We start from the raw sequence: 101,407 nt of genomic DNA, 5'->3' as shown, positions 1-101,407 counted from the left end.
TGCAGCAGTTCAAGTAAATTTGTTACTAAGCAGCATTAGTAACATATACCTATGAGAGCTAAAAGAGAAGTGGTTTATTGTTTCCCACTGTCATTGCTTCTTACTCCTGCAGTTTAGCTGCAGCCTTTGGCTGATGACGTTAGGTGTTTGTTCTGCAGGATCTGCAACAGAGATGTAGGGCTGCTGCTTTGGGTTAAATTTAACTCGCCATGAAACTTCATTACAAAACCAGGCCACAGTAAGAACACAGCTTTCATGATGCAGTTAGCTATAGACAGTGGGACTAAAGGAGATAAATGAATTAAGGACACTGGAATACTTTTTTCCTTTTCTTGAGGAAATAAATTAAGCGTGTGAAACAATGACTGTCTGTTACAGGAAAAGCTGGAGGTGAAAGGTTTCCAGCCTTCTGACCAGGACAGAAGTTCAGGGTGGATTGCTTGTGTCATGTAGTATACAGCAGATAACTGCAAGCATAATGTAAGAAAACATATATTTGACAACCTTATATTAAAACTAAATAGACGGTTCTTCAGCCGGTGTAGAGAGGTGTCTATCTATTGATTCTGATAAAGATTTACTGGTTTACATGTGGCTTGTCCTGAGAAAATGTTTCTTTGATTATCACTGGGTGGTAGGAGATTTTACACACAGACATGGAGCTGATCAATAGAATAAATATTTAACCTGCCTCAGAATATTTGCAGCCTGGATGTTGGTTCAACTTATGCCAGAGAAAAAGTTAGCTTCAGGGTTCAGATCCTGGTGTCTGAGAGGTTTGCGTCTGCTATTATAATGGCAGACACTTGAAAGCTGTCCTATGTTAGCCTGTCTGCTGAAAGAGATGATGCCTACCAGAGCAAAGTGAAGATTTTGCCCCTTAATGGGAAACAGGTATGAACTGTGATAGCAAATGCTCTTATTGCTGATGCTTACATTTGTTTCAATTAACTCAATGTGCCGAGAAGGATCACAATTTTGCAAGAAAAGGTTGAAGGGTTTATGGACCAGGAATTCCTGTTTTCTAGCCTGAGCAGCTCAGCCCACGTGGGCTTTGCCACCGTACCCACCTTTTTCCCATTAAAGCTGCTCCATGGAAGCAGGAGGCATTCTTTAGGGAGTCCAGTAGAGTGCACTAAGAGGCTATTACACATGCAGCTGCTGGGAAATTGCACTGAGATCAAACGACTTAAGGATTAATTTGTTTCTGCTGTTTTTTCTTTTAGAGTTGACTATATTAATTTGGGAAACAACAGTACCTTTTATGAATGATCAAAGCTGTCATGTAAGAAATTGCAGGGAACTTAACATATTCAAGCTATCACTGTGCTGGGTTGGACCGCTTTCCTAGGAGAGGTGCTTTAAATACAATTTCATTTTGAGAACACCCTACGATTGCAGCAGAATCATTCATAACATGATTGAGGTCAGCGATTTTATCTCAAAGTAGGTCCTGCTAATCACTGGGTTTCATGTGTTATTGGTTGTGAGGAAGACTAATTACGTTTCCACCCCGTGAAGGGACCGGTTAACACAAAGAAATCTCATCTCCTTTTGTGATGTGCTCAGCCCAGCAGTTACTTTTGTTCTAAATTGGGCCTGGCAGCCTCTAGGGTGAATGATTGACATGTCAATGTGCTAACAGAAGCCAGAACCAATTCTCTTGTCTGACACCTCCTTTCCTCCTCCGAATATTAATGACGAGTGACCCAGCTGAATGAATGAAAAGTGCACACGTCCCTCGTGGGTCCGTGCAGATGCTCAGAGATGACAGCAGGACTTGCCCAGGAGAGGACACAAAACCATAAAGCCATCTGGTATTATGTAGTGAGCTTAATCTGTTCATTGACTTGGCCAAATGCTTGGTAAATCAAAACTCGACAGGAAAGGATTCATAATATTTATGCTTAAAATACAGTCAAAACATCACAGAGAAAAAATAGGAATCCTAGATGATTTCCTAGAGAAACACAAGAAGCACAGCTCAGATTTTGCGCTGGCAGGATGGGTGAGGAAAATATAAAACTGTTTTAGTTAAATAAGAGTCACAAATGAGTAATTTGCTTTAATAGTGCCTTCAGTTACCCTGTAATTGGTTTCAAATAAAATAGGGTATTGATGATCACCACAGGCTTTTATAGGACTTTTTAGTACTTTAGCACAAAACATCCAAATGAGGCAGCTTTGGAAGCCATTGCTGTCACTTGTTATTTATCAGTTCGTAATTAAGATTTGGTAGAATCAAAATCTTCTGCTTTTTCTTAGTCTGGATTATGTAATATTTAGTGTTTAGCAGATTTATTATATTTAGCAGGTAGTATTAAGTGGGTAGTCAGACTGTTAAGACTAGGTGATATAAGGCATAATCAGGGATCAGATTTCCTTATTTGATCACGTCAATTTTATTTGTTCCTTCAATGAAATAGATTCCCTTTGACAGTATACTATTAAAGATTTCTGGCTTAAATGTGTCTAGTATCTCAGTCAGCAATTCTGCCACAAAATGCAACCAGAAAAAATCCATACCAATGTGCAACAGACTATTTCTCATTGGGAGGTCCAGATCCAGTTCAAAGAGAAAAAATATCTTTTCTCACTACGTTTTGCATATTGTATCTTTTATCTCCACTACAGTAAAAATACAACCTATTTTCACCTTTAGTGCCTTTCTCTTCCTTTGAAGGTACTGTGGTTGAATACCTTTTGTATTTTCACAATATCCCAAAGATTGGCGATTCTTTCGCATCCCTACAGGGGACTCTTTTATTCATGCATTGAGCGACTTTTGCACTGATTATTGTAAACCTTTCCCCTAGCCACCTTTTCTATTTTCTTCTATACCATATGGCAGCTCAGTCAGATTTACCTGGTTGCTGCAAAATCATTTTATCCTGCTCTTCAAATCCATTTGTGTTGCCCCACTTGATTACCTAATTATATTATTTCCTGTCTTCCATATTCCTTCCTGTTACCCCAAAGGCCCTTTGCAGGTCATCTCCCTTTTATTTCTCAACTGTTGACGCTACGTTGCTCCTGTTTTCACTTTGCATGCCATACATCTCACCTAACTTTGCTGTCTAAGAGCTAAATGTCTAGTCTAAGCCAGGTGCTTAAGTTCCCCGGTGGTTAGTGGAGAGAAAGGATACCTTCAGAGCACATTTATTTCATCCCAGACTAAGATAGGTATCTAAATTAATTGAGATGAATTTCCCTCTGGGTATTCTTTCCATACACAGAGAGTCTAGACAACTAGTTTGGCTAATGCCTTACAAAGTAGGTAAAAAGAATCCCAGTTTTAATCAGTTTGCCCAGAGTTTTCCCAAGTACTGTATTCCCTTCTGCTTCAGCGGCTTCTTTCTCTGTACCTTACCCTCCTCCCTGGAATCCTTTTGATATTATTTTCTCTACTTAAGTGTGCTATTAAAATTTAGGTCTTCAAGAAAATATGTAAACTTTTATCGTAAAGACCCACTTAAAAAAATAAATTTGTTTCTAGGGTATTGCCCTCTTTCTCTGAGAGAGTGCCTTTCTGCTCATGTTACACATAGGGATTATTAAGGCAAGGGTGTTCAACTTTACAAAATAAACCAACATAATTTACAATATAAACCTGAATTACACCTGTTGCAAGAGCCCCACCGAGACGGGGTGTATCTGATGGCCAGCCCCGTGATACACAGACTGATGATTCAGGCCTGAGGTGGCTATAAGTTATTTAGATGCAGCATCAGAAATGTGTTTTTTTTTTTTAAATTACCTGTCTGAACAGAACCCTTCCACTACATTACAGCAGTAAAATCAGTAATCAAAAAATGGCCTATAACATTTAGGTTTCTACTATTTTAGAACAAAACACCTGACAAATTAAATTGATAAAAATAGTAGTTTCGTTCTTTAATCTCGTATCTTACAAATAGCCAAGCAGTTAGTTTCTAAATATTTACAAAGAGAATCACTGTAGGATTAGACCAAATTCATCTGCAAGCATTTTTTTTTTTTTTTTTTTATGTGCAAATAAAAACCTAAATCACAGTTGTGCCATAGGAACGTTTGTCCTATGTTATAGATTCATAATTATAGGTCCATAAAGAAAGTAGAGCCATACTTCACAGATTTATGACAACTCAATGATCAGTCTTACTGAAAAGCAAGGAAGGACTTTTCAGCTGTGGTTTGCTGTCTAGCAGGTTGTGAACTTCCAGCTTAAGTAAGGCAAGATGAGGAAATCTTTATATTCTAAAACAATCAATTAATTCCTTTGTTAACATAGGTTCTTTTTCCAGAATTAAAAATGTATCATAATTACCATATTCCAATGGACAAAGGAATTAACTCACTTCAGTAGAAATGTTTGCTTTCTCTTATGCATAGCAAATTCAGCTTTGAAACTCACAGAAAGAGCTTAATTTCTTCATAAAGTATTTGTATCTTCCCTACCTCAACTTACTAGACTCCTATCTTAATACCTGCCCTTCCATCAGTGCCTCAGACAAATCTCCGTAGATAATAATAGTTAGGTCTCCAGGGCCTGGATCTAGGAAGGCAATTACATTTTGCACTTGGAGGATTACATCTCTGCAAAACCATTTTACCAGACCATGCTGTATAAAGAAAGACTCTCTTTCATGTTTTAAATGCTTTATTTTGACTTTTTTTTTTTTTTTTTTTTTTAACTGATGACAGTGAGCAGGTTCTCCTGTAGGCTGTGCCTCCACAACTTTCAGACAAGGTAGTACTGGTGCTGGAAACCGAATAGAGATCACTGAATTTTCTCACGCTCGCGCGGGTAGATTCTGCCTGTGAAAGAGCAGAGTAGGTGTGTGTACACATCAATTCTTCTGGCTACGCTACACTCAAAAAGGAAAACCAAACAAAAAACCTGGCAGGAGAACAAAGTTCAATCATCAGGGAAAGCTTTTATCACAACAGAAATTCCAGGCGCCTCCAACAAAGAGAGATGGTATTAAATTAGTGCCCAATTATTGAAGGCCCGTCTGCATAATTCCCATATTGAGTGCTAAGAGAATTTGTCCTATTAGGATTAGTTTTAGCAGGGTGGGAGTGGGGAGAGGACAAGTTTCCAGCTGCCAGGGCCCAAGCAGAGAAACTGTGCCGATGGGATAGGTCTCGGCTGAATAGCAGGGGGCATGTTGAACTGTGATGGATTCATTTACACCATGGGATGCAGTCCACTTAATCTGTATCTCTGTGATGTTTAGGATAGGGTGTTAGGTTGTTTACTGTCCATTGTCAGGGGAGGAAAAAAATACCTGTTGCAGCGAGCCAAAGAAGTGCCCCTCAGAATGGAATTAACGCAGTTTCAAATGGTCTGAACCACCAGAGAATGGTTTCCTCTTCTGCTAAATGAGATCTTGATTTGAACTACTAAATTTGGTCTACTAAGTGAGCTCCTCACACAAATGACTGCGGGACCAGCAGGAGCAGTACAGGAACGCAGTTTGGGCCACAGCTCTTCATGTCTGCTCACACTGAACTTTTTGAGACCCATGGGAAGCCTTCCCATGCCACCTATATACTCATGGCTCTCAGGAAGATGCCTACTCAGTGGCATCTGCAAGAGAATAGAGGGTCTGTATGTGCCATGCCTATAGAAAAGGGAGTCATGACAAATCCACTCAAATACGGGTACAGAGAAAAAGGAAAGACAGAATGAACAAGTATACATTATACATGCCAGAGAGAAATGCTTTCTTCCATGCAATTTTCTGCTCCTTAGTAAATATTAATTAGGTTTTGCAGTCTGGGGCCCTTTCAGGATTCAAATGAATACATTAGCTATTGACAGCTATGAACAGACTAACTGGAGCTATAAATAAAAATAATTTATTTACTGGCATGATGAAGGCTGGAAACCTTCAATGAAAGACAGCAATTAAAGGGACACAGGAGTAAAACCAACAAAGAGGGGAGGAAAGAAGAAATATTACTTAAATCCCCCCCTGCTTTTTACTCTATTTTTTAAAAGGAGTGAACACGAATGATAAAAAAATCTAGCATGGATTTAGGGATCAAAGGGAGATAAGGAGCTTAAGCCCGTTGCATTAGCACCAACTGGTGCTGCGCATATGCTCCTGTGGCATCTGATGTAGCCAAGCTTGTGTAACCGCACAGTAGACCCAGCTACCAGCAAGGAAAAGGAAAGCAATCCATTTCTCAGCTGGGCACACCACAGACTCTGGCTTTCCAGTTTGTCCTACAGGTTACGCAAAACTAATGAGAGCTCACCAGTGACTTGATTAGATAGAAGGCCAAGCATCGTCCTTTTCCTGGCAGAATTAACCTTTCTACTGAGGAAGCGGTCCTGTCTTAGTTTACCTAGGTGGCTTGCTTTTATTTGCAACTGAATTAAAATCAGTCCAAGAACCACTGTGAAAGCATATTATTTCAAATATTTAATTTCTGTTTATTTCTAAGTACCAGAAGTCATGCTTCAACCAAAAAAACCTCCAAATCCTACATAAGCACTGAACAAAAATTGTTATAAAAGCACTCTTTTGGTTAAACTGGTGCAATTTGGGAACAGATAGGGTCTCATTCAAGGGAGGGATGTCTCAATATCTAGTGTCCTCATGCCTTCAAAATTCTTAACAATGAAGTCCTGAGAATAGGAGTTCTGCTTTAGTAATGTTTATAGGAGCAGGCTCTGGGTTTCTCTGCTGACTGTGCTAACGAGAGTGTCAGCTGTGATTTTGGTTCTTGTGATATGGATTAGATCCAAGCTGAGTTTGATTTTTTTCCAAGTCAATTATGAATTATCTGACAACCAAAGCAGCCAAATGAAATTGCTCTGAACTTGAAAAAGAAATTAAATTGCTTGTATACTTAAGAAAGAAGAGAATCTTGCTATTTTTAAGAGGCAGGAAACAAATTTATTTTGTGGTTCTGGTTATTCATAATAAGATGCTCAGATATTATGGTGAAGAAGGGTCAGTTAGATAAAGAGAAACGGAAGCAGAGAGGAAGAAAATAAGCAGTTGAAACTTTCATAGGCCAATTATTGTGTAGCATTTCAAGCTATGTACTACAAGCATGTTTCCTTAAAACCCAACCCAACAAACCATCACCTGTCTGAAAGTGGTGTCTCGGGGCCTTGTGGTATGAAAGAACTGAGTAGTTTGGGTTTACCATAGAAGCATAAAGCAACTTCAGAGTCTTTCCCAGCTCTGTGGCACTCTGCTTTCCTACCCCAGGTTTTACTATCAGTAGCACTGGAATAAATAATGTGTAAAGCTTAATGTTAACAGATTTGAGCACGTGCATCTCTGACTAAAGTAATTTTAATCTCACCTAGCTACATCAGTAGAATGAGATGAAACAACAACAGATATGCCTTCATACTATCTATAGTACAACTTTCATTATCTGCAGCTATGCTACCGCAAAGCAGGGGAAATAAGCTACAGTACTTTCTATTCTGAACATGGGCTAAGTGACTGAAAACTGTGTTGAGAGATCAGTAGATGAATTACATCGTGTCAACAATTTTTTTTACATCCACAGAGATAAAGATCCATTTGTAGCAAGAGCTAAGCATAACTGATGATCCATCCCAGCTGAAGGTAGTGATAAAATGCCCTTCGATTTTAATGGGGTAAAATTTTTACCTCAGGTGCTTTTAATGAATTTGTTTTGGTTTTGCTCTTTCAATGGAAACAAAAATATGAGGGAAACAAACTATATTCCGTCTGCAGTTTAATTTATGAATCCATTGCATCTACTGTATCTTCATTTTATTTCCTTCATATGATACGTATAAGCAGAGTTTTATTGATCTTCTTTTTATCATTCTCTCTGTATTTTCCTGGGAATAGATCTGCTTCTAAATCAGGCAGATATTTCAACTGTCATAAATTATTTAATGATTTTTCCAATCCTTGTGTCTTGAAATAATTCTGAAAAAAGATTTATATGTCCATTAGTACAGTATTGTTTGCTCAGTGGCAAAGGTAAAGTTTAAATAATGCAAGTGTGGCAGAATATTAAGAGATTTTTAAAGCTGTAATTTGTCGTAAGTTGAATTACTAAAATGTTATTTTATAAAGCCATATTTGTTATAATTCCCCTCACCCCCTTGTGTATTCGGCTATGCTACACATTTTCCCCGTCATTTGTTATACACGAAATGTCATCAAAGTTTATTACTACTTAAATTTTTGTTTTATTATCAAGAAAATATTACTCTATTTCACTTCAGGCCTTCATTAGCCACCTTTTCTTCTCATCAGACTCAGTATTAATGGGAAAATTTCCTAATATTAAAATAAAGGGATTTTGAGCTATTGAACAGTTTATGTCACTTGAAATAGATAGAAAATACAGTTCAGGAAGGCTGCATTAAGCTAAATCACCCCTGTCCACAGTATGCTTCCTACTAATAGCTACTCATTTACAAATTCATTCTGTGCATTAAAGAAGAACTAATTATGCCAGTAATATCCAGGTAAAGTTGCCAAGATTATGGCAGTGATCATGCTATTAGAAGAGAGGGAGGCAGTACAGACCAGAAGCAGCAGCACTGACTGATGTGCACATAACCAACTTTTTCTTCAGCATAGCATGTTGTAAAGAAAAGCCAGTTTTCACAGCCCAAATCCCAATCAATTCCATAATTAAAAGGGATTTTATGTCTTGGTCATTCAAGACACTCCTTTGATTTCTCTGGAGAATAAAAGGTTTAAGAATGACAGAAATTTTGCCTATTTCAAAAAGATAAGAAATCTATATGAGGTGGGATTAAATACTAATTTACAATTTTTGGATTGTTTGTATTTTAAGGGAACTGAGAGAGTCCATAAATAAAGACGGATCCCTGTTGGGATAAACTTTTTTTATTTTGTCTTTAACGTCATCAGTTCATAGTCTCTTTCACAGTGAGAGCTTCTGAGAGACAGTAAAACAAGGCATGAAGTCTCTCACGTATCCATTCTGTTTGGGGATAATGAACTTTGCAGCACACCTTGTAAGTTTTTCTTTGGAGTCCCTCAGTCCTGGTAATGTGATGAGCAATTTATACAAGATAAGAAGATCCTACATGGGCTTGTGCTGTTTAGTCCTTGCTCTCCTGAGATGTTTGTGTAATGATTTTCAGCTGAAGTTGTTCAGTGAACAAGTTTTTCCCACAGGCTGTAGGTCCCGTTGCACATGCTCTCTTCTCTCAAACCAAAAGGCAGATGGTAGCCAAAAAGATACCCTGAACAAGCAACCAAAGGCAGTGCCTGGCAACCTTCTCTGAGATCTATGGACGATGAGGTAAGAGATGCTGTGAGTTGAAAGATCCCACCGTAAAAATTGTTTGGGTCCTAAAGGGAGCCTTAAAAGGCCTCTACAAACAGCAACCTGTCATTGCTGAGCAAAAGGAACCCAGAAGACACAGTGAGGACTCAGTAGCTGTTGCCCCTTGCCCTCTGGGCTGCACACAAGGAATCCTGGAGAGGCAGCTTGGACACTTGTGTCTTGCTGCCTGTGACTGTGCTGGTTTGAGAAGATGAGCAAGTGCAACCCGTAAGAGAATATCATTTCTCCTTCTATAAGGTCTCACCCTGAGTCTTGTTACATATTAATGTCCCACTTTGGCCCTAGCTGTTGGGTCTAGGGGGGCTCAGTTACCCCATTCTCTGAGGCATCTGTAACTTTTTTGAAACAAGACTGTTGAGGCAATCGTGAACATAACCTTGGCAAACAGTCCATGGAGAGGCAGTCACAAGGAGGTCTTGCCTCACAGCAATTTTGTATCTTTTCCTTAAATTTTGGGTTTTTTTTGGAACTGAATAGGGTGGTGGTTTTTTACCTTAAGATTTATAAAACCAACCCTCAAGCAGACAAGTACTAAGCAAATGAATGCGGAGTGTTAAAACTCAGTAAAGTTGGAAGCAACTGTAACAGGTATTTAGGTTCATTAGTGAGTACTATCACTACTGGGCAATGACAGATACGTGTTAGTTCATTTGCATGAGAAGTCTGTGGGTTTAAGCTTGATTCCAAAATTTTCTTGAAAGCTGCCACTTGTATTTTTAGCCAGCGTGGTGCTAAACAAGAGCCTGTACAGGATAACCTTTATAACTGACTAGACCATACACATTCCCTGAGTGAACATTAATTGGAATATCCCGAGTATACTTTTAGTTAGATCAAAGTCAATATCAAAGTTAGTAACAGCATGTTCTTCCTAATCAAAAAGTTTTTGTTTCAATTTAACCTCCCAAAATGTAGGTGAAATAGGTTCAGATCAGGATTTGTGGTGTTCTGCAACTGAAAACTTTCTTAGATAATGTAAGTCATATTTAATCAACGAATTAAAAAGACAAAATTAACTAGCAAAATATAATATGGTATAAGAATCAGCACCTCCATACCTTCAACAAAACTATTGATACTGTTTCTAATTCATTATCATTAAACAGTGAGTAATCTACAGAGCATGAAAATGAGTGCTATCAAAGACGTTTGTAAATGCATTTCAAATGCTGATAATGCAGTATGTAGAGGTTCTTGTTCATCACAAAATGCAGTTTATGTGGGCTATGCTCCATGGAAATTCTCTGTATCAGCAGCTGTGAAAGTCTAGTTTGAGTCAGCAACCAAAAAATCCATTTCACTGACCACAAAGAAAAACTTTTCCAAAGATGGGGCACAGGTTGATTTACATTCCCTACAGCTACATATATATATATATATATATAAACTGATTTCTTTTAGGAATCAGTACTAAAATAGAACTTCAAGGGAATAGTCAATAAAGTTGTAAAAGACTGTCTTTAAATAAACATTCTGGAATATAGGTAGTTTCTTTTGAATAACGAAAGGTTTGCATTGTCTCTGCCTCACCACATTTGCCTATTAGAGCGTAAATCTCTAGAGGTTCAAAGTGCTCCTGAAAGATTTCAAAGCCGTGGACTAGCCATAGCACAAACAAGAAGGGGTGAGGGAGAGAAGGAAAGAAGGAAGAAAGGCACAGAGGAAGAAAAGAGGGACAGAAGGATGGATGGATGGATGGATGGATGGATGGATGGATGGATGGATGCTTTTTCATAATCCACCAGGAAAGAACAAAACACATCTTAATCCTGCCATTTGCTCTTAGACTTTTCACTGGTCTTTCCTACCCAGTGCCCACTTTTTTCCAAACATGGTCAATCCTTTTTGCCTCATTGTTTCCCCATAAGCATGCAAATTTATCCAAACAAAGGTAGGACAAGGAACCTAGAGAATTTCTATATCTCTTGTTGCAGGAGTTGCTGTCTGAAGCCCTGTTACCAAGTCCAAGATTTACTCTCCCTCCCTGTCAGACAGTCTTGATTACCGAGTTAGAGAAATTGATTCATGAGGAAAGGTTAAGGAGCTAAATACAAATAGCTTGGCTGCATGATGACTAAGACAGATGGGAACATCATAATAGGCTGCAGAGTACTGTTGCACTGAGAAGGAAGGGCCTCTGGGGAAAGGCATAAAACATAATCTGGCTCGTTTTGCCTCTTCCAATTGTCACCAGAATCATTATGGTGAAAGGGGAAGCAGGTGGCTGCTTTACATACTGTTTTGAATTTAAACAAGTCTCAGCAGAAGCACTTTGTCAGTTATGGGTTATCATAAGAGTGCAATATCTGCCCTGCTCCTTCAGATCAAAGCTCTATCCAGATGCTAATCCTGGCTCCTTCAACACCAGGAAGCAGATGCTGTGGAGCTGAGCAAATGTGCGGTGTTCCTTTCTTTGGTCTTCTCCCAAGCACTTTGTGGCACAGGGTTTTCTTTTATTAAGACCATTATATTTAACAACTACAAATTAAATTAGCCCTCCATTATTCATCTACTTTTAAGCCCATTAGTGATTTTGACATTGGGAGAAACTTTCCCAGTTTAGTTATGTGTGAAGTGCGACTGTTGTCTAATCAGTAGATTGTGTGTTCTTGGCTGTTGTGTTGAAAGATCTAATAGTTGTCTTTCCAGTTGTACAGACCTTGAATTTAGGCTTTATTTCACTTGCCTCTTTTCCAAGCTGAATAGTCGTGGTCTATGTGGTCTCTTCTCTTAGACTCTCCCCCTAAACATCCATTCCACGCTTCTCATTATCTTTGTTGCCTTTCTTTGTTGCCTTTTTCAAGTCAACTATATATTTTCAAGAGATTTTAGCCAGGGTGCACTCAGTATTCAAGATGTGAGGCTGTCATGAACTGCGATCCTTTTGTTTGCGGATTTTTTGACTACTGCTGGGAAGAGATGACATGTTCATAGTGCTATACTGTGACCCGGGATGTCTTTCCTACATAATGGTAGTAAATCATATTCTGTTTGTATCGGTGTGGTTATTTTGTCCCAGGTCTCTTACATTGCATACTGGATGTTGCAAATAGGTTATCTTCTGTCCCAGTGTAGTAATATCTGCACGTGTGCAGCAGGGAAAAATAACTCTTCTACTTCTCTCCCACCACGTACAAAGAAAAAGGTTTTTCTTTCCTCCTCCAAAGTTAAGGTTACATGGACATGGTGAGTTTCAAAAGGGTAATTCTTGCCTTTGTCCAAGAGCGAAAGCCATGGGACTGCTGGACAGGCAGGAGTTCCTATTTTCTATATTCCTTCTCTGTGTGAAACAGCTTGCTGCATCCAGGAGCAGTTGTAATGGGAGAAAGAGGAAGGGAAGAGTGGAGGATTTACAGGGGTGGAAGAGAGGGAGAAAAGTAGTAGATTTACACAGAGGAAGATGACAAAGGGGACAAGACAAGACAGTTCACTGGAGCAGTGCTTTCGGTAAAATACTCATAGGTTATTTTAGACCGTGTAGAACACATGCAGCATTGATAGGGTTAGAAGCTATTCAGTACAGATATAAAAGCAAAGTTCAATTAAACCCATGTACAAGTTGCCTGAGTTTACTAAGAGCTTTGTCAATAAGTGCACAGACCTTTCTTTTGTAATGAATATATCTTTAACCTACGGAGTAGCAAATATGATTTCTAAAATCTGTCTGATAAAGCCTCTTTGAAACTGAAAGCACTCCAAGTTCCATTTATGTCAATACCTTCCTAAACAAGCAGAACCTGTAGAAGAACATGTTCTCTCTAAAAATAAACCTTTTTTGTTCAAAGATATTGGCAAGATTAGAAGAATACAGGAATCTGAGAAAAAGTGCATTAGGATACATACATAGTTTGTGCTATTCAGTAGCTGTCATAGTATATTTAAAAACTGATGTTCAAGCAATTAACATATTAATGCTAACATCTCAAACTATAATTTAACTGAAGCTTTACAGCTGAGACACAATAAAGATAAGAAAATGTCAAGCACTCACTGTTCTTTAGGAAATGCAAAAGGGGGATGCAACTTGAACATGTCACAGTGCCCATTTCACTTTATAATATTCCAGAGGCTTTCCAGAAAAACCTCAAATACCTGTATTTTGATCCTTATGTATGTAAAAGAACATCTCCCATTGTTACCTTTGTGAGTTGCAAAACCACAGCTGTGTGAGAAAGGTTTCCCTAAGTAAACACAAAACACTGCCTAGTGTAATAATATGTGATGTGAAATTGTTCAGGAAAAGCACATTTCAAACGAAATCCTAAATATAAATTATGATTAGAAACAAAATCACTACATGTATATAAGCACTCACACAGACAAAATAATGCACTTACATTGATAGCATTACGGCGGACACTGTGTGTAACATTTTCAAAATTACTGACAAGCGACTCTGGGTAATTTTGTAAAAACTACTTTTCCTAATAGAAGCGCACCTTAACATTCATGAAACACATTATAAACATGGATTTTGTCTAAATATTTTGGCTTTCATTTTTTAATGAAAAAAAACCAAACAGTGTAAAAGAGACATTTGTAACATAAAAAAATATCAACCTACCAAGCATTTAGTTGCAGAATATCAGCTACCACTTCTAACAAACTGCTTTCTCTCTAAGTCTGTTTTCCTGTAATCGAATTACAAATGGAGGCAATGTTTTTTTCATAATATGTCATTTGATTCAGACAAAGAGATCCACTGTAATTTGATATGCTCTTAAATTCTGAGCTTTCTTCCACTATCTGGCCTAGTGGGGGAAAAGACAAGTGTAGCATCAATTCCATCATTTCTAGATTTATTCTTTGTTCCGACAGAAACTTACCTCTACAGACCTGGATATCTTTAGTATTATGATTTTGATTTGGAACACTGAATTAAGACACTGATGAACGTGAAACATTTCCTAGCTTAAAGAAGTGATTCATGAGCTATTTTTCTGTTTTGCTCTATAGAAGCAATTCCAATCTCTCCTGGTTCACATACATATACAACATTGTGAAAAAAGACAGTTCAAATACTGCATGCAAATTCTTTCCTTTTGTAGTATATTATTTTAGGCATTCCTCATTTTCAGGATCCGTGGTCTTTGCGATAAAAGAAAAAGGCTAAATATTAATTTGTAACTTGCATTTTAAAATCACTTGTATTTTTATACAGCGTTTCAGAAGGAAGAACAGTGAAGCAGCCTTCTAATTACTGTCTTTCCCATTACTGAAACAACAAGAAACAATGAAATACAAGTGATATTGGGATACACTTGTGTATGCAATATCTATGAACGGCTTAACTTTTTAACTTTTCTGTTACTTCTTAAGTTTTTGCTAATTCTTTTCTGTATGATGGAATACCAGCCAATAAATGAGGTAGAAGGAATCAGTTCTCCACCATATCACCACAATATTTTGTGTATTTAATTTTTGCTCTAAACAAAATGATGTGCTGTACTACTTCTTATCTTGTGCATCAGGTTTACAGTACTCATCTTTACAGCTATTTGTCATCTCTCATTTTGATTGACTAACCCCACAGTTACAGCCTCCATAACTTGTTTTTTTAAATTTACCTGCAAATACCTTGTGCTGCCCTTTCCCTTGGAATGATACCATTTTGGGGTATTTAGAATGTATCGGGATTTTGTAAAATTTTTTTTTCCAGATCCATCTGCAAAGCACCTTCATTGTTCTTTTTCAGGCTCTCCTTTGCAAATGGTGACTGCCAAAGCCTACAAAAAATGGATAAGCCACTGCCAGTCTGAGGGCCCTGCTTTTCCCATTGACCTTTGCATTGAAATGTTGAACACCTTTGAGAAGCTCAGAGCTTCAGCCTGACTGATGATGACAAATACAAATTAGTGTCAGAGCAAAGTGACTTTCCTTCTTTATGAATGAAACACACGATTGCAGTAAGAGCAAATGTTGGTGAATGTATTGGATCAGACTGAAAGAGTCAAGGGGAAGTACCTCGGAGCACTGCTTTTAAAGCCAGGCTGTTGGACGTGTTAAGTTTTCAGTGAAATCTGGGGAATTCAAACCAGAACATGCTGCTGGCATGCTGACCTGCAGGCTGGCCGAGCCGAATCACCCTTGAGCTCAGAGGGTCTCATTTAATAACTTGTAGCACTAACAAGCACTAGCTGTGACAAAAAGCATGTGGCTTTAATAAAAGACACTTATTCTTTCTAGGACCTTCTCATGCTTAAAGACTAGCACTGAAAAACTGAGCACTGTTTTCAGGGTCCAGCTGTACTCCAAGCAAGGCCGGGCAGATCCACTTTGGCTTAATGTGTGTCATTTTGGCTGCAGCGTCAGGAAGAGTAATTATTTTTGCTGCCATAAAAGCATTTCAATCAGCTCCCCTTTTCTGAGATAGAGAGAAGCAGATTTTGTCAAGTAAAGGGAAATTACTTGTCCGTGTTTACATGCACCATATTTTTTTCTGAGGCAATCAAAGAAGCACTTGCTAGGAACAAAAGTAATTACTGTTCACAATACCTAAAATAATCAATAAGGATTCGGATTTTAGAATGTTTTTTTCTGACCTCTCCTGAGGTGGTGTGCAATATTCATAACCTGGGGTGAAGGATCCTGACAGCTATTTTGATAGTTGTGGCAGACAGGGGACACGAAGTGAACCTGGATGGATGCGCAGTGGTGAGGTTCAGAGCCTCAGGCTGCTGCTCCTGGGGAAGCTGAACAATTAATGGGACTATAGTCAGTATGGTTTCCGTCAGCGGCCTCTTTCCACTGACTTTGATGGAAATACAAGTCAATCTCTGGGAGGAATCCCACAGAAAAAGATGTTTCCATTTGGCCTTCATATTGTTCTTACCTGCACAATGACTATCACACGGAGCAATATAAAAACCCCGGGAAAGGTGAGACCTTGCGGAGGGGGGATTAATTTCACTTAATGCTAGCTAACCTAAAAGGTCAGTGTGTGACCTAAGCTTGTTATCTGGGCTCCTTCTTATCATCAGGAAAGGCAGCGAGAGAAAGACCATTTTCCAAAAGGTGATCTATCCTACATATCTCAGACATCCATCTCAGGATGGAGCGGGTGAATTGCCCCAGAGGTGCTTCTCTTTTTTCCCCAGTGATTAGACTGCTATTCTAGGCAAGATGTCTAACTTCTCGTTGGCTAAAGTTAAGTAAATTGAACCCCGTGCTATCTGTCTAAGCAGCAGAACATATTTTGTTGTGCTTCCTAGTTATGCATGCATAACTTCTTGTACATGTTGGTTATATTATTGCTTATACAATATTTAAAAACTGTTCTTACACTTTGTCAATTCTTCAAATTAAAATGATAGAGAATAAAATAATAATATTGATTGTTAACTGTATTTATCTTCTTAGCTTGCTTGTGTAGTATGTTTTCATGCAGATCAAAGCTTAACGGGAAGCGTGAAATATTGCAATGTGTGGAACCAAGAAAATTATGCTTGCAGGTGTCAAAACATACATAAGGTTTATTTATAAAGGTAAAGGAAACGTTGCTCTTTCTAAGCAACACATTTTTATTTCCTGCTGTCTTCTTCAATAATTGCAAAGACCCTGGCAGTCTTCAGGCATTTTACAAGCAACATAAAGGGTACAAAGCATTACAGCAATAGCATTCACAGGGTTTTTTTGGGTCTTTTCTCAATAAAGCCTATCTGTTTCTTTTTTAAATAGGTGTGATCCTCCCTTAGGCTGACTGTGTTGCGCTTGGAGTGGGTTTTGCCATTAACTACAATAGGACATAATTCTAGATAATCAGCAGAGGCAGTCCATACGTAGAACGGTGTCTTGTTGCAGGCAGACCAATGTGAGGCGCAACCCTGTGCAATCAAATTTGCTTTCTCTTGTCCTGTGCTGGCACATTGAGTCAGGTAAAGAGGCAAGTGATGCATATCTGGATTAAGTAGTGGGAGAGAAGTAAGTGTATTATAAATCTGGTTGATGGATGGGGTCAGGATTTGGCATGATCTCGAGCAACTGGTATGGCAAATGAACAAAGAAACAATCAAAACCCGAAGGTCAGTGGAGACTGCGCAAGGTCTACTTAAACTTCTGTGGTTTTTATGCCTTCTAAAAAGTCAAGCTGTAAGCAGGCACTCTCCACAGAGAGGGTATTCGCGGAGTGAACAAGCTATGATCGGAGACCAACAAGCTAGTACTGGCAGTTTGGCTGGGGTTTCCAACTCTGAAAAGGCCACAGAGGAAGTGTCTGTCCTGACACCCAAAGGCAGGAGCACTGGTTGGTCTGCTCTAAGGTGTGGAGGCCTGGACTGACTGTGTATCTGGATATCTTTACAGGCATGCGGTAAGTGGCCTAGAGTTGGTGCTCAACCATATAGAATCATAGAATCATAGAATCTTCATGGTTGGAAAGGACCTTTGAGATCATCGAGTCCAACCAAACAATCTACAACTCTGCCACTAGAGCATGCCCTGAAGTGCCACGTCATATCACATCATACAATTTATGAGGTATTTTATAACTTGAGCTTAATTTGGTGACTGGTACTTCACAGAATGTCTCTGAAGACTTAAATAGTGCCATAAGCATGTTACAGATTTGGAGAAAGAAGAGGCGAGGTAGAAGCTACATCTGAACCGAGAGCATCTATGCTCCATAGAAAACTGTGGAGTCCTGGACTTTTGAACTTCCAGGTTGAGGGCTGCGACCACAGCACACAACTGTCTCCAGTCTTGTGCTCAGCTCTCTCAGACATGACTTTTCATAAGCATCCAACTGATCCAAGAACCCGAGTTCAATTGGCTTTAAAGTGCACCTGCCTGCATCTTTTGCTTGACAGCAGGAAGACTAGGGAGAGAAGGGGCATCACCGGTATCTCTGCAAGTATTTGATTTTCTCTTTGAAACAGTAGCTATGACTCTCAGAGGGGGGTAGTGATTACATTCTTGGAATGTGTAAGTAATAAAACAACCCTCGTGATCAGTTAAAAAATGTATAAAAAAGCACTTGGCTTCAGGAAAGTTAATGTTCGAGTTTCATTTCCTCTAGAGACAAATATCAATTCGGAGGAGCAGGAGAAGACAGAAAAGAACGAACCGGGTTACTGTAAGAGTGTGGGGTCATCGTCATCTAATTCCAGACCTTGTTGCAATAGCTGGAATATTAAATCTCACTGGGTAGAGAGATGGATGCAGACCAAGGGCAACCTAGAGGGAAATAAGATTGAACTAATGAAAGTTTGCTCTCTCAGTGGTATGTAAAGAATGTCTCCAATATTATGCTCACTAAAATAGTGTCCCTGGGCAATGTGAGAATAATCATAGGTAGAAATTACACTTCCCTCCTAGAATCACATGAACAAGAATAAAAACTGTGTCTGAGAGAACATGATCTGTAGATCTCAGCAAGCTGTCTTTCTCTTAATGACATTTGAGTATCTTCTGAGATTTCCTGACATAATGAGATTTTGGACTGGGTTAGAGGATGTCTTTATTTCCTTGAATCCTGTAGAACTGCTGATTACTGTCTGATTTTCTTCCCGATTCATATTTGGTTTTGTGGAGGTTCTGTATTAGAGTTAAAACAATATATTTGACTACATCTCTCTGACAGAGCTATGAGATACACTTTCATTGAAAGACTGAATAAAAGTTTACCCAGGTGAAGTAACCCCTGAGAATTATCCCTTCAATTTTCAACACAAGACTGGAACAGTGAATGCTGTGTTTCTCTTTAGGAAAGAGAACTCATGGTAAGTAATATTATCCTAAGGCAAATGATCACCGAATCACAGAATAATTGATGTTGGAAGGGACCTCTGGATATCATCTACACAAGCGCTTCAGCTCAGAGCGGGGCCAGACAGACCACATTGCTCAGGGCCATGTCCAGCTAGCTAGGTCTGGATTACCTCCAAGGATGGAGACTCCACAACCTCTCTGGACAACCTGTTCCTGTGTTTGATTACTTTCAGTGTAAAAAGCCTTTTTCTAATGTTTAAATGGAATTTCCTCTATTTCAGCTTGTGCCCATTTCCCCTTGTCCCCCCCGACAGAGGGTGCGCTCTGTCCCATCATCCAGACAACACCAAGCTGGGCAGGAGTGTTGATCTGCTTGAGGGTAGGAAGGCTCTACAGAGGTATCTGGACAGGCTGGATCGATGGGCCGAGGCCAACAGTATGAGGTTCATCAAGGCCAAGTGCTGGGTCCTGCACTTGGGTCACAACAACCCCATGCAAAGCTACAGGCTTGGGGAAGAATGGCTGGAGAGCTGCCCAGCCGAAAACGCCTGGGGATGTTGGTCGACTGCTGGCTGAATATGAGCTGGCAGTGTGCCCAGGTGGCCAAGAAGGCCAATATCATCCTAGCCTGTATCAGGAATGGTGTGGCCAGCAGGACTAGGGAAGCGATCGTGCCTCTGTACTCGGCACTGGTGAGGCCCCACCTCGAATACAGTCTTTGGTTTTGGGCCCCTCACTACAAGAAAGACATTGAGGTGCTGGAGCGGGTCCAGAGAAGGTCAGTGAAGCTGGTGAGGGGTCTGGAGCACAGGTCCTGTGAGGAGCAGCTGAGGGAGCTAGGGTTGTTCAGCCTGGGGAAAAGGAGGCTGAGGGGAGACCTTATCGCTCTCTACAACTACCTAAAAGGAGGTTGTAGAGAGGTGGGGGTCGGTCTCTTCTCCCTCAAGTTGTGAGGAAAGGGCCTCAAGTTGCGCCAGGGGAGGTTTAGGATGGATATTATGAAAAATTTCTTCACCTAACCGGTTGTCAAGCATTGGAACAGGCCACCCAGGGAACTGGTTGAGTCACCATCCCTAGAGGTATTTAAAAGATGTGTAGATGTGATGCTTAGGGACATGGTTTAGTGGTGGACTTGGCAGTGTGTCGTAGTTTGGGCTAGGCTGGCCACTAAGCAAACAAAAGATGCACTCTTTACCATTCTCTCTCCCTTCCCAGAAGAGAAGGGAGAGAAAATAAGAGAGAAACTTATGGGTTGAAAAGAAAGCTAAAACTACTTTAATGAAATAGTAATAATAAAAGGAAAACATAATATAAAAAAAAGAAAATAATGAAATATATACAACATGTACAGAACCAATATCGAGCTCCCAGGATGACAATCACATCATCAGTAGGCAGAGGCAAAGTCCCAGACTAGACTCAGCGATGGACGGGAGCTGAACTCAGGAACTGGATTCAGGAAGGCAAGGATAGGGATCAAAGGCAGAGAGATAGACAGAGTCCTCCTCAGATGCTGGCTGTTGAAGAAAGAGGCTGACCCCTTTGATCTGTCAGCTTTATACCGAGTATGATGCAGATGGGATGGAATACCCCGTTGGTCAGTTTCAGGTCACCTGTCCTGTCCGCTCCTCCCCTCTGTGCTCTTCTGCTTCCAGCCCTCCAACTTGGTACATAACAAAGTTAGCTGACCTTGGTTGTTATAGCAATAAGTATAAGCAAGAGGTTCTCTGCATACCTTCGTATTAACTATAAACATCAGGCCTTATCACGCTGGAAGCAGACATTGTCTGAAGAATATGCCATTAATTTCTGAGAATTAGAAGAGGCTTAACTGAAAAGTAAAATTACTGAAAAGTAAAATTACTGAAAAAGAAAATTACTGAAAAGAAAATTGCTTCTGTTTTAGCTCAAACCAGGACACAGGGTTAGGTTAAGGGCTGAACTCGATGATCAGACACTGGAACAGGCTGCCCAGAGAAGTTGTGGATGCCCCATCCCTGGAGGTGTTCAAGACCAGGCTGGATGGGGCTCTGAGCAGCCTGGTCTAGTGGGAGGTGTCCTTGCCCATGGCAGGGGGGTTGGAACTAGATGATCTTTAAGGTCTCTTCCATCTCTACCCATTATATGATTCTATGATCCAGGTCATTAATTAAGATGTTAAACAGTACAGGACCTAGTATTGACCCTGGGGTCAAATGCTGTGCCACCAGCTGGGCTTCATGCCACTGAGCACAATCCTTTGAAGACAGGTCTGATTCTAGCACTGTTCAGCTGTATTAGGGATTTGCTTTTCTTACACATTAATGACTCTTATTGCACTAGTGTGCGTATTAGGCCATTCTAACCTTCAGCCTGTAGGCTGCCATAAGTTGAAGATTACACCCATCTTTGTGTTCACCCTTGTAGACTAGACTGCTGGAAAAACTGAAACATACTGAAACTATAGTTTGGCCACCTGTGAACAGGACAAATAAATTTAGCATCTCACCCACAAATTTTAGAAGTGAGTTAATAATACGTATTACTACTAAGGTACATTTTGATAAAGGAAATGGCCAAAAAATGCCTATCGAATACCTTAGCTAGAGAAAAAATTTAAGGTTATAGTCCCAGCTAGATGCAGCTATTTAAATGAGAGGGGGATGAGGCATCTAGTTTCATAGACATCTGAGCAGAATGAGTAAACTTGAACTTAATGTGAGTTCCATGCCATACAGACAGTTTTTCGTCCTGGAGAATTACATAAACATTTCTGGATTAGTTGCCACTAGTCATATAAGCGTGTTTATTCGTGTTAATGAAGAGATTTTGGGGAATTATTCTTTGTCTCGTCGAGTACCACTGGTGGCTATACCACCGTACTATACTACTGCTTGCAAAAGGAGAAGGCCTCAACCCCTCTCAAACAGCTTTTAACATTATCTTTGTCAGATCAGTTTTATACACTTGCCCATTCCACTTGATCCTTCTTGACTATATTACCATTTATTTCCATATTGCATAGACAAAATGAACTGCCCCATTTCTTTTTATATATAGTAAGGCATCTTGGTAGCAGTCCTCTGATGTGTGCCAGGCTCCTGTTCTGGCAGATACAGTAAAACTCACCCAAACGGAAATTCTTTTTTCCTAGAAATGACAAGTGCTTTAATGTGAAGTTACTTGCAGTGTTATATGCTGTAACCTTTCCTGCACTTTCTGGAGGAAAAGACAGCTAATGGCCTGTATGCACCTCTCTTCCTAACGAGTCACAGGCATTCAAAATGGAATGTAGATGGAGACGTTGTTTACCATTTTGTTTCTAGTAACTAAAGTTCAATAAATTTCCTTCTTCCTGCCCTATAGTGATATTGCAGAGATGTCAATATCCTGATGTTGACAAACTGACCGATATTGACAAGTAAGCGAGAGGGGACCTCAGGCCTCTACCACCAGAAGGATTTGATTCCAGATGAAATGCTACTAACATGCCCTGATAGAAAAATAACTATACATCCTTGCATATGGCTTATTTTCTCTGTGTTCCTGCACCACAATGCAGTCTAGTATGGTACCCTTGAGTCCCTTTGAGCATATAAAATGTGAGGTATTATGGTACGTATTCTCAGGTGTTACAACCACAAATGGATAAACATGTCCTAGATATTGACCAAAATCATAGAGTGCGTGTTCCCAATATTGCCTGCAAAAGATTGAAGTAAACCCAATTTAAAGCTCCATTGACTAGTTTGAGATTAAACTTTTGGAAAAACATGGTGAAGTGTTGCTACAATCACTTTTATACCATGCATTAATCCTCTTCTGGTTACATGAGAGTTTATTTTCTCATATTGTCATGCTTTTGACTGGGATGGAGTTGATTTTCTTGCTAGCATCTGGTGTAGTGCTATGTTTTGGATTTGGGATGAGAATGGTGTTCATAGCGCACTTATGTTTTTGGCTGTTGCTGAGCATCAAGGCCTTTTCTGCTCCTAACGTTGCCCCACCAGCGAGTAGGCTGGGGGTGCACAAGAAGCTGGGAGGAGACGCAGCCGGGACAGCTGACCCCAACTGATCAAAGGGATATTCCATACCATATGGTGTCATGTTAGCTGAGGGAAGAAGAAGGAAGTGAGGGACGTTGAGAGTTCTGGTGTTTGTCTTCCAAGTAACCGCTATGTGTGATGGAGCCCTGCTTTCCTGGAGATGGCTGAACACCTGCCTGCTGATGGGAAGCCGTGAATGAATTCCTTGTTCTGCTTTGGCTTTTGCTTTACCTATCTTTAGGTAAACTGTCTTTATCCATGAGTTTTTCTCAATTTTACTCTTTGATTCTCTCCTCCATCCCAACTGGGGGGAGTGAGTGAGCAGCTGTGTGGTCTTGGTTGTCAGCTATGGTTAAACAATGACACCCATTTACCTTGAGTACAGAGTTAAGAATCTTGATTATGGACTGTGTGAGCCCCTTGCCCTTGCAACGTGTACTGCCTTTTAAAATCGTATGTGCTCAGAAAATCCCAAGGATCCTATAGAAATGGAGGATGTTACAGTTGCTCTCTGCCAAATGTTCTGGAGCTTGGGATAACCTACAGAGTTTGCCTACTGGGACTTGTAAAGCAATTACCCCTGCTAATATGAGAAGAAAGATTTCATGCATCTTATAGGACAACGTGAGCCAAATAGATAAACTAGAAGTCCAATTTGTAAACACTTTCTACTTGAGGAAGTGGAAACCTAACAAGATTTTCTTCTTCATATCATTTTAACTTTCTCCCTATTCAACAGACGAGCTGAAATCTCAGTTTGATGCAGTTAATATCAATTATTGTTTGTAAGACTTGCAAAAGTGACTGAAACTTAAGTTTGCTATAAAATGAATATTTTGTCAATAGATATGAAAACACATTCTTTAAAATTAGCAGTTGTGAGGGTCAATTGCTCTCATTAGCAATCTTTCTACTCAGATCATATCACTGCCAAGAGGGGAATAGGTACGTTTTTACTCCAAAACTACAGAAACAAAAGGCAAATGAAGCATAGATTTTGGTGATCTTCAAAAGATAATCCAAGAACTATTGATAATTAACAGAATAATTGCTGATAGTCTGCAAAGAGCTATCTGGTTATTGGATTTCCTTTTTTCTAAGTGACCTGCTTCATGACAAGGTAGGCCAAACTGATAAGTATGAATTTTGTAGTAATATTTTTCCATACAACCCGTTCTTCTAATTAGTACGTGAATGCTATGTAAATACAGAGAAGAGAGGAGGACAATGTTTTCACATGTGAGAGTGTAGGAATTAATGACTGACAAATACTTACAGATAAGCACCACAAAAAAAGCAGAACAGCTCACCTTTAAAATGCACCCTAGAAACTGGTATCATTGAAAAATCTGCTTTTGCTGCTTTTTTTTCATCTTGTCCAAGATTGTAAATTTTCAGGGAACTTGCCATTTCACTGTGTGTCAGGAAGCATTTCTCGATCTCTCAGCCTACGTTTCTCTTTTCCTGTTCTAAAAATCTCTTCAGCCCTTTTTTAGGGCCTGTTCATGCCTTCCTCCTCATGGGTACTTACACCCTTCAGCTTCCTTCAGATGCTTACCACCTCTGACCAACCCATGCCTGTAATTTGTAGTTTTAAACATATGAACAAAACATTCTTGGCGGGGGGGGGGGAAGGAGCTTTCCCAGACTTACTTAGAGAACTGGGAAAAAAAAAAAAAAAGTCCTAACTAGCCTGTATCCTTCTGGGGAAGATTTTCCGAGGAAAGGTAGTTTTTCTGCACAGAGGAAGAGCCTAACTACTCCTCATGCCTTTGAAATTCTCCTCCCTCAGTTTTCCATCTACTTCTGTAATCTAGCTGTGCTAAAGGACACCTACAAGAGTCAAGTGTCAGCTTGAGACCGGCTAGCAGAAAAAACATCTAAATGGAAAAGCGCAGTTTTGCAATTAAACTTAAGTCTCTCTTTTTGTGTTGTCTCCTTCATTTCTCTTTCTATAATTCTGCTTGTATTATTCTGACAAGGACTTCTGTAAACTCCCAAGATGCCAACCTGAAGCTGACAAGAATGGTGGCAAAAATACCTAAAGCACAAATTCTTTTGACAGCCTAACAGGAGTCTGTCGTCTGCTGGAATCACCTTTCATTTTCCCCTTGTGCATTTCTCCTGCTCTGCCCTCTGCGCACACCTCAGCCGCAGCCTGAGGGTGTCAGGCATAATTTTGCAAAGACAGCGAGAAGGAAAAGAAAATGCCAAGTGTCGAGTCTACCCCGTGACCTCCCACTACTACATAAACTGAAAATAGAAATCGTGGGAAAGTGACCTGTTAGCTCCTTAAGTCTTGATGGGTTTAATTAGTTGCCCAGTGTTCATAGCTATGCTGGAGAGATATCTGCGTTTAGGAGGTGATGCAGTGTCCACTGAAATCAGTTAGCCTCTTTATACTGACTTCAGTGGGCTGAAGGTTGACCCTGGTTTCCATCGTGAGAGTTCTGTATAAAAACAATCTACTGAAGCGCCTTTGTAAAGGATCGATATAAAAAGATCCCGTTCCACTAGCGTGTAAAAATGAGGCAACGAGGGACATCCTGAAGTTTTGTATTAGAAAGACAAGTTCAGTTAAGCTGCTTAGAAGCATGAGAGCTCATATATGTACTGTCATATAATAATAAAAGAAGCTTTTTACAGTTACTGCTGTGATGTCATTTCTGCTGTTACTGATCCAATACTGCTTTATATAGTTCTGAAAAAAATGTTTGCTGGCGTCACTAACACTCACCATTCAGTTATATTGCCAATTAAGTCCAAGCAGTAATGTTCAAAGGAAATATTGATAAGCACACTGTGAAAAAAGGGTAACTATGCAAAGATAACCCACTGACTTTGATAAAAACTGAATCAAACAGCAGCATTTAGTTAACACATCCCTTTAAATTTTTGCCGTTCTGAGTGGTTCTTGTTTTCAAACGGACACTCTCCATTCCCAAAATGGATCAACTCAGATCGACGTTCCTGTCATGGATACTTGCCTTCACTGCCATTTGCCACACACGCTGATGTGGCTATGTCAGCTGTCTACACAGATATGTCACAGAGACAAAATAAGTGAAATAATGGTAGATGCTAATAAACAAACTGATGATAAATATTCACTTTTTAATGCGAGCATTTTATTAAATTGGTTGATCTTATTTCTGCTTACACATCATCAGTAGCTGGAACTTGCACAGAAAGGAGTTGTCGTACGAAGTACGATGTTCCACAGGTTTGAAAGGTCAAGTTTAATTTTCCAAACATCTGTAAGTTTATTTTCAACACTTCAATGGCAAATAAAATTCACTTGAACAAACTTGTCATATAAATAACTTGCAGTACTGAAGATACGAATTCAGAGTAAAACTGGGGAAAACATAGTCCCTACTGTGGAAGAAGCGCTAACAGAGCCTGGCAGTCAGAAGCAGCTGGTTGTAGTGGCCACAGGGTTATTAAATGGGAGCTTTTCTAAGTAATCAACAGCAGGCATATATCTTCAGTGAGAATAGTGTGATGTGCCTAGTGTTAATCTATAGCTTAATACTTAATATTTATATAATATTTAATAATTTAATAGTTTATGGCCTTGCAGGAAACTGCGCAAAGGAAGAGAGAGTGCAGTGAGTCAGATTCCGTGCAAAAGTCCTGGCAGTGGCTCTCATGAAGTAATTCGTCACTTTAGAAAGGAGAACTTTGGAGAACTTGGCTTTTGTGCAACGTGAATGCAAATGGCACAACTCACTCAGGCTGATGCTCAGGGACTCTGGGAGACAGGACACTTCCTTGGAGCTGCTGACTCCAGTTGCCTATAGGTGAGTTCCTCGCAGCTGCTTGTCTTCAGTATAGTCATCACAGTCGTGACGATTGTCACAAGCTGGCAGTCCTCTTGCATGGTGTAGTGGGTTTGCTGTGGGATATGCTGCCAAGAAGGGAATGGGGCCTGTAGCCTAGACAGCTGCCAGCAAATTCCCCATTTTCCTAATCTTGCACGTACAGTTGCTACAACCCTTCACAGTTGACAGTTATCATACTTATAGTGACATACATAGGAAAGATACCAGAGTTAAATGACCTCAGAAAATATAGCTGTCCAATCTTTTCAGAATAATAGGTATTTTATTTAAAAAGATCTTTTTTTTTTTCCTAACAACTTACACTATAGTGTTGTCTCATGCATTAGCTTTTTCTTTCTTTTCCACATTCCCTTTCTCATTCTTTTTATTTTCCTTCACTTTCATTCCACCTTTTCCTGTGCCAGCTGCCACTCTAACTGGCCAAAAAAAAGGAGAGGGGGATGACTGGGGTGAGGACTGGGATGGAAAATAGAAAAAAGTACAGGATAAAAATACGTGAAAGAATAAGAGGAAATATGAAACAAGAAAGCAGCAGATTTCGAAATCAATCCTCTGATGAGAAGTGCAAAAGAGACTATTACAAAGAAATACAAAATTTGTCTATTTTTAAATCAGCAGATGCAAATAATGAAAAAAAAGTATTTCTTTTTCAAGTTCCTCATCTCCATCTTTTGTACAAAGTTATTGGAGAATAGGCACCGGTTTTTGACAAGGAAATTTGTTTAGATATCCAGAATTTAACAAAAGGATCTGCTCCTTTACAACAAGAATGCTAATGGAGAGAAGAAGATTTCTTTCACTTGTGCTTTGTCTGGCTAATGAAGGAATAATTTTCAGCACTGTCCACATTTATTATCTTAGACCTTCAGTTAATGCAACTCATCTTCCCTTGCGTCAGTTTTCAACAAGGACACGTGCTTGATGATTGTCTTTAATCTCTATTTATTCTCAAACAGAACATACTGGGTTTTCTTTCATTTGGTTTGAAATAGCCCTGTGAAATAGATGGGGCAAGTACCTAACTTAAAGAAGAAATCTTTAGCTTGGTTATTATTTCTTACTACTAGAAATCAGGGATAATTCTTCTAAGGTTAGTGGAGTCACATGAATGTAAATCCAGATAACAAAGGAGGTGTTTCCTCCTGTTAAGTGTTTGTCACTTTTTCTAAGCAAGTCTTTGGTAATATAATCAGGAGCAATGATAAATCCTTAACAGATACCTATTGTTCACAGTCAAATGGCCTTTTAGGTCAGCTGTCAAATTACCATGACTTACTAAGCAGTGGTATCTCTTCTATTCAGTGCCTGGTGTGGAGTGGTATGTTCCTGACAAGCAGAAGAAAATCCAATTATCTATGTTTCTTTCTTGCTTCTTCAGGAAATGTTTCCATTTTTAATGTGGCATCTGGCCATACAATGCAGATGTTGGTAGGGTCTCTTAAAGAGAATTATGTTTTTGTAACTCTTTTTCATAACAGTTGTGAAGGACAGAACCAGTTTGCTGCTGCAGCTATCTGAAGAAAACAGCATTAAATCTGTGCCTGGACAGACTCTGTAGGATAATGTTGTGAAAAAGTCACAGAAAATATGCTATTGCATTTCTTGTTCCAATCCTTTTGGACCAGCCAGCTTATCTTAGGAGGGTTGCTGTGAATTGAATGACACCAAGTGGGAGCTACCTGTCATAAAAGAATTGTTTCTCTGAAGAGTAAACTATTACATGCCTTTCACAACTCTTCTGAAGCCAATTTTTAAAAATCCTTCAGAACCAGATAAATGGCCGTGGAGTTTTGAGTTATAGGAGACATTCAGCTCCTGAGAGTACGGAGATTTGTGTGTCACCTTTTCTCTACGACGGTGTATATCAGACTGTTTTGGAGGATAAATCAAGGTTTTGCATAAAAACATACCCCAATATCTCAAACCCACTTTGGAGGTGTCCACACATTATTTTTATTTGTTTTGCTTATATATATGTAATAGTATTAGGGCATTCATGGATTTCTTGGCTTTTTGTGTTGTTTTCACCATTGCTTCATGGTAGAAACAAACTTGGCAGGTAGACACTTGTTCAAAAACCACATGTGTATCTCACCCAAACTTGGAAGGTTGGAAATACCTCCGAATCACTCATTTTTTGATCCAGTCTCAGTTTGCTTTTGTGGTTATTTCCAGGGTAAAGTGCAGGAGAATATGGCTGGATTCTTGCTATTTTAACAGCCAGTGTAGTTTTCTGCTCTTTATTAATCATAATAAAGGTAACTGGGAGGACTTTTGAGTCTCACCAACTAGATTTTTGGGGGCAGAATAAATAATGCCCTGAGAATATATTTCATTGTCTTCAAATGCCATGGGAACCCTCTGACCTTTAAACGTAAACTTTCAAATTTGCAGGAAGAGGCTTAGCCAAAAGATTCTCATTAACATTTGTGGCAGTTAAGAAACTGAATCCTTTTTTGCTGAACTAAAATTTACCTCTATGCCACAGACTATGAGGCCGTATGATGAAAGTCAGAGGAACTGCTAATGCCAAATGTGCTTTCAGAACTCCTTTTGCAAAGTTCTCTTACAACAGGCACGGGCACATCCTGGACTCATTTCACGTGGTCCTGATGGTTTAAAACCTGATAGTATTCTGACCCGAGATGTTCAAAGATTTACTTAGTGCTGTTACGGTGCTGGAATATCAAATAGCTTTTATCCAGTAAGCAGAGTGCCTTTTTACAAGATAAAAGGCTCATTTTTAACAGCGTTTCTCTTGAAAGTCAGAGAGCCTGTGGAACTACACCTACTGCTTCATCGGTACCATTTTCTATACATTCAGCTACATTTTCTATGAACTTCTGACAAAATTTTCAGAGTTTGGGACCATATTTATTTCATCTGATGATTCAGGTTCTGCCTTTCTCTGAATTTTACCAATTCCTTGGTGGTAGGTTTCTTAGTCAGCACTGTGATATATCATAAATTCTTTTTATTTCACTGTTAACAGTAAGGTAGTTGACCTTTTCATGAAGATTATGCTTTATAGATCCATATATTTTTAAGGCCAGGGGGACTGCTGTGTTAGTCTAAGCTGACCTCCTGTGTTGCAAGAAGTATTCTTACTTACAGAAGTTTGAGAACCGAGAGAATTCCCGCACTTCTCAAGGGCAGGATGAAAACTCCCTCTGACTTTGTGGATCAAGACTTCATGCCTGCGTGACATTTTCCGTGAACCAACGTGTAAAAACAAGTAAATTCATCCCAGTTTTGGTGCCATCACCTCAGTAAAATAATTCACTGAAACAGGCTGAGAGCTTTTCAGAAGAGAATGCTTGTGTTCAAAAGAACTTAACAGTGGTGGAAAAGGGCACTTTTTGGCTATACGAGAGACTGGTCAAACACAGATCATATTTTATTTATGGGACCTACTAGGTGAGGATTCAGGTCCTTTCTAGGCTCTGTTAGTAAACTTGGCGAGACTGAAAGAGGAGGTAGTAAGGTATCCCTCCACTACCGCTACTGTAAAAAGGCTTGATGAGAGCAAACCCTGCTGAGCCCTGGCCACAACAGGGTGTTACCCCTTGATTCCATTTTTTTCCCCTACATTTCCAACTTGATGACAGGGAAACGAACTCACAATTTCTTCTCTTCAGCCCAGAATATGCTCAGTCCTTTGATATCCTCATCCGTTTCGAAGCGCATCCCTTCTGCCCAGTGGGCTCTCAGTCACCAAGAACAACCATAGCAGATGTTGGGGTTTCTCCCTGAGTTGGGTAGGTTCAACCAGCAGGGTTCCCTTTGTTGCTGGAAACATTTCTGGTGCCTCAGTGCATGCCTCAGCTCTTCTCCTTTGCTCCTGTCTGCTGAGTGATGTCATTGCAGACAGGAAGAAGGTTAGATGTGCAACCTAGGGTTCTTCGGTGGCTGTTTAGCATCTAGTGTGAATCAAACAATGCCTGGAAAGATCTCAGGAAAGTCTATGAAAAGTTTTCAACGGCCATCTTATTTTGCACTTTTCATTCTTTGAATTTCTTGGTGATAAAGGGACCTAAGACTTAGACAGGCAAAACTAAAAGCAGTTGCTTGCCTCTCTAATTAACTGATCGATCAAGTGTAGGTGTCCTTTTCGCCTCCTACTATATCAGATCTCCACAAACAGTGTAACAGCCAAAAGACAACTAAATTTTTAAGCCGGACTGAATGAACATGTAATCCTCCACTGTTGCCATTTAATAGGGTTTAATTTGTATTTCAAAAGACAGATGTCCAGCACCATGTGAGACTCCCTGAGATACCGAAGGCACCTGTGTAGGGCTGGCAGGTGGAACATAAGAGCTATGGGTGACCCATGCCTTCCAGAGCAGCAGCTGAAGAACGGGTGTGATTACTGAAGGCACCTCAAAAGATTCTAAATGCCTGTGCTTTGCCCAACTGAACTGAATCCTAAGTGACTGAGTGAAGTTTAAACATAGCATTTTTCAGGTGCTAAAATTAAATCACCTGCAGTAGTGGCAGAATTCGCTTCATTTCCAAAACCAAATGTGCTTACATTTGTCAGCATCGAGCTGTTTCCATCATTGCTTTCAAAGAAAACTGCATTTCTGTTGCCTGCTACCATTACTGTCTGTAAAACGCTATGACAACAAGCTCTCCATGTGCGCAAGTTTAGAAAATAAGGCCACCTTTCTGCCCATTCTGGTTTAATGACTTTCAATGGCTCCATTTATTTTGAAACAAGTTACAGCATAAGGCAATTTTGCTACTCGATAGCTTTTGGGTGCAATCTGTTTTTGACTTAGTAAATAGATGAAGCTCTCAAACAGCCTGAATTCTTTAACTGAAAAAAAAAAAAAGGCTAGAGACAAACTTAAGAGGCAGCAAGCTTCCTCATGCTTTATGATATTCTCCAAAAAGAAAATCACAAAATATATGGATGATGTGCCAAGTTTTCAAAGAAAGGAGAAAACTGGAAAGTCCTAATGAAATTATATCACCAAACATAGCCCATGGTGGTTACATTATCTTGCCACATAAGTATTTGTGCTGTGATGGAGTATAAGTACATTTTGCTGAACAAGGTGAAAATGCTGCCTCAAGAGAACAGGCTGACTTCAGCTCTGCTTTGCTTTGCTTTGAGGCGATTTCTGATATTTCGAAATGACTGACAGAATCAAGTCAAATTCACAAGCTCAGTCATTCAAAAGGATATAAATTATGACCTTTAAGATCAGAATGGATACTTCTGGGAAAATTTCAGCAAAGTACTGTACAGTTATGGCAGAGGAAAATAATTAATTTTTACAGAGCAGGTGGTCCTGTGGCTGACGTGTGTGGAAGGTGACGTGAATGTTGATGAAGTGTTCACTTGTAGATTGCACCAGTTAATGTGATCAGTGGTTGTAGCCAAGTTAACGATGAAAGATTTGTTATTTTGCCTAGATGCGGGCATCAAACACTGCCAGAAATGGTGTGGTGATATTCCAGGATTAATATCGGGCATTGTATCCAGCTTGCAACTGGCAGAGCCACATATATCATTATTGGTGTGGGGCATGATTTGAATTGAGCTTGCCCAGAGAACACTGAGAATAATACTGTACTAAAAACGACCTATGAAACTGTTTATGAAACCACATTATCATGGGAAAAGTATCCTAAAGGCACATTGAGGCATAAAACGCGTGATGCTGTGTGCACCAGCAGGCACCCATGTCACACGATGAGTAAAACAGACTTCCAGCGTAGATGTATAGAGTTACCTGATCATGCGGACAAAATAAGAGTTAAAAAATATTATAAAGAAATATCAGGAAATGAGAGCTTGGAGACAGGATATAATAGTTCAAATAGGAAATGTTTACTTGCTTGGTACAAAATGAGCTCTAAACATGATAAATAGTTAGAAAGACACATAGACAGAAAGATAAGTCAGGGAGAGTAATAAGCCACAGAAAACTTCACAAAGGCTGGATTTTCAGCAACAGAAGACCATTCTTTATGAAACAAAGCACTGCAGTCTTTCCAGTCAGATGAAAGCTGCAACTTATTCTAAAAGCAAACCCACCAAGTGATTTTAAAGCTGGAGATACTGCGGTTCCCAAAGATCACTCTTAAAAAGATGAAAACATGTCCACAGATTTGGCAAAGGACTTTCAGAAGTACCTTCACAGCAGTGAACACATTCTACAGCATCTCTCCCACCAGGATTTGAAGAAAATAGCCGATATTAGCTTGGATGGTGCTCAGCTTCCTGAGCTGTAAACTGAATGAGGCTTACTGAAGGCACCAGCACCTTTACTTAGTGCAGCCAAACCAAACACTACCTGGTTTCCAACGCCGTGAAGTTAGCAGGTATTCCAGCAGAGGTAATGCTGGTACCATAAACCAACTGAGATTCGTCATTCTACATTGCGTCCAAATGCGGCTTCCATCCACCTGCGGCACGTGGTGGTACGTGTTCAAGGACAAAACTGATCACCTTCTACTTAGATATGCAAGTTTGGATAATGACTTCAAGAAAGCCGAGGCACAGATCATCACTGGGGGCTTTTCAGACTTACATGTCTTTCTTATACTTGCATTAAAAATGATTTAATGAATAATTTTGTTCCATGACTGCATTCATCCATTTTTAATAAAATGAGCATTTATTCCAAACTTAGCATTCTTCAGCATTCTGTATTAATTCTGTGCTGAAATTTTGGAATGTTTAATGTCCTAACTCATCGCTTGACTAAGCTTACTGAAACTATTGGCTCAGTTATGAATTATTTCCTACATATCTCTGATACGCAAATTTTTATAGCAGTGAAATATGTCTGACTGCTTTGCTCCCAGTTAATGCAGTATTAATATAACAATGAACCTCATTACATTTCCAGATACCTTTTTACTTACACTAAATTAATGTTTGAACTTGCCTGATGGAGTGCTGCAGTTGCCTAAGTTTAGGGTTGTTTTTTTTTTTTTCTAAAGTAATACAGATAATAAGATATTTTGTGTTGGCATAATGCTGGGTGAAACTTTTGTGCATCATCTGTTTGTGAGATGCTGACTTTTTTAAATCATAGGTTAATTATTTCAACCTAGAATTTTACCTCTGGAAGACTGTCTGTTCCAACAGTAAAAATGGCATGGAAAGACCTCCTGTAGAGAGAAGAGGAAAGCCCATCAAAATACTGTCCCCACGATGCTAATGCCCTGCTCACACCCAACCCTTCATACTGTACATCTGAAGTGTTTTAAATGCCAGAGATCAAAAAACAGAGTTTGTGCAGACAAAAAAAAAAAGGAGATTTTACCTGAGACCTTATACCAGTCTCCAAACAAAGAAATAAATTATTCTGTCAGTCTACAGTAGATAAGATAAAAAACAATGGCCTAAATTGCAGCAAGTGATAGATAGGCCAGACATTGGGAAAAATGTACCACATGGATACTGAAGCTCTGGGACAGACTGTCTAGAGAAGCCGTGGAGTATCTGCTGCTGGAGGTTTTTAAATACCACTCACACAAACATCCATCAGGACGGGGGCTAGATAAACTAGGCAATCTCTTAAAATCCCTTCCAGTTTTATTTTTTTATGATTCTGTGAGTAGGCTTGTCATACTGAAATATTTCTCTGATTAGGGTCTGATGCTATCCCTTGTCTACTGTAGGGCTATTTATCCTTATGTTGTTAGAGACCTGTGATGATGAATAAAAGACAGATGACTAGTTTGCTCTTGGAAGCCGATTTTTCAGCTAGTCAGCATCTGAAATTGCAGATGGATTTCCAACAGAGCTCAGTTCTAGAAGTTCCCTTGTTTCAAGTATAAGGAGACTTTCTAGGTGAAGCACCCTGACATTTTCTACGAAGATGCCATCTTTGTAAAGATCACCATCGTGCTCACACACGACTGCATTCCCGTAACTCAACCAGTTACAGAATGACATCTGAGGAGCATCCTCAACCTCATGTGGCTGCCACTCAGGTTTAAGCTGGGAAGTTTTACCAGCTACTTGCAGTGAGAGAAGACCATGCCATGACATCAGCTGACAAGTCTCAGCTGTCAAAGATTAACTCACGCTGAAGACAACACTTCAGGAGTTTAGGAGCCTAACACTAACTGATACTCCCACGCTAAGCCACTCTGTGGGCACACTATGAACCTACAAAGATGCTTGTTCTGACCACCTACAGTTGTTCTTATGCCCTTAAAATGTTTGAATGAAGTTTCTAAATTGATTCTGATGGGATCTAGATGGGTCCTAGACTTTGAATTTAGCTGCTTTTGATTTAGGTCTCGTTTAGGTGCTTTTGACAAAGTTATATTTAGCCCTTTTCAGAATCTTCAAGGACACGCTTAACGAAAAGCACCCACATAAACACTGCTGAAGAGGAATGGGTGCAAGCATATATTCCTGATTAAATGTACTTTCAGACATATTTCTCATCTCTTTAGCTATATTACAGATAAATAATACAAAGTCTCTTGGAAATTTGATCCTATATGCATAGCTGTCCTGAAGGAATACCCAGAGGATGCTGAGGACAAGTAACTCTAAGCCAAAGACAGCAGCAAAAGCTGCCTAGTTTTAAACCACTCCAGAGAAAGTGAGGTATCAACATTAGTCTTCATACAGTTATTTCCTTATCCACCATCTAGTATTTAATTTGCTTAATTTTGTTCCTGTATTCCATTTTTGTTCCTGACTGCCCTGTTCTATTGCTATTTTTAAACAATTTCATTCTGAATGTGAATTAGCGTCTCCGATATCAAACACCTACACAAACACCTTTGTGTCTTATTTGTGTTTTATTTTTGTTTCAAATCAGATGCCCAATTGTAGTGCTCATAGGATTGCAGGGCGCTTGCATTTTAATTGTATGAAGTTCAGGCAAAAGAGACTATAAAAGCATCAAAGAAAAATAATAGTTTGTAAGTGCAAGTGAAAGGATGCTGGGATTCACACAATGGATTTAGTCAGACACCCCTACTGTTTTATAGAGGGAAAAGTGCGTGTGTGCAATAAATAACTTACACTGTGCCATCGGTATGTTGCAGCTAACTGCATTAGTGGCTCCATTTTTCCCCTCGTGACTTAGGTAGGATGACATATTGGAAAACACATATTTCTTCATTATACTATTTAAATGGTTTGATAAATCTGCTTAGAGATGACAGAAACATTTTTTATTGCTCCTACCAAGTTATTTATATTTAAAACAAATCTTTCACGTGTTTACATGCAAGATCTCAAAATACCGAAAAAAGGTTATATATAATAAGGCCCATCTGGGGCTCGGGTAGAACATGACCAAAATCTTGTTCTTTGACCTACTCTACCTTCAGGCTGCCTGGCTGCATGTGGTTTTGTAGCCACCAACCTTCTAAATCCGCTCCGTTCAGGAAAGAGCCGTGTAAAGTGTTTCCTTCATGATGAGGACATTTTGATCTACGTTTCAATAATTCCCTGCAAAATGACTTCCTTGAAATACTGTTAATATTTGGTGAATTTCATTTTGATGTGGCAAAGTATTGGTTAGAAATTGTTTAATTATTAAATCCATTTTTATGGAGACTGAACCTTGCTTTGAAAGGGAAGCATACAGAAATTGGACTGCTTTTGATGAGATGAATTAATATATTTGCCTTCCGCATTTTTTTTTATCCTCTTCCTCCACATTTTTCCCTGTGTTTTCCTTTTCTTTTTTATTTTAAAACGGGTAAGAAGAGGAATGGCTCAAATATGTTCAAAAATGGGGACAACAAAAAAAAATGGAACAATACTGAAAGTTTTCAGATAAAATTCCATGTATTTTTTTATATTATTAAGAATATTTAGAATTTCTGCAGTTTTGAAATTATGAATATTTTAATTTCGGCCAGCTCACGTCTTTTCTCTGTTCAGTGCATCTATGCACTGGAACACATGAGAAAATCTAATAGACGTGAATGTTTCCATTTGCAAAGGAAAACTAAAGCAAATTAAGGTATGTGTTACTGGAGGTCATGGACAGGATATATTACGGATTTGATTTTGCAAGACACTGAATGCCTGCAGCTCGCCTCGCACCGAGTGACTTCAAGGCGCTTGTCACATGACCTACTCTTTTATTAGCTTAGTTGCAGTGGAAAAGGTAGAGCAATAGCATCAGAAATGGAAAACGATGGCAGGAAAAGTTTGGTCCTTGGTTCCTTAGGGGTGATGGAAACAGCTATTCTCAAAGGATCTCTGCCGAGGGATATACAAGTAATACTGAGGAAGATGGCAAGAGCAAAGGAAAATGAAGATTTAAGAATAACAGAAAACAGGAAAAAAAAAAAGCACAAACAATTTCTGGAGCAATTGCTGCTCTAAGGAAGAGTTATCAACCCTGATGAACCACAGCTACGTAAGGGGGCTAATTTAAAGGCCTTTTATCAGACAAAGAGAAATAAGCATTTCTAGAGAGAAGTTCAGTCCTTAGGTAGACTGTGTATCTTTCTCTCGCCTGAGGCATCTCAAAGCACATCGTGAAATTCAGATGGGATAAAGCAGGGCCACGATGACTGGGCACTATCAGACTGGTCCTTCCAACAGTTCCAACAGTTTCCGCCTTAAGCGAGGCCACGGGCAGTCTGGTACCCAGCGCAGTAAGGAGCTTCTGGTGCTTCTGTCTGCCCTTCCAGCCATCCATCCCGCAGATATTTTGAGATCAGGCAGCTATGAAGAAAGCGGTAAAACTTGATCCCTATTTGGCACAAAGAAGGGATCTGGCGAAGAACTGCAAAAACTTAAAAGGCCTATAAAAACAAAACCTCCCTGTAGTCCCCGGAAGAATGATGATTTTGCCACCAAACTACTGCTCGCTGCGCAGAACATGCTCATTGCTGAGGGCTCCCCCCTGCTGTGGAGGTCACCTCTTTCATCTGATGATGGCCTGCAGAAAACGCAGGGTATCATTTAAATGTTTTTATGAGTACCTTTATTTGCTTCCCGCTGGTGTATTCCCCATATATACTCTCTGTACGGATCAGTGATCTCAGTGCCTTTTCAAAAATTCAGCCTGTGTGCTCTGGCTATGTCATCTTGGGAAAGGAGCCCAATGCAGCATCCAAGAGCTGCGTTTCCTATGGGAAGCAGGAGGAGGTACATGTTACAGGCTTTCCCCTGTTTGCCGTTATCTTTCGCATAAGCTTGATTTTCAGGCATATTTGCATTGGAAAGGTCCGGTCCCTCAGACAAAGGTCAAATGTTCTTCAGTGGGAACTTTTCCGGGAAGCCGACTGCAGCATCAAACTTTCCTGCATGCAAAAAGGCATCATCTTTCCTCACTGAAATATTCAAGACACAGAAGCAAGATATTTTTGCCCCTTGTAATAAAATGCAACTTAGGACAACGCTGCCCCCAACGTGAGGCCAAAAAAGAGGGCTGCTTCATTTCACCCCCAGGTTTTGAAGCTCACAACGTTTCACGTTGAGAAATTCAGCCAAAAGAGCGGGTTGCGAGCAAAGCCATCGCCCGAGGAACAACGTCTCCCCACCGGCAGGACCCCGAGATTTACGCGGGGGCCCTCGGTCCGACTCCCGCGGGATGCTCCGCGGGGTCCCGCAGACCGACGGCCCCGGTCGCCCCTCGGCCACCGCCCGCCTTCCCCCCCCCCCCCCCCCCCCCAACCTCCGCAGGGCAACCACCATCTTGTTCCGCGCAGCCCCGGCCGCGGCGCGGCTCTGCTCAACGCGCCCCCCCCGCCCCAGCCGAAAAGCCGCGGAGACCCGCGGTGGGGCCGCAGCGCCCCGCGTCGCCGTCCCCTCCCCACCGCCTCCCCCCGCGGAGGCGGCTCCCCCCGGGCGCTGCCGGCGGCGGGTCCTCCGCGGCGGAGGGCAGGTGCGGCTGCCGGGTGCGCGCCTGGGCGGGTGCCCGCGCCCCCGTGCGCGTGCCCGCGCCTGGGCGGGTGCCCGTGTGTGCAAGGCGGGGCCGCGGCGCCGGCAGCCCCGCGCCGGCTGGTGCCATCTGGGAGCCGGGGCGTGGAGCGGAGGAGGGCGCGGGAGGGGGACGAGCATCCTCAAGGCCGAGGCTCCCGTTTGTCTTTCCGGGCTCCGGTACCGGCGAAGTACCTGCGGATCGGCTTCCCTCCTCCTCGCTGCTGGTGTTTTGGGGTTTTTTTGTGGTGTTTCCTGTTTTTTTTTTTTTTTTCCCCCTCTCTTTTTTAACCCTCCCTCAAATCCAGGGAGACGCTTCTGAAGCGGGGCGAGCCCTGATCTTACGTAAATGGTGCTGCTCGGGGGAGGGCAGCCCCCCTGCCAGACCCGGGTCGGGGGAGCGCCCCCGGCAGCCGCTCGCCCTGCCTAGCGCCCGGGCCCCCCTCGCTGCCGCTGCAGCCCGGCCTGAGATCCGCACCGGCACCGGCACCGGCACCAGCACCGGCAGCGGCGGGGGCGGGCGGCAGCCGGCAGCCCCGTCCCCGGCGGGTTTGGGCGCCTCGGCGGAGCGGGCTGCGGGGATGATGCGGCGCGTCGGACCCCGCGGCGGGGCGGGCGCTATGTCAGAGAGATAACGCGCCTCCGCCAGCAGCCCGCGGCCAGTCTCGGTGGCAGCCTTCCCGCCACCCCCTCCCCGTCCCCCCCGTCCCCTCCCCGGGACCTGGCTGCCTGGGAGCCGCTCGACTTCTCGGCGGCCGGACTGGCAGCGGCGGCGGGGCCGGGGAGCGGCGGGGCGAGGCCCGGCGGGGCGGGGGAGCGGCGGCCGGCGGTGCCGGGGCACCCCGCCTCCGGGGGGCAAGCGGCCGGGAGGCTGAGGAGAGCAGGCAGCAGAGGAGGGGAGGAGGAGGAGGAGGAGGGCAGCGCCATGACTCATTTGCAGGCAGGTCTCTCCCCGGAGACTCTGGAGAAAGCCCGGCTGGAGCTGAACGAGAACCCCGACACCTTGCACCAGGACATCCAGGAGGTGCGGGACATGGTCATCACCCGGCCGGACATCGGCTTCCTGCGCACCGACGATGCCTTCATCCTGCGGTTCCTGCGGGCCAGGAAGTTTCAGCACTTCGAGGCGTTTCGCCTCCTGGCCCAGTACTTTGAATATCGCCAGCAGAACCTGGACATGTTCAAGAGCTTCAAGGCCACGGACCCGGGCATCAAGCAGGCGCTGAAGGATGGCTTCCCCGGCGGGCTGGCCAACCTGGACCACTACGGCAGGAAGATCCTCGTCCTTTTTGCTGCCAACTGGGACCAGAGCAGGTAAATGCAGAGCCACCCGCCTGCCTTAACCCCTTCTTTCCCTGGGCAACGCGTGGGAAAAGCTGTGGAAGAGCAGAGGATGGGTGGGCAGTGGGGACACACCCGGCTCGGCCCACAGGGGGCTGGGCAGCAGCCTGGAAGGCAGAGGGGGAAGAGAAAGAAGAAATGTATTTTGTGGCTTAGGGCCTTTTCAGCCTTCTCATCCTTTAGACTCTGAATTTTGGGAAGGAAGCAGGAACCGCTTGGGTGCTCTTCTCAACTGGCTGATATGAGGTTTACGCTCTTCTGCTTCCCCTTAGCCGAGGTGAGCTGGAATGGTAGATGATGTGCCTATCCCCCTGACAAAGGCTGGTTGTGAACCCTGTGCTGGTCTTCCTGCTTCAGCCCACACAGAGCTGCTCAGGTGCCATAGGAGAAAGTGGGAGATGCTGTGTGTAGAACAGGAGTATCCATCATGGCTTTTGAACTGAAAAGTTTGCCTGAGCAGGAAACTGAGGCTCTGAATCCTTTCCCACAGTGACAGAAGGCTCTTCCAGAGCCACCTCGAAATGCCAGAATGGAACTTAGAGTGACCACTTCTTTTTCCCTACTCGTGCTGCTCCAAGTGTGAATTCCCTGCATAATAAGATCCAAGCACACAAAGCTTTGGCAGCAAATTGAAGGAGGCCAGTGCAGTCCCCAGGACAATTTCTGATCCTTTTTGGGACTACTGTAGCCTGAAGATGACTTAGCAGGCTGACCCAAGAGCTGTCTCCCATCAAGGCCCTTTCTTTTATCAATCGGCTTGATACTATGTGACAGTATCTGGTTATTCTAAATACCTCGTTGGGTGTCATGCCCAGTTTCTCCTGCAGTCTAAAATTGCATCCACAAAAATTGCTTGATTTTCAGCACTTGTAAATGAAGGAATCCATTAAGAGTGAACTCTAAAGCCTACTGCTGTGAGCACTGTGTGGCTTCCCTGGGCTCCCAGCCCGAGAGCAGGTTTAGGACCTGAAGCATTTCTTAGTGAGAAAACTTAAAATCTTGCTAGTTGCCTTCACATGAACCCAAACCGTCTTCTGTGCTGTCAGCACAGGCTGGGCACAGGCAGCACTGAGGGCTCAGCTCAGATATGCCAAGCTCAGCTATTTTGAAACATGGGGAGTGTTTCAATAGCTGCAGTGTGGATAGAAAGGACAAAATTCGGGGGACTGGCGTGCTTAAGCTCGCCCTTTAAGTGTTTGCGTGTCTGTCCTCTTGCCCGCTGTGTCGATAGCCATTGCAGGGAGTGATGCCACAGCTCCTTGCAGCAGTCGGTGTTACAGCTCGGGATGATTCTCTGCCCAGAGGGCCTCTGGCCCATCACGGCTTTCCTCATCTCCAGACAGGGTGGCCACATCCACACTGCCTACGGGGAGTGTTTCCTGGCCCATGAATCATGGCCAGGGACTGGGAGAAAGCTGTCTGGCACGAATCAAAACTGCCCACGACCATGCTAACAACTAGAAAGTGTGGATGAACATACACAGAGCTGGGGCCAGCGTCCTTTCCCTGCTTCGGCTTTCTGGCAGATGGAGCCAAAGAAGCTGAGTGAGGAAGCAGCAGTGGTGAGGCTAAGGACTCTCTGAGTGTGCTTCATTTCCCACATAAAGACCAGGTCAACTTTTTATTTTAAGAACAGCTCCACAAACTCATAAAAATCCCCAAATGAAGAATTAGCAAAGAAATGGATGTTTAGACCTTTTATTAAGTCGCATGTCTACCATGAAGAAATTCCCTTGTTAAAGATAGTGTGGCCTACTCTATACTATTATTTCTCATTAATGAAAAAAAACCCAAAGCTTTATGTGACATTTCTCAGATTGTTAGTTCTTAGTCAAAAGAACACTAAGAATTTGAATTCAGAGACAAAGTAGCATTTAAAAAAATAATTGCTGTGTGAAAATAATAGGTATATTTTCTTCTTAATTTTGGATGTGCTGATATTTAAACCGCGTGAGATCAGCTGACACACCATTAAATTTATTGTGGACATTTTAATGAAGTCCTATTGGTACAATTCTTATTATTTATGTTACGATAGCTAAGTGACTGGGGTACACCAGAGTAGCTAATGGCTGTGTTTGCAGTTGGGCACCTATTGCGCGTCAGCACTGCCCGCCCACAGTTCGCCTCCCCTCCGGAGCCAGGGATTTGTTTTCAGATAGACCACTCAGACAAAGGGGAGAGACCTGAAGCCCGGCTGTGGGGAGTGGCTTGCTCCACAACACATGACAAGTCAGTGACAGATCTGGGAATGGAGCTACGTCGCTTTCTTTTCTAATTAATTTAGGGTCTTGCGTTATCCGGTGTTCAGCAGCTGAACCGGGGGAACACTGCCTGTGGAACTTACACTGGAGCCGCTGTGCAACATGTCTCAAGCTTTACTGGCTTGAGATCTTACAGTACATAAACTAGTGCTCCTCTGGCAGCAGCACTGTGAGGATTACTTCTTGAAGTCTGTCTTGTTAGGGCCTCTTCATATGCTTCATAAACTACGTTAACAGAGCATAGCAAGCCTCCAAATTTATCATGTGTGTACGACTTATTATGGCCAGCATGCAACAATTAGAAATAAAAAGTTCCAATTTGTTATTTAAATGAATAGCAGACATACTATAGATGATTTATATAGCACCGGCAGCCTATGATTTACATCGTTCCAATTAGAAAGAAAAGTGTGGGAGGCAAAAAATTCCTATGGTAAAACAAGCCTGTGTACTAGATGTTAAATCATTAAATTAAAGCAGGGCCTGAAAACTGTACCAGATGTCCTACCATCTGAACAACTAAATCAGACATGTATTTAAAACAAACAAACAAACAAACAAAAAAAAGGAAAGGTGAAGGATAATGCATTGAATAGCCCAACAGCTTTTCAATGGGACCCTGCTCAATTCCCCACCCTGTCTCTACTATGGAGAAAGTGAAGAGGGTGTCATTCCTGACAGGAGGCTGCAGAGCACTTGGGAAGGGATCAGCCTTCCCTGTTAGCTTCCAGATTGTTGGTTCGTAACTACATTCGGCTTGTAGGTGTGTACGTGCATTTGAAGACTCTGTCTTTCTGAATGTGTCCAGCTGGTGAAGTGTTTTTTCAGCTAATGGTACGATTAACTTCAACACGGCGGCAAGGGATCTGTTGTCACGCATGTTCTGTGTGCTTCGTGCCACCTGCACACAGATTCCCTCGGAAAATCAGTCCATTTTGAGGCTATTTATTTGAAATCTTTCCCTGTATTAATTACCTCAGAACTCTTCCTAGAAAGTACAATAGAAAAGTGCAGTAGAAAAGTGCAGTGATACCTAGTGCCTGTCTGTGTCACAGTGACCCAGTCAGCTCGCACCATCCTTGGTGAATACGGAAATCACTGCACTCCGTTCCAATAGCTCTGCTCTTGCATCAGATGGGTGACAGCAAGGCAAAGACAGAGTCCCCTGATTTGCTTTTGAAACTATGCTTTCGTGTGCAGAAGTGCTAGAAGCTTTTCTTTTCCTCCCGTTAAATGAAAATTTAAATTCGGTAGCTATTAGGAGGCTGGTCTGCACCTTAAATCACTATTAACCACAGGCGAGCTAGCAGGGTGTTTTTCAAGCTCTGATGGAGGCAGTGTGACAAAATAAATAGCAATGCTAACAATAATAACAGATTAACAATAACAAAATACCTGGCTAATAGAGTCAATTTTTGTTTGGAAGTAATATCTTTCAAATAATAATTATTAAATAGTGCAAACACTGTCATTTTTTTTCTACAGTTTCTCCTGCTGATGGATGCTGTCTTATTGTTTCCTAGCTTTCCCCCAGGTATCTATATCTGCCTATTATCACTTGTATTTAGATTGTGAGAGTTGTGGTGAGGGATCTTTTTGATCAATGCTAATGTAAGATTTAGATCAGCTGAATCTTCATCTGTGGCTGTGACTGTTAGACACTGGGCTAACATAAAGGAGTAATGAATAGTATTAAATCTGAATCTAAAAGCTAATCTGGTAAAATACTTGAAGCAGTTTCTATTTTTCTATGCATTTTTGTAACACTAGTGGTGCTTTTTGTCTTTAGAATAAAGGTCCCTAGTGGCATGCTGCCACTATTTAAGCAGAATAGCTATAAGAGAAGTTTCGATCCCCCACCTTTTCAGCATTCAAATCTGTACCCAGACTGCCAAACCAAGGAGATCTGAGGCATCGTTTCTAGGTACTCCTTTGTGTATCTTGAGGGCTCATGTTTCACTGAAATTCTAAAAATATTGAGCCAGAGAGCAGTAGGTTAGAAATGGGATGATGGCTCAGAGACTTGACCAGCTTTCTCTTTTAAACCACGGTGGCACAAGGGCTCATTTGACAGAAACCTTTACTTGTCCAAATGGTGATGAGCTTAAAATACAGATTGTGTGTTCCTTACATGTTTGGGACCTTCAGGAGACATGTGGCTTAAATTCAAGCAGAGAAGACTTGCCATTTCTCTCTTCTAGCTACCAGTTTGCATCCTGAGAGGCAGAGTTATGCCACTCAGTTTTAATTCTCAAAATAACTTGAAATTTCTTGATATCGAGGTGGGGGCAGATGACAAACAGCAATAGAGATAGTAGGGCAACTCTGCCAAATCAGCTTACCTGTTATTCAGTGCAAATGTGAATTGACTGGAATCAGAATCTGGTTGAACAGATGATACGGTGGATGCCACCCATCATCAAGACCATAAAATACTGAAAAGAGCTGACACAGCTGGATTTGACATGAGACATCTGTACCCTGCGTTCTCCCTGTCTCTTCTCTTTCTGTTGGCCTGGTGGAAATTACAGTGGCCCCTGGGAGTGAAGAGAACGCATAGACTACACAACCAAGCGATGAAGGTGAAAGATCATAGTGAAGTACTACCAAGAGTTGATAGCAGTGTCTGCCAGACTGTTTTTCCCAGAAATCCTTGCAAATACTTTGAATCTATTCATGTCCCATAGAAAATCTCAAAGAACTTTTATTTTTTTTGTAAAGGGGAAATTGCTGCCACTGTTGAATTACACGAGAGCGGGCTGCTCGGTTCATTGTTTGAGCTGTTCTGCTCTTGACAAACCAAGACCTCAGTGAGGCATTACCCTAGAAAGCTCCGTCTCTGTCGTGGTAGAAATGGTGGCCATCCCGAAGCATTTGAAAGAATTGCTGTCAGTGTGGCTATTAACTTGTCAAGCCTTCCCAGGCTCATTGCTTTAAAGTCAACCTGAATGAAAAATTTCAAGAGGTAGCAGAGTGTGTCTGCACACCGGTTCCCACCTCATTTGAACTCAAGCTGCAACTCACATGGAAAAAGGAACGTTAAGAGCACATTATATATGTGATAGCATATTTCCAGCATTTGTTATTCACATTGACAACTGGGCTAAAAAAGTTATCTAAGCTCTCCGTTGAATTAAGCATGGTTCTATAAATAGCGGGCGTTAAATACATTTAAATTAACTGTGAGTTCTCGATTATCCTGGCAATTAGTAATACCTTGCTAGCTACACTATGTCCCATAAGAGTCTGTTTAAACAAGTGAATGCAACTGAATTTAGCCATAAATAAATAAGGATTTATTTCTGCACAGACTAACTCCAGGCTACTACGGAGCTCCTGCAGCAAACAAGGCCCAGCACACCCCGCCTACCTGACGGCGCTGGAGCAGTCATTGTGAAACTGGGGCCAGGGCAAAACGAGCGGCTTGCTGTGCCCTAAATGCACACTGTTATTTAACACAGATTGGTGAGAATAAAGCAATACCATCTTCCCCTCAGACTGAACACCATGGTCTCTTAAAATTAAAGGCTAATATGTTGATTTTTTTCTTTTTTTTTTTTTTTAAAGTTGAAAGGCAGTCAAAGCCATCTTGGACCAAGTTTATTTCACACTCACTAGCTTATCACATTTTTTTCACGTTTGATTGGTTATATCTCTGTGTCTATATGGAAACTAATTTCAGTGTGGAATAAATGTTTCAGCAGCACAATCCAGAGTAAATTTTCCCACCTTCTTTTAATGTAGGATTTTAATTTCCCTAAAGTCCAGCCAAGGATGGAGCGTATTTAATGGCAGAGCCTGTGCATCCTGGTGCTGACATGCAGAGTAGTAGCAGTGAGGTGAAATGTTGGGCAACATGGGGCTGGAGTGGATTAAAGATGAGTCTTTATGCAAATAACTCTGTGCTGTGTGAAGGCTTCAGTATAGTTTCTTTAATCATTTTTCATTTGCTTGGGCTGTTCAGCTGGTACTTTCAACAGTTAGTTTGCCATTTGCGCCACCTAAGATCTCATCTATCACATCGGGTTTGCATTTCTGGCTTGCCTCAGCATGCGTCCAGAGTAAAAGCTGCGTTAAATACCCACTAATGGATTTGCCTTTCTTGTCTGGTTTTCTGTACTGTACTTAAGTAAGGTATCAAAACCAAGAGAAGAGGTTCATTACAGAATGAAGGACAGCTTCTATCTTCAGCTAATTGCCCTGAAGGGTATTTGAGGTGGGAAGCTTAGTGGTTAGCGACATGTCCCTGTATACTCCTCATGTGGCTTTTCAGACTTAAAGAGTACATCAGATACCTGCCTCTGGCAGAAAGTGTTCTTGCTTGCTTTTAGCTAGGCCTGTGTTCTTCAGGACTTGTTTTCACTGAGAGGACAACCTTTTGTCTTTTTCAGTGAGTAAACATACAATATGGCCTTTGTTGTTGTGGACTGTATTTCTTACACTAAGCAAACCTGCAATAGGAGTTACGGTGATGGTGAATATGCCATAGATTTGTGGAAGCCCAGCACTGCAACCATTGGTTACTCTCCGTGGTGGATGAAGTCCTGGTCTTGTTGACACCTGACAGTTTTCCCATTGACTTGAACGAGTTTCAGACATAATTAGGTGTATTTGTGTTTATATGTATACATCTATATATTTATCACTTAGGTATATATAAAAGCATTTTATGGCCAGTCCTTGAGATATGATTTGCTTCATAAACAAAGAATCTTTATGTCTAATGCACCAGATTTCTAGCAGCCTTGTGCCAGTAGGGAGCCGTTAATCCAAGGCATGTGATGTCTTCTTGAGGTCTCTAGGGAGGACATTAGAGATCTACATTAGGAACTTTGGACCCGTCTTTTCGGACTGCATGTAGGGTGCTTGCAGCAGCCTTCTGTTTCGTGGAGCTCTTCTCCTGGACAATGAGATCCTCTGAATGGGGTGGCATAAACATCAAGTGAAGTTGAGGCTAATTTGGGGATTTGAGTATTTCTAATATCTATTTTTTGTATGGGCTCTGATAGATGATTTTCCTCAGAGTGAAGCATTAGCTGCTCTCCTAATGTCTCACCTGATGTAATTTCCTTCCCAATGCAATATTTCCCCTAGGAAGGCCTCTTACAGGGTGTATTTCCACCTAATTTAATGAAGTCATTAAAAAAATAGTGTTTCTGAGACCTCCACCACCTTGTGGAGGTAACCAGGGGTTTGAAGGCAGTTGGCCATGCTCTGAGCCCAGCCCTGACCCTGAGCATGACTCTGTAAGCCTCCTTCCCTCAGGCTAAGCATATGTTTTAATCCCGATGATCGCAGTTGTACAAAATACATGTTGTACAGGGAATTTTTAGTTCCCATGTAAATTAGGTGCCCTCCACTGTCCATGCGCCAGTGTTGTACTGGGTAGGCAGACTGGTCTGCAGAGATGCTAGGCAAACTAAGACCTTTCTAGTGCCAGTAAAACCATCTATAGTCTTTATGCTGCCAAACACTCCCTACACGTCCCATTATACATGCACAAACTCATTTGGGAAAGAGCTGATGAATGATTATTTTCATTTTTCCTCAGGTCGCTCCTCGCACTGCGGCGCTGGGGGTGCGCGTTTGTTTGCTTATTCAGAGGCCTCAGCAGCGACGGTGACGTTTTCCCCACGCATCCGTCAGTGGGGCTTGGGGGAGCTGCTGCCGTGCCTGGGGAGAGGGGGGAGCATCAGCCGTGCCGTGCCCGAGGCGTTGGCTCTGCCACCCCAGCCCCTCTGCCCCCGGGCAGGTTGGCTCCAGGCCCGGGTTTGCTTCACCATGCCTACTGCAAAGACAGGGCTTAACAGTTCTTTGACGATCAAATTGCAGCTAACAATTTTAAGGATCCAGGTTTTGAACGTTTTCCTTCAAAAAAGGTTTTAAGGCGTGTCCTTTTTTTTCCCCCTGGACAAGATTCCATTTACAGAAATGTTCTTTTGTTTTGTTTTGTTTTGTTTTGGTTTTTTTTTTCTGACAAAAAGAAATAAGAGAATTTTAGCGTTTTGAAGATTTCCATAGGGAAATTACAGAGAAGAATTTTTCTTGTGCGGTTTCCTCCCCCAGCTGAAAAAACCTGAACAAAAAAGAGGTAGCATGCCAAACTTCCTGTAAAACTTAGATCTCTGAAAAGTAAAGCCTCAGAAATAAGTTAAATCTCAGAAAACTGAAAAGGAGTGAATATGAAACCTTTCATCCCAATGAACCGAACCAAATTCAAAACAAAGTAAGGGTCTCCAAAACAAAGAGAGGAATCATGTAAAAAAATGCTTTTGTTTTCTGGGGAAAACGCACTTTGTGTTGTTCACTCGTGTTAGGCTGACATTAAGACAGTGTTTTTCTAGTCCCTTTCCTAGGAAGGCATAGTTGGGAAGTTCACTGAATTTTAGTTGGTTAAAAGAAAAAGATGGAAAGATGCAAGGAGTCAGCTAGAGCAGATTAATTTCATTTGTGTTATTTCCTTTTGCAGATACTTTCAAAATACAGTTACGTACACAATGGAACAGTGTACTCATATTAAAGCAAGCAGAAGTCAGTATAATTTAATGTAATTTCTAAATAGGCACACAGGCTCTTTGCTACATATGCAGTGTGGTGAAGATTGCTCTGGGGACTCAGAATTTTGAGAACTTCTGTGTTTGAGGCCATCGTGGGAGACTTTTAAAGGGCCTTATTTAAAAATATCTGCACTGTCCTGGAATATTTGCTTATCTGTTTTTCTGGTTTAGCTGTCTAATGCTGCATCTGATACTGTGGTGCGGACTGGCAAATTTACATCTGTTTCAGTAACTATTTATCTTACTTTTAAAGAAGATTTTTAAATATAAAACATAGCTAAGCCTGGAAAAAAAATCAAAACTTAAACTACTACTTTCGTATCTCTTAAAGTAGCCCAGATAATTCAGTTGTTTCACCTTTTTTAAAAAAACTCAATAAGCTAAACTGCAAGTTGATTAATAACTCTATTATATGGCAGTCTAAAGATGACATTGCTGTATATATTTAAACTATTCAGCTGCTGTATTAGGTGCTTTAGCTTCAAAAAAGAAAGATAATACTCAACAGGGCTTGGCAATATGGAATTATGTCGTCTTTTACAAGATCATCAATCTAAGAAAAGATTACGTGCATATATGTAAACCATATAATTACATATTGTAGGTGGCATCTTTGTAACCCCAAATTTAACACAGAAAATTCTAGGATTGACAAATACCGCATTCCAGACTTACTCCTGAAATGACATAACTTGGATATACAAAGTACTCAGAGGGCGGTTAAGTAACCCTTAAATGGTTGCTGTTGCTCTTAACCAGAAACACCTCGAAGCCTTAATGTGAGTGTTACTTTCTGCTTTCAAGATCCTTGAGTAATCAGCCTTCCGTAACACCCTTTGTAGATTTAAGAGAAAACATCACCCAGAGAGAGGAGCAAGAGGAGCATGTGGAAATCCCTTTTTTAGCTGATAATTTTGTAGAAGCTTTTATTTCAATCCCTTGCAAAAACATAGGAGGAAACTTTGGGTCTAGGCGTCTGGTGTTAAACTCTGGTTTTGGTATCGTTATGATTTTAGAAAAATACAACTTGCATAGGTATATTTGTACAGACATTTAATAAAATGCATAGATAATAAAGCAGCTTAGGAGACTACAGAAAAGTTCAAATTTGCTTTTGGTGTGTTATATTCTTGTAGGTTGTTCTGGCTGACTGATGGTCTAGATGTACAGAATTCTGCTCCAGATGAGTTCAACCAATTGAGCTTTTGAGACTTTCCCAGCTTTACATACCCAAGACTTCTGAGGATACATTGGCACTCCTTTGATTTAACCTATTAATAAGCAGCACACAGGAAGAATGCTCAGAACTTCTCCATGTCTGTGGTCGTTGCTCCTTTCCTAACCGGATCTCCCCTTAACGTTCACAGGTACACACTGGTGGATATTTTGCGCGCCATACTTCTTTCGTTAGAAGCCATGATAGAAGACCCCGAGCTTCAAGTGAATGGATTTGTTTTGATTATAGACTGGAGCAACTTCACCTTCAAGCAGGCCTCCAAGCTCACACCAAGCATGCTTAGATTAGCCATAGAGGGCCTTCAGGTAACATTCATCTTTTCTTTCTTTTGCTAATTCTTCGTTTATCACTTCCTTACAAATCTAGGTGGCTCAAAAAAAAAACCCAAAGGAAACAAAAATCCAAGAACTTCTGAATAGCAAGGCTTCTTAAGGTATGGGTGAAGAGGCAAGCTACAGTGGCACAGGCTAACGTGTGAGCTCGGTCGGCTAACTGCAGTAACTCCTGCTGTGTAGGCTCCTTTTTTGCCATAAATAAGAGGTAACTTTTCTGTCTTTATTGCGAAGTTGGCTGGCTTCCTGTAAATTCAGACCGTAGCTTCTGCGGCAGCAAGTTAGAAGTAATCAGTTTATCTTGTCATTTTGCACAGGGCTGATGAAATACGGGTTGCTGCTGCCACGCTGGTTGTTTTTTTTTTTGTTGATTCCATTGGAGACAGGCTCTACATCATTTGTCCTGAAAAGTGTCGGGCACTGTGATTAGACGGTTAGCTGGGACTATTTACGTACTCAAAGTTCAGCATGTGCTTGGCTCTTTTGCTGGGTCAGGATTAAATTGAGCAGCAGCTTCTGGGACTGAGTGTACAGTGATTTACATTTCTTTCTGCTCATTGTAAATGCTCTTTACACGGCACAGGCACATTGGTGGAAAGGATACTACATAACTCTTGTCTGTCTCCTACGATCTTTACTGCTTATTAAAATGAAAAACTAGAATTTGTAAAATAGTTGTTTTCTGTGCAAGCTTGAGTTGCTGTGTTAAAAATACCAGTAATTCATTCCTGTGGCAGTGTGCCTTGGTTTTACAAGGGTATATATTAATTTTCCGTGATGGTTTTATCATTTATATGTTTTTATTACTCATAAAACAAAATAACAGCCTTGTCTCTGAACTTTCTTCACTTTGATATTGCTATTTTTGAAGAAACTTGTTTAGTAGTAGTATGGAGTTTTGATCTAAATCTTGAAATGGCTTAACCGGTATTCAGCCTGCTGTTGCGCCCAGAAGGGTAGTGACAGTCATGAGACAAAGATCTGTTTTCATTTTGTTGTGTTTCCTTATGCAACAGTGTGGTTCCATGGTCTTGAGAACTACATTAGAAGTCAGCAGTGAGATCTGTGCTCTAATACTGCTGCATTTTCTTTTAGTCCTTCCAAAGTTGTTTTCTTTTTTTGTGCTTTTTTTCAGTTAGCCGTTGTTTTCTTGTTTAGAACATGAATAAATACTTTAGTAGTCATCATTTTTAAATGGTGGTGTTTCTTCTTGGACATTAATGAGAGATGGTTATTTTGAGGAGAGCTGCACTGGATAATTGCATCTGAAAATATGATGGATAACCTACCAAACTTCAGGTGGGCTCTGAGACTCTGTGTTCTCCTGCCACCGATTGGTTCATAACCAAGTTGAGGTGAAGTCCATTGGCTTATTTTAACCATGCCCCCAGCTTTTTATGTTCGAATATCCTGACTCTTACGGTGGTCAGCACCCAGGGCATCATTTTTTGCCCACAGTCTTCAGTCCTGTTGACTCTAGAGATGTAAAACTGGGCACGAAATGCTCCAGAAGAGGGAATGAGAAGGCGCTGAAATGGCAAATGTGAGATAAAACTCTCCTAATGCTCAAGGAATCTGTCCTAATCTGTGACAGGTATTGTTATCTGTAAGCAGCAACTTTTATTAGGCCTTTTACCACAAATCTTTTGAAGAAATCACTTAGTTGGGCTCTCATAATACAGCGTTTAATTTTCTTTGGAGAAACACTGAGGGAACGAGGACTAACGTTCTTATACTAGCAAAACTGACTGACTCTCTAGCGGTATTTTCTCAGTAGTTATACTACTTGGGGGCTTAATTATATTTAATTTCAATTTTTTTTTCTTTTTCTTTTACTTAGACATTTTTCTATGTAAAGACATATTAGAATCAATGGAAAGGACTAAAGACAACTGTACTGAGCATCTTGAAGGGAGAACCTCACTTCAAAACCAGTTGCTATCAGGAAGGAAATAAGAGGAAAGCATGGTGAAAAGGTGGTACAGAGAGAACTTGGGCTTGCATCTTCTTGCCAGATTTCATGCCTGAAATGTTACGTTCCCCTACCCTCAACAGGGACTGCCTTTTCTTTTATTTTGGACAAAAATGCAAAGTGGAAACATCATTCTGAATGATGTCGAAGTAAAAAGTGCTTAGTCAGGTTGTATGAAAAAGAACAACTCACACACTGTTTATTTTTGATCTTTGTAAATACTCTCTGTTTAATCAGAGAAATGGAATTTACTTTGGCTTATAAGATTTAACAGGGCTCAAGATGCTGAACTTTACCATTTGGGGAATTTAAATATTTGTGTTACTTGGGTGGAAAGGGACCAGGGAAAGTGGGATTAGTGACCACTGAATTTGATGTTAACCAAATCCCTTTGCCTCCTGAATGAAATCTACTAAATTTGCATTGTATTTGCTTAGATTCCATGAGCAGAATATTCAATATGGTACATACCAAAGAGAGTTGATTACAAGCTATGGCATTTCTGGGCCCTTTGCAACTGGTTATTTTTTAGGAAATTGCTTTTGAAAGCAAGATAAGTAAATATATACAGTTTCCTACTGAAGACAAATTCTGCTATACACTTTGTCTGCATACCTATTTAAATAGGAGTATGAAAGGAACTGTACCCCTAACTAACTCGTATACATTAGAAAAACCTCCTAGGTAGTAGTTTTCAGGAAAAGAGCCTTTTGGTGGTGGAATTTTTAACGTTAAAGGACAGTGATTACCTGTAAACTAATGTGAATTTCTAGCATATCCATCCGAACAGTGCTGTACCAACCAATTGGTGCAGTGTAAGTCAGTGCTAATTTTTAGATCAAATGGTTTTGATAGCCAAGAAGCAAAAACCTCCTGTGGAGGTTGGGACACTTGGCTGGGACTCTTGATAGTCTAGTCCTAGCTCATACACTGGCCTTGTGCTTCTGGAAAAAAGGAGCAACACTCGTCCCTGCGGATGCTGGTGGCTACAGCATTTATGTTGCTCCTCGTCAGTGAGAAGGAGGATTTGCATTTAGAGCCCCTACACCTTCTGTAGTGAAGAATAAGAACATAAGCAAATGTAAGATGTAATATTCTTCTTTTTCTGAGAAATGGTCTGTCTGCATTAGGTGCCTAGAAGTACCTAAGAGCACCTAAGAGCTCAGAGCTGTGAAACCCGAGCAGAAGGAAAACATTCTTTGAGAGGTGAGACTGAAACCCATGAGCTGACTTTAGCACCTTGTTTTGGTTTTCCGCCGTATAGTCAATGCATGGATGTCTGTGAATCCTAGTGTTTAGGTGCCCACTTCTCTCCATTCATTGGTTTCTGTAGCCAAGCACTGATTTTGGGCTTGTGAAGGAGCTCACATTACTCAGCAGCTGGGTTCCTGAAAGCAGGGATTGTTACAGCATTGTGTGCTGCAACGCTCAAGTGCCTTGAATAAATCCCTTTCAAAAACTTTGAAAAACTTTGCAAAATTTTGCCTCTTTCACCAGCAAGGGGTTACAAATCTGTGTGCTTCAGAAACTTCTCCCATATTAAAGAGAACTCTTGAGAGCTCAGAAGAAAACCAGGCCTAACTTTCCACAGATAGTGATGAACTCCAAGCTCTTACCGCACAAGAATGACACCTTGGTGTTATGGTCTGATAAATAGCTCTATGAAATATCATCTCAACCATAATGGTGGTTGAAAAAGCAGATCAAATGTTAGAAACTGTAAGGAAAGGAACGGAGAGCAGGGAACATGGTGAAGCCACTGCAAAAATCTGTGCCATCACTTCCATCTTGAATGTTGTGGATGTTTCTGATATTCTGTCTCAGAAAGACTACTGTAGGGCTGGAGAAGGGCAAAAAACCCTGAAAGGTATGGGCTGGTTTCTGTGTAAGGAACAACTAAGTTGGCTGTGATTCTTCTGGATGAAGAAGAAAGGCTGTGGAGGGAAACTCCAGGTATCTATAAAACCATAGGATCACAGGATAAATCAGGTTGGAAGAGACCTTATGAGGTTAGTTGCGTTCAGGGAAGATGGGTATGTTTGTGGAAGAGAAATTAACTCATGATTTCTAAATATGTAAAAACCACATCAACGTTCAGAATTCCTCAGGCTGAACATAGTTGGAGATGAGGTGAATGCTGAGTGGAAATATCACACATGCTGCCTGCATTTTGTCTGCTCTAGGGTCTCATTTTTTCACCTTTGTTAAGGACAGGATATGGGGTTAGATGGACTTTTGGTGGGACGTAATTAAGTCAAGTGTATATTCCACTCCCCCTTCCCTCTTTTTCACTGCTCCTGACACTCCCGTGGCCCCTTCTGCCCGGACACAGAGCTGGGAACACGAGAGCAGAAGGAGGGAGGAGGTTCTGGGAATGATTCTTTTCTTTGTGATAGCTCTTTTATAGTTACATATATGGGCTTTTTATTAAGTATCAAGAGAGCATTGTTCTCACAAAGCAGGTAAAAACAGTGTCAAAGATCGAAAATTCAATTTGAAAATGATATTGAAAGTTGGGGTTTATTATTACCTCCAACAGACAGCTTTGGGGGTAGTTATAAGTGAGCCTTGCAAAATGGAAAGTTGTGGGTATGCATAAGACACTTTAAGTGATTAACTGATGTTTAGGATTCTAAAACCTGGAACACTAAATCCTTCTTAAATACTTGATTTCTATTTAGCTCATAATAGTAGTTGCACACATGACAGATTTGTTTTGCGTGTTGTCACTCAGGCAGGCTGTACCTCCAAATGCTTTGTAAAACTGCATAGATATTGGTGGGCTGAATATTAATGTGTTTTCCTCCAGGTAAAAAGCTGAGGAAAAAGAGATGATGCACATTTAAACTGGGTGCTGAGCATATGCGGACGGTCAGCATTGTTGCAGAAGACAGAAGGCTCTTGCTTTCGGGTTGAGGATGTTTACAGGAAGAGAGAGTGATAGTGTTGTGGGGGACAAGGCAGGTCTTTCAACTGATTGTTACTTTTCTTCGTAACAAAGGAAAGCTTCATGAGCTAAAACAAACTCGTTACTGTGAACATGAAAGCGAACCAGAAAGAACATGAAGACAGCATGCTTGCAGCTACTATTGCTATCCAAAGCATCTTTCAAACAGCTGTTCTTGTGAATCGTAAGGACAATATCTCCAATTAGATTTGCTGCAGCAGTGTAAGGTGGAAGTAACAGAGACCAGAGCATGTACAGTCTAGTGATGAAAGGGACAGGACTTCATCCTACCATTTTCTTTAAGCATGAACTTCATCAGTATCTTACAGGGAATCTTATCTGGACATCACAGTTGGTTCACCTTTCTATTTAGATAGCCACAATCAGTGCTCAAATTTTGCCACCTAGTTCTGGACTACATCTATACAAGCAGCAGGTTCCAGTGTCAAGAATTTGTAAGTCAGGAACTTCCAGAACTAAGGATGCCTCTGAAAACAGTATTTTGACTTCATATAATTACACGATCATTATGCTCCATGCAGTGCATAAGATTGTTAATAAAGAGCTTAAGGAACAGTTACTCAGTACTAGCATGTATCAATGAGCAGCAACTCACAAAAAAAAAAAAAAGAAAAGAGCTTTAAATGTCTTTGCATCCAAACTTAAAACCATAAAACCCACTCATTCGGTGCTTGAGTTTTCCATCGGTTTTTGAGAATAGGGTCCTGACACGTCACATAGTGTTTTGGAGGATATTAAAAAGTAGCAGGCTCAAGCTTTTAATGGGAATATCATCTGCTTTCAGGGGGGCTAGTAAATCATGTAGCTGCTTTCATTCAGTTTTTTATCAAAGAATTAAGCTGTTTGTAAACGCTAGATTCCCCTGAGCCCAGGACCAGCCCAGAGAGTGGAGGAATGTGCTTGTGAACAGCATAATTTCTTATCAATTCAACTCATGTTCTGTAGCAGCAGCAGCACGGGATATTTTTCCTAAGAGCTTGTTATTTTACAAGGGTGGGCATATATTTGATCTTCACTACTTCCAAAAAGGCCATCAAAAAGGCTTGCCAGGAACTTACTATGGAAATAGGGTGGACTGGAAGTGATTGTTAGTGCTAGCTTCTTACCAGCTGTCTGGATGGGTTTAACCTGCCAGGTGAGAAGGTACTTGATGGCCGGAGCTCAAGTTCAGTTGCTTACTGGCATGCCTGTATAGACATCGCCGTTACCCAGTGTCATCCCAGCTGTTAACCTGTTATCTGAAGACAGAATAATTAATTTCCTTGCTAGATTCTTTTATGATGCTCATCAATAAAAAATTATTTATTTATTCTCACAAACACACTTTTAAGATGAAGGTGTACTATTATATCTTCTTTTTTTTGTCCAGCCAAGAGGTATTCCACTGAAAGATTACCGTTAAAAGTGTCTGCTAATTTGGGTTGCTCACCGTGCCAGGTCGTGGTGTGATTTTCAGTCACCTTTTATATGTTTGGAGTCCAGCTGCCACTTATTTTTAGTTCGAAGGATTCAAGACTTCTAAAGTCTTGATCCTGAACCCCCAAGCCAGAAGCCTGAATTCTAGCATGGCCTAAATTTAGAGCTCCTCGTTAGATGCTCTTTGAATGCACGTAACGCCATGCGGGCTGCTGCCTCTTTGAAACAAATGGTAAGAAGCAATAAACGGAACTCCCCTTTCACCCCCAGAAACTCTACTGAGTGGCATCTTACTGAAAACTGCAGGGATGCTTGGTGGAGTTAAATATCCACCACCCTAACAATGCCACTGGAGCTAGCGCAGTAGCTGCCTGCAGTAGGTTGTCATCCTCCATGTGAACCCGCACGAGAAAGAGAGTGGGCACTTTGCCAGTGTTTTGCAGATATTTGCTGTAAGCAAGGCGTGATTAGTTGTGGGGATCTTGGCTTTCGTTCAGGCGCTTTGATCTAACTGGCACAGACTCTTCTGCCCGTTCCTCCTGCCCTTTTCTCTCTGAGCAGCCTTTGCCTCAGTCCTACCACTTCCCCAGTTCCTCATCCCACTCCCATTGACATTGCCTTACTTTGTACTAGTCTTCACTGATGTGGGTTTTTTTGTCTCGGTGTACTGATATCATGCTCCAAAACCTCAGTCACTGTGGGTGATTTCATGGCATGTTAAGTTCATCTTAGTCTCCTTAGAAGATCTCAGCCTTTTGTGCTCTCACTGTCCAAATGCTTTCCACATCTGGCATCTAATCAGCTTCCAATCTCCCAGCTTCAAATCTCCTCTTAACCATTGCTCTTCGTACTACTCTGGAAAGCGGTATTAGAGAGTGACTTCTAATCTGTTCACATATCACGTGAGTGCTCTAGCCACCAGGCTGTTAAGGAAACAGTCCCTGTAGTTCCTCAGACTGGAATTGGTCTGCTTGGTGTATATGACTCAGTGCTCATGGGGCTGGGCAGGAGATGTTGGGAGCTTCTGGGGCTGTAGTGGAATGACATAGTATGATCTGGGAAAAGACGACTTTTTGTATCTGAAGTTTTTTTCTAATTCAACAAACTGTAGAATCATGGAATGGTTTGGGTTGGAAGGGACCTTAAAGATCATCTTGTTCGAACCCCCCTGCCATGGGCAGGAACACCTCCCACTAGACCAGGCTGCTCAAAGCCCCATCCAGCCTGGCCTTGAACACTTCCAGGGATGGGGCATCCACAGCTTCTCTGGGCAGCCTGTTCCAGTGTCTCACCACCCTCACAGTAAAGAATTTCTTCCTAATATCTAATCTAAATCTCTCCTCTTTCAGTTTAAAACCATTACCCCTCATCCTATCGCTACACTCCCTGATAAAGAGTCCCTCCCTATCATTCCTGTAGGCCGCCTTTAAGTACTGGAAGTACCGGAAGGCTGCTATAAGATCTAAGTACCCATAAGGGTATACATAGCCATGGTTAGTGTAGAAGCTAATAAAAATGCTCATAGTTGACATTTTTCCATCAGTTCTGTCAACACAGAAAAACATCCAATTAAAATTATTGCGGCTTGAGAGAAAGAAAATAGAAGAGATTCTTCTTGTACATGCAGACTGCCTCTTTCATGAGCTTTTGCTAAATGCTAACCACTTTTCTTTTTTATTTCTTTTATTGGGAAACTGAATCTATCTGTATTAAATAAAGATAGTGATTAAATGTCCCCGATTAAGCTGAAAAACTAATATTATGCTAAGATGAGTGGCACCAGCATGAGAAAAGAAGGGCTTGTAGCACAAACTCAGAGTAGGGAATTAACTTTTGACACTGTGATTGACTTCCCGGTGTCTCTGGTAGGCCACAGTTTAACAACTATAGGGTTATGACCATTCCTTAGCTTCAAAATATATAATTATTTTTGGAAGTGATTTTTCTCAATCAAGGTCTAAATATTTCCCTTTGCTTCAGTATCTTAAGGCCACGAAGGGAATAAATAATATTCCTCCTTGTAAGGTCACTCAGAAATAAAACTAATTTGTTCTGAATCATAACGTCAGAGATGGAAGGCATGTTTTAAGATCATAGTTCACCTTCCTGCTAAGGCAAGATTATCTCATGCATTATATTTTCTAGTACTTCACAGTTTAATTTAAAGTCTCGAAGGCAGAAACCTTTCTATGACTGCTTGCTTTTCAGATTTCCTCTCGGCATTAATTCTAATTTTTTTATTTCAAAATGTCACCTCCTATAAAACTCTTTGCTATTTTACCATGTGCTGTTGAGTCCAAGGCAGGAATTGGTGTGTGACTTTCAGTAACCCAAAAAACCCATTGTTTGATGGAGTTTCTATCTGCAACAGCAATCATCTGGAATCAGGACCTGGAGACATCCTTCCTGTCTTGTTTGCCACTGGAGATGGTGAGATGTGGGATCCTCTTTATTTGGGGATCTTAAATTTACTTTTTTTTTTGATATTGTCCTAATTGCCTGTGTTATCAATGCATTTTATATACACATCTCTCAGGTTTACCTGGAGTTAATCTCTCAGGTTTACCTTGGAATTATTTTCTGAAATCAGTCTAACCTTTGTTTTCTGTGATGCTCATAAATCCTCTGTGATCTTATTAGTGTGCATAGTTGGCTTTATGTTATTGTCTTCAGGACATACTGCCTTTGCAATAGTCCCTGTGATATCAGTGCCCCTTCCACAGAACAATACAGTGTAATTTTTTGTGATTTTTGTTTATATTCCTTAGCAAGTGTTCATCTCCTATGATGATTATTTTTATGAATCCAGTTTGACTTTGGTTATAAGCAAAAATTTGATTTTGGTTACAAGTGATTGCCATGCAGGAAAAACACTGCTGTGATATTTCACTGATGTTGAAACACAAACAAAGAAACTTCTCTAGCGGAAGGCACCATAAAAATGTGAAATTATATGGCTGGTGATGGTTTCTCTCATCTCATGTTTCATAACCATAAAAAAATTAAGACAATTATATTCGCATATGTTTTAATAGACATAACTATGTTTAAATAAGTGCTACTGGTGATTTAAAGTAGTTCAGGAGCTGAACATTTAGATTTATAACACATAAAGGAAATTATATTTCTTAAGGAAAAATTAAGTATGAACTCTTTCTAAAACATCATACTCCTACTTGGATAATTTTTTTTTTTTTTTTCCAAAAAACCCCACTCTAAAACCCCAGGCAAAATGCATTTCTCCAGTCATTCCCTGCATATTTTGCAAAGATCAGAACAAGTTCTTAAAAAAAAAATCTGACTTTTTTTGTTATGTTGAATAGGAAAATAGTGCTTGTGATCTTTCCCAGTGTCTTCTGTAATAAAAGGGATTGAGCGCTAATGTTTTGTTGATACGTAATGAATATCCAGACATGGGTATGGGCTGAAACCTGAGGTGGCTGCACATATCTGTGGATTCCCAGATGTGGAAATCTGGGTCTACTTTCAATCCAAAAAACTGAATATAACTCCAGCGCCTGACGCTGTCTCATGTCAGAACAGTTCTGGCTACACTGGGGTGCTTGCTGGTTCTCGTGGGTTACATTTTGTATTGTCCCTCGCAGTATAGGCTTGAGTTCTGTCTATAAAATGCGTATTCAGCTCCCTTATTTTATGGGTCTAACTCCAATACCACACAGTGACATTGGAAAATGCAATCTTTACTCAGTGAGTAAAGATTTTATTTGCAAATGTATTTGTTAATTTCTTGCTCTTTTAAGTTGGTTCTTAAGAATCTCTTCTATCTGTTAGAATCCTTTTGGGGAGGGCTTTGTGTCTGAGAAGAACTGTATTTCAACCCTTTGTGCTTCCCCCGATGAAAACATTTTCTGGAAGGAGAAAGTGGTTCTGCTGTGATTCTAGGGGAGGGCGTCCCTAAAGGTATCTTTAGACTGCAGTTATCATTAATTCTTACCTGATATTGCACTGAATGTGCCTTATTACCACAAAATCTACCGAGTTTGTTGGGAGCTGCCTTCATCCTGCACTAAGCCATTTGACTGAAAGTATCATTAAGAGCACTGTGTCTTCTGGCTGAAAGCCACCGTGCTAAGTATGAAGGATCCAGAATAAATCATCAAGTACTGGTAGTTCTCCAGCATTCTTCTCGCAAATTCTTTGCAAGGTACAGCCAGTCCTCTGAGGTCTGCAGTGGATCCTTCAGACCTTCACACAGAAAACCCATAGAGGATACTCCAGACACCAGTGAGCGCATACAGAAACAGTGGATACATTCAGTAATTCAAGTGCAGTAATTAAAAACGCAGCCTTTGCAGTTGGGATTTTCAACCTGCAGGAGAGTTTATGATGAAAACGTAGCTTCGTTTTGGGAGGAAGATGGAAAAGATTTTTAAAGGTAGTGCTTAGCAGAGGAGAAAAGAGGACAGAAAGGATGTTAGAAGACAGGATTGTTATGAAAGGATAGGGCAGGGTGTAGGGCAGAGTGGAGACCTTAAAGCTGCCCTTCAGATTAGATTTTGAAATGTTTCAAAGCAGACAATTCCATTTCCTAGTTTATAGCTGTTTCCAATGTCATTGAGTAAAATGTCATTTCTAAAACAGATTTTCAAAGGGTATACTGCCGTACCATTACAAAATAAAGATTAGCATTTTTGAAGTCATAGCTGACATACACCTGCAATAATTAGCCTATATCATACCACCAAATATTGTCTGTCCCCTCTAGTTTTAGTCAGTAAGCGCACCACCATTACATGGTGACTTTGACGGACCGATTGCCTTAGAATTGTGTTCCTCCTTGAAGCCTTACTCCACTTTACAGAAGAACGAGTTAGCTGCATACCTCCAGCAACACATATGAGGGGATGCAGTTAAATAGTTACGATTGATGAGGAATTATATACTAGTGAGGAACTGGCTGAGCCCCCTAGCCACTTGTTTTCCCACCCTTTTTCTTTGGGGGTTTTAGAGATGCAGAATTGCAAGCAAGGTTTGACGTATGTTTTGGGCATTACCTGAGCTCCATTGGGTCCCGCTTTTCAAAGCTTTTTGTTAGAAATATTGAGCAATTGATTTTCACTGGAAAACCTGAGGGCATCTTCATACTATTGCTATCAGTATGATCCAATTCTGTTCTCCACAGAAATTCAGCAGGGGTGCAATTTAATGAGACCAGTGAAAGGAATCTGACTGCTCTATTTATAGCACACTAATTGATCAGGGTAGCCATGATAGGAGGAAACTTCAGAGAAAATCAATGCAGTATCAAATGAAAGTAGCACTCAAGCCTTTAAAGAGAGCTGCATGGAAAGCCAATTAAGAATGAATCCATTTGGCGATGCATGGGAACAGCTTGGACCATGTGTGTTCTTACTTGAAGTTGTAGAGATGAAATCACACTGAGCAGCATCTTACTTGCAAGGTGAGCCTTACTATATAATTTCTTCTTCATCCTGTTGGTATTCTGTCCCATTAAATCTTCTTGATGGATTGTTTTACTTTCATATGGCGACTGTAAATGTCTTCTTTTAAGAGCTCCCCTTGACAACCTTATGCTTTTTCATAATGTGCTCTGATGTCCCTCCCCGAGGATGGCAGCCACACTGTGTAGCAGAACCGCGCGGCCTCTTGGCTGTGCGTCCAGGAGTCAGGCACAGTCCCAGGTCTCAGGGCTTTCACTTAAGCGCAGGGAGTAGGTGGTCCGTCTACCTCCATTCTCATCTTGTCATCCAAATACTTGCAGTCGTAGCAGATAAACAAAGCATAACTATTTGGACTCATTGCTAGTGTTTCTTAAAGCTGTGTAACGGATCTTTGTTTCTTCCTCTAATTGCATTTTTTTCCTCATCATAGCCGCTAAAGTCCCAAACAGCCCCCTGTGCTCCATCCCTGAGAATTTTGCCTTCGTGGCAGATATTACGCGCGTGCCATGGGGCTGGCTGCCGTTCAGTACACTGCTTTTGGGTTGCTGGAGGAGGATGGAGCAAGCAACAAACTACCATAAAGGCATTTTAGCAGTAATTTGTCTCAGAAAGAGCCAAAAGGGGAACACGCATACACTTTGGTGACTTCAAATGTGCTTTTTGTTCTTGTGTTTGTACATACACAAAACTTTTACCTCTTCTAAAAAAGATGGCAAGCACAGCGAGGGGGAGAATCACTGCTTGTGCCTTACATGCAAAGCTGTCCGAGCTAGTAATGTGTGTCTCCTTTTCTTCAATGCTTAAAAGTGCTTGCAATTAAATGGATGAAAACCTTCCCTCATTTTACAGCTTGTGGGATGCAGCACTTAGTTGAATTTTGTGAGGAAGAATGCACGTATATTTTTTCAGTAGGATAATCAAAGGCATGGCATCATGAAGTAGCTGCATGAATAATTCTGTTTTTCTGCTGCTGAATGGGAAAGGAGTAAATAATCTGTACCTTCCATGAACAGTTAATTTCTGTGGGCTAAATTTATATAACACCAATAGCTAAGCATATTAATGGTGCTACATTTTCTGTTCATTCAGTTTTGAGCATATATAGTGGCATGGAGTTGTGGCTTAATTAGCTAGATGACTAATGTTGGAAATTTTGTCAATTATCAATATGGTCTTCATCTTTCTTTAAGCCCCAATTGGGAATCCGGTTCCCAATGACATCAGCAGTTGCCGTGGTGAACTTTCATAAAGCTAGTCTTTAATCTTTCATTAAATCACCGGCTAGGAAAGCAGACATGAGGACTCAGATGAAAAAAAACATGCATTTGCAGCATTGATGTCTTCTCTGGAAAAAAAAAAAAAAGGCAAGCCTCTGTGTTTTTGGAAAAAAAGATAAATTGCTGCACTGGTAAGCACACTCTCTCAGCCATGTATGTCATCTAAGCAACACCATGAAAGCAGAATTTGCAAGATGTAAACAGAGGAGAGATGTGTGGTGGTTGAGAGAGGTCAAAATCAAATATGATGCTAGGGCCTGAATGCGATGAATGGCTCAGCTCTGTTATGCGCAGTCTTTGAGAACGGAGGTGAGGGTGCCAAGTTTATCAGCTTTTCTTCTAGCTACATTGGGCTTAAAAGGTGGACATTTTTCAGAGCAACAGGCTGCGATTTTAAGTTATTGTATGGGAGGGGGCTGGAGAAGAGAAGCCTCCATGTGAGCTACCAGCAGAGAGATGATGTTTGAACTCGCGCTGGTGGAGGCGGGTGGCCAGGCTGACGCACGGGGAGAGAAGAGAAAGGGGCAGAGAGCAGAGTGCTTCGGGGACCGTGTGAAGGAGAGTGGGTTTGAAGGGTCTTTTGAGAAACAGCTCAGAGTTGGGAGGGCAAATGGAAGCCGGGTTGTGCCTGACCAGCCCCTGGGCGTTTTGTTGCACTCAGATGAGGTCGGAAGAGTGGAAGTATCTGTGTCGCTATTGAGGGACATAAAGGTGCCATCTAAAGCTTTCAGTTTGGAACAACCCCTGAAATAGCAGTTTGGGTCAATATGTAACTCTCTCATTCTGTGCTATTTTGTCTACTAAGAGAAAATTCTTCTTCCCCATGCACCTTAACGCACTTAAGTCATTACAGCATTAAGGCACTAAGAATACCATCACTGTAGCTGTTACTGGCACAGGTCAGAAGTACAACTGCAATTTCATATTTGTTTTGCTGCACTGAAAATGAGAAAGCCATAATTTTACACTTTGGAAATGGAAAAGATTTTAAAGTGGAAGTAGGGAATAGAGCTACAACTGCTTTGTTTTATTTTGCAAATACATTAATTGAAAAAAGCAGAAAATAGAAAAGCATAATCTGGATGTTTTGGGTTGTTTTTTTTTTTACAGATTTTAAAGTTGGGATTGATTTCTTTTAAAGTCATGATGTCTTGTGCACAAAGCTTTTATGCTGTCCCTGAGGCTTTTCCTTCTTGGAAAGGTTTTTGACAATTTTAACTTAGTCAAAAGTAGTACACTAAGCTGTAATTTATATTGCCAAGCATTATTTCCCAAGGCCCTGCCTTCTCACACGTAGGAGCACACTGGTAAAACAGTGCAGAATGGAATTATCTTTGCCCAGGTCGCAAAACGAGAAGTTGTCCCGGAGAACACTCTGTCATGTTTTCCTACTAGCACCAAGTTCACATTTTTGCCCTTGAAAAATACCGTTTGCATGGATGACAGACTGTCACAAGGCTGGGACATAGGTTATTGCTGTGAGATGAGAGCCTTTTGGCGTCCTTCTGAGTCACTGGCACCATCTGTCCCTCTTCCTGAGGTAAGGCCGGATGGAGCGAGCGGAGCCCTGGCATGCCATTCAGCTTTTTATTTGGCATTCCTGAGCCTGCAGCAGTCGCGGGCTGATGGGGAGGTTGGTTTAGGATAACTTGTTTTCTTCCATGTTCTGCAGTGAACCCCGGGCATAACCAGCTTTGATTCACATATTGTATTGCAGGAGACATGTTCTACTGCAAAGCAGATGGTTTCAAAATGATTGTTTTTGCTATTAGTGCATCACATTGGGCTAGGTGTTGCTTGCTTCTCACCCCTCCTTGTTCAGAAGCTTGATTTTCTTTTGAATGCACAATAAAAACTAAAAAGAGGATTCAGTCAGGATTCACATAGACCACAGTTCTGGTCACCTGAGTAGCATCAGCCTGGTTTCCTTCTCTGCTTTTACTGGTGGAAGATGCATTCGTGTCCTTTCTCTCCTGACTTTGATCCTTTCAACATGGAGTGAAATTCACAGCCCTGGACTCGTCAAACCCAAATTGACCAAAAAAGCCCAACCCTTAAATTGAGTAATTTTTTAGGCAACAAAAGGCGTGGTAGTAGACTAGTAAAGATAAAGGGGTTTGGTTTCCCACAGCATTGTTTGGGGGAAGACATGGTAAGTGTTGGTCTTGCAGTGCAAACCATAGTGTTAGAGGAGGACAAGACTTTACAGATAATCCCAAGGATGTGAGTTTACTGGCTGAGTGCAGAAAATCAAAACTGAGAGGATTTGAGCTCAGCGCTGTTAGTGAGCTTTCAGCCAAGTAGGATGACGAGTGAGGCTTGGCTGTGGAAGACAGAATGAGTGGAGGGACGTGCGTTTCAGCACAGGGATGACAGTAAAATGCACGTAGGTAAAGGGAGTTCTCCAGGGATGATGTTCTCCAGGGAAGAGAGGCGGTAATAAGGGCTGAAGTCGTCGGGATGGTGAAAGATGACCTACAGCATTGAAACGTGGGGAGGACAGTCTGCATAGAACAGGGAGACTGGGGAGGAGGCAGAGAAAATGGGTACTGCAGCAACTGAGGGCATGCCGTTTCTTCAGCATGAACAGTAAACCAGAGACGGGATGAAAGGTGAGTTATTGTACAGCGAAAGGTACTGTAACGTGTTTATATGCTAAAGAAAAGGAGAAGAAGGGGTGAAAATAGGAGCCGTCACTGCAAGAAAATGTCATCAGGCATACAATTAGAGGAGCTAGTTGGTGCTGAAAAGTCAAATCTCCGGGTCGTTTCCCAGGTAACAGGTGAGCCTGTCAGGGGAAAGTGAGGTCCAGGCTGTGGAGTGGGACTTGGGGATAGAGGTTCATGTTTGTGTGTGCCATTTGTTTTGCCCTCATTTTCAGAGTCCCAAAATAGATCTCATTTCCCTTGGTATTACATAACACTGAGTCAAACCCAGCTTTTAAACATCTTTTGTTAGTTTTAACAATCCCATTTCTAGTTAACATGTTTAAGGTAACGAACGCTGCTCTCCATCCTTGCAGAACAGGCTCAAAGGTTACCTGCAGTGACCGTGCAGGTGCCTTTCACCAAAACTGATCCAAACCTCTGCCCCTACTTCCCATCCTCTTGAGCTAGATGAGATGCTCCAGTGCAGGAGGTACGAACTTCCCTGTCCGTAATGCCGATGTCTTTCCGTGTGTGACGTCGGTCTTTACGCTTTCTCTTCCCCTGTGCCCATCTGCAGGCTCCCGTGAGCTCCGGTGGAACCTCCTGCGCTCCTGAAGCCCTGCAGCTTCGGAGAGCTGGCGGTGGTCGCCTGTCCACGGAGATCACCAGAGCTGGTGTCAATTTGATGTGGATTTAAACAAGGCTAGGCATGCCAGGTTGGACAGAGAGTTACTTGCTTGAATTTCAAAATTTTGACTTCTGGTTTGATTCTTGCTTCAGGCATTATTTCAGCTCCCGCATCTGAAGAAAAAATATCTTCTCTGCCTGGCTGGGAGCCATGTCCTGGGCAACGCAGCAGGATCTTCACTGGGAATACTTTTCATCTGCAGCAACTGTAGATGATGCACTTACTTGTCCACGTGCTTTGATAGTAAATAGCATCTGTAATTTTTACTGCTTTGTGTAGTACTGAAAAACACACCCCAGTATGATGGATACGGATCAGGGAAGAATCATATTTTATGTGGACTATACAAAACTGTATACAGTGTGCTAATCATGCCACAATGCTTTTACTTTATAAAGTTGGTGCTGTAGTGGAAGGCACATTGCAAGCATTTTGCATTGATGCTGGGTTATGTTAATCTGTCACCACTTGTTTAACAGTAGCACTTTAGAAAAGATAATTTAATTTTTTGTGAACGCATCTACAACTGTATTTACTTTTGTGACAAAAAACACAATGAGGGAGAGCTTTATTCCAAAAAATAAAATACTTGTAAATTGATTTTTCGTCTGTGACATACAAAACCATGAAAAGGTCTTGATCACATTATTTATTTACCGTAAACTCAGCTTCCCTGTTAGCCTAGCTCCTATTCCCATGGGGGCTGTGCTGTTCACCCTGCTGATGATAGGGGATAATTCATTTTTATTATTGTGCTTATGAAGCCTCTTACACAGAAAAAGCATTCAGTAGGTACTCAGTAGTGGAGAACTGTTTCCAGACAGGTATGTTTTTTTGAAAAAGGAGAATCTCACAGCCCAGGTGAGTTCCTCTTTAAGACCGTCAGAAATGACTATTTGCGTCAACGTTTACAAGCCTGTATGTGGATTATTATTTACTTTGGATTTGTTAATTGTGTAATCAGGCTGGGCTTGATTCTGGTCTGATGCAGAGTGTAGCTCCTCAGAAGCAGTTATGTTGCTACAGCTGAGGTTCTCCAAAACCCCTGCATGCTCTCACCAGATCTGCTGCTCGGTGGGCACTGGTGTCCCTCGCTTGAGGCTAATGTTCGGAGCTGGTCGCTTTCTGCTCCCTCACTTTCCCCAAGTGCCAATTTCGTTACTGATCCAAGTCTTTTAAGGTTGAAACCTTTGAGTTACCTACTGAGTTAATGGAAATATGGACAGAACTTAATTACTGAACACTTATCTTAAATATATGGTATATTGCTCAGTCCTGTAGGAAAGGAACTGGGATGTGAAGGCCTGATGGATAAGAGTAATAATTGTAGAGTATTTTGCTTGGAAAATTGTTAATATCTTTCTAGTCTGCATTTCAGACCATACAGAATGTGGACAACAGAAGTTTAAACAACAGACAAAACGAACAGAATCATTTGTGTGATGCTAATTTTCTTAAAAAAACCCTGTTCAGTAGAGGTCACTACAGTGGATGGAAACAGCTCCCAGGACTCCTTAATACATATTTACACAATAGACCTCATAGTGCTTGAGTAGCTACTCTGTTTAATTAGTGGTATTTGAAAGGTTTAATCTGTGTAATCAATAGAATTTAAAAGGTCTATAGCTTACATTTGAAAGTAAATATGTTTGCTTTGTGTGAGACATAATAATTTTAAATTATTTCATATTTTCATGGGTTTCTTGCTGTTTTATAATGGGCAGCTGCCAACGGGAAAAGTCTCTAAGAGAGTGTAGCTATGTCTGTACTAATAAACTAGACATGCCCAGGGCTGCTCCCTATTGCTGAAGTGGCTACATTCTGACTATTAAAGTTTTGTTATCCTAAAGAGATAGCCACATCCAAAGAGCATTTTGGGAATGTGCCTGATTTGTGCTACCTTCCAAATTATTTGGGAGAATGCTGGGTGGCTTTGACTTACTCAAGCAGTTTCACAGTACAGATAATTGAGTTTCTCCTCCATGTATGCTTCTGGGCACTGTTAGATGCCCATTATAGATGCTGCTTGGGTTTTGCAAAACATTATTTTGTGTATCTCAGTATTTCCTCTGGTACGTTTTAAAACTAGTAGTAGTCAAACTAGTGCAAGTCCCCAGTGAGCTCAAGTGCATGAGCTGTATACGAAGAGCATCACTTTGGAGAACTTTGCACTCACCCTTGCAGGCTGGTGAGGCAGGACGGGAATGTCACAGAACTGAGCTGAGCAGACCCACTTGCCATTAACTTTTATGGATCTTTTCAGTGTTAAGTGTTTGTAGTGGTGACACGATCACATCTTGCACTGAATAAATTGTTATGTCGGGTGTTTTTCAATGCTTGGTGACACTTTGAAGCAGCTGAATGCTGCAGTAAAAATGCTGGAGTCAACTGAAAGTATGGAGAGAATTTAGATAGGCAGAATGGGATCACTTGAGTTGTTCTTTGACCAAGACACTGGGGTTAATGCTTCTGCTTCTACAGTGGCACCATGGGATTTTATACACCCAGAATTGGTCGAGACCTCAGTTGCTTTTTTTCTGCTGAAAGCAGGCGGCTCCAGCGAGCACACCAATCCTGTTCAATTGTGCTGGAGCTTTGGGACAGAGTTGAGTCCAAAGGAGAGGAACCAGTTAGTGAGGTGCCACCCACCGTTGTGCAGCCCCGCAGCTGCCACCTGGAGATTAACCTGCGTGGCCTCGCGTCGCAGTGAGGTCTGTCACAGTCACACAAGCGGGTGATGAAGTTTCCAGCAGTGTTAACAGCTCAAAATAACAAAGGAATCTGTGTGAATGCTGAGGGTGTCTTGGGACTCATGGATGGTGCTTGTCTGTAATTTATTTCATCACGTAACTCTCCACATCAGATCTGCATGAAATTCAGTTGCTGGTCCCGGCATAAGCTTGCATTTTGTATGATCACAGCAAGTAAGGGAGTGGAATTTGTTAGTATAGCTCCAAAGTGCTGCATTCATATGCAGGAAAACAAGGGCACCATCGCTCTTTTAAAAATCTAAGCGGAAACATTATGACCTTTGACACTACAGCCTTTCTAAAGAAGAGTCGCAAATTTTCCATCAAGACTAAACGAAAATGTTTATGTAATGCGTTTCCCTTCTAGAGATTTTTTTCTTTCTGTAGACAAATATCAAGTGGGTCAAAACTGAAGCGTTTCGGTTTGGGAAGGCTGCCAGTATTGAGAGGAGCATTCAGACACCTCACGTCCCCATTTACCTCTAGGCTGTATCTGTTCCTGTCTCCAGGAGACACTGCTGTGCACCGTAGGAAAAATATTTCAGCCAAATAACGTTGTCTTTGTAAGGAAATGGAAGCTTAGAGCACTCAAACTACAGCTCCTAGGGCAGTGGTTATAGCTAACAAGCACTTTGAGATAATTCCGCCCCCCCCCCTTTTATTTTTACATCTTCCTTCCTCCCCTCCATCCTGTATTTCAGTGAACTCAAATTCTAAGGTTGCCTTTGCCTTTTGTATACTGGCGGATCTAGCTACTGCATTCTTATCACAAAACACTTAAATATTCGTGCTGCTTTTAATTTTAGTGCTGAAAGGCTGTAGTGGATGTGATGGTGCAGGAATTTGGGTTTAGAAAATGGAAGACTTTTTAATGCTTCAGCTATGTGTGAAGATTTATCAGCCGGGCTCCAAAATGAGCAAAGCTTTACATTATCTATTTCAGTAAGTACACAGCCAGGATCTTTAAATGGCTAAGCATACAGCTGGATTCTGAGATCTAGAATGTGGCTTGAAATGTTGTTCATTCAGGAAGAGAACAGGTATTATAGATCTATAGTACTACAATGTACATATATATATACACATCAGCAGATTTCTTTGCCTGAATTGCCAAAAAGAAGGGTGACAATGCAACGTGTTAATAATGATCTTACGGTTATTCCAAGTGGGATTTATTACATTTAAGAGAATTTAAATGGATTATCTGTGCATTCCTTATTTCCCTGTGTGCTGGCAGTAGGCAGCCTGTCTCTCCATTGCCAGCATTTGGCTGAGTAATTGGCCCCTTGCTTGATCTGTTTTCCTTTTTTTTCCTGTATAGCTTATTCCAGTGCTTTCCCTTTTTAATATGGTAGCATCAAATTTGCTCAAGGTCTGTGAACTAATGTGGATTAAAAGTCAAGCAGCAGCAGCTCTAATACATAATTGATCTACCAGTAGGACACAAAGAACTGATTCTGGTTCCTAGATAGGAAATGCCTTCCTTTTTTTGTCCTACGCTGATAGTCTGAGCTATTAAATCTATTTTAAATTAAAGTGAATAGGCTACTGGAAACTGACAAATTATCCATGGTAATAAATTGTTTAAGAGATCAATTTGATGTTTGAGGCGTAATGATTTTTATACAAAGACACAGACACACACACATTCTATTTGACACATTCTTTTTAGATTTTGATGCAACTCTGTTCATTGGCAGTTGAAAATACCTGATGTCTAGCAAATGTTGTACACTTTGGGTCTGCATTTGTCTCTTGCTGTGAACCCACACCTGTTAGTACCTAACAGAAGGTTTTACTTGCTTAAACAATTTTTTGTAGAGGTGTGAGAGCTGTTTGACATGCTCTCCAGATACCCTCAACAACTGCATCCCTTTTCGAATGGACAGGTTGGAAAAGGCCGTGTCTACTTACATTAACATCGGCTCTGATTTTGCTTCGGCTTGTCACATGTCACTTTTCTTAGTTGCTGAGGAATGACTGTTGACTGTTCAGTTAAGCGGGGGTAGAAGCTTGTTTAAGGTTTAACGGTTAATGATATTCTCACTGAAGTGAGGAGCTCTGTATTTTCAGGCTCCTTTTGAGGTACGCGGGGCGGTCACAGCAGGGGGCTTTTGCAGCTGTAGCATGAATGACAAGTGGACGATGGTTGCACGGTTGTGTGACTAATAGCATGTATGTGCCGGATGGCATGGCATGGTGCAGGGCATGGTGCTAATGGATGGGAAGCAAGCGACAGCCAACAGGGTGTCTCTGCCTTCCATTAAGTCCATTCAGGCATACCATATGTCATCGTCCCCGTACTGCAGGTTTAATTCTCCTGTTAGCATCAACCACTAACATTGGAGTGACAGTAATAGAAGAAAGCGGAAAATTTAAGCCATGCTGTAGAAGAGGGCTGCATATCAGAAGGTGGCCAAGTCAGAAAAGTAGAAAGGAAGGAGAGGGAAGTAGGATCTTTTTGTGCACATTCTTAAGCTGTCTGTGAAAAATAGGTTACGCTGGTTTAGTAGGTGATACAATTTGAATGACGTTTGAACAGTAGAGCAATGAACATTTTACAAACTATAGTTACAAATATTTAAAGATGCTACATATGCAACAGCAGTATCTTTTGCTAAACAATGCTATACTTGGAAAAAGATACACTTTCAGATGCAGCTACCCTTTATTAGGTTGGTAGAGCTAAGAGCGTGGCACCAAACAGTCAGCCTCAAAATGGAAATTGAACTTCTTTCCTAGAGGTTTTGTTAATGAGCGGAGCTAATCAGAGTGTTGCAGGCTCTCCCTGCTCTGTCAGCTGCCTGCGTTGCCCTCTGTGACATGTGTGACAAGCTGGGCTCGCAGGTGGGTGTCGAGCCAGAACCGGGGGCTCGTTCCCAGCCTTTGGAAACGGAGCCTCTTCAGTGTTGTGCAGGCAGATTGGCAGCGGCTATATTTTCTAAATCCTGGTTCAGAGAGTGTGATGCACAAAGCTTCCGAGTTTTCAAGGAAGGTAAGCTTTCGTTTGGGTGGAGTAAGCCATGCACATTTTCGTCAGTCATTTGTGATGAAAAGATGAGCGATCTCAAGCAAGCCAAGCAGCTTGAGTGCATTGCATAGGGTAACTATTAACATCTACCTGCAAATCAGTTTTTTATTTAGTTTGAGAAGTCTGTCATCACATTGGTTGCTTTGGCTGGTGATGAACTTCAAAAATAGCACAGCTTTGGGAAGTGAATTGTTTTTTGGAAAATAGCAGCTAAAAAGACCTCATGTAGCCTCAGTGATTTTATATTTTTCATCAATGTCTGACTTGTTCATAACTGTGCACTCTTACGTGGTTTCCTTATGTTCAGAAGGACCCTCCTGTGTTTTGATTTGCGCCCATTGCCTCGGGTCCTGTCACTGAGCACCGCTGAAAAAAGCCTGGCTCCAGCTACTTATACCTTTCCTTCAGGTATTTATATACATTGATAAGAACCCCCTGAGTTTTCTCTCCTCCGTGCTGGGCAGTCCCAGCTCTCTCAGCCTCTCCTCATATAAGACATGCTCCATTCCCTTAGGCATCTTCACGGCCCTTTGCTGGACTCACTCCAGTATGTCCCTGTCTGCTTTCTACTGGGGAGCCCAGCACCAGACCCGGCACTCCGGGTGGTTTGAGAGTTCAGTTCTTTTTCTCTGTGGATATCCATGTAACATGGAATGAGGCTACTGCTGAGAAAACATTCACATAGGTTCCACTTTTGTCTTAGCAAGAAGAGATCTGCATTTCTGATTTTGATCTTCCAACTGCTTGGATATGAATTTTCAAGAGTTCCGAAAGTGTGATTTTAGGATAGATTCTAGCATCACATTTATTCGTTACTGGCACATACTGATAGCAAAATAAACATATGAGCTTTGTCCTAGACATGTATGATAAAAACAAATAATTATTTATTTGCCCAGATATTGTGAATCTCTGTTTTTTTACTGGGAGTGTTTTCTTCATATCAGCTAACACGGAGGCAGCCTTGCTTGTATGGCTTTAAAAAGACAGGGGATTGATGTCTGAAGTTAGAATTCAGCAACAGTGATTTACGATCCTCCAGAGTAATAACTGGAATGACAGTTCTCCCTCAAACAATATTGAAATTCCCTGGGCTCCCAAGAGCATTTTTCGTGTGTATACCACCAGCAGTCGTTCAGCAGTGCAGTGGAAGAGGGAGGCTGAGGTGGAGTTACCTTGTGGGAAACGGTATCTTTTCACACACCTTTGTAAAAATAAAATGTAGCTGAGCAGTTCAGACTGAGGCCTTCTTGAAGCTGAAAGGCTGAAATAAATCTCCATTCTGTATTATGACAAAGCTATTTGAACACTTTTTGGAACTGGAAATAATTTTGTGCTGCTGGGAACTGACCTCTTGAAAATTTGTATGCTGCATAGTTCATGATACCTCTCTTTTAATAAAATATAATACTTATTATTGGATCTCCAGTCAGTTATTCAATTTTCCCAGTAATTTAAAGCTTAATTATGCTGCATTCTAGATCTCAGTGGCTGTCCTCAGCTGATTTTTCTTAAATCACTATCCCTCCAATTTTACAGTTCAGTTAAATTCTCAGGACTCTCATTTGCATGGAGTGACAGATTAAAATTGGATGGCTAAAGCGATTACTGCTCTTAGTGCCTACTGCAGTGATGGAGATTGATTCCTCATAGTATGAGGAAACATATGGCTCATGAAATAACTCTTGAATCACTACGGTTTTCAGTCTATTGTATAATTGTAAATTGAGACTGATAAAGTGGTAACCCAATTTTAATGCATCCTGTGTGAAACTGAGAGTCGCATTTTTGGGGGAGCTTGGAATAATAAAATTGTAGACAACAGTTCAGAGGTTCTCCGTTTCCAGGGAAAAAAGTGAATATTCTGGTTGGAGAATCGGTATCTTTTAACTCCGTAACTTGTTGGCACTGCGAAGCTACGCAATGCTGTTTGAAAGCTTCCACAACAGGGAAACTTGGATTTTTGCCTCTGTGCAGTGTCTCTGTTCACCCTACCCACCTGCAGACCCGTGTGCCCCATTGCCTGGACAGCTATACTGATATACCGCTGAGGATAGTCAGTTCAGATGTAGTTTCTTGCAAACCTTGGCTGAAGGCAATCCAGAATTAAAAGTCCATAAACTGGCCTTGGTTCTTCTGGGAAAGTTTCAGTTGGGATGATATGCAGAAATTATATGGAAGGCATAAGATTTGGTATTTACTTACCCTATTTAAGTCTGCAAAATCTGTCTTTGACACGTGACTATAAAACTTGGGTCCTCCATGTAGGAATACTTTACATTTCTCTTTCCCTGCCTTTCTGTGTAAGTTTTGAAGAGGGCCTAGAAAAGGAACGTGATGAATATGTTTTTCTCTTGTGCATCATAGTAATTTCTCTATATCCCTCCCTGAATTAATTTATTCTCTTCTCATTTCCTCTGCTCCTCAATTTTATCTTATTTCTGTGGTTTCTTCCTTGTCATTGTTTCTTTCAGTCGTTGTCCTAAGATTATCCTAAGATTTCCCTTCCTTCCTTTTGCTAGGAAGCAAATGCGAGAGAGTACAAGAGATCACGTTGTGATTGAATAAAACAGACCAAATAAGTGTAGCTCCCCTAAGGCAATTCTAGGTAAGGTACTGTTTAGCCTACTCACTTTTGGACGCAGTTGGGCACAAGGCAGGGGCTATCTGATAACTACTGATGCTCCTCTCTGAAATGGCCTCAGGGCCGTGGAGGCTTTCTACATGATGAAAAGCATCATGACAGTAGTCTTGTGGTCAGGGGTCTCTGCAGAGGCCAAGGGCAGTTAGGGCATCAGGGTAGCCTCGCTGACAAACAGAGGGTGACTTCAGGATGAGGACGGTACAAGCCGAGATGCTGGTGTGGCATTTCATTTCCTCCTCTACAGTCCCTGGCCAAAGATTTTTGCCTTCAGGAATGAGAGTATGCCATTTTTACGAACAGTAATTTTGCCCATTATTTTTATTCCACCAGCATTATGAAGGTATTGTTACTATATTTATGCACAGCGGTTTGCAGTATAGTGTTTTTTCCATTTATCTGTAATCTTAATCTAATAAGACATTCACAAGCTGCCTGGAAAATGGATTTTTCTCCCCCTATGGGAATTTCCACAGAAGAAATCACTATCTGATAATTGCCTATTGTAAAGAATGATTTTCATCACAGGAAAAGAAAACAGTATAGAAGAACCTGCTTCTACCATCTTTCTTAACTTTTTCCTGGTTTTGCCAATTTGGAAACAGCATCATGCTGTGAAAAGGTTTGCGTTTTGATTCCCCCCTGCCTTTTTAATATCTCATGTTCCAAATGAAGTGTTACTTAGAATTAAAAAAGATACAGCGTTTGTAGTTGAAGACAGAATTGCCCTCGCAAAACAGCATTTTTTATTTCCTCTTTAAAATTAAGGCCTTCATTTTTCCAGGTTCAAACTAAACAAATGAGACAAGGGAAATAAAATACCCAAACCCCCAAGCCCCTGTCAAAACAAGCAAAAATTGCTAAAAGAATTTCACACAATTTCTAATTAAAACTTTTAAAAAAATCAGGCCAAAACCTCTTGAAGTTAATTTGCAAAAATAAAGTAATTCCAAATGAAAATTAGAGGGTTTATACAAAATATTGTCTTTATCAAGCCCTTCTAATTAAAAAAATTAGAGTGATCTGAGCCCTTTATCCAAATAGTGGAAGCACAAAATCTATGTAGATTTTTAATTTTATTATATTTATATATAAACATGCAGACACGTGTTGTCAGATGGCTTTTAAATCCCTATCCACCTAATTAATTTAACCAATATATAATTTTTATGAGTAGCATATTGAAGTGAAAGATGGAAGATTATTTGAAATTAAAACAGATACTTCAATAAAAAGAGCAATATTCTCACTGGATGGATACCATCTCTCTCTCTTCTCAACTCATTCAATTTAACATATTTCTATATGAGCTGTAAGATAAAATGACTAATAGAAATGAAAAGGAGGACTGCCAAAAGTCAGATTGCTTCACTGGAAGCTTCTTAGTAAAATGACAACATCCAGTTCTAGATAATTAAATCTTATTTTGTAGGAATGTCACTGAATGATGTTAATTTGCCTTTAGGTAGTGCTCTTTTGGTTGAACACAGTAACAAAAATTTATTTGGGCACTTTTTGTTTGTCTTAGAAATGGTTCAACATTGTTTAATAAAAATGAAAAGCTCAAGCTAGGAGAGAAAAACGTCATAGTCACCATTGAAACCTGAAATTCTTTTTGGATCTGAACCTTAAAGGGCTTTAACACAGAGGGACAGAGGTGAAGTCTCCTGTTGTTACAGACAACCTGAAGCTTAGCTTCCTCATAATTTAGTAATCTTTGTCTCAAAATGAGGTAGGTTGCTTATTCCCCCCCAGACTTGTTGGATATTTGATGATTCAAAGCTGTCCACCGCTTTCCAGTCTAGCTGTGTTCATGATGAACTTGTTCTCATTTGTTTGGGTGTCAGTGTTCTTTATTCTCCCTAGTGTGTTTATAGATAGCATCTGCCTTCCAGTATTTGTTTTCATAAACAAAACAATCAAAACTCTTTTAGACTGCACGTTTTCACTTTTCAGTCTCTTCATCATCCTACCATACCACTGGATAGGGTCCCAGTCTGAGGTCATGCCTTGAGCACAGGTGATCAGTGTGGACACACAGGTTATTTTGTTTTGAGGCATTGCAATTACCCTTGTCATGGATGGATGCCCGCAGGAAGTTTGGTATTAGGAACGCCTTACTCTTTCATACCTTCAGTGAAACTTACAGTTTGGGAGTAAGCCTTGGGTTTCCTTTCCTGATGTGGATGGCTGTGGCTCTTGGTTCCTCTGGTAATTCAACTCTTAGAGTATTAAGGAAGTGAAATATTCTTTCTGATCAGAGCCTTTTCTTTCTGTGATTTTCCATGATTTCCTCTTTAACATGCTAAAAATTAAGTTTAGTCGTGGTGCATCTTGCATCAGACAGAATGTTTCAGTGTCTTTCTAGTGGAGCCTTCCATTATGAAGGTACTTTTTTTGGTTCATCATAATGATTTTTTTTTGTCTCCCTGAAGTGCTTGACTTTTTGAAATAGCTGGAGGAGACCTGAATTTGTTATCTTCAGGAATAACTCTCAAGTGACATTTAAGATATTAATTTAATATGCTATCTTTCAGTTTGTGATTTTTGTTAGGAAGATGCAGTTTTCCCAGTTTTGACTCTGCAGCCTCTTGTCGCCTGCAGATGCTATGGCCTGAACTCATCACAGCACTCAAACGCAGCCTTTAGTAAACGGCGTTCATTATATTTGTCTAGACAGTCCTTTGAAGGGTGCCTCTGGACCGTCCGCCAAAACACTTTCACTACCCATAAGGACAGCAAACCCTCAAACATGACCCCAGAGCACGTGTTCCCAAGCACTCTTGTGGTGTTAGTATGTGGCAAGGTGTTTCCGGAAGGGCTGTTTGCAGGTGATGCGCAGCACGCTTGTGAGACCCTGGTGTGGCTGGGCTGACGGTGCACCTTCAGGCACACAGGGGTCTCAGCGGCTTCTAAGACTACACTTCTAAGAGCTGTACAAACAAATTTGACTCCAGTACCGATTTCGGCTAGGGGGGGAGGCTAATGCTTTAAAAGTAGGTTTATAGGTAGACACAATACTCAAGGTGTGGAGAATGCTGTGGGTTTTAAGAAGTTCTTTAATTTTTTGCATTTAGTAATGATGAAAAAGGTGGGCCATTTTTATTATCTCTGTGATAACAGTTCTGACACCACTAAGAATCACGCTGTTTTTCATTAGGAATTTGTCACTTCCCTCTCTTAGGTACTATTGAAACTGTCATATACTGGTTTTGTTGTAATATTTTCTGCGGGCCGCAGCGGAGAGCAGGACCCTCTATGAAAGCCTGAGAGCTGGCTCAGGTGATGGCTGAGTCCAGCACAGGGTGGGATGTGGTGCTCAGCAAGCAGAAATCTGGCTTCTTAGCATGTGCCAAGGGCGGCAGCAGGCAACAGCGGCTGGGCCCTGAGAGAGGAAGCTTGTGGAGAAGACAGGTTGGATGAGCGATGTGTGGCAGAGAGATAAAACTGCTGTGCTGTGAGGGAGCGGAACCATGACATCAGAGATGGAAACTCGGTGAGGAGGTTTGCTTGGGATCATTCTCCAATGGTGACTTATAGATGATCGAGGAGAGGTCAGTTACTGCTGTGCACTGGCAGTCTCCTGGTCCTGCAAACAGAAGTGTAGGGGTCTGCCTTTTCCTTGGCAGCCCGCTATTCTTTGTCACTTGTAAGCCTTGTATGGCGAGGACTGTGGTCCCTAATAGTAACTACCTGCTTGCCTGTGTCTGTGGCATGGCCACGTCCCAAATTGTGTTCAACAGAGGCACGCTTAGGTTGTGGTCTGCTGCATAAACAGAGGTCATTGTGAACACTAAAAAAATCCACACGCTGTGTACATATAATTAGTTCTTTTTAGTGGCTTGGTAATGCCCCATCAGGTTTATTGCTTTTCCAGTAAAATGTACAGCTCGCTTCATGGCTGATCTCCATTTCTTACTGTTTTCTGGCATGGGATTCCTTTTACTTAGCATTCATGTGATTCCTTTTACTTAGCATTCGTGTGATTCATGGATTACAGACTTTTCTGTTGAAGTGCAATATGTCTGCAGAGGCAGTTGTGGCTGCCACCACGTTTGTGACTTAATCTATGCAAAAAAACCACAAGAATCAATGATTTGGAAGAAATTCCTACCTGCTGTTGGTGTAGGCTGGCCATCTGTCTGGCAAATCCCCATGTGGAAGTCAGATCCGTCTGAGAAGAGCCAGACAACCTTCTGACACCTGTTTCTCCAGCAGCTGTAGTTGCTTATTCCACTTTTTTATTTTCTCACCAGGTGCTGTTGAGATTGGGTTTTAGATCTGCGTTCAGCAGCTTTTGAATTCTAGTCCCAGCACTGTGTAGAGTGGAGGATCCTTGTGACCAAATCACCCTTTCTCTCTCCAGGCCCAAGTATTGGGGGTTCCTAATTGCACCTTAGGAAGTGGTTCTGGATTTGGGCACCTCAGTTCACTCACAGAAATTGATAAATACCTGACTTCTTTAGTCAGTTCTGGAAAATGCCTTTAGAATTGCTGAAAAACACGGAGACAAACTGGCTTTTAATATCAAGTGGCATCTTCTATTTGAGGATCATTCCACATATATTCATGATCTTCCATGTACATTGTTTCCAAGATGCAGGAAAAGATAGTGGAGGTGTCAAAGTGGTACTTTCTAAAGCTACTCCTTTTATCTGCTAGAAATTTAATATCTTTATAAAGACACTGAGCATTGACAAGTCATCCCTTCTGAGCCCGCGGTAGAATACAAATAGCTTTGGCTCTCGGCTCTGAATCTGTGTGTGTGCGTGGCTGTTTGCCTGTTGAGATCTTCTCATTCACAAATTGTCCTCAATTTCTGTGGGAGACATTTTTTGAGCAATATAGAGCAAACATTTCATAACTTGGTTTGTGTAAGTTTTGGGGCACTTACGTTAATTTAAAAGCTTATAAAATCACGCAGGAAGGCACGCAGCCAGGAACGGACAGTTTGCTTTGCTGTCTTCCATAATGCTCACATTATAAAAAGCGTTTGACCCCGATGAGGCTTAACACAGTTACCATTCCAGAGTTAACTCTTAAGATATCTTCAAAGACATCTAGATGAAACTAGCAAAAGATGTCTTTTGCAGCTCTAGTGTGTGCTCTTTTGTGCGTGCTACATAGCATGCTGCACCGGAGTTCTTTGCTGGAGCAGCAGCCATCACAAACCGAATCAAGACAGCCTTCTGCAGATGAATGGTATCTCCTGCAACTAAAGGTTAAGGTGTCACCCAGTGATTTATCCTTCCTAATGGATTCGTGGGGTTGCTGTGATAGGGACATAATTTACTACCTTCTGTACATCAGAGGTTGTGTTCTCAAAATGGTGTTTGGGGATTTACGATATTGAACTGGGTGAATTACATGTCAAATTATCAACCATCCTGTTTGACGTTTAGTCGGCACTGACAGGAACTAGGCATTTAGCAAGATGAGGCTTCTGTAACACAGTCTTTCAACTGGATTTTTTTATTTCAAGGCCACTGTTAATCAAATGTTTCTGGAGAAAATCTGTAAAACAGACTGTTAATTGCACTGACTGTTGTGCTGTGGCCAGCCAGATGTTAGTGGTGTGTGATGTAGCTGTCATCCTCCCTGTAGATCATTGTTAAGGCGTTGCCTCCTTGATGGAAAATATTTCATCTGGTAATCCAGCAAGTTGTTGCAATTTGGAGGCAGGTGGCGCCCTCATGTACAAAACCCTGGGGTTAGGCGTTCCTGCCAGTATTTGAGTGGTACTTTTGAGAGGAGCGAGTGACCCCTTCAGAGGCTTCGTTATTCCCACAACTCTGTACACAGAACTAAGGAGGTTTTTTGGCATATGCACTTTTTCAAAGCATATTCCTATCTGGGAACATTTCATTGATGATTTCCTTCCTACAGTTCCTGCCTTCCTTAAGTTCTTGATGGGTTGGTATAGCTTATGACTTTTTCTTGGCCGTTTTTTTGCTGTGTGCTGTATGGCCTTAAATCAGTATGCTTCAAATGTGGATTATATCTAGGCTGTTGAATGCTTCTACGTGGCCTGCTATCTTGTCTCCAGAGGAGACAAAATAGATCTCTCTGCACGAAGTGCCCCATCTCACCGTTTGATTGCCTCCTTTCGAGCCTCTGATCCCACTGACACAGACCTGAAGCTGCCTTTAGTGCATCCACGCAGGAGGAGAAGGAGGTGTAGCTGGGGAACATGTCCTTGTTTGTACCTGTATTGTAAAGCCAGAGATTGGAATTGCTGCTGTTGTGAGGAATCTGGTTTTGATCTAGGTGACTACCATGGTTGCCTAGAGGGGGCCACCTGTTGAATAAGGGTTCAGATGAAAGCCGTTCACTTAATAAGCCTGTATACCTGAACACCGAGAAGGTTCTGACATAACCCCTGAAAACAAAAGAGGACATGCATCAATTTACGTACCTGTTTACTCCTCCTGCTTCCTTGCTCAGTGCTGTAACTCCAGGCAACTTGGGAGACAGCAGCAGCTTTTTGCATTGTTTGAGCATATGATCAACCAGGCAAAGACAAAATGAGGACACACAGTGAATTTGGCAAAGGTATTCCAGGGCAGAGTGGCTGCCCTCTTCAGACTGCCAAACCCTCTGGCATATTCTTGACTTAGAAATTGAAAATGCAAATCAGAATCTTTCCTGGTGAGTTGTCTGCCCCTTGTGTTTTTCAGCAAGAAAAGTCATTGCTTCAATACAGATGTGCTATCCTTACATTTAAGCTCCCAAAAGGCCCCTGACTATGTGACGAGAATTACTGTCATGGATATTGCATAACAGTTTATGCAGCATGTTTAATGCATTTTCAGTTTTATGAAATATGGATAATATTGGAGACATTTTAAATAGTAGTTTAGATTTACACTTTCTTTTTAAGGTGGAAACGAAGGACATTTCTAGTGCTCTTCAATGACGCTGGAAGAGTTGAGATGGTTACTATTAAAAATGAATGAAATCCGTAGAAGTGGAAAAGAGAAAAATATATTGCATAGATGGATTATGGGCAAACCATTAATGTTTAAAGCATTTCTGGAGTTTAGAAATGACGTGCCTTTATTTGAATGCCACAGCTGTCTCAGTACGCTTCCTCCCTGCTCTCTCCAGGGCATGTTGCTGCTTGGTGTTGAAGTTGAGTGGACGCAACTGAGAGGATACAATTTTGAAGAATGTTTCTTCTTGTTTAAGGTTTATTATTGAAATGAAAGCATTCAGAAAAAAAAAAAAAAGATTTGATGCATGTGCAACTTCTATTAAGAGTCAATTCACATTGTATGTATTTGTTTTGTGACATTCAGGACAGCTTCCCGGCTCGGTTTGGAGGAATACATTTCGTCAATCAGCCGTGGTATATCCATGCTCTCTACACAGTTATACGGCCCTTTTTAAAGGAGAAGACACGAAAAAGGGTATTCTTTTGTTTAATTGTCCATTACCTGGCAGTTACAGTCAGCAGATGTATCATACTCTAATAAAGTAGATATAGAGAATATATCAGCTTGCTCTTGGTGGAAAGTATTTAAATACATCTGCATTAAATGCATCTTTAACTGTTTTAGGAACTTTTACAGCATTATCCTTTAAGAAGACAGTCAAACAGTGCACTTAAGTATATTTTAAAATGTAAGCATATGCTTTCTCCTGGGTTTTATAAAAATTATTGTCAACATTACAGCTTCTATTAAGTTTCTATTAAATTCATTTCAATTTCTATTACAATTATTTGTGTCTGTCTTTTAAGAGCAGAGGTAGTGAGTATGAAGTCCTTTCCTAGTGTGATTTCCTTGACATTAGGATGAACTAAAATACACAGCTGGTGTATCGTAGTTTGCAAATACTGATTTGGGTGAAAGTCAATGAAAGGAAATTTGTGTGGATGCATCTGTGCATAAGCACGAGCAGCCTCTGAGATGTTGCTGAATTTGCAGCATTTGCATCAGTGCAATTAAATTAGAGCTTGGTGGTGATAGCACATAGAATGATATTATTTCTGTAACAGGAAGTTTGTCATCCAGGAAAACACAATCAGCATCATGTACAGAGCCAATATAAAGAATGTGAAGATTTTTTTTTTTTTTAATGGGATCAGCTTTCTAAGCAGCTCTGTATTTTCTCTCCTCAAACACAGTCGACAAGGCCACAATGATCCTTGGTGTTTAGCTGTTTTTTACTGACAGATTATGCTTGAGAGGCCTCTGGTTTTCACAGATTTTGAACTATAGATCACAAAGCCTTTTATGTAATATCTGTTATAAATATGCAAATGAAGACCCATTTTGCAGGATTCAGTTGCACTCCGTTGACTGCAGCTTCAACAAAGAACATTATAGTGCCAGATATGGGGCCTTTTTCAGTCAAGTACTGTGTATGCATAACCAAGGAGTAAGTACAGCTCATGGGCGTGTTACAACATTAAAAATAAGTGACAAGGCAGTTGAACATGGGTGCTTATCAGTTAGCATCTAATTTTTTATTTAGACACCTGAATCAATGGCATATATTTTTAGAAATGCTGACTTTTTACAACTGTTTTTGTCAATACTGAATACCAAAAGTAGTAGTCAGGTGGTTAAATATTGGTTTTAGAGTCCAAAACTTAATGTCAAAATGTGAAAATTATGCCCAGCACATAAAATTTAAAATCAGCTTTAAAAAAACCATGAGACAGAACAAATAACTGTGAAAAAAACCCTAAACCCAACAGCATTCTCTTCAGAATTTTAGCAGGTTATGTGTCTGTTGCATTTATCATGGATTATTTTTTATTTTTTAATATATGTCATATTAAGCTTCCCGTCTCCACAGCTGACTGGAAGATGGGCAGAAATAAGCCGTACAAGACGCATATATTTGGTCTTTTTGTCTTTTGAATTTACGTCTTGATAAGTATGCTAAGGGTATAGCTGTCCAGAGAAGTCCCTGCAAGGGGAAGTGGAATGTGAATTGATAGCGCTTGAGGTCTGTCTGTGCGCGCACCCCTGCCTGCCCCGTGGGGACCGAGAGGCAGCCTACAGCTGCTAGGAGGCAACATCCTACCTTGCCTTCCTGGCTGCTTCCGTGCTAGTCAGTTACACAGGGTTGGGCACTGCCATTCCTCCAGTTTAATTGTACAGACACTTGCTGGCAGGGCACTGGCCGGTGCCAGCTGGTGCTTTCTTAAGACGTTGCCCAGGAACAATTTGGAGACAGCATGGACCAGTGAGCAGCATGGATGAGGTGAGCTTGTTCTGGAGATGAAAGAAGTTTAACCATATGGATGTTTGTGTGCCATGGCACTTGCTCCTAGTCCCAAAGGGTGTATCCTGGCCCATCTTACTTACTAGTCTAGACATAGCTGCTGTGAGCTGTGTAGCCGTACCCAAGAGCAGGTATTTCCTCCCATGGAAAGTCTGCAGGTCCCTTGTGTCTGTGGGAGAAGGCTGTCCAAATCCAGAGGTGCTCTGTTTCTAGTGCTCATTGGTCACATGTTCCAGATCTCTGAGGAGAAACAATAAGGTTAAAGATAAACATAAATACAAGTATTCATATGGCTTATTAATAGACATATATATAACTGTAAAGCATATAGGAAAATCAGTCTACCAAAACATTGATGGAAAATATCAAGTTGTCCACCAACTATTCCCTCACTCTTGTCACAGAAATTATTTTACTATTTTTACATACTTCATATATTGTGAAGTACTGATGGTAGTTAGTAGTATCACCATATTAAATAAGAAAATATTTCCATTTCCAGTGGAGTTTTCATTACACTGCACTATTTATCTTATTTATAGAACTCACGGCTGGATGCTGAAAGTCAATAAATATTCCTTAATGTATATGGTGAATATTAATTTCATTTATTATTTATGTTCTTAATTTATTTACTTAATTTAATTCACAGGATTAGGGAAAGCAAATAAGAAAAGACAGGCAGTCTGTCTGTCCAGTCTTCAGTCTGGCTAGTTACCTGGCATCGGTTCTTACCCTCCTCAGGCCCCTCGTGCTGCAAACATTTTAAGTCATTTATGCTGAAGTCACTTTATAGGTTTATGAGCATATTCTGGCCATGCTTAAGGCAGAGGCAGTGTGTGCATTGGTGGCCATCTCGATTAGCCCAACACAGCCAGATAATTGGAACCGTACAATATCCTCTAATAATGATGATGTAATTTGGGCTTTGATGATTTTTGTGATACTGCTTTGTTTTTACCTGCATGTGTACATACAGATATTCCTGCATGGTAATAACCTCAACAGCCTGCATCAGCTAATACACCCTGAGATCCTGCCTTCAGAGTTCGGAGGAATGTTGCCTCCCTACGACATGGGAACGTGGGCAAGAACACTGCTTGACCATGAATACGATGATGACAGTGAATGCAATGCGGACTCTTACAACGCTCCTGCAAAGGACATAGAAAAGGATCTCTCTCCCAAATCCATGAAAAGGTGGGTTAAAGGTACTGTGGTCTTCTAGTATTGCCATGAGGTTAACATTTGCCTTCCTCCTCTTTTATGAAGTTGCAGGTAATTCCCTCAGTTTATTACAAGGATCTTTTTTTTTCCTTTCTTAAGAAGATCACTCTTCATTATAGACCATAGTGTTGATTATTACCCACGTGAGTTGTGATCTCATCACAGCTGATTATTTTTACAGTGCTCTATGGGTAGTGTGTGCAGTACTGTTTTTGGAATAAGCTGATATGTCACCCCAGCCTACAGTATGTATCAGAGAGACAGTGCTAGCTGCAGTCAGCCTCGGTGCAGAGGGTCAACTGGGGCCAATTATGCAGTCGAGTGGTGATGATGACTCTTACCTTCCTCCATCTCATAGGCCGGTGCCTGGTATCCACCAGCCTGTAGGTGCCAGGACATTGACAGCGTCTGAACTGTCAGTCACAGTGACTGCACACAACATGAGCAAATGTAATGAGGAGAACCAGGACAAAAACCGGTGCCACTTGTTATACTCGACTCCGGCAAACATCCTGGTGTTCTGATATTCTTCTCTTTGAGAAGATAATTGCTTGCTGCATTTTGCTATTCAAAATGAAGTAAAGTATAGGAAGGGGTTAGTTACCTCTCCAGTAACTATGGAAGCAGTGAGGTGATTCACTTGGGAGGGATAAACCTGGTCCAACCTTGCCAGGGCAGTAGAAGAGAAAGGGTAAAGATTACAGCAGGGGGATGGAAAGAGTTGAGCAGTGCAGCAAAAGTCAGAGTGCAGCTCATAAAGGGTAGCACTAGTAATGAATTAGAAAAGAATAGACAGGACAGAAAACAATATTAAAATTAAGTCATTAAAATTAAGTCAGAATATGCTAAGCTGAGAATTCATTTTCAGGAGATGGCATTTGATGCAAAAGGGAGAGAGACTCTGGAAGCAAATCAAATAGGATAAAATTTTTTCAGAGTCCTCAGCTAGGAAGATGATTTTGGCTGGAAAATTTTGTATAGACTGGGGAGGACAGCGCGGTTTGAAAGGCAGATATTTTTTTGGAAAATAGAGAGGAAACAACAGGAGATTGCCATAGGAATAAAAAAGAAAAAAAGCAGTGAAGTTTAAGGATTGTCTGGGCGGGTGGATGAGGGGAGAGCAGTGGATGTTGTCTACCTTGACTTCAGAAAGGCTTTTGACACTGTCTCCCATAATATCCTCAGAAGTAAGCTTAGGAAGTGTGGGTTAGATGCGTGGACAGTGGGGTGGATTGAGAACTGGCTGAATGGCAGAGCTCAGAGGGTAGTGATCAGTGGCGCAGAGACCAGTTGGAGGCCTGTAACTAGCGGTGTTCCTCAGGGGTCAGTACTGGGTCCAGTCTTGTTCAACATAGTCATCAATGACCTGGATGAGGGGACAGGGTGTACCCTCAGCAAGTTTGCTGTTTACACAAAACTGGGAGGGGTGGCTGACCGAGCAGAAGGTTGTGCCGCCATACAGAGAGACCTGGACAGGCTGGAGAGTTGGGTGGAGAGAAACCTTATGAAGTTCAACAAGGGCAAGTGTAGGGTGCTGCACCTGGGGAGGAATAACCCCATGCACCAGTACAGGTTGGGGGCTGACCTGCTGGAGAGCAGCTCTGTGGAAAGAGACCTGGGAGTCCTGGTGGACAACAGGATGACCATGAGCCAGCGATGTGCCCTTGTGGCCAAGAAGGTCTTCTGGGGTTCATTAAAAAGACCATGGCCAGCAGGTCGAGGGAGGTCATCCTCCCCCTCTACTCTGTCCTGGTGAGGCCGCACCTGGAGTACTGTGTCCAGTTCTGGGCTACCCAGTTCAAGAAGGACAGGGAACTGCTGGAGAGTCCAGCAGAGGGCTACAAAGATGATCAGCGGACTGGAGCATCTCTCATATGAAGAAAGGCTGAGAGACCTGGCTCTGTTTAGCCTGGAGAAGAGAAGACTGAGAGGGGATCTCATCAATGCTTATAAATACCTAAAGGGTGGGTGTCAGGAGGATGGGGCCAGGCTCTTTTCAGTGGTGCCCGGCAACGGGACAAGGGCAATGGGCACAAACTGGAACATAGGAAATTCCATCTCAACATGAGGAAAAACTTCTTTAAAGGTAACAGAGCACTGGCACAGGCTGCCCAGAGAGATTGTGGAGTCTCCTTCTCTGGAGATATTCAAAACCAGCCTGGATGCATTCCTGTCCAACCTGCTCTAGATGACCCTGCTTTGACAGAGGTGTTGGACTAGATGACCTCTGAAGGGCCCTTCTAACCCCTACGATTCTGTGATTCTGTGATTTTGTGTTGAAAAAAACCTACAGTGCATTGGAAGTGGGAAATGGCAAGAGACTGGATAGGAATGAATTAGGATAAGGCGAAGTTAAAAAACGTCCTGAAGCCATATGACAAAGATGCAATTAACACAAGTAATGGAGAAAATGGGACAGCAAAGTGCCAGGGGAAGGGGAAGAGTGAGCAATACATTTATATGTTTTGCCCGTAATACAAGAATTATGTGACAATAGAGAAGCTGTCTTGGAGAGAAGGGTGGAATTTAGGGGCTGAAATGCAGAAGTCTTACTGTTGCGAAACGAAGTCATGAGAGTAAATAGCTTCATCCAAGGATGCAAAAATAAAGTGTGAGAGGGCTGTGACAAGACCTTTTGGAGCAGACTTTTCCAGACTATTCTGGGCAGGCACATTATTAAATGGAAAAACAGCGGATTGACCAGATTCTTCATTCTTTCTTGAAGAATTTTTATTCTCATTTAACTTGTGCTTGAAAAATCCTTCATGCAGAATTACACTTCAGTGTAAGCTTCAAATTGACGTTCCATCGGTCTGGGTTAACTGACACAGTGGGAGACATACTGCAGAAGATAAGCATGTTGAAATTTGTGTCTACGTAATATTGAACTGAAATTTCCTCACCTTCTTCGCATTCTTTTTCAGTTAGCATGCCTGCAGCACCTGCTGGAATCCTCCTTCCCTGCTGTTGGAGATAAAAAGTACTAAGTAGACTTACTCTGCTAGTACCAAGTAGAAGGGAGTAGTAGTAAGATGGACAGAAAGTCCCAAGGCTTCGATGTATTAAGTGCACAGACTGTGTTAAAACAGAAATAAGAAGTTAAGGTAAAACAGATAAACTCTATTTCATTAAAAAATAAACTTAACCTGAATTTGGCTCCTGGTGGATTGTTTCTCTCAGTTTAAACTCACACTCAGTGTGGTATGTTAGTGCGGAAGAAGGTTTTTAACGTATAAAAACCCATGACAGTAAATCAATGAAAAGGACTTAAGTTCTGAGAACAAATTTCACAAGTGTCTAACAGATCTCCAACAATTATCTTGTTTAATTTGGCTTGCCATTTTAAAATTAGTTTATTGCTCTGAAAGAATATCCTTCTTAAACCAATTCTGCTGAGAATTCACTTCTTTGTTACTCATTTTTGCCTCCATATGAACCACTGATCTTCCTCCAGTTCTCCTCAAACTTTTGGTGAATTGGATGACCTCTACTTGAATGGAAGGCTGGTTGTGGGGAGGGTGGTGGAGATAAGGAGGAATTAATCCCCCCTGTACCACAGACATCTGGGGAGAACATGTTCACATCACGTGGCGCCATTGCAGCTGTCTCAGCAGTCGTGTTTAGCCTGTGGCTGTGTCCACCTGTGGCTTTCATGGCTGAGGCACCCAGCTGGAGACCTGCATCCTCTTCTCACCTAACCCTGCAGGGCAGATGTCGGTGTTGATCAGCTTTTCAGAGTGTCCGTGTGTGACTTTGGTTCTTCACGTCTGCAACGGGGCTTTGTAGTACAGCTCTGTCCCGCTGTGCTTTGTGAGAATTAATTCAGTAATGTCTGTAAAGTTATTTGGGAGACGTGGATAGAAGGTGCTATAGACTTACACTGACCTTTTTTGCTTTACATACCTTCATTCATGAATTGCTGCTGAATGAAATGAAAAATGACAGTAAATGTTGGTTTAAAACTGAATGAAAACTATTTCTCGCTCTTCTTCAAGGCATTTAGGCTCCTGAGCTTACAACCCATAGATCAGGTTTTGTGCAGTTTCATTTTCGCATCTGCCTTGGCATTGGAGAGTTTGGAGGCCCTGGGCATTTATGTCCAACACTGCCTCACTGGGAATTTGAGGCCAGGTTTGCAGCCTTTCTGGCTCGCCTTCACTTCCCCAGTTGAGAACTGGAAACCTTGGCTTCTCAAACATTGGCAGTGGAGGAAGAGGCTCAGTCTTCTATTAGTGCTTACATTCAGGTGGAATACTTTGAAATTAGTATGCTTCCATAGTACTTTTTATCTTGATGAACTGGATTTTCCAGGAGTACAGCTTCCCACCAGCAAATTTTCAATCAGCTTTGCCTTGGAATGGTGCCTTGTGAAGATTTTAAAAGAAGCATTTTTAATTCAGTGGTTTAGTTTTGTGTCTGAGGAACTGGACAGCATTCTAGATCAGGGTTATTGTACAGTTTTAATTAAAAAACTTTAATTATGTTTATCACAAGAGAGACCATCATATTTTTAAAGCTAATTTTCTTGATTTTAGCATTAGTAAGAGAATGTGGTATTATTAGAAAACATCCTTGTGTTTCAAGTTTTGACCTAGGCTTTAATTCAGATGGTTTTTTTTCTTGTGTTTTTGAAGATTTTCTTTAGATTTTTTGAGAAAGGCCACATTGTCTCCTGCTACCAGCCTCATTCATTGTTTTCAGTGGATGATGGCAGTTTATAAGAGTGGGGGATTGACTGTGTTTTAGGGGAGGTCAGAATTCATAAAGGTTTTTCTATGTGCTGTAGCCCTCCAAATGGGCAAATCTGTAGCACTGTGCTGCAGTCAGCAGTGGCTTCTACTGATCAAAAATAGGTGCCGGCATTGTAGAGATGTACATATGCTCTAGCCAGCTCAAATCTTTACAGAAAGGAAGAGAAATGGGCATTTCTAGCATGAAATTCATCTCACTAAGGGAAACATCTAACAAGGTTTGCTTTTACTGTACCCTTGAAGCGTCTGCTTTTTGACACACTGGGACGTAGGTCGTTTAAGACCCCGTCTTAACGCTTGGGACTTTGTTTTTAACAGAGCATTTTGATTTTGCTGGAGGCTGGGGTTTCCTCTTTTCCCCTCACACATAGCTGTTGCAGGGTACCAGTATCAGTGTTATGCCTCTGTGCTGAATCAGAAAATCTGGAGAAATTTTACAATCATCACTGAATTTGCCTTTACCATCCTTCTCGTCTCTGTTCAGTTGAGCTGATAAGTGAGTCTGACAGATGTGTCCACTGCTCCAGAAATCCTGCTGGCCATGGCAGGGTTCCCTAGGGTTGGCTTAGGAGCTTGCACTGTTGCATTTAAGAGCTATTCAGAAAAGGAGCAACTTGTGCTTCCAGCTAACACATGCCACTAATTGCAGCGTGCCATTAGCCAGCTGGGTGGCTGCATTGTACGTTCTCTACCAGCCCGGTACCATATAACCTTCTGGTAGAGAGGATCAGTGCTTAAGCCAGTACAAAAGACAGCTTAGTTGGCCCTCTGTTGTGTGCTGGAGATGCACCCTGTTTCACTGAAGAAAAGAAGACCCACCTTATTCCACCTTTTGCTCCTATATCCACAAACCAGCACTAGAGCCCTTTAGAGCCATGTGGTCACTCCATAAGGGTATTTTCTGCCCATCTGCCATGATCAGATGCTTGGGTAATGCTATACCATTATTTTTAAGCCCTGGCGGAAATTAAAGTAAACAAAAGAAAGCTGAGGTTTACCCTCATTTTTCTTGATCTAGAAATGTCAAGTAAACACGGTATCCCTCTGCAGGTCTCAATCGGTTGTGGATCCCGGGGTGCTGAAACGCATGGATAAGAACGAGGAAGAAAACATGCAGCCTTTGCTTTCACTTGACTAACAGTTCCTGAGCATCGGACGTGAACCGAGGTGGAAGGCACTGCCTTCTCAGCAGCGAGCAAACCATTGGGAAAGAGACTACCAGCTGGAATCCTATTTACTCATGTTAATGTAGCATAATGGCAGCAGGCAGCAGGTTTTACTATTCTGCCTGAATTCTGGATGCCCTGGGGTGAAAAAGAAGAGGAGAAAAAAAGGAAAATAAAATGAAATAAAAAATAAAGAGGAATCAGTAATTTATTCTGTAAGTGCCAACTTGTTTGTAAATACAATATAATCCTCCAATTTGACTTTGTAAGTTATGGTAAAGAAATGCTATGGAAACGAGTGACTATTAAATATGTCAGTGAAGTGCACCATAAAAAAAAAAAAGAGAAGAAAACATGTGCGCGCTCACACATGCACACACCTACACACAGAGAAACACATACTGGACAAGGACAAATATCAAAGCCAATTAAACGTTGTCCTTCTCATAGGAAGCCATACTGCAGCTAGTGTATTGACTGCTGTTTTGTTTTCTGTCTGCAATGCTCATGTAGCCTGCAAAGATAAAGAGGGAATATAAGAACTTGGAGATGCTGTAATCAGTCAGATATTTCCTAACTGTAGCAATTGATTTCCCAAATAACATTGTGGCTTAGGATTGTGATTTAGCATAAACCATGTAGCATTGTGAAAAAGATAACAGATGAGCTGGAACCAACTGTTTGACAGCTTTGTTGTTTGGCTGTATGGATCTGTGAGATTTCTTCCTTAACTTTTCATTTACAGTTTGCAAGTAACCTGGCTTGTTACCCTAATCTGGGTGCTGTAACGTGGGCCACATTGGAGTTACTTCTCTTGCATTTTGTGTGCACATCAAGAATTTTTCCAGAACTCTGTTCTCCCTTGGAATGAGGAAATAGTTCTCTAAATACAGTGTAATAACCGATATTTGAAAGCAAAGCCTGGCAGCAGAGGTTAAAAATTAATCACTGAATCCTGTGCACTGGGAGACTGGATACATATATATATTTTTACCAATCTCAGACAAGCATACAAGGTGACATTGTTAGACAGGTATATTTAATTGAAGGTTTATACAAGAAATCATACCTATTCAATGTACTTAGATATATTATAGATTGTATATTGAGACAATGTCATTAGTAACGTAGTAAAACTTTCCATAGAACAACAGCATCCCACTCCAAGTAACGATTAATATGAATAAGTTGTAGTCAAACATCTCAGCCTATGTGTTTAGGACACTTTTGTTTTGGTTGTAATGTAACTGTATATATTGAACATGTGCCATAATAGAAAAATACATTTTACCTCAAAAGGGCAACAGGTTTCGCTGGGGGTTGGGTCAATCAGCTGAAACGCAGGGGCTGTGTCATCGTCGTGTGCTGGCTGATGTGTGTGCAGCCTGTTGCATGCTGAGGCAGGAATGTCAGTTCTTACGAGGACTTCACTCTGCAATCAAGAGTGAGGAGACACAGAGCGCCCACCAAGACATCTGAATAGTTAGAGGTGTTGTAAGAGCATGTCGGGGCAACGCAGGGGTTAGTTAAGAATACCCTGAGCACAGTGGAGATGGCTCACAGCAGCCCTGCCTCCCAAGCGCCAGAGTTTAAAGGATTTCTTCCATCACTTCAGTGGTCACTGAAGTTCCAAAGTCACCGGTTGTAGGTCGTCTCTCCTCGCCCAGCATAATTGCAGCTGTAAGATTCAGTAGGCTGGGATGAGTTAAGAAAGAGCGGAGAGTGAAATCTTGGAAGCGAGTCGTCTCAGTGTTCAGCTGTAACTCCTGTGGTGGCAGCTTTGGCGTCTCTCAGGGCTGAGGCAACGCTGTCTCTTCCAGCATCACCCTTGATTAGCCCAGGCAGCACACAGATAAAGCTTTCCTACTTCGCAGTTCATTAGCAACAATGATAAATAGTGTAAGCCCCAACATGCCGTCGCATTGCAGGAACTTGTCTGAACAAGTCATCGCCTTTCTGCTCTCCTAATTCCACTTTCATGATACGTGTTATGAAATGCAAAGAGAAAAGATGTGGAGCCTGATTGTCTTTTCAGTCTGTCCCACAAGTTTTCAGTAGTAGAAACTGTTGTAATACTACTTCTGTGCTTTGAGAGACTTGGAAGATTGATAAAATCTTAAATACAATTTTATTTACTCCTACTTTTCACGTACCTTGTAACATCATGCTGGATAGGTGAGATGTGTCTCTAGGGTTTGCATAAGTGCCATATTTGAATGTATGTTTTATACGCCCACACTTACGGTCAGTAGAATAGTATATTGCCATGGATCTGATTTTTAAATCCTTATCAGATAGAACTCTAACATCAATAGAAATTTTCTGCTTGTAAGGGCTTTAGAATTTAGTCAGTATTCCATATGTATGCAAACTGTGACACAGTGGTGATCAAAATCTTCACGGATGCTTTTGGATACATGGGCCAAACCTTGTTGTAAACCAGCACAACGCTGATTTTAGAGTAGATCAGCTGTCTGGTCAGAAAATGCAAATGCCTTTTATATCCCCACAGAGCATCTTTGTAGGAAAGTGTATCTACTCAACTGTAAGAAGCTTAAAATTTGGTTTGAAGCTCATACATTTTTTTATTTGCAAATCCTTTATTTATGTGCTAAATTTATGTAATTTATGTAATGTTTTCTGATGCCTGATTTCAGTTTCAAGTTAATGAGTATTAATATATTCTTTCCAGAGAGTGAAAGTAGGATATATTATAGTTTAACTGGGACCTCGTCTTTCACCAAGAAGAAAACTACCTTTTCAGTAAGATCCTCACTGTTAAAGAGTTGGGCCACAGATCTTCTTGGCTGCAGCTTTTATTTTGCTGAAGCAAATCCTGACAGTGGTAACTGCAGTTGTGACATTGGGTAAGAGTATGAAAACGGTTAAGAAAAATAATTATACCTTATGCGCTCTCAGTATTCTTTAAAGGCATTTCACTTTTACACATCAGGGTACATAAAGGGTTTCTGCCTTTCCCTTGCTTCTTGTAGAAAATCTTTATAGGTAGGACAATTTTTAATAGATTAAATTTGGACTGAAAGCTTTTCCAATCTTTATTGTCATAGGAATTGATGTCTAATTTTTATAGCAGAACTGAAGTGCTGAAAATAGAATTCAAATGCTTGGGAGGAATTCTACTCTCTTAATTTCTTACCTTTTTTGTGTATCAGGTAGAATAAACCTTGTTGTAATTATGCATGCCGATATGCATATAAAAAATATCGTGAAATATGAGGAACTTAGTGGAAAAACTGGATACACCTGTCCAAGCAACTAAGTGAAAAAAGGGGGAGTAAAAAAAAGTGTAAAATTGATAGTTTCAGGCCTTTGTCAAGATCTGAAAATGTCCCGTTACATGATGGCTCTTCCATGAAACAAATGTTTAAAAATATATGGAAAAGTTACAGAAACTTCCATGCCTAAAGCCTTCCTCCTGTAATCAGAGATGTCAATAGTCTCTTGGCTTTATAACGACAGGCAATCAGTCCCACTAAGCTCCAACAAGTACACGGGCTCCCAATAGTTATTAGTTGTAAAATAGCTTCAAGATGTCTTTACAGAAATGTAAATTCACTGTATAGCATATTTAAAAAGGTGTTTTGCACTCTACAGACATGCTATGCCTGGTCACAAAAGATTATTTGTAGAGACATACATAAACTAAACACTGAATTAAAGAAAATAGGAGTAGAAGGGACCTCAAGAGGTCATTGATTTGTGGAGGAGCAGATTTGCTTTAATGTCTCTCTTAAATAATTGTTTTAGCTCGGTACCTTGCATGAAGTGCTCTTTGTATTATTTAATCACAGTCACAGCAAAGCCTAAGCACATTATCTGACAAAACTGTAACCTGACAGTATTTTGTTTATGCATTTTATTATTTACCTGTTCTGTTTGGGAAATTAAAAAGCTTACCAAGCATCATCAGAACTACCATTCAGAATTACCTGCCAAACACTTTGCAATAAGCTTTGGTCATGTCTCTGTTATTATATTGTTTCTGTTATTATCAGTGTATGTATTTGTCAAGGTTTTTGAAAAAGGCGTGTTTGAAAGAGAATGGAAGAGAGAAGAATTCAAAATTAGGCTTCAGGATTTTGTTTAGAATATTACAATAGGATTTGAGGGGGGCACTGAGTTTGATTTTGATAATCCTTGTTTGCCTATGGGGAATGTCCTGCTGAACTATTGTCAGCATTGGGTACCAGGACAAATTTGGAAGATAAATATCAATGCGAAAGGCAAGAGCAAAAGTCTCGAAGAGACTGAAAAACCACTTAATCCCGTAGCTTGCTGTATCATGTCCTTCTAAAGAAAGGCATTTTGCAAGTAGTTTATAGGCATGTATTTATGGTGCTGAGAATAGTACTTTTGTCCATGAAGTTCAAAGCACACTACGAAATCAAGAAAATAAAGAGTTATCTGATTTTGCAGGTAGCAAAACAGAAACAGGGCCAGTTAGAGACATTAAAATCTCAATGGAAGACATTTACATTGTGTTTATATACAGCAAAAACAATGCTTTGATCACTCAGTTTGGTTTGAACTGCAGGAGAGGAAATAACGTGTCCCTTTTTTGAGTGAGAAGAATGTCTGGCTGTTGATTCAGTCATGCCTAGTTTCTTTAGAAACCTACCTAAACATTTTACCATGAGAACTTTACAAACCAGGGGTCATCTGTTTTCCTGTGCAATCTGAATCTGAATGTACATTTTGCCATTTCTGATGAGGAAACGGTAAAAAGGGAGCATGCCACCCAAATGAAATGCCATTCTTCCCTGTATGATCAAGGGAAAAAAGGTAGTTTACTCTGAAGGCCCCCCCGCAAAAGGAAATCTTGGATGCCCAGTAAAGAATTCTGAACTTGGTCAGAGAGGATCTCCTTGAAAGATACTTACTTCCCATTAACTATACAAGGAGCATTGGTATTTTGTTTAGAGGCATGCTTAAGTGACCACAAATGAAAGTACAGGCCGAGTAGATAGAACCCCACATCCTGTATTGCCTTGTAACCTTGAATGATCCCGTGTCAAGGGGATTTAGCTCTTATTTAGCACGTTGACCGCGATATACCCTTCAGTCTGCATTTCAGCTTTCAGTTGTGTGGGAATTTTTTCCTATCAGCTTTCAGGATCTTACTTTGTTCCCTCCATATGGGTCTGTTGCCACAAAATGGCGTTGACCCCTGTTGGATTGCACAATTTGCAAAGTCATTTTGTTGTTAAAAAAAAAACCAACTTGTGGTATGCTGGGCAGTGGTGAAGTTGAAACATAGGTCACAAGCTCCCACTACTTTATCATTCATTCTCCAGTGTTTTGTGTGTGTAAGATGCTTTGATTGATAACAGACATGCCACATATAACTTGCATGATATGAGTTTAAAAAGAAAAAAGGAAGTTTATGCAGTGAGTTCAAAATCTGAGTCAATGGTATCGCTGTGGAATTGAAATGGAGGGAAAGCACTGCATACAGGCAGAATAGAGAGACCTACAAGGGAAGATGCTGATGCTTCCTTATGACACACATTTTTGTTAAAACACGGCCAAAGTGTTTCGTCTATGGGGACCATGATCAGCCAGCTCTGTTGCTTCTGCATCAGTCACTTACAACAATTCCTCTCTAATAAAGGTGTGACAAAGCTTCCTTTTGCTGTTAGCAGAGAATTTACTTCCAGAGAATTGGCATATCTGTCGATTTGCGGCAGACAAATGGTGGGGGTTAATTAGGATTTGTATTTGATATGGAAATGCTGCTGTGATTCCTTAAAGAGGCTGTCACATCATTGGCAACACAACAGAGCCTAAAGGCAGGCATCTCAAATCAGGTCCCTTGCTTAATAAAAATTTAAGGGGAGAAAAAAGCAAGGGAAAAGATAATAGAAGATGATAAAACACAATAATTAAAATAAAAACCAGAAGCAAGCCTGCAGTGGAAAGCTGCATAAGTGGCAAAAATGATGCGAGTGAACTCATGTGAATACTTCCGACAAGTGAATCAGTAGCCTATCTCGTGTCCCCCGTCTACGTTATGAGCAAAGGTCCCGTTTTTCACATGGTCCACCTTGTTTGGCCATGGTGGAGTTTCCTAAATCTTTAGAAAACACTGAAGTTACCATGTGAAATTGTAGGTGCAGTAGCTGAACATGGTTTAATGGATCAGTGCGTGCCAGCAGATGGGCACTGGGCCGACTCGGACCTGGTACCTGAAGGAATATGTGAAATGCCGTGTCCTGCCTGACAGAAGAAGTTGTTCAGGGAGAGAAGGAAAGGAGCCACGTGCCCGTAAGGAAAGGTGGGAGACCTATGGAGAAAACAATGGGGAGTTGGAGTGAACTGATCAATCATTTTAATGTAATGGTGTGGGAGGCTTTCACTTGCTCTGTAATATAAGAGATGACTTACAGACCCCACCACAAATCTGTCATCAGAAAGGAGCAAGAACATCTTTCTCTTTTTCCAACACAAACTTGGTTTTGATATATTTAAACCTAATGTGTATGCCAGGCCTGAGTTGCCTCTGCTGCTGCTGTTTCCACAGTGGCTCTTGGGATGCGGGTATCATGTATCATACAGGAGCTGGAAAGCCAATGTTGGCTTTCCCCCCTTTTTTCCCCCTGTCCGTAGGAAAATGTATTCTGCAAGGAAGGGATGTATTCTGCAAATCCCTGCTGCAAAGATAATTTCGTGGGAGAATTCAGCGCTTGCTTGGATTAGAACCTGTCTTGCCCTGACATCAGTATCGGCGCCGACTCTGTGTAGAAGGCTGTGAGTGTCAGTGGGGCGGGAATCTCCCCTGCACACCTCCGTGTCTTGTGCTAATTATGAAGCCTTCGAGCTGCAGCTGGTGATCTGTGTCCTGTGTCTTTAAACAGTTCTGCTGGTGATGTTAATTGTAGCCATTAGTCACACGGAGTGGAGATGATCTAAAGGAAACTGACAACTTTAAGCATTACGCAAAGTCTAAAAATATTAAATTGGTGATTGTTACAAGTAATGCCTGAGATTATGATAACTTAAAGAGTTTCAGGGTTTGGTTGCATTGTATCCTCAATGGGACTTAGTGTAGAATCACTTTCCCTTAAATATGGTTTTCCCTGAGGTACACGTGCATCTTTCACGCATCAGTGGCAGAAGGAATTAAATGGTAGAACACGTGATTCTAAAACTATGGATATATTCAAAGGGGCACATATAGGATACCTGGCACTATTTAAAAACGTTGTTTTGCAGTTAATTAGTGTTCAACTTGACAATAATGTCTCTTTTAAATAATTTGGTTCTCTAGCTCTTTCACCCTATAGGACTGTGAGATGTGTCCTACAAAACTTGCCCAGCTCTGCATCCTTTCTTCACCTAGCCCCTTCCATTCAACAAAATCTTGTCTTCTGTACGTACTTTTTTTCTATGAATAACTGGAGAAAACTGTAAAAAAAACCCTAACACCCTGACAAACTGCAGACAAGAGCTTGAGGATCACTATTTTAAATATTTCCCCTATACAAATCTCTGGTAACAGGGTGAAATGGAAGTTGAGAGCAACAGCTGACCTCGTCATAGAGGAATACAAGAAAGACTCTGGCTAGGAGTCCCCACAGGTGTAGGGAGACAGTCATCTGAAACAGCTCTTGTGATTTAAGATGTTACCTTCCCCTGACTGTTAATTATCCTTCTTCACGTAGGGACCACTGCCCCAACATTGAAGCAACAGTAGGTTATGGAAGTGCTCCTCTCCCAATGAAGGTTGTGCACAACTCGTGCTAACTGTTGATTCTGCACTCACGCAAATGTAAAAGCATTCACGTTGTCTATTAATACAACTCTGTTATGAGAATAACGATTAACAGCTGGTCATGGTGACATCTAAAATTGCTAGATTGGCTATCTGTGCCTTAAGGCTCTCGTGATCTGTAGTACTTGCGTAGCAGTAACTGCTGAATGCATTTTTTCCGCATGCACCGATCTACTTTGGAGCCTTACGGAAAATACTATAGCACCGTTATCAAAAATTCAAAAATTAGATTACAAGAGTAATTTGCAAACAGTGCTTGTATCCTCAGGATAAAATTTGTTTGTTTCTCAGTTTAGTACTGTTAGGACTCAGGGGGTCTGAGATTTGTAAAGCCAGGGCAAGTCTATCAATCATGTTCTCTCTATGTATAGTTTCAATAACTGTTCTCTTTTCACAACTTGTTGTCAGTTTGAATTTTATTCTTGGACCTAGTAAGACGGTTACTTTTGGTCTGTTGTGTTCCAACCTAAAATCTGAAGGTTAAGCAACTTTGTGAAACATGTCACTCTTTATATTGTATATTTAAATATCATCAGTTCTCTGTGATCAATGGGCTGCTTTGGAGAGTACTACTACTTTAAATCATTGTTGGTTACTGAGGAAGAATGACATTCTGTTAAATAAAATATGACCAAATGAAAATTAAAATACATATTTATTTTTGTGTTTGTGCCTGGGAGTGTTTGTCTGGCTTGCTTGTGCTGAAATACATATATTTTAATTGAATGAACTGTACTTGATTTTTATCAAGGTTTTGAAAGAAAAATGAGAAATAACTGAGTGGTATATCAGCATGTAAGCTTTTTTCTGGTAACACTGAACGTCTCTTTCCTCCCAACAGTAAGTTTCAGAGAGGTAACATATTCCACGTTTACAATACTGTTGTGAGCTGTCACTTCTTGGAAGTCTGCAGGTCGGGAATGTCTGCGCAGATGAAGATCATGCAGAGATGCGGCACAAGAAAAGCTCATTTTCTCCTCAAGGATACTTCCTGCTCTCCTGCCTCTTAACTTCTTCTGTACTGTGTTCCCTAGCATCGTCTCACGTTCATTGACTTTTCTTTTGATGCCACATCAGGGACAAGTGATGTTAGCTCCTCACAGAGATGGCTCATTCTTCAGGGAAATGTTGCTGTTCTCCGGAGAGAGTAACCAGGGTAGGACAGAGCAGGCTATGTGATGTCGAAGCGGTGCCTGTAGAATGACCATATTTCATTCGAGATTGTATTTTCCTTGGAAGGGAGAGAGCCAGTAAATGGTAGTCCTGTGTTTATGTGCTTCTCCAATGCTACTCTTTCTGTAGTATTCCTTACTTTAGGCACAAGAACACATTCAAATTTTCTGTACATTTTCTATATCTTAATTTTGCTTTACACAGATTAAAAAAAAAAAAGGCTGCAGCAGCTTTCTGTTTCACACGTAAGCTCAGTGGTATAGATGCATTCCTTATGCCAATTCTGCAAGGTATAACTTCCCAAGAAGTACAGATTTTCCCAACTACCGTGTTGAAAAAATATTGATGGTTTGTCCTCTACGTGGGAATGTAGTCCGCCAGCTCCCGGGCGCTGCATCGTTGCATACAGTGTGTAAGCCATTGCTGCTCAAGGGTGCATTTCATCGTTACAGCTGTAACAAGATAGATGTCCATATGGCGCTCTGCTCCCTTTGAAATCCCTCACTCGCATCCCTCTTACTGAGCGGAATTAAAGCCCCTGTAAGCCGGTGTGGTTTGCTGCAATACCTCACTACAGCGCTTTGAGTTACAACCACTATCCATTTGTATGTTGCTAGGCTGCTTTCCCCTGAAAACAATGGGATCCCAGGGCGTGTGTGTGTGTGTCTGTGTATGTCTGCTTGTCTCTCCCCACCTCCCATTTTGGAGCCCTTTTACAAATGTCAGTTATCTTTGAGACAACAACAGAGGC

At 41.2% G+C, this 101,407-nt stretch overlaps 1 protein-coding gene across 1 annotated transcript; it reads left to right on the top strand.

Annotated features, from left to right (window-relative positions):
• The first annotated feature begins 39,674 nt into the window (after nt 1-39,674).
• Nucleotides 39,675-100,145, top strand: CLVS2 (clavesin 2). The gene is made up of 5 exons (XM_063329690.1): nt 39,675-40,079; nt 50,295-50,469; nt 82,609-82,719; nt 85,527-85,747; nt 91,576-100,145. Exons 1-5 carry the CDS (start codon nt 39,691-39,693, stop codon nt 91,661-91,663), a joined length of 984 nt encoding a protein of 327 aa, XP_063185760.1. The 5' UTR covers nt 39,675-39,690; the 3' UTR covers nt 91,664-100,145.
• The last annotated feature ends 1,262 nt before the right edge of the window (nt 100,146-101,407 follow it).

This window comes from Chroicocephalus ridibundus, chromosome 3 (genome assembly GCF_963924245.1).
Source record: "Chroicocephalus ridibundus chromosome 3, bChrRid1.1, whole genome shotgun sequence".
NCBI lineage: Eukaryota > Metazoa > Chordata > Aves > Charadriiformes > Laridae > Chroicocephalus > Chroicocephalus ridibundus.
Note: the sequence above shows the minus strand (reverse complement) of the source record. Positions and strands in the feature narration are given on the sequence as shown.

Coding starts and splice junctions, on each gene's coding strand:
- CLVS2 (XM_063329690.1), top strand. CDS start 39,691: ATGACTCATTTGCAGGCAGGTCTCTCCCCGGAGACTCTGGAGAAAGCC. Junction 40,080..50,294: donor GCCAACTGGGACCAGAGCAG/GTAAATGCAGAG, acceptor TAACGTTCACAG/GTACACACTGGTGGATATTT. Junction 82,720..85,526: donor AGGAGAAGACACGAAAAAGG/GTATTCTTTTGT, acceptor GTGTACATACAG/ATATTCCTGCATGGTAATAA.